This window comes from Dipodomys spectabilis, unplaced genomic scaffold, assembly GCF_019054845.1.
Source record: "Dipodomys spectabilis isolate Male_0828 unplaced genomic scaffold, ASM1905484v1 ptg000018l, whole genome shotgun sequence".
Classification (NCBI taxonomy): Eukaryota; Metazoa; Chordata; class Mammalia; order Rodentia; family Heteromyidae; genus Dipodomys; species Dipodomys spectabilis.
The window spans coordinates 5,735,789-5,861,280 of NW_024870695.1; the positions used below are offsets into that span (position 1 = coordinate 5,735,789).

Genomic DNA, 125,492 nt, shown 5'->3' on the forward strand with positions numbered 1-125,492 from the left:
TGGGCCTGATGTACATTCAACTCATCCAAGCGGGAGACAAAAAATGCATCTGCAAGCAGGCTCCTGGCCACACCCTGGGTCCTAAACCCTGGCAGGCCCATCGCTGCTGCTCCTTCAGGCAGGAAGTCCAGCAGAACAGTCACTACCTCCAACCAGCAGACTGGCTATCACACTGAGCAGAGAGGTGGTCATGGCTTGTCCCCAAACCCCATCACAGAGGGGATCCCAGGCTCCCTAGAGTCAGATGCATTCATTTGATGGAGTTCTGCTTTCCTCTCAGACATGCAACCTCCTCCCACTCCACCGCCCCCCGCCCCCCAGCCCCAGCCTTCTCCACCGTGAAAGTCCTTTCCAGTGGCAAGACCTTGTCTCAGCTTCCTCCACGTTCAAGTTGTCTTTTGGTAGCCATTGATTAGGAGGAAAGAGCACAGTGAAAAAAAGCAACTATAAATTAGTTACCCTTTAAAATTGATTACATTTTTAAAGCCAATCAAAGTGCTTCATGCTTGTAATCACAAAACTGGGAAAACTGAGGAAGGATTGTAAGTTTGGGAACAGCCTGAACTACATAAGGAGACCCTATGTATATTTTATTCAATAGCACAGTAGGTTTTTTATTTTATTTTTGTGCTACTACTAAGGCTTTAACTCAGGGCCTGGATGCTGTCCCTTAGCTTTTTCACTGAAGGCTGGCATTCTACTACTTGAGCCACCATTTTGCTTCTTGCTTCTTGGCAGTTAATTGAAGAGTCTCATGGACTTTCCTGCCCTGGCTGGCTTTGAACCACCATCCTTGTATCTCAGCCTTCTTCATATCTCAGAATTACAGGCACAAGCCACAAGCACCCAGCAACAGCACAGTACTTTTCAAATATCTGTAAACCACTATGCAAATATAAAAGCTGCAGCATTTACTTCATTATTCCACATACACTGCAGATTCTTGAATTCCTTGCAATCTGACACTCATGGGTATTGGGGAAAAGAACAAGATTTTGCAAGACAGGCCAGTTCCCAGCTAGCTTTTTCATATCCTCAGCCCTGGGTCTGCTCTTCTGTAAAATAACTAAACCAGTGATATGCACATTAGTGCAGCAGGCTTTTCATAAGTACTAAGTTGAAAATGAGAATAGACAAGCAGGTGACAGGTGCAGAAGGTGCTACTTGAGTTTCATCCATCCTTCTTGTTTTATCTCTACTGCTTTTTTCAGCCCCAGGACCTCAGGCCAGATTAGAACTAACTCAGCCTCGCTTTCCTTGTGTTGCCAGATAGGAAGCATAGCCCTTCTGTCAAGAGGGTGTATGGGGGCGGAGGGGAGGGGGTGAGCCAGAGCCCCTCTCACCTTTCTTTATGAACACAAATAACCACACCTTCTCGTAACAGCTTTCTCTGTTCCTTATTCTGTGCAGGAGCCTTTTTTTTTCAGTGAGGACAAAACTTTTCACCAGAAATACCATCATCACAATCAAAAGCCCCAACAGCCGATGACAGTTAAAGACCAGTTCACTGCTAATTAATTTAAGATCCTGTTTACATGCCTCACTCATGATCATGTGCTCCTGTGACCTCCAGTCCTGCGCCTTCATTAACACGATTAGTGTGCGCAGTGAGTGACAACCTGCATTTCTCAGGCCTCTGCCAGTTTCACACTTGCCTGCTCTCCCTGAGGACAGGTGGGGTCAGCCCATCCACACCTGGGACCCACAATGTGACCAGGCTCTCACCTCAGTGACTTGATTCTTCTTCATGGAATTAGAAATAGGATCTCACCAGGCAGGCACCAAACAAGACAAGATAAGCATTTGTCTAAAACAGAGACCACACCATTTGCTGGTTGATTGGTTTGTTTGCTTTTGTTTTACTTTTTGCACTGGCCTTTTATTTTTCATACCAGTCACTGGGCCATGTTGGCCTCCTGTTTCAGCCTCTTGGGCTCATCCTTCTTTCCATACCCAGAGGTCCAGGCCCCAGTCACTTTGCCTTAGTCTTTGCTCTGAGACAGAGTCAGGAGATTAATAACACTAATAGCTGGGCTGGCAGAGCACCCTGCATGACACTGAAAGGTCAGGTAGGGGTGTTATCCAGGAAGCTCAGCTCTGAAAAGATGACACACAAATGGCCGACAGACATGGGGACAGAATGCTAACACCACTAATCATCAGAGAAATGCAAATCACCTCACACCTGTCAGAGAGGCCATTATCAAAAGGAGGAAAGATTACAAGTGCTGGCAAGGATGTGGAGAGAAGGGAACCCTTGCACACTGTTGATGGGAGTGTAAATTACACATTCATCCTAGCAAGCAGTATGGAGACGCCTCAACAAATTAAAAATAGAATCACCATATGATCCAGCGATCCCACTAGTGGGTATTTATCAAAAGGAAATGAAATCAGTATGTCAAAAAGACATCTGCCTTCCCATGTTAATTACAGCACTGTTCATAAAAGCCAAGAAACAGGACTGACTCATGTCCATCATGAGGACTATATAAAAAAACAGGGTACACATGTATAACAGACTACTATTCCGTCTTGAATAGCAAAGAGATCTTGTCATTTCCTTCTCCTCCTCCTCTTCTCCTTCTTCTTGTCTTTCTCCTTCTTCTTCCTCCCCTCCTCCTCTTCTTCCTCCTTTCCTCCTCCTAACCTCTTCCTCCTCCTTCCTTCTCTATCTTCTTTCTTCTACTTCATCCCTCCTCCTCTTCTACTCTCTTTCTTCCTCCTCCCTCCTCCTTCCTCCTTCTCCCTCCTCTTCTTCCTCCTCTCCCTCCTTCTCCTCCTCTCCACCTCCCTATTCTTCTTTAGCTTCTTTAATTGAACTGGGATCTGAACTCAGGGTCTTGCATTTGCTAGGCAGGAATCAGAGTCACATCTCTATCTCTTTTTACATTGTCATTTTTTTTAACAGGATCTTGGTTCTTGCCCATACCAGCCCAAATCATGTTCCTCCTATTGGTGCTTGCAATCAGGCAGGGCTGCCATACACACACCACTGTGCCAGCCCAGTCTTTTGGGTTTTTTATGTCTCTGAATGGCAAATCCTCTCTATATCAGCCTCCTGGATAGTTTGGATTATAGGTGTGAGCCACTGTACACAGCTCAACATTTAAAGTTTCCTTTTAAAAAAAAAATTAAGTAGTTGTACAAAGAGGTTTTAATTCAGCATGTCAGTTTTATGAGTTCAATACATCTTGGTCAATGTTAACATTTTCATCTTAACATTATGTTAAGTGAAGTAAGCCAGGCACAGAGAGACAAGAATTTTACCACCTCACTCATATGTAGAATCTTTAAAAGTTTATTTCTTAGAAACAGAGAATGGGGTAGATTGGGGAGAGCGATGCGAGCCAAAACATACCAAATTTCAGCTAGGTAAGAAAAAAATTCAAGGAAACTATTGTATAATGTGGTGACTGTATTTAATAAAATATTGTGTTTTTCTCCTTTCTTTTTTGAGAAAATGTCTCATTATGTAGGCCAAGTTGGCCTCAAACCAACGACTCTCCCAAGTACTGGGATTGCAGGTGTGTACCATGACTCCTGGCTAAGTATTGTATTCTTGAAAATTGCTAGAAGAGCAGATTTTTTGCATATGCTAGCTATCTTGATTTAGCCATTTCACTGTATATATATATATATATATATATATATATATATATGTATTATATTTTGTAATATGTACACCAAATGCATGCAAATTTGTCAATTAAAAATATAAATTAGCTAGGTTCACACCTGTATTCCTAGTGATTCAGGAGGCTGAGATCTGAGGATCTCAGTTTGAAGCTAGCCTATGGAAGGAAAGTTGGTGAAGCTATTCTCCAATCAACCACAGAAAGCCAGAAGTAGAGCTGTGGCTCAAGTGATAAATAGTTAGCCTGAGAAAAATAAACTTGGGGACAACAACCAGGCCCTATGTTCAAGCCCTAGCCTCAGATCTCAGCCTCCTGCGTAGCTAGAATTACAGGCATGAGCCACTGGCACCCAGCTAAAAATATAATTTTAGTGTTATTATTAAGGTGCTATACAGAAGGGTTACCATTTCATAAGTCAGGTGATGAGTACATTTATTTTTTTGGACAATGTCACCGCTTCCTTCTCTTTCCCCCAGTTCCGTCCTCCCATCCCTGCCCACAAGTTACATAGTTCATTTTCCACACAGTGTATACTGAATAGCATGATTGCATTGGTTTACCTTTCCTCCCTCCCTTTCTGTGCCCCCTTTTACTCCCCCAAAAGAAAAAAACCCAAAGTAAAAATGAACATCATCACCACTACCACCAACAATAACAACAACAAAATCTCATATTTCCATTTTCTGAAGTTTGTTTTGATAAATAGTATTTGAAATGTTCAGAGAAGTTACACCTTTGGGTTCCTTCCCTAACGGAATCCTCCTTTAGTCTGTGTGTGAATGCCTAGAGTCCTGGATAGGTTATCCTGTCCAGTTATATGTTAGATCTAGCTTCTACATATGAGAAAAAATGTGCCATTTGTCTTTCTGAGCTTGGTTTGCCTCACTTAGCGTGGTTTGTTATTCTTTCTAATGGGTGAGTAAAATTCCAATGTGTATAGGTACCACATTTTATTGATCCACTCACCTGTTGTAGGGCATCTGGGCTGTTTCCATAACTTGGCTATTGTGAATAGTGCAGCAATGAACATGGATGTGCAAGTGTCTTTGCTGTATCCTGACTTGTGATGTTCTGGGTAGATGTTCAAGAGTGGTATGGCTGGGTCATAGGGAAGGTCTATGTTTAGTTTTTGGAGGAATCTCCACACCACCATCCACAGTGGTTGTACTAGTTTACATTCCCACCAACAGTGCAATAGGGTTCCCTTTCCCCCACATTGCTGCCAGCATTTGTTGTTGTTTGATTTCTTGGTATTGGCCCATTTAACTGGGATGAGATGGAATCTCCAAGTTTTTATTTGCATTCTGGAGAAATATTTTTAAATGTTAATTTTAAACATTTTAAATGCAGATGGTGGGACAGAGAGTCTGTCTTACACTGTTTTTTTCTGGATCACTTTTGTGTAGCCCATCTAGTAGGTTCCAAGACACTTAAAGGATAAACAGGGAAAATGAGTCCTACAGAGAAAAAGTGGGTCAACTAAGGTCACCCAGAGGCAGAAATGAGCTGGGCACCACCCACAGACAGATCTGTGCTGCATGAAGACTAAGCAACTTGGACACCACAAAAGTGTACAGGATTATTGTGGGGAGGGGCACAGGATTATGGGCTGGCCCAGGCATGAGGGAAGGAAACTGAAGGGCCACTCCCAACTCCCAAAACTCCCTGGAGTAGAGAAGAGAAAGGAATCCACATTTCTTTTTTTCTTTTTCTTTTTCTTTTTTTGGCAGCACTGAAAATTTCCATTTAGCTCTCCTGCTTGCAAGGCAGGCTCTGTACCACTTGAGCCATGCCCCCCAGACCTTTATTGCTTTAGTTATTATTCAGATAGTCTTAGTGTCTCTTGCCTGGGGCCAGCCTCGGGCTGTGATCCTCCTACCTCTGCATCTTGGGTAACTGAGATGACAGGTGCATGACCCAGCTTATTTGTTGACATGGAGGTCTTGCTAACTTTTGCCCAGGATGGCCTGGAGTCTCCATCCTCCTAATAATCTCTGTCTCCTAAATAGCTGAGGTTACTGGCATGTGCCACCATGCCTAACTGGGAGTCCACATTTCTTGAGCATCTTCTGCATGCCACACAGAGGATTGCATTGTGTGGTCCCCAGCCTTCATGAGTACTTATATGTAGGTGTTCCTCACACCCAGGGTTCAGACCAGGAAGCTGAGGCTGACAATGCCAAATGACCTTGAAGGCCCAAAGTCAGAGAAGTGTGGAACTCCTAGTCAGCCTGACTTCTTACAGCCCCATCGTTCCTCCATGGATCTCACGTTGTAAACTGAGACTTGCTGAAGGCAATAGTTATGGAAGGGTCCCTGTGGGCATTCCAGCAAGCTCTTGGTCTTTCAAGAAAGGCAACACAGTAACATAGTATGCAAACCCTTTTGCCTTTTGATTTCCCCTCTTTTATTTAGCCAGAAGGTCTTTACATGTCAGCACACAGATAGTAGCTCCATTGTTTTAACAGGTGCTTCTAGTTCATAATTCACGTAGTCCATTTCCCTCTTAGCCACTCATTCAAGCTGTTTTCCCAAAGTAGCTTCCAGGTACTGACCATGCTTGTGTGTATTTGTATTTGTATTGTATTTGTGCCTTTTTGTCTGTGGGAAAAACGAGGAGGAGAATTCTGGGCCCAAAGGTCATATGCTTTTTTAGTTCTGAGAGAACAAATTGGCTTCTTCAGAGACTGTACTAATTTACACTCTCACCAGCAATATATGAAATGTGTTGCTTTGCTGATTTGATGGGTGGGAAACAAAAGCCATCTCATTGTAAACTCATTTACATATCTTTTATGAGTGAAGTTGAGTATTTTTTTTCTGGGTTAAAAAAATACTACTGTTCTACCCTCTTTGTCAATGCTCATATGCTTTACTTGCTAGTTTTGCATCTAGGTTGATGGTCGTGTTTCTTATTGTTTGGGAGAGAATTTTATATATTAAGAAATAAAACCGCAGGGCTCCTGCAGGGCATACCTCCTGAGATTCCTCAGACCTACCTTAGCCACATCAGACTTCCGGAATGCCGAGTATATAATAAAAGCACTTTACCTGCTCTCACCAAAAAAAAAAAAAAGAAAAGAAATAAAGAAATAAAACCTAATGCCTGAGAGAGGGATTGGCAGTATGTGGTTTCCTTAGGGTATATATTTTCCCCATGCAGGAGAACTTAACTTTTATTTCAAGTTCATCAGCTATTCTTTAATGGCATCTAGATTTTGTATCGTACTTTCAAAGTGTTCTTCCTATTTCAAAATTAATTTTTAAAAAATCTTTAGTACTTGTGTGGTTTCATTTTTTTCTATTTAACAGAACAATGATACAGATTAAATTGCAGTATAAAGTGAAACATTTGGGCAAAAGTGTTATCTTCAAGCAATTTCTTTGTGCTCTCTCTCTCCCTCCTTCTCTCTCTCTCCCTCTCTCTCTCTGCCTCTCTGTCTCTCTGTCTCTGTCTCTGTCTCTGTCTCTATCTCTGTCTGTCTGTCTGTCTGTCTGTCTCTGTCTCTCTCTTTCTCTCTCTGCCTTTCTCTATTTGAAACAAAAAGGGCCCTGGCTGGCTTTGAACTCTCAATCTCCTTGCTTCAGCCTCCTGAGTGCTGGAATTACAGGCATGGACACTCCCACCCCCAGCTTCAAGTATTTTCTTTAAATTCAAGTTAATGATAACCTCCCTTTGGGATGTATGCCTGCAAGTGAAATTACACTGGCTCTGTTTTCTTGAGAAAAGAAGGATACCGGGCAACTCTGTTTTCTAGAAAGCAACTTAATTATTCCAGAATTTAATAAATGGGCTATCTTATGCCTAGTGATTTTTTTCTACATCCTAAATTGCTGTTGTTTTGTCTTTATCCTATACTTTTTCTCTTCTTTCATTGATCACTCTATCTATCCATGTGGTTTTCTTTGCTATAGCTTTAGACTATTTTTAATATTTGGTATGTGTAGGCCCCTCATTATGCCTTTTTAGCATGTTTCTGTCTATTCTTTTTTTTTTTTTTTTTTTTTTTTTAATTTAATTTAATTTTATTTGTGAACATACTGTACAGAGGAGTTACAGTTACATGGGCAGGATAATGTGTACATTTCTTACCAAGCATTGCAGCCTCCTCCTTTGTTTATCCTTCACATCCCTTCCCAGCCTCCCCCCTCCCCTGTTTCTGTCTATTCTTGAGTGGCTATTTTTATGCACGCACTTTATAAGAAGCCTGACTAATTCTAAAACAGAATAGCTCTTAAGAGCTGTGGTGAGCAGGAAAGGCTACCACCATCACAAGTCCTGAGGCATAGAGTCCAACAGAAAGGAAGAGACAGTACTACACAGCTCCAGGGCCTCACAGATACTCTTCTTTAATCAGGGAGGATTTTCTGGAGGAAGTGGAGGTGAAGAAGGCAGAGAAAGAAAAGGAGAGGCAGAAGAGAACTTTGGAGCAATGAAGAAAGAGGACTCCCTGCCGGGACAACTAAGGACCCTATCCTCAGACATTGAGATCAGACCCAAATCCAAGGCTGCAGGGAGCTTTCTCTGAGCAAAGTGGAAAGAGGTAGTTGGGTGGGGAAGTGGAGGCCAGCTGGGAAGGAGGTCTGAGCCTTGAGGCTGAGGGTGGCTTGGAATTGATGACTTGCAATCCCCTCAAGCCAGGCCAACAGGGCCGCAGAGAGCAAGCTGCAGTTGAGTGGAAGATAGACAAATTGATTCCAGCTGACCTCTCCAGGCTTGTCTTGTGCACCTGCTCCCTACCCCCGCCCCCATCCCCCCTCACCTGCCTCACACAGTCCCCTGTGCTGCTGCTGACAGAGTCCCTGTTTTCGGGGACTCTACCTCAAGGGGCTGAACCGACTGCTATGAGAGGCCTCAGAGCTGGGTTTTGAGAACGCGGGATGCAATTTGCGATCGGGGCTCCTGGCAACATATCCTGGGGGGGTGGGGGGAGCGTTCTGTGTGTTCCTGTTTATTAGAAGCTGCATTTCTCTAGCCCAAGGATGACAGAGAGCTGAGCTCTGGAAGGCCAGTGCAGAGTCAAGGATAGAATAGCACAGAGCAATGGCAGGCACTGGGTAAGGAAGGAGGACTGGCAGGATGGAGCTGGGCAGGGCTATGGTCCCAGCCTCAGGGCTGCAGGAAAGGGGGCCATGGAGAAAATGATTGTGCAGGCACAAACGAGCTCTGCTTTCCTCCGATCTGAGCTTGGGAAAGGGCCCCTTAGTGTGTGTCCTTGTGTGAGGACCCTCGGCCCAGCAAGTCACACACACTTCAACAGTGGGAGCCACTTTTGTCTTGCAACATAGATTGCCTGCCTGCCTGCCATAGTGGGACAACTTCTCTTTCTTCATCCGCAAGCCGCTTCTTCTTCTGGCCTGGGCTGACCCAGGGCCTAATTTGCCTGTCCTCATTTGCCTAAAGAACCTTTCTTCTTCTTTTTTATTTTTTATGCTTTTATTTTTTGTTGGTCATGGGGTCTGAACTCTGGGCCTGGGCGCTGTCCCTCAGCTCTTCAGCTCAAGGCTAGCGCTCTACCACTCGAGCTATAGCGCCACTTCTGGTTTTTCTGCTTATGTGGTGCTGAGGAATTGAACCCAGGGCCTTATGCATGCAACACAAGCACTCTGCCACTGAGCCACCTTCCCAACCCCAGAACCTTTCTTCTTTTTGCAGTTAAAATCAAAGAAAGTCACCAGGTCCAACCCAGTTTTCAACCCAAAATACGACTGGGGTTCAGAGTGGATTCTTGAGGAATTCATGGCCACACACTGAACCAAGTCATGATGAGACCAGTGTCAAGAGAACATTTCAATGAATAGAGTTTAAGCGATCTCATTGGCCTTAGTAAACAATTCATGAATTAGGCAGCATCCCATAAAGGAATAGAAGGGTGCCCCACCAGGCTGGCAAAAATGGTTTTGTGGGTTTTTGTTGTTGTTGTTGTTGTTATTTGTTTGTTTTGTTTTGTCAGTCGTGGAGCTTGAACTCTGGGCCTGGGCACTGTCCCTGAGCTCTTCAGCTCAAGGCAAGCACTCTACCACTTGAGCCACAGCGCCACTTCTGGTTTTCTGGTGGTTTATTAGAGATAAGAGTCTCATGGACTTTCCTGCCTGGGCTGGCTTTTTGAACTGTGATTCTCCGTTCTCAACCTCCTGAGTAGCTAGGATTACATGCGTAAGCCACCGGCACCCGGTGGTTTGTTATTTTTTACCAAGATAACTTGGGCAAGAACAGGGAAACTTGAGGTGGGGAAAGCAGATTTGTTAGCCAAGTATGGTGGTGCATTCCTGTAATCCTCGATACTTTGGAAGCTGCGGCAAGGGAATTGCAAGTTTAAGATCAGCCTGGGCAACATAGCAAGACTATCTCAACATTAAAAAAAAAAAAAAGACTGAGGACATAACTTAAGTAGTAGCTCTCTTGACTGCTGGCAGAGACCTGTGTTCAATTCCCAGAGAGAGAAAGAGAGATGGAGTGGGGGGGGGGGGGGGCAGGTGAGAAACAGTCCAGGTCAGGGTTGGCTATGCTCACATACGGGGAAGCAGTTTCCTCGTGAGTTGTGCTTCTGTTGACCACAGTCTAGGTTTCCATGGAGACGTATCCCCTTGCCGCAGAGCTGCTCTTAGTCCATTCAGACTGTTATAACAAAATAGCTTAGACTGGGATAGAAAGCTATTGCTCCCAGTTCTGGAGGCTGGGAAGCTCAAGATCAAGGTGCCAGCAGACCCAAGGCCTGGGATGGGTCCATGCTGTGCCCCAGATGGCACCTTCTAGCTTGTCTTTGCAGGGCTGCAGGGATGAGCCAGCTCCCATAGGCCTCTTTCATAAAAGCGAAGCTCTCTTGACCTAATCTTCCAAAGCCCTCCTCACTGAATACAAATGAGCCCTGATTTATGATGTGTAGAATTATTTTTCCTGTAGAATGCTGTGAAAGGGACTGGCATTCAGTGAAACTGTACTTCAAATTTCCATCTTTTCCCAAACTAGTAATCTGTCTGGTCACCAAAGGTAAATAACTGAGACTACACTGGGCAAATTGCCAGCAGTCTAGATAGAGGTGCATATTTGTATGCGTGCGTGTGTGTGTGTGTGTGTGTGTGTGTGTGTGTGTGTGTCCTGGGGCTTGAACTCAGGAACCTGGGCATTATCCCTGAGCTTTTTTTGCTCAAGGCTAGTACTCTACCACTTGAGCCACAGCTCCATTTCCAGCTTTTTGGTGGTTAATTGGAGATAAGAGTCTCATGAACTTTCCTGCCTGGGCTGGCTTCAAATTGTGATCCTCAGATCTCAGCCTCCTGAGTAACTAGGGTTACAGATGTGAGCCACTAGCACCCAGTTTCTTATTCTTACTCATTTGGAGCCCCCAGGGGTTGCTGTCCCCTACCTGTGCATTCAGTGCTCTGGGGAGTGGGTGTTGTATTGGCTCGGTATTTCCAGGTGTTGTGCAGTAGGAACACTTCTCAGGATGGCTGGTGAATGGTGAAATCTCACTGCTCTGAGGCCTTTGTAAGCCTTTTCTTACCTCCTTCCGTTTTTCCCACTCTGCTCTTGTCTTTCACTCTTTGGTCTCTATTTTCATACCACATTCCTCTTCTCCATCTGAGCTGTTTGTGTGCCTATTCTCAGGGGAGACATGCTGGCAGATTTTTCTTCAGTGCGTTGTGTTGGCCCTTCTCAGCTTCTATCTGGGGTCCTCTAGCTCTAGTCCTCAGTAATGTGGCTAGCCACTAACTACATCCAGATACCCAATTACCCTATTCTGTGCCCTGGGGTTTTGTTTTCTGAGCAGACTTGTCAGATTCCCTCTTTCATTCAGCCAGAGTTCTCAACCCATCACATTCAACATGTCAGAATGTGCTCAGCCAGGAGTGGGTTTAGGTCAGAGCTGTTTATAATCTCTTCGGAGCTTTCCTTCTTTGAAGCATTGTGAATATTATGCATTTTTAGAGAAAAAAATCTCCCAGGTTTAGTCCTCAGAGATCCAGATGTCAGTGCCAAGCTTCACTCTCAGCACTGCATGCCCTGTCTGAGCCCAGAGGCTCCATTTGGAGCTCAGAGGGGCCAGGGTTGTCAGCTTCTCATTCTCTAGATGCATTTAAGGAAGCAGACACTGGTGGCTCATGCCTGTAATCCTAGCTACTCAGTAGGCTGAGATTGGGGGGTCCAGGTTCCAAGCCAGTCCCAGCAGAAAAGTCTATGAGACTTACTTCCAATTAACCAGCAAAAAGCCAAAAGTAGAGCTGTGGCTATAGGTAACCTTGAGTGGAAAAGTCAAGAGACAGCATCCAAGCCCTGAATTCAAGTCTCAATCCTGGCATTACCACCCACCTATGCGTGCATGCATACATGTATGCATGTATGTACCTATATACAATCTAGATGGATTTAAGGAATGAGAGAGAATTCTGGGGTGAAACATCAGCAAAATGGCCCAAGAGGAAATGAGGGTTTTGTGCTAAGTGTTATTTTATTTATTACTGCAACCCTCTTTGCACCTAGCCTGGCCCCAAGATTCTCAATGAACCAGGCTTCTTTCTAGGTAGAGCTAACCGAGGCTACTCCCTAGAGAAAATTAATGGGCTGCCTCTCTGGCGGGACTCCGCATGGTAGCTGTAGGGAAAGCTCTAAGCCAAAGGGACAGGAAAAGGCAAAGGAAGGCCAGCAATGGGGGTCAGGGACCTTTTCCATGGTTGCAGGGGTTGCTTCCAGGTTCTCTGGTGCAATACCCCACTGCAGCCACAGAGTCTTCTAGAACACTTACAACCACCCTATGATGGCCACCCTATGATTACCTTATGGTAAACTGAGGCTGAATGAGGCCACAGGGGTCCTGAAGCTAGTGTGGGCACAGGTGGGTTTTTCTCCCCAGCTCTCAAAAAACTTGTCCTCTACCTGTGGTGGCCAACTGACTCCAAGAGATCCAAAGATGGGATGACCAGCTTACTACTCTAATAGTCCTTGTAAAAGCTGGCTTGCATGTGTCATGCTTTGAGAGGTAGCAGACAACAGGTGTGCAGCCTAAGGACTCTAGAATCTGATCAAGTTCAAATTCTAACTGTGCCATTGAATCAGGTGTGTAACTAGATGATTCTTTCCTGCAGCCACCATCCTCGCCTCACCTCCCCAGAAGTCAGAGAAGTCTTGGAACACACAAAATGGATCTTTCCATGTCTCTATTCTCAACTTTCCAGCAGCTTTTCAGCACTTCTAGAAAGAGGCCCAAGTGCCCATGAGTCTTCCAGGCTTCACCAAGACCCACATTTTCCTGTTCTTTCAGGCTCAGAGCTGTGCCATATTCTTCAGCATCCTGGCCCAGATGGGCTGGTAGTGGGGAGAGGTTGTATGCCTGCTTTTCACCAATGAGATGTGAGTGGACGTGACAGGTGCCACCCCAGGCTTGGGCAGTGAGGAAGGCACAGCTCCCCCCCCCCCCGCTACTCTTGCCAGCTGGAGGTGGGGGTGCAGAGAGAACTCTGAGGAGGTAATGGAGGCACATGGTGGGAGACACCTGGGTCCCTGCATGACCCAAGGTGAAGCAGACCTCCTGTACTGCCACTCTGCTGATAGGAATTGAACTATGAGATGAACTGTTACTATTAAGCCACTGGAACTTGGGGAGCTCTTTGTTACAGCAGCTGGCATAGCCTGGCTAATGCAAGGCCCTGACTCTTGTCCCTCTCATTCTCCACACCCTCACCTCACCATCCCTCTTCCCGTCACTCAAATACTCTGCTTATTCCCACTTCTGTGCGTGTGTGAGGAAGCTTTCTGTCATTCTAACAGAACACCCAAGGAAGTCACCTTATAAAAAGAAAAGGTTTATTCTGGCTCACCATTTTAGTCTACCATCGATCAACTGTGCCCTCCCCTCCCCCACTTGCTTTTGGGCCTGTGGCAAGGCAGTTATCATGGTGGGATGTATAGCAGAACAAAAAGAACAAAATAGCTCATCTCATGGCCGGAAGCAAAAGCAAAGAGGAAGGGGCCAGGGGTCCTCTTTAAGGACACATTCCCAATGACCTAAATACCTTCTACTAGACTCTAAGCCCCGGCCTTAGGCACCCCTCTTCCAGACTCCTTGGAAATGCATGGAGAAAGAAGCTCCTGGCAGGAGCCTCACAGGGCTTTGAGCACCTCTAGCTTACACTCTGCCTTTGCATCTGGGTGACAGTGACATGTCTTCATGTGTGCGCGTGCACACACACACACACACACACACAGAGCCGTAGCCACCACTGATAGGCATGTAAAAAGGAACAGTTAAGTCTCATTTGATTATAAGCAACACAAGCAAACTTCAGTCAGCCTGATCCTTTGGGAGGGTGGCCCAGGGAGACCTGGAGCTTCTAACTAACAATAAGAACCGCCTTCCAGGGATCACCATTAACGCTTCTCACCTGCAGATTCTTGCACAGGTTCAAGGAGGACTTTGCTGCCTGGCTAGCCACATGCACTTCTTGGCTCCACTTAGCCTTTTTTTTTTGGTGCTATAGGCTTGAACTCAGGCCTTCCTCTCTCATTTGGCCTTTTTGCTCAAGGCTGGCATTCTACCCCTTGAGCCACACCTCCATTTCTTCTACTTGGTTCATGTCTCTCTGATATGTAGCTAGCAGTGCACAGGGACACATGCCTGAGAATGGCCTGGAGAACATGAGTGGGTAGCATGGGCCACACTGAATGTGGACATCTCCCGTGGAATGTCAGCCCCCTGATATCCCTAATTGCCCAGGCTTTGACCTTCCTCCTCTCAAGTTCAGCACTGCACAGGCCATGTTTGTCTAAACTGCAAATATCTTCTGCCATTGACTCACACCTCCTCTCAGAAGAACCTGCTCTGTTTTTCCAGACAGCAGGGGTTTCTGTCACTTCATCCAACACTCCTACAGGCTCTAATTGATGCTTCACAGGTACCAGGTTCCCTGTAGGATTCTGAGATGGAGACAATCCTCACTCATCTTGTGAAGAGAAGTGAATCCAAGGGCAATAACACAAAGCCAAAGGGCCTGGACTTTAGAAGGTCCTGAATTAGGGTGGACTCCATTGTTGCCAGCTCAGTCCCCTTGCTCTTCACCTGGCCAGAGAATGGTAGGAAGGCCCTAACTGAGCTGACTGGCAGAGTCACATGTAGATAGAAAGTGATAGAAAGTGTTTTAACCTGCTCAAGTTCCTATGTGGACAGCTTCAAACTTGTCTGGAATTCTAAAGCTGAATGTCACGAGTTCACCATCTGTGAAATATTTGTCAGTGGAGTTGAGCCTAGACAAGGATGCCTGACCTGTGACCTTGCTATAGAACATTGCCCATGGCCACCCCTCAGCTCAGTCACTCACCTCTCTGGTCCCTTATGTCTACCCCTCAGCTCCCTAAGGACTCCCTCTGGTTATCTCTAGGCCAAACTATCTTGCCTGACCAGAGGCCCTGTTGTTATTTTCACTCTGTTCTCATGACAGTCCCTGTGGAAGGAAAGAAAAATGTCACCTAGATAAAGACACAAAGAAAAACAAAGAGACAAAAACAAAGGGAGTGACATTTGGAAAAGTTCAGACAAGAATGGCCTAAGTAGGGCTGCATTTGGAAAGAGGAGGTCAGAGCCTAGGATTAGGGGCATCATAGAGTTGATGTGGCTGCAGGAGAGGCCTGGTCTACGATCCTCTTTCATAGTGGCCAGAGGCTCAACCCTACCCCACCCTCACCCCCACCTGCTGGCACACTTGCTATCTGCTAAGCACATTCATTGGTCCATTTGATTCACACAGCGGCCAGAGATGGTGGTTATGGTTACCAAACTTAAATGGAAGGTAGGAAATTGGATTCCAGGATGGTTGGCAGGTACCATATTTGGCCGAGACAGGGTCCCATAAACATGCATACCTTAACTGCCCAGCCTGTCTGGTTGGCATCAACCTCAAAGACCCCTATAATTTGGAGGTCAAGTAACTGAGTGGTTCTGAGAGGGGGAAATCTTGGAGTAATCTTTAAGCAGATGAGGCATGATACAACAGAAATCCTTGTACTCTTGGAGAACAGGATGGCGTATGAGAAAGAATCTAGCTTGGAAGTGATTAAGTGATGAGGCCTTGCAAAAGCAATAGTAAAACAATAGTAAAAACTATTGTTCCTTGAGTATCTTAGTTGGTGAGGCTCTGTAAAGTGAGCCAGTGATACTTACTGAGACCATCTCTGAGAATGGAAAAAGGGTCTCTGGTTATGGCTTCCACAACATCTTCTCAAGAACACAGACTTTCAGACCTCAGGACCTTTCTGATGATTTATCTTTCTGTTAGGGTCCATGAGGTAAGGAAAAGCTTTCTGACTGGTAATCTACAAACAGTGCCTTGGTAAACCCAACTTTGCTTCAGCTTCTGGAAAGGAAATTGGGGGCATTTATTAGCTTTTAATATTCAAATCATTGGCTGGACACAAATTCAACCAGCATCAGAGTGAGTGTAACTAGGAGCTTAGGGCCTACAAGGCCTTCTTCCATCTATCTAATTTCTGGTTCTCTGGTCTTTGAGTGTCAACTCTTTCCTCAGCCAGTTTCTCCCATACTACCAGGCCAAGATTCAATACTCCCAGTTTTACAACTAAAGACTAAACTTTTCTTCCAATCCCAGGTACAAGGAAGAAATAAGCAAAGACTCCTGTTGGCTGGGCTTTGATCACTTACCACTTTCCTGACCAATCAACTGAAACCTAGAGGTAGAAAAGTATGATGCTTGGTTAGTTAGGCTTGGATCCTTGACCAGACCTAAGTCATTCATTGTTAGCAAGATGGCTGCCCTCATTCAGATCACCTAGCCAGTGATAATTCTATCACTGCAAGAATCTTCATGTTTTCCTTTCCCGTTCCAACCCTGTCTTAATTGGTGGCAATCATTTAATCTGTTTCTCATTTCTATAAATTTTCATTTCTAGATTGTTTTATCCATAGAATCATACAGTATGTAATTGGGGATGGGGAAATTGGCTTTTTCCATTCAGCATAATTCTCTGGAGATTTATGCCTTATTCTTCCTCATTTCTGAATAATACTTTATGGTAGGCTATGCTACAGTTTATTTAATCATCTCCTCACCAAAAGGCAACGGGGTATCTTCCAGATTGGAGCAATACCAGTAAAGGTCCTATTAACATTTGCCTACAGGTTTTTGTGTAAACACTGCCTTCGCTTCTCTGTGATAAATGCCCAGAAGTGCAATTGCTAGGCTTTACAGTAGTTGTATGTTTTGTTTTTAAAGCAAAACTGCCAGGCTGATTTTCCACAATGTAAAATGTACCATCTTCTATTCCTACTAGCAAGATATGTGTGACCCAGTTTCTCTGAACTCTTGCCAGCATTATCACCAGTTTTAGCTCTTCAGATATGTGTGTAGCAATGCCTCATTGTTATGGTAATTCTTATTCTCTTAATGGCTGATAATGAACATCTTTTGATGTGCTGGTTTGTCATTTGTCATCTTCAGTGAGCTGTCCATAGGTTTTGGTTGTTTTTGTTGTTTGCTTTTGTTTCTTGTTTTGGTCTATTTTCTAATTTGGTGGTTTGATTTTGAACTGCAGGCCTGCTGTTTTTAAGAAAGGATGACAGTGAGTGGATGCTGGGGGTAGGGGGAAGGGCTCTAGGGACACAGAACTAGCCATGAAAGTCCTGGGTAGTAAGCAGTCCAGAGTAGCAGGATCTGGAAGACTTGGACTATTTTTTTTTCAAGGCTTATTGGAAGTGAGAAAGGGCCACTGGTGACCCAGAAGAAGGCCCTGCAGCCCTAGTGCCTCCCTCTGCTCTCTCAAGACTTCCAGACATTTGCAGCTGAGCAAAATGCAGTCTCTGGGGACTGGGCCCAAGGGAGGCGGGGAGGAGGGGGGTGGGGGGTGGTAGCCTGGGAGCCAGAAGCCTGGCATAGAGCCTAGTTGTGTGACACCTGAATCCTGGGGAGGGTGTCTAGTGAGACAGGCAGCTGGGGCCTCTTGGGACAGGGAGGGATAGGGAGGAGTGGTTCAGATTTCATCACTGCCTAGTGTGGGACCTGGGCTCCCAAGGGGTAACAGAGTGATGTCAGGCCTGGTCTGCAGGGGATGATAGTTTTCCCCATTCCGGAGGGACCATTCTGGCCTGGACTTTAGGTCTTGAAGCCAGTTTCCAAATAGAAACCTGGAGAGTTGAGTGTGAGCCATATGATACATCCATGTTATGTGCATCTATGTTGTATTGTGCATCTGTATTATATGTCTGCATTCATATAATGTATGTGCACACACATGCACATGTACACACACACACACACACACACACACACACACACACACACACACACACACACATGCTCACACATGCATGCATGTGCAGGTGGAAAAGACTGACATAATAAGACCAGCCTCCCAGTATTTATTTTCAGTTTCTTGGCTAAGTGACCAAATCAAAGTGACAAGATCAAAAGTGCAGTTTGTGTGTATGTGTGTTTGTGTGTGTGTGCGCGCACGCATGCGCACGCATGTGCTGGTACTGGAGCTTGAACTCAGGGCTTTGCATTCATGCTTGGCTTTTTTGCTCAAGGATGTGGCTCAAGTGGAGCCACAGTTTCACTTTCAGCTTTTTGGTGGTTACTTGGGCATAGGAGTCTCATGAACTTTCCTGCCTGGGCAGGGTTACAAACCTTGACCCTCAGATCTCAGCCTCTTCAGAAGGCTAGCATTACAGGCATAAGTCACTAGGGCCAGCAATATATATCTATATCTATCTATCTATCTATCTATCTATCTATCTATCTATCTATCTATCTATCTATTATCTATCTATCTATCTGTTTCTTTTTTGGCCAGTCCTTGGGCTTGAACCCAGGGCCTGAACACTGTCCCTGAGCTTCTTTTGCTCAAGGCTGACACTCTACATCTTGAGCCACAGCCCCACTTCTTGCTTTTTCTGTTTATGTGATACTGAGGAATCGAACCCAGGGCTTCATGTGTGCTAGGTAAGCATTCTACCACTAAGCCACATTCCCAGCCCCACCAGCAATATTTTTTAATGGTGATTTTCATATGTAAAATAATGTAGCCATGGAAAATGTATAGATAGGGGTGGGTGTCCAAGTGTGTGTATGTTATTTCATGAAGTGTCGCAGTTACATGTCACACAACAAAGTGTTTTCTTTTGAAGTCAAAGTTGCAAATTTGAAATTTAATTGGGTCATTCCTTTTATCTGCCATGTAACTTTCTACCTGGCATCTCTTCCCTGTGTCATCTATTTAGCAGAATGCTAAAATTGTTCTGTAGCTAAATTGTGCCTTTTCTTACCCCAGGCCAGCCAGATGGGCTGGCTCTGGCTGCAAGTGCAGAGTCAGTAAGAAACCAGAGGTTGCGAGGGAGCTCAAGGGAGAGTCGTCACCTCTGGGTCCAGAGGGAGCAAATGCTGCTGCTCTGTCTGGTTCAGCCACAGCTTGCAGGAAGGAGAAAGAAGGAGAGGGAGAGGGAGAGACAGAGACGACTCTACACTTCTGTCTGGAGAGCATGTGGGAAGAAGGGAAGGGATGTCATCAGGGAAGGAAGTGAGTTCCCTGCCACACCCCAAATTAGCTCCATCCCACCCCTTCAAAATCATGATGGACTAACCTGCAGGTCTCAGCGCAACATAAAAATGCAGGACCCTTGTCCTCCAGATAGTAAGAGTGCCTTAGCTCCTTTGAGGCTGGTAGAAGGGACATCCCCTCGAGGCTGGCCTTTCCTGAAAGTGTCCCCCAAGGAGTCCTGTACAAAGTCGTGCAGAAAATAAAAGTGGCTGTCATTCTGGAAGCATTTGGGGTCTCTGGGTGTGGTCAGACTGAATCATGGATAGAAGCATCTGGGCTGGCAGCTGAGGACAGGAGAAAGGCCTCCAAAGGCCAGGGCACAGGATCTCCCTTGTCCCTGATGAGAAGAGTGTGCTTCTGCTTTCTCATGAGAGGAGGGGCCTGAATTCTAACCCTCTCTGGAATCTGATGTTAAATCATCTTCACTTATTTAGAGATTTGTTCTTGGGAGAATAGGGCAGGCAAGGGGAGTGAGCAAAGGGGGAGAAAGCTCTGTATCTACAGCCTGCAGTCCCAGTTCCAGCTCCAGCACTGCCCCAACTCTGGTATGCTAACCAGAGGCAGAGTCCAGTCCCCCTCCAAGTCTCACTACTCAAATCCCAGGTAAGATAAAGGATGACAGGTCCCTTCCAGCTTTGATTTTCTGTTTCCAAGGAATTCCATCACTCCCTTCCTTGGCTCATCCTAGCATGTATTTTCTCTGGGATGGAAAATCTTCCTCCTATCCTACTACTGCCTGGGTTTCTGCTTTAAAGTTCTCTTCTCCTTATTCTGCCCCTCCTGTGACCAAAATGGGTCAGTGATTTGTTCCATAGACAAACTGAGGCACATGTGCTCTCCGGCTGGAAGCCCAGTATTACCTTTAAGATTCATCCCTTTTGTTGGCCTTTCATTGCACTCTGCCTGCACCCCCCAGGAACCTGCATCTCCCCATTATATGGAGACTGCACAGGTGAATCCTGCACTACACTCATCCTTCACATGCACCTGTCTCTGTTCAGCACTCTCCATCCCATAGGGAAGATCTATTGTCTTGTTTGATAGCTGGAGACACTGCCTCTCTCCTAGAGACAGGATTGAGAGTGAAAGGAGCTCCCTGGAGGTGACTTCAGAGACCACCTACCCCCTTTATGCTGCAAGACAGAGACCTCCTCTCCTGGGGCCAGCCTTCTCTCCCCACAGCAGGTGATGTGGAAGTGTGTTTCCCTGCTAAGCCCATCCTGGGATGTGTCCATCTCTGGTTACCCCAGCTGTTGCCCCAACCTCCTTCACTGCCATTCAGGACTAAATCAATGCAAATAGGTTCAAGGGGCCTTTCAGGGGGACAGTCCTAGGCCTGGAACCCATCCTCCTTGCAGCAGGGCCTGGATCAGCACTAGGCCTCAAGGTATATGTGAAGGGATTGTTTAATACTCATCTCTCCCTCTTAAGTCTAACTCTCATGTGGGGATGGGGCATGGTGTGTGTTCACTGCTATTTATCCAGAACCTCACTCATTGCCTGGCATGTGGAGGTGCTCAGCGAGGGTTGGTTGTGGGTAAGTAAACAGACCCACTCTGTGTTATTTAAAGAAAACTGCTGGCAAACCTGGGCTGTTGGTTCTTATTAACAAATTCCTGGAGGCATGTACCTCACAGGACACTCTAAAGTACCGACTTAAAATAAGTGCTATTTTAGGTTATAATAAGATGAGGGTTCAGCCAGGACAGACTGAGCCAGCCCTGGGGACAGAGCTATGAACTAGCAAAGTGTCCCTGTTCTTCAAGGAGGCTGTGTCCTCCAGTTGGGAGCAAACACAGCTCATGACGCTGGCAGACCATGCTCTGTTGTTTGGGGAAAAGAGCAGAGTGACTGGGTTCAAGTGTAGATCCTTTTCTGCCACTGATTTTTGTGTAAGAGCATCCTACTGAGAGTGAATGGTGAGGGTGGCATGGGGCATTTATCCCAATGAGAAGTTGGATTCAGAAAGAATTCCTTGAAGTCCCCAGGCTCTGAGTGAGCCATCAAAATGGATGCAAAGCTCATCCAGCTCCAAGCCCATGCCAGAGACTTCTACAGCTGCTTTCTAAGAATAATGACAAATATGACAGCAGACAAATGTTACCTTTGCTGCCTTGGTCATCTTCTTGGTTTCTCATTTATTTATTCCACTATTACTGAACACCTGCTCATTGCCAGGCACTAGATGCCCGATACCCAGAGAAGGAGCTGCTGAGCTGTCCAGAAGTGACAGGGAGGGAAAAAAAATTCCGTGAGGTAGAGCCTTGGGTGTTTAAGTCTGCAGTCCCGAACTGTGTAAACTTGGCCATATGATTGTATCTCAAGGGGCCTCAGTTTACCCTCTGTACATGGAAGCTCAGCTTGGCAATGACTAGGTAGGTGATTCTCCTGCTGAGCTCCTAGGCAGAGGCTAAGCCTCAGATACAGAGTAGTCCCCTGTGGCTCCCGGCCATAAAGTCACGGAAGCAGCTGGGCTGCCTTGCCAGAAGGATCTGTAAGAGTGGGCTGGTGTCAATGCCTCTGGGTCTTGGAAATGGACCAGCATCAGGGTCACAGCAGTCTCCTGCTAGGACCCAGCCACATTTTACCACGCAGGCACGAAGGTACAGCCAGAGCCACCGAGGGGCCAGAGGACCTGAAAGAGTGCCGAGGGCACATGCATACTGTGCCCAGTGCAGTTGGTTGAATGAGAAGCCCCTGAGAGAGGTGGAAAAAGACAGAAGGAAGCTTGTCTCTTTACCTGCCCATTCCTATTTCCCCTTCTAACTCTGGAAGATATGATAAAGCTTATGGGGGAGGGGCTGCAACACCTCTGCTTACCTCTTCCCTCCTTTTCCAGCCCCTTACCACTCTCAGAGTACTTTGGATACTGGTCCTATCCTCTCTCCCTGCCCTCCCTCCCTCCTTTCCTTCCTTCCTTCCTTTCTTCCTTTTTCATTTCCTTCCTTCTTCTTTCCTTTTTCTCCTTCGTTAGTTTGTTTGTTCCTTTCTTCTTTCCTCTTCCTCCTCCTCCTTCCAGTGTGTGTGTGTGTGTGTGTGTGTGTGTGTGTGTGTGTGCGCGCGCACGCACGCGCGTGCACATGTGCTGGTACTAGGACTTAAACTCAGGGCCTGGGAGCTAAGCCTTAGTTTTTCTGCTCAAGGCTGGCACTGTACCACTTGAGCCACTGCTCTAATTCCAGCTTTTTGGTGGTTAATAAGCAATAAGAGTCTCAAGGACTTTCCTGTCCAGATTAGTTTCAACCATTGATCCTCAGATCTCAGCCTCCTGAGCAGCCAGGATAACTGGAGTCACTAGTGCCCAGCAGGTGTTATCCCCTTCTCCCTCAACCTCCCATACCAAGCCTTATCGATTTCCCCAAGCTATGGAGAAGCAGACGCTAAATAGTGTTAATTCATGCCATCTAAAAAGCACTTCAATGTACTTCTATGACCTAGATGCTCCTAGGAAATTTTGTTTCAATGTGCATGCTCAGTAGACCTGGGGCAGGCCCTGAAATTCCAGGTGATACTCAGGTTGCTGGGCCACAGTTTGTGCGGTAAGGTTTTATGTTATCCCTCCAGGGGGAGTAAAGTCTGAAAGAGAGCTCCATGTCATAGCAAGGATTTATCCAAAGGATTGATTTTTTTTTGGTCCAAGATCAGGGCTCAAAATCGTTATCTGATGTTTGCTTTTACTCATTGACTGATGCTCTACCACTTGAACCACACTGCCAACCCAGGAACGATTATCTAATGGAGCCTTGGGTAGGTATAAGTAGTGGGAGAAGTGGGTATTTGAGGACTCCAGGATGTTAGACTTGCCTTCTGAGTGGCTGATTTCTTTGCCTCTGTATGTGTAAGGCAGGCTTAGCTCTGGAGCCCCAGCTCCTCAGCTCCCCATGGCTCCTGCTCAGCCAGCTTGTGGGTGAAAACAGCTGGAAGGAACTCCCTGAAAATGGAGGGCATTTGCTGGCAAATGAGGCTCTGTCAGCCCAGCCGGGAACACCCACCCCACCATCTGCTAGAGTCATTGCACATCCATGCAGATGAGGAAACAGGCAGCTTCCAGCTCCTCCAAGGGGGCATCTATCCTATCCCCTGTCCTGCCCCTGGACTGCCCCCAGACGTAGGGGTGTGTGGGGGGAGGGGCTGGACACTCTGTTCCTGAGTACTCTTCCAGCATGCAAGTCCTCTCCTTCGCAGTGCCTGGGGATTAACCAAAGATGCCCTGAGGGTCTTTCCCTCAGTAAACCACCAGCCCAACATCTGCACAGCCTCTTTATCCCATACATGCTGTGCCGCATCTTAGAAATAAACACCCACCCCTGTGCATCTCTCTCTTTGCACTTGATCTCACCTGATCCACATGGGAACTTTTTCTCACCTTCACACAGATAGGGAGACATCTCAGAGGGGTCAGGTTACCAACAGGTTATCTGGCTGAACCAGGATTTGAACTTGAAGTGACTTGACACCACAACTCGGGGTAAAGCCCTTACTCCTGGCCACAATGGATCGCAGAACAGAATGGGGCCCTTGTTCAGTTGCAAATCTGCTTCTCCAACCTCAGAAACTCCTTGACCAGGTTTTGGATGAGGGAATCCAGCTAGTATTTGTCACATGCAGCTGCCTAAGACCCAGCAGCTCTTTCTAATGAGGGTGACGAATGACTTATCATCAAGGCCAGGAGTTACTCAGCACTAAGAACGGGTGTCCTGGTGTGACATCCTCATTACCATCCATTGCAAGGAACAGAATGTCTAATCCCAAACCGGAAGGCCCAAGTGCTGGTTCAAGGAACTCCGGGTGGGGAACAGGGGGAAGGGAGGCCAGAACTCTGAGAACAGCTTGCCTTGGCTCCCCACCCACCCCACCCCTTCCCAGGTAGGACAGTCAGAATTTGGAGCCTGCTGTCTACAGAGGCTAAGACCAAAGCATCTCTACCTCTCAACGCTTAGCCCCATTGGGATCTGGTGGTAGGGGTGGGGGGGCAAGGGTGGGGGAAAGATGCCATTTGATGCTGAAGCCTCCATTGCCTCTTCTTCTGGCTTCTTCTACCTAGTGTGGGCACCCTGACGCTGGGCTGAGCCAGCAGGCTAATTAAGAAAGACTTGATATGCAGAACTTGTGCCAACCCCAGTAAAACAGATCCTACAGGGCCTCCAAGGGCCGGCCTGGCTACCAGCCCTCCAGGGGCCCAGCAGAGACTGCAGATTCAATAGGCACCACCAGCAACCCCGCCTGCACCTGCACCTGCTCCTCGATCTCTTTGTTTGTAGTGCTCTCCTCTGTGAACCTGAGAGACAGGTGTGACCAGACAACCAACTCTCCTGCACCAAGATTGCTAAGAGATTAAACACCCCCTTGCCCTCCCCCCCACCCCCACCCCCTGCCAGGAAGGGCCTTTATATCTATATCTCAGTTTCACAGCTTGGGGAGATTAAAGATTGTTCCTGCTCCCAGGAGGCTATAAAGGCTCTTGCCTGCAAATGAGAGGATACATTTTAAGGGGCTGTGTCACCTCATCTCTGAGGGAGGAGAATGCAGGCATTGATTCACTCCTGAGGCTGAGGTGGGAGTCTAAGATGTCTCAGGCTATCTGAAGACAGGATTTACTCCAAGTCTCACTGGGGTCTCTAGGCCAGGGAGACAGCTCTGGGGGTCTTCAGAGGGAAGGAAAGACGGAATGATGTCAGAAGTTCAGACACATCGTGAGAGAAATAAGAAAGATTGTGAAGGGGGCTGCAGGCAGGAGAGAATAAGGACGGGGCTGAGGAAGCAGGCAGCTCTGGGAGAGGTGGGTGGGAACTAAGCCCAATAGCAGAAGAGCTACTCTCCGCTAGCCTCCATTGCTGCCCCCTGCTCTGGCCTCCTGGAATGGGTGGCCCTGGGTTAGACATAGTGCTGAGCCAGAAGGCTGGTTAGTAAGTGTTGATATGCACAATTCTGCCAATACTAGTGAAAGAGACCCCACAGACCTCCAAAGGCCAGCCTGTGCTATTCACCCTCCACCCTCCATGTGGCTGATCCACCTCTCCTACAAACTCCATCTCCACTCCTGTTCCCACTCTGAGGATATGCATTGGGGTAGGAGTGGAGTTGAGAGATTCTATATTATCTCCTGCTGTCTTCCTGTGTCTTGGAAGCCAGCCTGCTCCTTGACTTTGGCAATAGGCTTGGAGTTTTGAGCTCAGTTTGACACAGCCTCAAGGGCCAGCAAGAAGTATAATCCTCATATTCCTGCAAGGGATTTTATTCTCCATTTTAGAGATGAAACAGAAGTTCAAGCTCCTTAAACCCCCTGCCTGGACTCCCTAGCTAGAGAGTGGGAGCCTGGATTTGAATCCAGTGCTGTAAGGTGCAGTTGTCACCTGAGGGATGGTGGCTGGAGGCCAGTGGGCCAGGTGAGCAACACTAGCTCTGGACACAAAGTACCTATAATGCCAAATCAAGGCAGAATGTCCTCAGGGACACAAGACCCACAGGAATGAAGGGAAGTACCATAGAGCCCCTGGTATCTTGGTACCTTTGGACACAGCCCTTCCATAGGGGCAGGGTGATGCTGGGCCATGGTGACTGGGCAGAGGGAGATGAGTTCATAAATTCCCTGGACAGCAGGTGGTCTCACCTAAGAGTGAAGTGGCCTAAAGGAAAAGCTATTTATGCTATAAAAATCTAACCCAAGTCAGCCACTGCTAGCTTATACCTGTCACCCTAGCTTCTCAAGAAGCTGAGATCTCAGGACTCCAATTTGAAGCCAGCAGAAAAGAGTCCACAAGTCTCTTATCTTCAATTAGCCAGCAAGAGAAAGAAAGAAAGAAAGAAAGAGAAAGAAAGAAAGAAAGAAAGAAAGAAAGAAAGAAAGAAAGAAAGAAAGAAAGAAAGAAAGAAAGAAAGAAAGAAGTGGAGGTGTGGCAAAAGCTCCAGCTTTGAGTAAAAAAAGCCATGCAGTGCGTGAGGCTCTAAGTTCAAGCTCCAGTTCTGGCACCAAAAAGAAAAAAGAAAAAATGTGTAACAAAATTCAGCACATATGCATGATGAACCCAGCGTTCATCATATTCCAAACCAAACTATTTCACCAAGAACTGTAAGAAAGGGCTAGACAAGGAGCAGACTCGCCCCAGGTCAAAGACACTATTCCAGGTATGAATTTTATTGGTAACTAGGTGACACTTGATGCAGCTCAGAAATCCGGGCAAGAAAAGTTCTGGTTGTTATTACTGAGTACAGCCTGGGCAGAAGAAAGGCTTCTTTGTGAAGTAATGAAAGAGACTCGGATAGAAGCAGCCCTGCCCTCTGCAGAAGCGATCACAGGCCATCACGCTTTCTGAACTACCTGGCTCTGCCCAGCTCACTGTTCTGGCACATTCCTCTGGGGGCTAGGAAACCCTGTGGGCATCTCAATGCTAGCACAACCTGGGCTACCTCAACGCTCATCCTTTGTAGTCATCACAATTGAGGAATCTTTCTGAAAAATGCTTTCTTTCCTTGGACCATCCCCTCCCCATTTTTGTTGTGTCTTATCTTGCTTTTTGAATTTTGTCCTGGGAACAAAATGCAATTCTCAAACACAGGTGGCATTGTAAGTCCAAGACTACACTGAAATTATGGCCATGAGGGACTTGCAGAGATGGCATGTATTCCCAGGCGGCTATCAGCACCCCAGCTCCTCCAGTTAAGACCTATCAGGCTGCAGTCCCCAGACATTTTCCCCCCACCCTGCCCTCACCCAACTGGCCTTTCTCCTCACTGCCTGGGTCTGCCCTGGGCTAGTAGTGAGTGGCTAAAATCCCTTCCCACCCCCACAGGGCTGGAGACCAGGTGTCTCATGAAGGCATATTGCAGGAAGAGGGGGTATGCACAGGTAGGGTCTCTCCTGGCCCCATGCCATCCCCATGACCCACACTCAACTTCTCTGTGCCCCAGATTCCTCCTCCAAGACCCCAAGTCAATACCTTCCTAGAACCCCCATGTGGGAACAAATTCGCTGCCCAGGGAAGTAGGGGAACACTAGGAGAAGACAAAGGTTCTAGGCCACCCATGTCCAGGAAGTCAGGCCAGCGTGAGAAGTAGAGTGTGAGACTGTGAGGGTACGAGGCATACACAGCCTCTGTGGAAAGTCCCTCGCCTTACCTCTCCTCTCCTTGCTCCCAGACTTCAAGTGCAGCACTTGCGGCCTCCTGCTGAGTCCTCCCCAGAACACACCCCTCACCCTCAAATCCACCACCTCCTAACCCAGAGCCTCCTCCATCCCCAAGGCAATTCCCAGTCCTCCCCAATGTTTGCCGGGGCTGCAGAAATCCACGAATGACTCCGTGTGTGTGTGCAGCCAGGAACAGACCCTGCACTGCTGGAGTTTCGGTAACATCTGGCTAGTGTGGCTGAATGGGGAGGGGGATGAGGCGGGGGTTGAGGTGAAAGCTTTGTGGCTGAGTCATACGGCTGACCCTTCTGAGGTTTCAGTCACCTTAAGGGTAAGGAGCCATGCCTGGGGGGTGGAGGAGGACCCCAGGAAGCCACCAGTACTGTTTTTAGCCTCAGTTACCCCTATTTTGAGCAGCCATTAGGAACTCTTCACACCCCTCCTTGTTTTCCCATACTCCCTTCTGTGCCCTACTCCCCTAATACAGCTCCTCACCCCAACTTCAGTCTTGTGAAAAACTCTTCTGCATAACTTCCATCTCTCCACAGACTTCCAGTGCTTTCTGTTATCTGTGGGACCACATCTGAACTTTGGTCCCCCTGCCTGGCACAGTTCCCTCTCAGATCTCACCTCCTGCTCAGGCCTCTCTGCTCAGGGCTTGTGTCCTCTGCAGGAAGCAGTTGCTACACTAGCCACCAAGTACTTGGAACATGGCAAGTGCCACCTAGAAAACCACATTCTAAATTTAAATTACACTATCCCAAATTCAAAAAGGGATTCCTCCATTTGGGTGAGAAATGTGTTTGTTTGGAACAACTTGGATCCATGGACCTATTTAAAAAAACAACCAGAAAACATCCTGCAAACTTCACAAAATCTGGATGCAGAGCCAGTATAGCCCACGAACTCCTGGGATCTGAATTTAGTGTCCACATGGAGGTGTGGTGTAGGTGCAGAAAACAGCACTGAGTTTTAAAGATTTAGTACAAAAGAAAAAGAGAGTAAAGTACCCCATGAATAATTTTTATTAGGACCTGGAGGCGTAGCTGCTCAAGAAGTAGAGCACAAAGAGCTGATAGTATGAGGTCCTGAGTTAGGCCCTAGTACTAGCACCAAAATAATTACTTAGTTAAGAATAAATACGATTGATTCCATGGTGAAATGATCCTATTGGAGATCTAGTGAATGACTGCAAAGATAAATCTTTTTTCTTTTGCCAGTCCTGGGGATTGAACTCCAGGTCTGGACACTATCCCTGAGCTTCTTTTGCTCAAGGCTTGACCACTTGAGCCACAGTGTCACTTCTTGCTTTTTCTGTTTATGTGGTACTGAGGAATCGAACCCAGGACTTCATGCATGCTAGTCTAGCACTCTACCATTAAGCCACATTTCTAGCTCCTGAGATAAATCTTAAAATTAATCTCACCTGTTTTCTTTTTACTTTTTCACTGCAGCTACTGGAACACATAAAATTATAGGCGTGGCTGAATTTCTACCAGGATATGCTCATATGTACCTGTCATGTCCATCTTGTCATCATCCGGTGAGCCCATGGCAAGGCCCATAAGGAGGTGTGCACAGGTGGATGTCTGAATGGGAGCCCGGTACCCCCTGAGGATCTGAGGTGAGGACAGAGCCCTGGGCACAGAGCCAGAGGTTGGATGTCCCCTCCCCCTCCCCCTGCCCCACCCCCCAGGGAGGCTGGAACAGACAGTATATCTGAGGCAAGTTGATGAGCATGTCATGTAGGACAGAACCCACAGTCGCCCTGAAATCAAGATCGATGACAGCTCCTTCTCGCCCCTGGCTGATGAGGCCCGCCACTCTATCACTGAGAGGAAATTAAATTGGCCTGGCACCGTTTGCTGTTCCCAAAGCCAATTTGGTCGCTGTTGTGTGTGGTGTTATGTACTTCTGGGTGGTGCTTAATTGATCATTTGATTTATTCATAAATTTCTGAGGCATGGTGCATGAATCTCTAGACACCACAGGAAATGGGGGGGGGGAATCACATTTGCTTTTCTTCTAGAGGTACGAGGTAACCTGGGCTGGGGGCACAACCGTGGTAGAGCGTGTGCCTAGCATAGGCATGAGGCCCTGGGTTTACTCTCCAGCGTTATAAAAAATAGAAAGAAGAAAGCACTCTATCTACACATCTGTCCATCCAACCAGCCAGCCAGTCACAATTACACAGCGAGGATACCAGTGCACTGACTGTGCTCTGAGAAGCACCGAACAGGAAGAAACAAGGCACAGTGAATCTGAAAGACCAGATTCCAGCACCCGCTCTCTGACAGGTGTCTCAGTTCTCTGGGCTAAGTTGCTCCCTGCAGATGAAGATGAGGAAACTGCAACTAAAGTTTCAAAGCCCTTCTTGACCCCAGCTCTGGCATTTTGAGGCTCCAGCTTAATTTTCTGAGCAGAGATTTCTTGCTCTCAGGCTGTGGTTCTCTCCTGATCCCAAGAGCTGCTGGCCATGGGCTGTGAGAAAGGAAACAGTGGGACTTCTGGATCCAGAGCACCCTCAACCCCACAGGCTGAGGGCCTGGTCACTGACAGGATGGGCTGGTCCTGAATTATACAGGGTTCTGATCAAGTGGGCCTTTGGGCGTTTGGTTGAACCTCAGTGATCTGAACATGTGGCTGGCCAGCACAAACTGACATCAGAGACTGAGGTTTGTGGTTAGTCCCTCAGTCCCTGACACGCAGAGTTGCTCAAAGCCCTTGGTAGCTCCTCACCATCTCCACAGCCAGAGTCCTTGACTGGGCAATTGCAGGACCCCCTTCCTTTGTTCTAACAATTAGGATCTCACTTTTCTCAGCCCCACGGTCCTGCAACTCCAGGCGTCCCAGCCTCCTGGCCTCCCTGGCCTCATTTCTGAATCTGCTCAGAAGAAGCCCACCTGTGGGACTCTGGACACATCATCTAGCAGCTTGTCCTGGGCCCCAGACCAATTCTAGGCCTCTGTGTGGTAGACAGCAGAGTTGACAGAGCTGTGTCAATCTGAGTCTGGCATTTCGACATTCCCACCATGAAAGGCCCAGCACAAAGCTGTCTCTGATCTCTGTCAGTGGAACATCAGTCTTCATAATGAAGGACTGTGATTGTGGGCTGTCTGGAAGGCAGGTGGGTGGAGGCAAAGGAACAGGGCTGGGGAAGGGGTTGGGAGAGACACTTCCTTGGGGCTCTGTGACTTTGAGATCATATCCTGCCAGCACAGAGCAATTTCCTTGGGCTCTTCTCCAATGATCAATACCCCCTTCCCCGCCTTCAAAACTCACAAACACAAACCACCATGATGACAACATATTGGGACATCCCAGAATTCAAAGGAGAAGAAAGAAGGAAAAAAACAGAGGCTAGGAGCGTCTAAACACCTCCTAGAGATTCCATCTCCTCACCCTTTGACATGTAAGCCAGGAGAAGGCCTGTTTCCATTTGTATCCCGAGCCCAGCAGATAGTAGTTGTTCAGTAAATATTGTTGAATAAATGGATTTCTAGCTCTGGGATCATTCTGAGATTTCTTGGGAATGAGCCAATGCAGGAGGGGCTGAGGGTATAATTTATTCATTGAGCAGACATTCATTAAGCAGCTCTCAAGTTCCTGGCACGGTGCCAGGTGCTGAGGATAGAGATGACTAGAAAATTAAAATTCAACAATAAGCACGGAACACTCACGCATCTCAGGCACTACTCTGGGTTCAGGAGATAGAAAGGTGAATAGGACAGATTACTTGTCCTTTCCTGGAGCTCATGTTCCCTCCACAGGAGTCAGGAAGGGAGCAAGTAAACACATCAATAAGAGAGATGATTCTAGATTATGTAGCTGTTAGGAAGGGAATAAGTCAGGTTGGAGGAAGGAGGCCATTTGTGTGGTCTGCTTTGGACAGGAGCCGTCCAGGAAAGGCTCTTGAAGACCTGAAGACGGAGTAGAAAGAGCTAAGACCTGGGAGCTAGGAGACAGCACAGCCAGTGCAAAGATGTTGGGGCCAGAACCTAGTCATGGGGTTGAAGAATAGAAACAAGGCCAATGTAGCAGGGCGGAGGACTGAGGGGGTGATAGGACACAGTGAGGCTGGACATGCCAGTCCCTTTGGCAGAGAAGCAAATGATGACAGCAGAGAGGCAAGGGCTGGCGTGGAGGCAGGAACATACAGAGAGGCCCTGAGTTCAACCTGGAAGAAGCTACATTGGCATCAAGCTCTGAGACTGTATCCAGGGCCCTCCCTTCCTCAGCCTTCTATCCTACGCTATTGCTTCAGGCCCCTTTCTGCCCTGGCCAGGTGCAGCTGCACCTTGCACAGGCCCTGGGCTCACCCTTCCCCCACCAGGACTCCCCTGCCCTGAAGACTTTTCTCAGTCTCTACTGCTACTGCAGAACAAGGCTGGGTGGTGGTGCACTGGGGCAGGGGAGCAGCGTGGCAGATGTCCCTGAGGCCCTGTGGGTGAGGAAACATCTTTGTGGTCAGTCCCTGGCTTTCATCTTGCCGGTCTCCGTGGAGCTTTTATTGTCATCAAACCCAGCATCCAACAAATAGGCCCATCTCTGCCTTTCATCTGGCTGCCTTTCAACTTTCTCTCCAAGGAAAAGAATCCCGGAACAATTTACAATGGTGGTTCTCAGAGTGGGCTATGCCACACATGTAATACTAATAATACAATAATATAATGAAGGATGCAGTCGTGAGTAAAACCAGTCCCACACATATTAAGGTTCGAGCATGTGTACAGCTTTCTGTGCACACCAGTATCATTCTCACTACTAGTACTTGTTAAAGCAGGTGTTGGTAGGAGGCTCAGATAGCTAACCTAATTTGACAAGGCTGCACAGCAAAGTAAGTTCTGGAAGTGGTATTAGAGTCAGGGCTGTCTGTTCCATGGGACTCTTTCCACTCCATGAGGATGCTTCCGATTGCCAGGCTGATGTCTCGGAGAAACTTGTGAGAGAGTTGAGATTCTTGGTCCCTTGTCCTCAGAAATGCTGAACCTATAAGTATGCAGACAGGAGATGGCAGGGGCAGAGGTCCCCTGGGGGGGGGGGTATTCCTGCCTCTTTTCCCAGTCCAGATTAAGAGCTGGCACTCTCCTCCTGAGCCAGAGGGCAGCAAGGGAGACATGGCAGAGAACAGAATGAGTGAAGGGCTTTGAGGGAACACAGGAGTAGAATGGGAGTGAGGTGGGCTTGAAGTTGAAAGCCAGCCATATACAAAAGCAAGAGGGAAGATGGGTGAGCCATCTGGGGTTTGAGTGTTCCCAAACTAAGACACCTAAGAGCCACCGTGGCCATAAACAAGCATCACTTGTCCATCACTGCACAATGATTCCCCAGGCAGTAACACCTCCGCACTGCCCTGACGGCCTTGCATGGCAGACAGGAGCAAAGAGCATCACTTGGGCCCTGCCCACCACCTGGCCCTTGGGTGGCCACCTGCTAATCCTCCAACATAGCTTCATTCAGCCCAGGCAGGAAAGTCCCTGAGACTCTTATCTCCAATTAACTACCAAAAAGCCAGAAATGGCACTGTGGCTCAATGTGGTAGGGTATTAGTCTTGAGCACAAAAGCTCAGGGACAGTGCCTAGGCCCTGAGTTCAAGCCCCAGGACCTGCAGAAAGAAAAAGAAAAAAGAAAGAAGAATGCAAAACTCTTTCCTGGGAAGAAAGAACAGGAAAGGTGCCAAGAAGGGAAGCAAGCCTAAATAATTAGCAATCATACTACAAAAGTAAAGTTGCAAAGTGTTGGCCAAGCCCAGGGATTTTCATCCATCCAGAACAATGGATTTTAATCATTTGAGAGGATTGCCACAGAGGCTCATGGAGAAGCCAAAGTCAAGTTACTCTAAGATTTACAGTGGTTTTCCTGCACAGACAGAGGGTACCTGCATTAGTTAGCTTTGCGGATTTTTTTTTTTTTTAGTGCCAGTCCTGGGGCTCGAACTCAGGACCTTGGCACTGTCTCTGAGTTTCTTTTGCTCAAGGCAAGCACTTTACCACTTGAGCCACAGCACCCCTTCTGGCCTTTTCTGTGTATGTGGTACTGAGGAATCGAACCTAGGGCTTCATGCATGCTAGGCAAGCACTCTGCCGCTAAGCCACATTCCCAGCCCAAGCTTTGCGATATTACAATAAAATACCTTAGGTTAGGCAAGCTACTTAGGAAGAAAAAAATAAATAAAAGAGTTTTGTATGTCTTACCTACAGACCTGGAGGCTCAAGGGCACAGCACCTGCAGCCGTCCATTCTGCTGAGGGTCCTCTCAGCTGTATGGCATAAGCCAGTGATGATGCCACTAGACCAGAAGCCAGAGAAGGGCTCAGCTTTCATAACAACTTCAGCCTTCTTTCTGGAGGCCCCAATAGCCTCCCAGCAGGCCTGCTTCTTAAAGATGCCATCAACCCCAACCCCAACCTTCCCCCCCCCCCGCATCCTCCGCTGATGCCACATTGGGGACCAACACATGGGCCTTTGTGGGGAGGAGACATAAACCATAGCAGCACCCCACCCCATCTGTAGTCAGGGTGTAAGAGGTATTTGTGTCTCTTGCTGAATGAAATTTGATCTTAGTTTTTGTTGTCATTTGTTTGTGGTGCTGGCGTTGAACCCAGGGCCACACACATGCCAGGCAAGTGCTCTATTACGGAGCTAAATCCTCAGTGCTGCTCTTTAACTGGCAAGAAGAGAAGTTTAGAGAAGCACTTGTACAACTGTCTTTGTTATTATCAACATTTTGGTTTTGGGAGACAGCATCTCACTGTTTAACCCGGACTGGCCTTGAAATCAGTGGTCATCTGGCCTCAGCTTTCTGAGTGCCGGAATTACAGGCATGAACTACTATGCCTTACAATACCACTATTTTCACAAGTCTCTTACTTCATGAAGAACTGATCCATTGAAGACTAGAAATGCATTAGGTTGTCACCATTCAGTTGTCTGTGGCTGAAGAATGAACTTGTCCTCTGCTGAGAGCTGTGTTATAGCAGCTACTTGATTGGCAGATGAATGACCAGAATGAAACCAGCCAGGCTCATTCTACTCATTTCAGGAACAGAAGCAGGTAGGGAAATGGGTAGGAATGGACAGAAGCAAAGAAGAATTATACTCAAGCAGGCAAGTGAGAAAGGCAACTGTTAGGGAAAGGGCTTCACTGAAGAGAGAGAGGGTGGGCCCTGGCCATACCTCCCCTGTTTCTGGAGCCACAGCCCTCCTAGGGAGAATGCAGGACATCCACCAAGTGGCCATACACTTATTGTTCAGACATCAGGAGCCTCGGAGAAGGGATGTGGTCTCAAGTTGTGTAGCTGCCAGGCAATGGAGGAAAGGTCCCAGTATCCGGCAGCGGAATCAGTGGATGACCCCAAGCAGAGGTGGGAAGGACAGAAGCCATTGTCTGCTCCAGCGCAGGGTGGCAGTAGGGAGGGAAGACGACTGTTCAGATAGTGAAGTCTTGCTCATCCCCTCCCCCCCCCCCCATCCCTTCCACATAGTATGGAGGGAACTTACCCTGGAACCAAGCAGTTTTCTGATGACCTTCCTGTCTCCCAGGCAGCCCTTCTCATCTTTCTTAACAACAACAACAATAAAATCAGAATGAATTGTATTAAAAGAAAATCAATATCCACAACATAACCCACAGAAGATCAATAGGAGAAGCTCGAGTTCCCCAGTCCTGGCGCCTTGGCCAGTATGTCCCGATGTCCCTCTCATCCCTCCCCCTCCAGCCCGGAGCTCTGTCCTGGGATCTCCCAGGAGCCTTTGTTGGGAAGGCAGCCCTGGGCCTTCTTGCCACCTCTCTCAATGCTGTGTCGTTTATGCTCCAGCAGGGTAGCTGATCTGTCTACTCAGCTGGAGAACCCGGGGTGTACACCTCAAGTCCCCTGTCAGAAGCCCCCATCTGAGGGACAGGGCTGGAGCTGTAGTGGTGACTCCTGGGGTAGGTCCTTACCTGCTGGTTGACAGAAATTGGGCAGTCAAGTAAGAACAGGACTCAAATAGGTAGATCAGTAGCACCTCTCTTGGATCAGTGTGCCTGGGCTTCTGACTGACTTCTCTAATCCCCTCCTGGGACTTCCTGGAAACATTTCCCAAGTGAATAATGGCTTGAATCTTTCCTCCAGGGCAGGTTTCTGGAGAAACCCTAAGTGAAACTGTAAATGGAAATGATCTAAATTATGAACATGGGGTCACGAACCAGCATTCCAATTCCGGGAATGTTTCCTATATTCTTTTTTTTTTTTTTTTGGTCCCGTTATGGGACCTGAACTGAACTCTGGGCCTGGGCATTGTCCCTCAGCTCTTCAGCTCAAGGCTAGTGCTCTATCACTAGAGCCACAGCGCCACTTCCGGCTTTTTTCTTTTTGCTTATGTGGTGCTGAGGAATCGAACCCAGGGCCTCAGTCATGCAAGACAAGCGCTCTACTACTGAGTCACCTTCCCAACCCCTCCTATATTCTTTAATACATAGACTCATCTATTAATAAGGTTATTGTTATTATTATTATTATTACTATTACTATTATATCTTTTGTTCCAGTCCTGAGGCTTCAATTCAAGGTCTGGGCACTGTCCCCGAGTCTCTTTGTCCTCAAGGCTAGCACTCTGCCACTTAAGCCACAGCACCACGTCCAGCTTTTTCTGAGTAGTTTATTGGAGATAAGAGTCTCCTAAACTTTGCTGCCTGGGCTGGCTTTGAACTGTGATCATCAGATCTCAGCCTCTTGAGTGGCTAAGATTACAGGCATGAGACATGAGCATCCTGCTAAGGTTATTTATTATAACACCACTTATAAGAGACAAAGATTGGGGCTGGGAAGATGGCTCAGTGGTAGAGCGCTTGCCTTGAATGCCTGAGGCCCTGGGTTTGATTCCTCAGCACCACATAAGCAAAAAAGAAAAATAAGCCGGAAGTGGCACTGTGGCTCAAGTGGTAGAGTGCTAGCCTTGAGCTGAAGAGCTGAGGGACAGTGCTCAGGCCCAGAGTTCAGGCCTCATGACTGGACCCCCCCCCCCCCCAAAAAAAGAGACAAAGATTGGAAATACCTAAATGCTTATCACTGGGAATGAATGAAATAATAGATCATGGTTCATCTAATCATTGAACTGTTATGTAGCCATTTAAAAAGAATGAATGGGGGGCTGAGAAGATGGCTCAGGGGTAGAGTGCTTGCCTTCATGCATGAGGCCCTAGGTTCAGTTCCTCAGCACCACATATGCAGAAAAAAAGCCAGAAGCGGCAGGCACTGTGGCTCAAGTGGTAGAGCACTAGCCTGAGCTGAAGAGCTGAGGGACAGCGCCTAGGCCCAGAGTTCAGACCCCATGACTGACCAAAAAAAAAAAAAATGAATGGACATACTCCTTATGGACTGGTTGAAAATAATTTCCAACAATAAAGTAGGAAGAAAAAATAATCAAGGTACAGAGCACGTGCTTGTGTAGAAAGCATGTTTATATGAAAAAAAAGCTGGGCACTGATGGCTCATACCTGTAATTATAGCTACTCAGGAGGCTGAGATCTGAGGATTGCAGTATGAAGCCAGCCTTGGCAGCAAAGTCCATGAGACTCTTATTTCTGATTAATCACTAAAAAAAGCCAGAAGTGACGCTATGGCTCAAAGTGGTAGAGCTCAGGGACAGGACCCAGGCCCTGATTTCAAGCTCCATGGCCACCACCACCACCAACAAAATAATAATAATAATAGAAAAAATAAATAAAAAGAACACATTACCATAATTGCTAATGGTTATAAGTAGGCTATCTCTGGGTATATACCAAGAAACTCATCACCGTATGGCTTCTGAAAAGAGGAGGAATTAGGTGGCTAGAAATAGGGAAGACAGAAACGTTTTTCAGGATATCTCTTGTGCACCTTTTGACAAATATACACAGACATTAACAAAAAAGAATTATAAAGAGCAACCTGGGGGTCTGTCATAATAGTCCAATTTTAGTTTGTCTCAGGAAAGTTGAACCCGTGGCCTGAAGCTTGGGCCTTCTTCCTCCCATTTAGCACTTCCATATTCTGCATAATAACTCCAGGTTTCTAAATAAGGAAAGTAGGCCTCAGCCCAGCCTTCGCCCAAATCCCGGCATCCATGCCTCCGTCCTTCTGCCCCTTGCCAAACACTAGAGGCTTCCTAACCCTTCCTGAGCCTGACACAGAAGCTGTAGCTCTCCTAGAAGGAACTGAATGGAGCGCAGACCCCTGTTTGGAGAGGACAAGACAAGCAGAGGCTGAATGAAGACACCTCTTTCTATGAGCTCTTTGTGAATGGGGATCATGTCCTTCTTCTCTAGGAGCCTGCCACTGTACCTGGCTCATGCGTTGCATTGCCTGCCTGGCTTTCCCCAGGAATTCCAAGCATGGAGGAATAGAGAAGAAAGAGGATTCCTCCCACCCTCGCCCCTCCCTGCACCACTCCTTTCTAGCTCCCTAAGTCCTGGCCAATGAGGGTTTTGGTGAGCAGATCTCTGGATTAGATACATTTGGCTTAATTGACCAGGGCCTCAGCTTCCTCATCTGTGTAATGGGTTCAGAGGCACCACCCACAGAGGACTGAATAAAGTCTCATCTGTATGCCACACCCATCGGATCCAGAGGACACTGCTTTGCTATATGCACATCCCTTCCTCTCCTTTTGCAAGAAGAATGCCTCCCAGCAAGGCCAGGTACTGTTCACTTTGCCCCTGCCACCTTCAAGTCCCCAAGATCCTCCTTCTTTCTAACTGAGACCTCTCATTCCATAGTCTCTGATGCTATTGTCCCCATGCAGAAGTGCAAGCTGTCAGCCTGGGAGAATTTTCTAGATCTGAAGGTCCAAGAACAACCAAGGTCATCTTGTCAATAGTGGGCCTACCATCCTAGGTCCCTCTGCTGTATCCCCAGTCTGGCCATCACGTCTCACCCACCCCCCCAACACGCTCAAAGCTCATAGAAGTTGGGAGGACTGGGGAAGTTGTTTGGGGTCCCTGGATACAGCCCTGTCCCTGTTGCCCCTAAATTGGAATCCGGACATAGCTCAGAGTCCCAATGACAAGAAGACAGGCCTCAGGCACCGTGGTGGCTGACATGTTGCTTTTTACAATAAATCCCTGCAATTAGACCCTGTAAACAGCTCCCTGTTGCTTCCTGATCTACAGCAGAGAATTAGCCTCATGTTCCTGGCAACCAATACTTGAACTAAAAATAGTTGCCTAGTGAGTTCACCTTCCTCTCCTCATACTGGGTCTCTGCTGGCTCCAGCTGACTGACCCACAGCCCCAGTCCTGCCCTGTTCTGGGAGCAAGAGCAGCAAGGGTCAACTGGATGGAACCATCAGGGACCTGTCCCACTGGGCATGGATGAGAAATCCAGAGCAGATAGTTTTCCTCAAGTATGGGGGTGGGGGGGGGGGGTGATGGCCACTTCTCCCAGGATTCCCAGGTTCCCTTCCATTCACCCAGAAAAGGTACCTCACTGCCTTGAGAGTGACCCCGAAGGTCGAAGTCAAGAGCTTTCTGTCTGGTTTTTGGTTGTTTCAGAGTGATCTGTTCATGGCTTGGCTCCCTAACACTGGGGCTTTCACCATTGCAATAATTCTCTTCCAAATGCCACACAAACTTCAAAGCCTGAAATACCACATATACACGCAGACCCCCTCACCCACACATGGCTAGGCTGCACAGAGAGAGAGAGAGAGAGAGAGAGAGAGAGAGAGAGAGAGAGAGAGAGAGCAGCCAGCTTTCCTCAGACTCTGTGCTCTTTTTTCTCCTTAAAAAAATCACTTCATTGTTAAATTTAAACTCTTGTCTCCGCCCCCACTCTCCCTTTGTCTCAGAGCAGACCAATAGTCCAACAACAATCACCCCTGTAAAACAAGTCATTCACTGGCTGGGAAGGTGGCTCAGTGGTAGAGCGCTTGCCTCGCATGCCTGAGGCCCTGGATTTGATTCCTCAGTACCACATAAGCAAAAAGAAAAATGCTGGAAGTGGCGCTGTGGCTCAAGTAGTAGAGCGTTCGCCTTGAGCTGAAGAGCTGAGAGACGGCGCCCAAGCCGAGTTCAAGCCCCACAACAGACAACAAAAAAACAAAAACAAAAACAAGTCATTCACAGAGTCTTATCAGTCTGTCATACTTGAGTATAAGTGAATCTGAAAGTCCCTTTTCTAGGAGAGGGAGGAACACAGTCTATTGCATCATAAGGCTGTTGGATTTTTTTTTTTTTTTTTTTTGCCGGTCATGGGGCCTGAACTCTGGGCCTGGGCGCTGTCCCTCAGCTCTTCAGCTCAAAGCTAGTGCTCTACCACTGGAGCCACAGCGCCACTTCCGGCTTTTTCTGTTTATGTGGTGCTGAGGAATCGAACCCAGGGCCTCATGCTTGCAAGGCATGCACTCTACCGCTGAGCTACCTTCCCAGCCCCAAGGCTGTTGGATTTTGAGAACCTTTCCAGGCTCCCCATCTTCCCTGGGGAAAGCCCCAAACCACAAACCACCTTCTCAACCTGGGACTCTCCCAGGAGTCTTTGGTCCCTGGCTCATGATGCTTTCCCCGGCTCTGCCCAGAGACCAAGCACAGTCCCACCTCTGGGTTACACATCTGTGCTTACCATCACCCAGCCCCGGGATGCTGTTTCTCCTCTTCCCCCACTCTTGTTCCCCACAACAGTTCTCTGTGGCTGGCACCCCACTCACCCCACTGAGTCCAGATGCCACCATCCACGTGGTGATATCTTTCCAGCTCCATGTCTGATGAGTCCCTCAGCACATGGAACCACGTAATGTGAGCGCCACAAGCCCCTCAGGGACCATGTACACCAGCGGTTTTTCAAATATTTTGACTGTGATCCACAATAAGAAATTTATTTTGTGCTGCTACTTAGGAGGAGGCTCATGGTTCAAGGCCAGCCCCAGGTAAGAAGTTATCAACATACCCATCTCAATCAGGAAGTCTGGTGTGGTGAGAAATCTGCTTGGTACCAGGCTATTCAGAAGGAGCAAGGAGGAGGAGCAAGGCCCAAGGGCGGCCCCAGGCAAAAATTTGAGACCTTGAGAAAAATAAAGCAAAAAAGGGCTCAGGTGGCACAGCACCTGCCCAGCAAGCAAATGATGTTGAATTCAAACCCCAGTCCGACAGAAAGGGGAAAAGAAAAATCCACTGTGTGTTGTGAGCCAGCACACACACACACACACACACACACATACACACACACACACACACACACGTAAGCATGAAACATACATGCACACATTACACACTCAACCTTATACATACATGCCAACACACAAGGACACTGGCACGTGTGTACAGACACCCACAACTGGGAGGTATTCTTTTTTCCCTTGTGCCAGTATGGGGGCTTGAGCTCAGAGCCTTTTGCTCCTGCTTAATTTTTTTCACACAAGGCTGGTGCTCTAGCACTTAAGCCATACTTCCATTTCTGGCTTTTTGGTGGTTAAATTGGAGACAACTCTTGTGGACTTTCATGGACTTTTCAACCTGGGCTGGCTTTGAACCTTGGTCCTCAAATCTCAGTCACAAATCAGTAACTTTGATTACAGGCATGAACCACCAGCACCCAGCTTGAAAAAGTGTAATACTCTTGTGTGGTGGCTTCTGGATCTCTCCTCTCCTTTCCCCCTCCCCCCCCCACCTCTCTCTTCTCTTTCTAGTCTCCCTTGGTAGCCCTCCCCCACCCTCTTCCCCATAGATTCTGGATTTACAGTTGCTTCTGAAGGCTGTGGCTCCCTAGGAGAAATATGCCTTTCTCCCCTCCCCAATCCAAAAGCAGGGCCTGTAGTAAATGCCCCATAAATGCCAGGCTGCATGATAATGAGAATACTCTGGAAGTCAACGAGGGCGCTACAAAGCTCCACATTAATCAATTCAGCTGCTGAGGGCTGGAGACAGGTCAGCTTTAGCTCATTAATAGGGCCAGGCTTTCCTAGCTCAGGAATTTTGAGATTGTCTGTGGAGTTGGAATCCTGCAGTGGAAAGGGAGGGCTGCTGGAAGAGAGGTGCAGATACACCAGGAGGGGCCTTCGGAGGGTGATTGGTGACAGGGTAGTGTCAGGGCACCAAGGGAGGCCGCAGCTCATTGAAAATCTGAACAAGCAGGAAAAAGAGCAGAGCACAGCCTCCTTCCGCCTCCTGTCTTTCTCTGAGAAGTGCAAGGAGGTCAGGAGGCAAGGCGGTGATGTGCATAGCCAGAGCTGAGCTGGAGACACTGGAATGAGTAATTTCGACACAGCTCTGCCCAGTTAATATCAGAGGCAGCGCTGTCTGGCGATGACCACAGAGTCACTTGAGGCCTCTACACCACATTTCAGCTTCTCAGATGGGGACCAGTGGCTGGGCTACCTACTAGGGCTTTCTAAGGCCCTGGAAAATTACAGTGTCAAAGGAGAAAGGCACCCAACTAGCCTGGAGCTAGCTTGTGGGAGAGTAAGATTTAAGGCAAATTTCCAAAGATAGAGGGGAGGGGTGTGTGTACAGGTGGGGAGCTGGGGAAGCCCTCTTGGCTGTGATTTGGTGGGGGTCTCCTTGGCCCGTATCTCCTTAGCACCGTTGTTTCAGCTGCTTCCAATGGCAGTCTGACTCACAATAAACAAACCTTCCAGAGACTGAGTCACACATCAAAATGCCAATTTGTTTTTCTGAAATGGAAGTATATTTGGCAAACTAAGATTCATCCACAGCCTGTTATTGGGACAGAATCCCAGGGTGAGTTTCAATACCCTATTGTTCCAACAAGAAAACTTGGGACAAACCTTTAATCTTCTGTAAGTCCCAGTTTCCTTATCTGAATGTTGGATTAATAATATTGTTAAATTTAACTTCAGTATGCCTTCAAAAACTGTTTAAGTTTGGCTTTAAGGTTTTTCTGCACATTTTGAACTGTAACGTAACTTGATGTGTAAATAGACTGTGACCTACTCTAATAACAAGTACCAGCCAATCACAAGCATCCAAGCTATGTTCAGATAAGATAGATGTAAATTGTAACCGATCAGGCTTTATCTATTTGTCACTTCCCTTTCCTATAAGGCATTTCCTTTTGTCTGGCTATAAATATAACCTGCCCAAGTGGCTCAATGGGCCTTCCCAGCCTCTTTTAGCTTAGACTACTGCTTGGTTCTAGAAATGCAAATGAAGCCAGTTGAAATCTGCCAAATTGCCAGGCACCAGTGACTCACACCCGTAATCCTAGCTATGCAGGAAATCTGAGGATCTTGGTTCAAAGCCAGCCCAGGCAGGAATTAACCACCTGAAAACTGGAAGTGGTGCTGTGGCTTAAGTGATAGAGTGTTCACCTTGATCTGAAGAGCTCAGGGACAGTGCCCAGGCCCAGAGTTCAAGCCCTGTGACAAAAAAGAAAGAAAGAAGGAAAGAAAGAAAGGGAGGGAGGGAGGAAGGAAGGAAGGAAGGAAGGAAGGAAGAAAGAAAGAAAGAAAGAAAGAAAGAAAGAAAGAAAGAAAGAAAGAAAGAATCTGCCAAATTAGCTTTGGGGTGTGTGTGTGTGTGTGTGTGTGTGTGTGTGTGTGTGTGTGTGTGTGTGTGTGTGTGTGTGTGTGTACTTAAGAGTTGAAAAGCAGATTATGAAAGCTATTACTTGTAAGTGTTTCCTGGACTTGTAAGACCTATACCCATGAGTGTTTTTATAAAATTGGGTTGGTTGATCCAGGCATTGTCGGCTCACACCTGTAATCCTAACTACTCAGGAGGCTAAAGAACAGAGAATCCCAGTTAAAAGCCAGCTGGGCAGGAAAGTCTATATGATTCTTATCTCAAAAAAAAAAAAAGAAAGAAAAAGCTAAGGGACAGTGTCCAGGCCCTGAGTTCAAGCCCTAGAGCTGACATTTTTTTTTATTAAAAAAAATAGATTTGTTTTTTAAATAGATGATGGATGAATTCTGTACAAAATTCCAAACACTCCAAGGAAAGAAGCTAACTGGTGACTCTATACCTGTTTCCACCCTGCCCTCATCCTCAGATCCCTGTCTCCTCTCTGGAAGCAACTACACTCATCAGCCTCTTGTATATAACTTCCTTTTTCTCCCAGAAAGACTCATATTGAAAAATCAAAGTAACTCATGGTTTAAAAAATATATGGGGTGGGGCTTGGAAGGTGGCTCGGTGGTAGAGTGCTTGCCTTGTATGCCTGAGGCCCTGGGTTTGATTCCTCAGTACCACATAAGCAAAAAGAAAAAACCCAGAAGTGGCGCTGTGGCTCAAGTGGTAGAGCGCTAGCCTTGAGCTGAAGAGCTGAGGGACAGCGCCCAGGCCCAGAGTTCAGGCCCCACGACCGGACCCCCCCCCCAAAAAAAAAAAATATATATATATATATATGGGGAGAGCCGGGCACTGGTGGCTCATGTCTGTAATCCTAGCTACTCAGAAAGCTGAGATCTGAGGATAGCAGTTCAAAGCCAGCCTGGGAAGGAAAGTCCATGAGACTCTGATCTCCAATAAACCACCAGAAAACCAGAAGTGGCACTGTGCTCAAGTGGTAGAGCGCTAGCCTTGAGCTGAAGAGCTGAGGGACAGCACCCAAACCCAGAGTTCAAGCCCTATGACGGACAAAAACAAACAAAAATCAAAAAAATATGAAGGAAAAACAAAGGAGGGGGTAACAATGCTTAACAGGAAATGTACTCATTACCTTACTCATGTACCTGTAACCCCTCTGTACAGTATCTTTACAAGAAAAAATATTTTTAAAATATATGTGCAAAGCTGGGTACCAATGGTTCACCCCTGTAATCCTAGCTACTCATGAGGTATAGATATGAGGATTGAGGTTTGAAGCCAGCCCAAGCAGGAACTACCAAAAAGGCCAAAGTGGGCCTGTGACTCAGGTGGTAGAGCACTAACTAGCTTTGAGCACAAAAGCTCAGAGTCAGTACCCAGGCCCTTGAGATGTTGCGTGCATGCGCACACCTGCAAACCCCCCCCCCCTCCAAGAAAACAGAAGGGATTACAATAAACTTTTTCTCCCAAGTTTGTCTGCCCCCTTCCTTACCCATCCCCCACACATAGCCCATCTCATACCTTCAGAACAACTGTACTTCCAAGTTGGTCCTCATCCTTAGTGTAATTATCATGGTGGGTTCCAGCATAGCTCACGGGGAATTAGTCTGCACAGACAAACAAGTTGCAAATGAGAACATGCTGGACTAGCCAGGAAGTAGGCAGAGGCAATGGCAGGCTCCCAGGGGATATTTCTATCATCTCAGAGCCACAGAATCAACTGCCTTCATCATCTCAGAAAGATTTATCATCCATCCACCCACCTACCCAGCCACCCATCTAGTTGTCCATCCGGCCATCTATCTGATTCTCATTTTGGGCCTTGGGCTCGGGAATATAAAGACAGAAGAGGAAAGCATGCTCTCTTCTCTTGCATCTTTAGTTAGTGGAACAGAGGGCACTGATCTCTGGATTTCTCCAAGTCCCAAAGCAATAGAAGAGGCCTGCTAGCAATCTCGTCCAACCATTATCGTTTCACAGACAAGGGAACTGATCCAAAGAGAAGATTGAATCTCACCAAGGTCACACAGCCAGGATGTGACAGAACTAGGCTGGAAGGCAGGTTTGGAGTTACATCCTTTGTAGAAGGTAGTGCTGTGGTCATGAGGGATGGGGCAAGTCTAGTTGTCTAATGGAAGCATTTCCTTCAGGCAGAAGACAGAGCCGCAGGAAAAGTCATCCCAAGGTAGGCAGGAACTTGGTATCCATAATTCTGATCAGAGGACCCAAAACAAGATCAAGGCTGGGAAGGCTAGTTGGGCAGGAGATTCTGAGTTAGCCAATGGGGTTCATCCTTGGAAGCTCAGCAGCCAGAATCACACAACCCAATGCTGGAGTTGTGCAGAGCACAGCAGGAAGCATGGGCAGGGACTCACCTTTGCAGGACTCCTTCTGCCTCCTGCCCCATAAAAACATCCTCCAGTGGGGTTTGGGAACCATTTAGGGTCTCAAATCTCTCCTCCGACTGGATTTCCTCTCCCAGAGAGAGAATTTGTTTGGGGTTGGCTTAAGGCTGACCTTCACCCCTGCACTTATCTGTCCATCTAGGGCCTTTGGGAGGCCTCCCCAGGCCTCCAGTTTGTTGGATTACATGTGACAAAAGCTTCATTGAGTGTCCACATTCACAGACTTGGTTCCTGAGCATCCACCAAGGCCTTATTAACATGGAATGAGGGCCACTGTCCTCTTGTCTCCAGCCAATTCCCTGTACACAGAACAGGGAGACTTGAAGAGGCCACACAATGTTCTATGGCCAGCGAAGGCAAAGCTGTTAGCTAGCATCTTTACGCCCAAAAGCATGCAGAGCAAGACATCACCAGAACTTAGAAGGACAGTCGTGAAGGGCTGGGAAGGTGGCTCAGTGGTAGAGTGCTTGCCTAGCATGCATGAAGCCCTGGGTTTGATTCCTCAGTACCACATAAAGAAAAAAGCCTGAAATGGTGCTGTGGCTCAAGTGGTAGGGCACTAGTCTGGAGCCAAGGAAGCTCAGAAACAGTGCCCAGGCCCCAGATAGTTGTGGAGAGAAGTTGTCAGGAGAGCAGGGGGGAACCCTCCACCAAGGGACATGGTCAATCTGAGGTCAACTCACAGGGAGAATTGGTGGGATAAATACCCTACCTTTCTCTCTTCCTTCCCTCTGGTGAGGGCTTCATATTAGATGAACAGGGCCAGATGTAGAAGGGGAAAGATACCCATAGATACAAGTTGCCCTGATTAGTCCTGGGCATAATGCAGATAGAGGAGAAGGAGGTGAAGGTGGAGGGCAAATGGGAGGTTCCCTACACAGCCACCTGACCTGCTTTGTCAATGACGGTCACCCATTCTCCCGCTGTGTGTTCTCTGGAGTCCTGCCAGGCTGTTACCTGGAAGATCACATGACTCAAGACTTTCTCTGTTCCTCCTGCACCAGCCTGCAGGTGAGGGCCAAGCATTCCAGTCTTCATCACTGACTTGCACTGACTATCAGGATAGGTGTAAAGGACCTTCATGCAGAAGGAACTTAAAAGGGGGCCACTACAACAGGCGTCATCTGGAATGCCTGCATCCTGCTCAGACTCCCTGGGCCTCTGCTGGGCTCAGCTGCTGGGGCCTGGCCAGATGGCAGGCAGCAAAGCCATGGCTGACTATGAGACCCTGGCCTGACTCTAAAAATCAGTCAATGATGGTCCAGCCATGGTGGCACAGCCCAGGCCCAGTCCAGCCATGGCTCACTGGACTGAGACTGAAGGTCCTAAGACTTGCAGGGCTGTGGGCAGCATCTGTACCTGAGAACACAGTAGGGCCCCATGCAGAGTACAGGAGATTGAGAATAGGAATCTGGCTGGGCCTGCTTTGGCCCCACCCCCAACACACAGAACGCATGACCAGAATGAGATCTCTCATAGAACACCACTAGATAAAACTAGTTAAAAGGGAAGTGCAGCTGGACACAGTGGTGTATATCTGTATTCCCAGTAGTTTAGAAGGCTGAGACAGGATGGTCAAAATGTTGAAGTCAGACTACCTGGGGCATGCCTGTACTCCAAGCTACTTCAAGATAGAGCTCAGGAGGATCTAGTTACAAGGACAACCTTTGGGGGGAAAAATAATCAAAAGCCCAAACAAACAGCAACAAAAAGCTATGAAACTGTACCTAAAAAATAACTGAAGCAAGGGCTGGGAATGTGGCTTAGTGGTAGAGCGCTTGCCTAGCATGCATGAAGCCCTGGGTTTGATTCCTCAGTACCACATACACAGAAAAAGCCAGAAGTGGTGCTGTGGGTTAAATGGTAGAATGCTAGCCTTGAGCAAAAGAAGCTCAGAGACAGTGCCCAGGCCCAGAATTCAAGCCCCAGGACTGGCTAAAAAAAATAATAACTGAAACAAAAAGGACTGAGGGTTTGACTCAAATGGTAGAGCACCTGCCTAGCAAGTACATGCCCCAGTACAGTTTCAAGAACCTAAGAAAAGGATTGCATAATCTCACAACCCCTATTCTCTTCTCTACCCAGCACGGTGCTGGGTAGAGAATCTTTGGAACCTTGGAAACCACAAAAACAAAGTGGAGGGCCTTAAAAAGTCCGGTCTGAGCCAAGCACTGGTGGCTCACACTAGCTACTCAAAAGGCTGAGATCTGAGGATTGAGGTTTGAAGCCAGCCTAGACAAGAAAGTCTGTGACACCCTTATCTCCAATTAAACACCAGAAAACTGGAAACAAGGCTATAGCTCAAAGTTGTAGAACACTAGCCTTGGTTCAAGGACAGTGCCTAGACCCTGAGTTCAAGCCCCACAAATGACAAAACAGAAAACAACAAAAGAAAAAGAAAAAGAAAACCAGTCTAGTCCATACGCTGTCTGTTTCAAGGCGCCCTAAATTTTGTTGTTTTAGTTTGTTTTGGTATTGGGGATTGAATACATGCTAACCATGGTCTCTCCTCTGAACTACGTCCTCAGCCCCTAATGCTGATTTTTTTTAATGTGGATGGAAAGAGAACAAACGTTCTCATTTGTCCATCCGCCAGCTTCAACAATTAACAACTTAGGATGACACTGGTCTCAATATCCTTCCTGCATCATCCAGTGCAAATCCCAGATGTCGAGTGTCACCTTATCTGTAAATAGCTCAGTTTTGATCTCTAAAAGACAAGGACTCATTTAAAATACATCACCACTGCCACTGTCACACTCTAAAATCTTAACAACCATCTTGAAATCATCAAATACCTAATTAAAGTTCATGTTTCCGATTGTCTATTTATAGGTTTTGGATTTTTTTAATGTGTTACAATCAAGGTTCAAATGAGATCCACATAAAGTATTGTGGTTGGTAGCTGTGTCTCTTTGATCTGCCTCCTTCTGTGATTTGGAAGCAGCCAGTGAAGGATGGGAAAGTTGCTTGCAAGTTGCTTCTCTGGGGGCAGCAAAGACAATCTTGGCAGGCTGAGCAGGGATTCTGTTCTGCCCTGAGCCTTTATTTATTTTTATTTATTTATTTTTTTTGGTCAGCCGTGGGGCTTGAACTCTGGACCTGGGCGCTGTCCCTCAGCTCTTCAGCTCAAGGCGAGCGCTCTACCATTTGAGCTACAGCGCCACTTCCGGTTTTCTGGTGGTTTATTGGAAGTAGGAGTCTCATGGTCTCTCCTGCCCGGGCTGGCTTTGAACCGCGATCCTCATATCTCAGCCTCCTGAGTAGCTAGGATTACAGGCGTGAGCCACCAGCGCCCGGCTTTATTTATTTTGTTAGTCATAGGACTGGGGCCTGGGCACTGTCCCTGAACTTTTTTGTTCAAGGCTAGTGCTCTACTGCTTTGAGCCACAGCTCCCCTGCCAGTTTCCTGGTGGTTAATTGGAGAGAAGAGTGTCAGGGACTTTCCTGTCTGGGCTGGGTTTGAACTGCAATTCTCAGATCTCAGCCTCCTGAATAGCTAGGATTATAGGCATGAACCACCAGCACTCAGCTCTGCCCTGAGCCTTTGGAAAGGCCTGAGAGAAGAAATGAGAAGGAAAGAAAAGGTGGGTAGTGTGGCTTCCACCAGGAAGCTGTCATTGCCCACTTGGGGTGTGTATATGTGTGTGTATGTGTGTATGTGTGTTTGTATGCCTCACCCAGAGTTGGGGTGACAACAAACCCCAGCACAGATGCAGCTTCCAGTGATAAGAAAGCCCCGGAAGAGGATGAGTGTTTATCAAGGGCCATCCTGGAGCCAAGTGCCTGATCTAAAGCACTGGTGAGATGACCATTCACCACAGACCTGTGTGTGGCGTCTGCTCGGATGCCTTTGCCAAAGGTAAGGATTATAGATAGGAATGGAGGCAGCCTCTGCTCTCCAGAGTTCACAGCTCTTATAGACAGCAGGTGACAAACGAACACATTGTGCTCTTAACCTCAGGCGAGGACATATCAATCTGTGAAATGGGATACTTGCTGGTTGCTGTTCAAGCCCCCTCAGCTCTAGGATGAGATTTAATCAATAGGCAAAAGGTATAAACTATCAATAAAAGAGGCAAGGGGCCAGGCACCAGAGGCTCACACCTGTAATCCTAGCTACTTAGGAGGCTGAGACCTGAGGATTGAAGCCTGAAGCCAGCCAGGGCAGGAAAGCCTGTGAGACTCTTTATCTCCAATTAATCACAGAAAATGCTGGAAATAGAGCTGTGGCTCAAGTGATAGAGCAGTAGCTTGAGCAAATGGAGCCCAAGTTCAAGCCCTAGGACATGCAAAGAAGGAGAAGGAGAAGAAGGAGGAGGAGGAGGAGGGGGGGGGAGGGGAAGGAGGAGGGGGAGGAGAAAAAAAGGTAAAGGGCAGGGCTGGATACCAACTTGAAGAGGGGTAAGGAACATTTGCTGAAGGCCCCAGGGTCTCAAATCAAGGCTCCATCAGCTACCAGCTGCATGTAGTTGCCTTCTCTGGGGTCCTAATGGGCTAGAAAAAATGGGCCAAAGAAAGGCAGTGGGCACCTCAGCCATTTGTGATCATTCAGGCAGTGTAGGATGTATAGGTTTGAATCTTAACTGCATGGAGAACCAAGGTTCCAAATTTCTGCTGTCCATGGTACCAAACTACTGGCCAGGCCAGGTTTGCCACTTTGAGGCAGACCCTTCTTTGCCGTGGGGTTGTCTTTTGCTCTGTTAGGTGTGTGACAGCACCCCTGGCCATGCTAGATGCCAGTAGCACCCTTTCCCCACTGTGACAACCAAACAAGTCTTTTGCTACTACTGATGTCCTCTCTATGGAGGGAAAAGCATGTCTGGTTGATATCTCCTGGTGTAAGCCAGAGGTGCTGCTATTTCTTTGTAAGGACAAGTGTGTGTGTGTGTGTGTGTGTGTATGTGTGTGTGTGTGTGTGTGTTCATATGCCCTTCCTCTCAATGCTGTGCTTTTGGCTGGTACCTCTACTCTGTTTTCACTTCCAGAATGTCCCAAGGGCCCTTCCCATTCACCCAACCCTCCTTACTTTAATACACATTTACAAAGTTTTCTTAGGGGAAAATAAAGCAACCAATAACTTTCAAAGGCCCTCTTGGAAAAATACTGTCATTGTGTTCAGGATAAAGGCCTTTACCCTTGATGGCTGCAGGCTGGGAGGAGAGGAAGGGACAGGAGCTGGCAGGCTACCCATGGTGTCCTGTGTGGCCCAGCAGCCTCCCTCAACTGCTGTCCCATGGTTTGTCTCCACTCTTCCCTTGTCCCCATCTGCTAAGAAAAGGAAGAAAGAAAGGCTTCCCTGAGCCAGAGCCCTCTGTGGGTCCTCACGTAGCAACCTGGAGGCCTAGGCTTGTGACCTGTCTCAAGGGCATGCTGGAGGATCTAAGTGGGACTCGGGGACAAGAAGGTCTAGTCCAGTGTATGTCCATCCCAGCTGTGGGCCTTGAGGACACGATCAGCCTCTGAACTTGGCGTTCTCATCTGGAAAGAGAGTCTGTTAATACCTCTGCCATGGGGTTGTTACAAAGATTAAATGAGAAAATGTTTGTGAAGGAACTTGGTGAGTCAAGCTGTCGTATGCATCCTAGTTATCTGCACTCTCCATTGCTTGAAATGAGAGCAATGAATAATGTCGACCCTCTTTTCCAGGAGCTGGAAAAGTCACAGCCTGCCTCTCCTACAACTGTGCCGAGCCTCAGCCCATCAACCCAAATCCTCCCCTGCCCTATGCTTGCTCCTCAGGCAGTATCTTTCAGCATTTCCCCCCACCTTGAAACTCTCCCTCTCTCATATTTACCTGTCTATAGCTACTTTCTTTAGTATCCACTTTCCAATCCATCTCTTTCAGAAAAAAATCTTTCCTCTGAAGGCAGAGTCAAAGCCAGATGACCCCTTTAGACAAATAGAGCTGCTTACACCAATGTGAAGAGCAGGGCTGGGTAGATTTGGTGAATAACAATAATAATTGGTAATAGTTAATAAGGACATTGCAAACATATTTAGAGGGTTTTTTTTTTTAACTAGGTAGCAGGCACTGTCTTTGGAGCAACTTACACCTTTTCATTCATTTATCCAGAGCAGGCTGGCCTTCTGGGAGTGAACAGGTACCCAACTCCTTCCCTCCTGACTCCCACCAAGCTTTCCTCCTCCATAGAATCTTCCCCATTGGCCCAGGCAGAATTAACATTCTCCCCTCCATGTCCACAGTGCTTGATCTATTGTTGACCTAATTTCACAAGCTTTTAATTATTTATCAAAGTGGCTGTCTCCCATTCTAGGCTGTGAACATCTTGAGGGTTAGGACCCTGTTACATTAATGGTTATTAGCCTTGGCATCCAACAGTGACTGGCATATAGTTGCTACTCATTAAATGTTTGTTGAGTGAGTGGAGTCATTAACACCATCTCTGTTAATGGAATTTTAAAAGCTGCTCTCCACCCCTCCCCATGAAGTCACTGGGTTGCATTTTCCTAGTCTAGTACTACGATAAACCTTGTCTACAGACTGTCTGTTGCCAGTCTGTAACAAGAGAAGTCAGAACCTGAGAGTGAGCATGGAAACGTTTAAAGCAATCTCATAAAGTAATTTTGGGTCTATTGGATTTACTTGCTTTCAAAATTGGGCTTTTATTTTGTGTGCCTTTTAAGATTTTTCATTTCTTAATAATTCATTCCTAGTGTATTTCTTTTCTTTTTGTGCAAGTGTCAGCTGTGGCAGATGAGAATTTTAAAAGAAAGGAAAAGCTGGTTTCTCACCGCACATGGCCTGAAAGACCATCTCTATGTACTGCAGCAGGGAGGGCTAAGCCAAGGGGGCGGGGTGGTGGTGGGCAGGCCTCAGGCCCTCCTCCATGGACCTCACCTTTTATCACTTGTTTTCCTACAGACAGATTTGCATTGTCTTTTATTCCTGTCTGGATTCCTCATATCTCTCCTTCTTCCAAAAATGGCAGGTTAAACAAATGAAAGTAGATTCTGGACCTGAGAAGGAAACAAGGCCAAGAGAGAGCTGGGGAGGAAGAACTGTGGACGGGTCAGGTTGGAAAAGAATGTTCAATTGGAAATGAGCTGGAGTGTGGTAAGGGGCTGCCCATGCTGCCCATGCTGAGCCATCAAGCTGCTGGGGCTACACAGCAGAGAGAGCCTAGGGAGGAGGAGGGTAGGGAAAGGCAGGCTGGAGGACCAGGAGAAATGCTGCTGCTTTACCATGCAGAGCAAATAAGAGCCAGGTCCTTGAAGGTGAAAGGAAGCAGTTTAGGGACAAATGAAAGGGAATATGGAGTCTTTTACGGAGAGGTTAAACAAGACTCTCTCATCATCCCTCTGCAACTGGCAAGATCAAACATAAGTAGGTCCTGGAGTGAGGCCAGGCCCTGTTCCCCACCTGGGGTGTTGGGTAGAGGTCAGGTAGAGGAGTGGAGAAAAGCAGTCAGGATGAAATGTGCTGCTAGAGACACTTCAGGAGAGCAGAAAGGTTGACTCTGGGCCCAAAAAAGGCAGAAGAGCAAGACTTGATTACAGCAAATCGATGGCATTAGCATATTTAAAGATCAAGTCAAGGGGAGAGGTCCTATCCTGAAGTGTTCATTAAACAGAGGAACCAGAATTTCAGAGAAGTACAGAGATGGTACTGCCAGGTTCCTGAAGAGTATGATCCAGGTCAGGGCTGGAAAGCAGGCCTAGAGGATCAGCCAACCTCTACCCATCCTGTTCTGGGACCTTCTCAGCAAGATCCTGTTTCCCACAAAGAATTGTCTGAGAGAGGGACCCAGAAAGCAGAGGGACCCAGAGAGCAGTGGGGTTCATCTTGATGACACTGAGGGTGCCAGGCACCATGCTAAGCCCTTTACCAATACTCCCTCCTTCAAACCTGCATCCATTTTACAGATGAAAACATTGAGACCCTGTTATTTCATTGTCTAGGGCTTCAAGGCTTGTAAGTAGACTCAGAACCCAAGCTGCCGACTCCAGAAATGCCATGATACCAGACGACCAGTTGGAGTTGGCCCTCAGTTTGGTATATCCATTTCTTCTGAAACTAACTCCCGCTCTGGGGTATCCACCTAACTGGGTTGTGCAAGACTCTGGACTTTTTTTTTTTTTTTTTTGGTCGGTCGTGGGGCTTGAACTCTGGGCTTGGGCGCTGTCCCTGCCCTCTTCAGCTCAAGGCGAGGGGTCTACCGCTCTAGCCACAGCGCCACTTCCAGTTTTCTAGTGGTTTATTGGAGATAGAGTCTCACGGTCTTTCCTGCCAGGCTGGCTTTGAACCTCGATCCTCAGATCTCAGCCTCCTGAGTAGCTAGGATTACAGGCGTGATCCACCGGCACCGGCTTGGACTCTTCTTTACTTTGAAAGTGTCCTGCCTGGGGCTGGGAAGTTGGCACAGTGGTAGAGCGCTTGCCTTGCATGCATGAGGCCCTGGATTCCATTCCTCAGCACCACATAAGAAAAAAGCCGGAAGTGGCGCTGTGGCTCAAGTGGTAGATCACTAGCCTTGAGCTGAAGAGCTGAGGTTCAGTGCCCAGGCCCAGAGTTCAGGCCCATGACTGGACCCCCCCCCCCAAAAAAAAAAAAAGAAAAGAAAGTGTCCTGCCTGTGGCTAAGCCCGCGTGACTATTGGACTTTCTGATGAAAGCCCCTCCTACTTCTGTCCCCCCCCCAATCCAATTCCCCTATTAGGGGAATTGAGGTGAGGGAATGGGAGGCTTACCAACTTGACAACTTATAGGCTTTGGACATGTCAACATCTTTCTGTGTGCCTCAGTTTCCTCATTAGTAAACTACTGGCTCACATGACTTCCTGCAGTAACTCCAACTCCATATAAACTGTCAGCTGGACCCATAAATGGGCTGGCTCTTGCCCAGTGTGCTGAGAATGGAACGGGAGGGGGTGGGCACAGAATCCAGGGCAGCTAGACTCAGTTGGATCTTAGAACCAGCTGGTGGCCACTCTGGGACCGTGCTCCTCCCACGACATTTCTGTCTACCCTGGGCTGCCTCTGGCCTAGGCGCTGCCTCCCGGGGACTCCTCTTCTTCCTCCCCTCTCAGCTCTGGCTCAGGAAGGAAGAGGAAGGAGGAAATAAAAAGTACTGTCCACCTAAAAGGGCTGTAGGCGGCAGAGCCGCTTTCTAGAGCCGGGGTGAAGCTGGGAGCTTGCTGGAAAGGCAACTCAGGGCGGAGGCCTGGAGGTGGAGGTCGGACTGGACAGCGGCCTCTGCCCTGAGGGCTCTGCCGGGAGGGGGCGCTGCGGCCCCGCGGCCCCCCGGCCCCCGCGCGCTGCGTTCCCCGCGGCGCTCCTTCCCCGTGCCGCAGCGCAGCACGCACCCTGCTTTCTGCTGGGCAGCGTCCAGTCCCGCTGGGCTGCACCGTCTCCCCTTTAACTGGGGGTGGGGGTTTGGGGAGAAGGGAGATGTCCCTAAATCCAGCCCCTTGCTAGAACCAAAGTGGGCAGGTGTTCAGTTTGCAAAATGAATGAATGAATGAATTAAAAAACCAATGTCGTCGAGGCCAAATTCCCCGAGGGTCGGGGCCCAAAGCCCTCCCCGCCCCGCCCCACCCCAGCGGCTCAGGGGGTGGCGGGGCCCGAACGCCGTTCCGGGCCTCACCCGGTCTCCGCGGCCCGGGGGCGACCCAGCTTCCCCCACAGTCTTTGGCTCTCAAGCCCGCCTGCGCCTGCCAGTCCCCTGCGGCCCCTGGGACGCCCGGCCGCGACCCCCGAGTGGCGGGAGGCCGCTTCCTCCCCCGCCGCCTCCCCGCCCCTCCGGCTTGTCCCCGGGCGGCGGCCGCCGCTGCCTGCGCGCCCCGCGGACTGCCGCAAACCCGGGCGCGGGGCGAGGGCGCCGGGACCCGAGGGGGCGCGGCGCGGAGGAGGGGCCGAAGGCGCGGGGCGGGTGAAAGAGGAGGGGACGGCGAGGGGGCGGGGAGCCGAGGCGGGCGGGGGAGGAGGCGGCGGGGCGGCGCGGGGCGACGCGGGCTCCGGCGGCCGCGGGACTCGGCAGCCGGGCTTGCCCGGGAAAAGCGAGCGACCGGCGCGCCGGGGCCAAGAGTGCAAAGCCGGGCGCCTCGGCGCTCACCCCGCACCGCCGGACTCCGCCGCCGCCGCCGGCCCCTTTGGAATGTCCGAGGGACCCAGGCGTCCGGGACGGTGACGGAGCGAGCCCGAGGATGGGACGGCGTCAGCTTCCGCTGGTCGAGGTAAGAGCCCAGGGATCGGCCGCGGCCGGCGCGGGGCGCGCAGGGGATGCGGGGGGCGCGAGGTGAGGAGCGCCAGGCCCCGCCGGGCACCGGCCGGGAGGAGACCGGGGCTCGGGGGGCAGCCCGAGCCCCTGGTCTCGGACCTTGCGAGTCAGGATTGGGTGGGTCTAGGTAGAGCTGGGGTGCAAAAAGAAATGATCGCGGAGGGGCTGCCGGGACGGTGGCGGAGGAGGGGTCCCCCCACCCCCGAACCGGCTCTGAGCCGAGGGTCGCTACCGGCTTGGCGGCTGAGGCTCAATCCCACCTCCCGCTCTTCTCTGCGGACCCCCTGCCTGGAGACCGGAGGCCCCAGCCCCCTTTCGCTGCACGGTCCTGGGCGTCCTTTCCGTTCCCTTCCCCTCCGCCCCAAGTCCTGAAGCTGCGCAGCGCCCGCTGCCCCGGGCCCCGGACCCGCACCACAGTCTGGGGCAGCGGCCCGGGCCCGGGCTCCTCCGGAGGCTCAGCACTGCAGCTCGGAGCGCGGCGCTCGCTCCCCGGCCCGCCGCTGCGCGCTCTCTGGCCAGCGGGGCTGGCGACGCCGTTCCAACGCCCCGGAGTTTAGGAAAGTCGCCAGGCGGCGTTAACAGCGTGTGCGGGGTGGAGTTCGCGGGCGGCGCGGGCGGCCGGAGCCCGCGATGGGCAAGGGGCTCCGGCAGCCAGGCAGCCGGTAGTGACAGCCGTTCCCCCAGCGCGACCCGGGGCACCTGGGCTTGCGGGGTGCCCAGCCGCGGGCCCCGGAGGCGGGCGCCCCGTGTCCAGGCCGGGGACTACGCAGGGGGCCCAGTGGGTCGTGGGCTGCACACCCGGACACCCCACGCTTTGACCGAGTTGAGTGCATCCCAAAGCTACTGCATTTAATTGAATGGATTTGGGGGTACGGGTTGACTGAATTTGATTTTTCATCAGTTATTAAACCGACTTACTTTATTTATGTTTTTTTTTTAACCCGCTGGCAAAGTGATTTATTAAACTACCCGGATTTTAAAGCGCAACTGATCGTCAGATGAGATTCCCAGTCGCCAAGTCTTCCCCATCCTGGCTCTCGATTCTCTCCAAATAGCCATAGGTTGTCTTTGAAAATGAAGAAAGGTGTGTCTCAGTGAACCCACCTTTCTTCTCCCACCCAATAAGGACTGAACCCCGAGATTGTTTTCTAGGTGATCAGCGATACCTGCAAAAGCAAGTAGGAGAAAAACATCTAGAGGTTGCCTGAAAGGCAGACAGTGGGAATATTTTCCAAAAGCATCGTGTGTTTCCCAACCTTGATCTGAATTCACAAACCAGTTAGAATTCAGTAGATTCAAATGATTGAACTTTGGGCATTTTTTTTAAAAGTTTTTTCAAGTTTTCATGGAAATAAATGTTCTTTCTCGGGGCTTTCTTAGAATTGTGTGCAGTTCTCTGTTTAGAATAATCATGTTTTCCTAAAGGAACAAAATGTCTTTTTTTCCCCCTGTTGCTCTTATTTCTAATAGATTGTGGGAGTGGGAAGCTTTATACCACCTAATAAACCCAGTGGGTACCTAGTAAATGTGGAATGAGCCAGGCGCTGTGAGTGGATATATTTATATAGCATGTATGAATTTCTGGGCATTGATCTAATTGCTTTGTACGTTCAATCAGTAAGTCATTGTAATAGTCCTAGGAAATACAGATTAGTCCTGTAGTATAGAGAGGCTAAGGCTAAGTCACACAGTCAAAGCCATACAGCCCAGGGAGTGGTGGAGTCAGAATTCAAAACCCAGCTTTGTGGTCTAAGACTTTGGTTTTTACTTGTCAATATTCTGAGCCACTTAAATCTCACCTTGAACCTCTGCCAGATGAGTTTGATTAGTTTGAAAGTAAGAATCCAGAGAATGTAGGGTTCACTCAAAATCCAGTTCTGTCCCCAATCTGTCAGCCATTGTTCGGAAGAGGTCATTCTGGGGCCTGTGGTGTGGGCTTTGGGTTGTACTGATTCCCAGAGCATTGAGGAGTGTGAGAGACATAGTGTGTGAGAGTGTGTGATTGAAGGAGAGGGGATATGTTATATATTTGGGGGTGAAAGGAAACCCTTGGGGTTGGGCTGGGGAGAGAGTGCCTGCTACCATGACCCACTGCTAGCTGCCACTCTCCCGGGAGAGATCTGTGTTCTGGCGACAGGTAACCTTGAGGGGTAGAAAAGGCCTGGCCTGGCTGGGTTCTTAAAGGGCAGTAAGTGCTGAGTGGAGAGCTGGTTTTAATGCTGTCATTATTATGAAAGCAATTGAGCAGCATTAGGCAAATTTGGGCAACGGGGCAGGGAGTGGGAATTATTGTGACCTCACTCCTAATACAGCTGCTGTTACCATTTTAGAAATAATCCCTGCAGGTTGTGTTCCCAGTCAGTCAGCACAGGTCTGGGTGGCCCGGTATCCTTCAGGTAGGACTCTTCTGCTGCTGTCATACCCCCAGTCTGTTTCATGACATTCCCAAGCCTTCAGAGGGATACATCTTATCTCTGTCTATTGCCCAAAAGTGGATCTACTTTTTTTTTTTTTTTTTTGGAGGGGGAGGTACCTGTCGTGGGATTTGACCTCAGGGCCTAGGGCTGTCCCTGAACCTTTTGGCTTAAGGCTAGTGCTCTTCCAACTTGAGCCAAAACTCTACATTGACTTTTTGGTCATTAATCAGAGATAAGGGTCTCACAAACTTTCCTGTTGGAACTGGCTTTGAACTTCGATCCTCAGATCTCAGCCTCCTGAGCAGCTAGAATTATAGGCGTGAACCACCAGCACCTGGCTAGATACATTTTTTTTTTTTAGAAGGCAGGCTGTACTAGGCTTTGAACTCAGGGATTTGTGCTCACTAGGCAGGTTCTCTACTGCTGAGCTATATCTCTTGCCCTTGTTGCTTTAATAATTTTTTCAAGTAGTCTCAACCTTTTGCCTGGGGCTAACCTTAGTCCTACCTCAGCCTCCCAATAGCTGTGATTACAGACTGTGCCACCAAGCCCTGTCCTCCATAAATTGATGTAGTCTGCCACCTCTATGTGGATGTACATGTTGGTCATTTCCAAATTGTTTCTTTGCTGAAGAAATACGTAGCCAGAGCCAGGTATGGTGTGCACATCTATAATCCCTGAACTCTGCAGGCTGAGGCAGGAGAAGTCTGAATTCAAGGCCAAGCTGGGTTAGCAAGATGACACTGCCTCAAACAGGAAAGAAAGAAGGAAGGAAGGTGGGGAAAAAAGAGAAAAGAAATGCAGAGCTGGGTTTTGAGGGAGAGTGGGAGGAAAGGGAGGGCAAAAATGTGAGCCAGATGTGGCCATGTCTGCTATGGGGTACAAGGCAGGAGTACAGTAGAAAAGGGGTCAAGGCCAAGGCCAAGGCCAAGGCCCAGCTACTTGAACCCGATAGAGCAGCCCTGGGACCTCACCAGATCAGCCTGTTCTCAAGGAGCATGGAAAAGCAAGACTCACCAGGGTCCATGAGCATGAGCTCAAGTAGAAAATTCACTTTGCACCCCTTGCTAACAAGCAGCTCCTCAGAGACTGCCACCACCAGCTGAGTTCAGCCACATAGAAGGCGTTGAAAGGGTCAGAGACGCCCTCTGGCTTCACCCCAACAGCCAGGATTTGTGCCAAGCCCAGGGGCCCTGACCTCCGGGCCACGAGAAGGCAGAATGACAGGGTGGTGTCATTCTCCTTCATACAAGGAGCCTCAGGTGCAGTCATAAAGCCACTGAACAAATGGGGAAAACCATTAGCCAGGCAGTCAGCGAACCTCACTTTGGTTCCAGCTCTGCCTCTGGTTGGCTGTGTGGCTTCAGATAGGTTGCCTTCTCTGGGCCACCGTTTCTCTGTCTGTAAATGGGTACAGAACTAGACTCCATTTTACCCTTTGGGTCTCTGTAACGGGGCTGTGATTCCAAACATTTGTCAGGGTGTGGTCTGATTTAAGAAGTGCAGGAACAATCGAACAATAGGTGTCACTCCAGGTTTGTCCCCCACACAGTAGGTGTGTAAAAGATGCGTGTGGGCCTGCTGGAGGGTTTTATTGATGCTATTTACATCTAGGTGGGAGCTCTTGCCTAAACCACCATGGCAGAAAAACCATCTCGATGTGGAAAAGACTAGATAAATTCCGCCTTCTGCCCGCTGCGGTTATTAAGGAAGACAAAGAAAACAGCAAATGGCCAACCCATATACAGTGATTTGGAGACCGTGGGGGGTGGAGCCTCGGCCCCTTGCGGCCTCTGTCTGGGGAAGGGTAGGTTGGGAATAAATGGCCTCTTCAGAGAGGGCTGGGGCCTCCCAGCTCAGACTCCGCCCCCATCATTCAGTCTCAGCAGAAAGAAGGGCAAGCCCCTTGGGGGAGGAAAGCAGCTAGAGATTTTTAGCTACCGTTTTTCTAGTCAAAGAAAGAACTTACTAGTTATAAATGATTCCTGCCTTATTCTTGGAGGCCCCTGCCAGCAAATATATGCTGAAAGATATAGTGTCAAACTGGGCACAGTGGCTCAAGCCTGCAATCCTAGCTATTTGGGAGGCAGGGATCCCCTGTTGAGGCCAGCTCAGGTATTAAAAGTTTACAAGACCCTGTTTTAACCAATGGCTGAGTGTAGAGCTATATGCTTGACATCCCCAGTGACACAGAAAAGGACAAGGACAAAGAACAAAACCCAGGCATACATCAAGACCCTACCTTAAAAATAACCAAGGCAAAAAGGGACTGGAGGTGTAGCGTAGCTCATGTAACATCGCACCTCTTGCGAATGGAAGACCCTGAGTTCAAACCCCGCAGGGAGGGAAAAAAAAAAAACCCAAAAAACCTACATCATTGATTTTCTTTTTCTTTTGTCAGTTGTGAGGCTTGAACTCTGGGCCTGGGCACTGCTCCTCAGCTCTTCAGCTCAAGGCTAGGGCTCTACAAGCCACAGCGCCACTTCCGGTTTTCTGAGTGGTTTATTGGAGATAAGAGTCTCCCAGCCTTTTCCTGCCTGGGCTGGCTTTGAACCACGATCCTCAGATCTCAGCCTCCTGAGGAGCTAGGATTACAGGCGAGAGCCATCACCGGTGCCTGGCCATCATAGAATTCTTTTAAAATGTGCCTGGCTAGTCACCCTCACACACCCAGTGTGGCAGTCAGTACGGTCAGCATTTTGTTTTCATTTTGTTTTGTTCTAGAGGCAGGAGCTGGCTGTTTAGCCTGGGCTGGCTCTTAACTTACAATCCTCCCTACCCATCTTGCCAGCTTCTCATTGTCCTAGGTGGGGAAGAGCAGACGAAGCAGATGTGAACCCCGACTCTGCTGTGAAGTTCTGGCTATATCAGGTTGTCAGTTTGAACCTTAATTTCTTCATTGGTAAAAGAGGTACCTCCTTTATGGCCTAAGCATGAATTTGACTTGTTGAATGAATTGCTAAATGACCCCCAAGTCACAGTGTATGTCTGGCACATTGTTTAAGTGCCCTAGTAATCACTTCATAAACATCATTGGAGTTCTCAGTCTAAGAAAAAGCAGCAAAGGAGAGGTGAGGGGATGGGCGGGAGGAAGGATGCTTTTCAGTTTCTGGGGAAAGGGATGGGCCCCCTGCTGGCAGCTGAGCTGAGGTCCTAAGACAGGTGCCCACTTTGGGGTGGGAGGCTGCATAACTCTGAAACATTTGTCAGTAAAAGCAGAGGCCTGGAGGGAAGATGATACAAGGTGATTAACTCACTGAGGCAAACAGTTATTTTGAAAACAACTGCTGAGGTCTATTAGGCGAGGGAAGATTTGCCACTCGCCTCAGAGTAAGTGGCTGCTTCAGTAAAATCGAGGCTCTGAAGTCAGACTTTGGGCTTCCTTTTCTGGGACTTCTGAAATGGGAGACAGGCTCCCGCACACAGAACCATGCAGCCACATGGTTTTAGCCACATGTGTCCTTCAGCAGCTGTCTACTCAGCAGCTAGAAAACTATTTCTAATAAGACATTGGGTTCCATAAATATAGGCAGATTTACTATCCCTCTCCTGGCCCTGTGGGGCCCAGAAAACAGCCCCTGGAGGTGCTGAGATGTGAGCTGGTGTAGTGTACCCTGGCCCTTACCTGCCACCAGGCTCTAGCCTCTAGTCACACTGGTCAGGAGTCAGGGCTCCTAGGTCAGAGCCCAGAAGAGAAACTGGACAGACTGGTCCAGCAGCTTCAGTGGCTGTAGAAAGGGAGTGGGGGGGGGGGAGGGGGCTTCCTGGGCTGCCAGACTACAGTTTGGAGCCTGCCAGGGTCCAGAGGTACAGGGGTTGTCATGAGGCACTTGGCTGAACTTTCAAGCACTGCTAGGTGAATTGGGACAGCTTATTGGTCAGTGTCCCTGGCAGGTTCATAGAACAGAGAATGAAAGCCTGGCCAGAAGAAGGGCTACCAGGGGAGAGAGAGCTGTGACAGTGCCATCTTGGGGTGGGGGGCGGAGATGCTTGGGGGTGGACAGGTCTTTCTCTTTCCTTATTTTCCTAGTGTCTGTACAGGGCATATGAAGGTCTCCACTAGTTCATCAAAAGCCCAGAGGTGCCAGCCCCTTCCATGGCAGCTCTTCCCTCTGTAGGGACAGAGCTGGGTGGGTGGCCTCTGGACAGGAGAGGGATGGAACTGCCGATGTGGGGCTGGGCTTGCTTGGCTTTTTGGGGAAGGGTGAGGAGACAGGTCAAGGGCAAGCCTGCTGGGTACCCACAGCTTGTTCAGGGAGGACAGCTTTATTATAACATAGGCCTTCAGACAGACTGACAGTGAGAGAGTACGGATGAAGAGGAGCTGGAAACCCTTGGTTAAAGTTGGTATGAGAGAAAGTCTTAAGGAAGCAGAGGTGGGGGCAGAGAGAGGGAAGGGGAGAGACAAAAATGTGAATATGAATATCCAAACAAATATGGAATGATTGAGGGGTGAGAAGGCAGGCAGGCAGGCAGGCAGGAAGGAAGGAGGGAAGGAAGGAAGGAGGGAGGGAGGGAGGGAAAGAGGAAGGGAGGGAGGGAGGGAAAGCAGAAAGGCAGGAGGGAAGGCAGGAGGAAGGAAGGAGGGAAGGAAGGAAAGAGGGATGGAAGGAAGGAGGGAAGGAAGGGAGGGAGGGAGGGAAGGAAGGAGGGAAGGAAGGGAGGGAGGGAGGGAAGGAAAGAAGGGAAGGAGGGAGGGAGGGAGGGAAGGAAAGCAAGCAGAAAGGCAGGAGGGAAGGCAGGAGGAAGGAAGGAGGGAAGGAAGGAGGGAAGGAAGGAGGGAGGGAAGGAAGGGAGGGAGGAAGGAGTAATGGAAGGAAGGAAGGAAGGAAGGAAGGGAGGGAGGGAGGGAGGGAGGAAGGGAAGGAAGGAGAGAAGGAAAACAAGCAGAAAGGCAGGAGGGAAGGCAGGAGGAAGAAAGGAGGGAAGGAAGGAAGGAGGGAAGGGAGGGAGGAAGGAGTAATGGAAGGAAGGAAGGAAGGAAAGAAGGAAGGAAGGGAAGGGAGGGAGGGAGAGAAGGAGAGAGGAAGGAAGGGAAGAAAGGAAGAAAGAAGGAAGGCCTGCACATCAGTCTTAGTCTTCCTTTATTTTTCTTCAATCCGCCAGCACCCAAGAGATCTTGAGCCCCTGGTTCCGAGACCAGAAATGGGATTGTCTGGAAACCCTTTTCTTACAAGCACCCCCATTCTGGAATCCTGCCTGAGCTTTCCTCAGCTGACAGGAGAGTTCCAAGGAGCCCAGAGATGCTCTGGGGCCCAGGCCACTGATGGATGGTGGAGGAGGGAGGTTCTCCTGCCCCACCCTAGCCTACTGCCTCAGGGCAGACCTCCACTCCAGCTGCCCAAAGAGGGCCTTTGTGGTCCTGACTGCTCCCTACTGGGTGTCTTCTGTCTGTACCCCTCTTCTCTCAAGTGTGTGTGCACCTGGGGAGTCAGGTATCCCCTGCCTGCCACCCCACAGAGATGGCTGTGTTTAGCACCTCTCCTCTCCCAAGAGGCATGTGTAGGCACCTGACAGAGGGACAGTTAGACACACACCCAGCAGTCATGCGTCAAAAGCTGGAGTGAATGGCAGGTTGGATGGCCCCATGGCCTGCCCTGACTACTTTTTCCTGGCTGGAAGACTTAGAGGTGTTGACATTGCTTTATTTTCAAAGACAAGGCTGGACAAAGCCGGTCCTTGGAGAGAAGAGGAAGGCTGTGTTGGAGGGAGGCTAGTCTCTGTACACTGAGCTTGCTTTACCCCTTCTCTTCCTCCTCCTGCCCATTTCCTCCAAGCCACCCAGGTACACACCCAGATGCACACAATAAAGGGCATGGCAGACTCCCATGGAGTGAACCCAGGGACTCCAAGCCAAGGGCAACACCACTTCAAAAAGGTGATCAGAACCTACCTGGCTGGCAAGGTTGCATTTGCCAATTGCAAATGGCTTGCTATTGGTCTAGTGTGCTAAACACACACACACACACACACACACACACACACACACACACACACAGAGGTAAGCAAGCATTTGGAAACTCTGATGTGCATTCATCCTTGCTGTGACATCCAAGCAAGTTGTCAATAGACTCGTCTCCTAGAGCAGGGTCTAGACCAAGTCAGATGTCATCAGACTCTTGAGGTGAATCATGCAGCAAGCAGAACCACCTGCCAGTCTGCTACAGACTGGAAAATTCCCAAGTTCCTTCCTACATGTGAGCTGGAGGAGTACCTTGAATCTGGGAAGGCTTCCTGGAGGAGGAGGCTCAGTGTAGCAGTGGTATCCCTCTTTGAGCTGGGGGTGGAGGTGGGCAGGCCATTTCCTCCTTTATTCCCCATCATGGTTCAGTAGTGAGGACACCAAAACCCAGAGAGAGGGTTATTGTAACTCATAAGGCAGAGTGGCTCCAACCCAGGCCTTCTCCCTCAGAGTTAGCAAGAGACAATGCTCTTTCCTCAGACCTGCACATGACCCTGCCACTCCTGGCAGGTGTTTCTTACCTCAGGCCACAGGGCCCAGCCATTTTCAGAGAAAGGACCTCAAAGGTTGCCACATTGCCACCCCTAGGGAAGTGGAGGGCTGTGGTAGGCATCAAGGGACAGGACCCCATCCAGGGGACAAGTGTGGAGACTCTGGACTACTTCTACCCTGCCTGGCCACTGGCAGAGCATCGGCCAGGAGGAAGCCACAGGATGCTACAAAAGCCTCCCCAAAGTCTAAAGTCTTACCTGCTCTCCAATGACCCCAGCTTCTGACAAGTTTCCTGAGGCCTTGCCTCCTCAGCCCGGCTCCTAACCTTCCTGGAGATGGGTCCTCATCTCTCCCCAGAGTCCCTTACTGGAGCAGAGTGCTGTCCTTGCACACATGTGCACCTTTACCCAGAGCCATGGCACGGGGCAAGGCTGGAACCTGAGTGTGTCTAAACTGTGCTGTCAGCACTAGACTCCATAAGCCACTGGGTCCGAGACTCATGTGCCAGGGAGAGGGCCTTGGCCCGAGCTGGCCACTCAATGCCACCTGTCCCACAGAACCTTGTGCGTGCCACAGATGTTCAGCAGGGGTTGGCCTCCCTTACAGCTGTGTGCGCAGCTCCAGAGCAGGTGCTGAGCATGCAGTGTCTGTTGGGTTTTTTTTTGTTGTTTGTTTGTTTGTTTTTTTGGGTCTGGTCATGGGGCCTGAACTCTGGGCCTGGGCGCTGTCCCTCAGCTCTTCAGCTCAAGGCTAGCGCTCTACCACTTGAGCCACAGCGCCACTTCTGGCTTTTTTCTTTTTGCTTATGTAGTGCTGCAGAATCGAATCCAGGGCCTCATGCATGCAAGGCAAGCGCTCTACCACTGAGCCACCTCACAGCCCGTCTGTTGGTTTTTTAATTTTAATTTTTAATTTATTTATTTATCAGGAGGACATTAATTCTCTGAGGATGACTTTTCCTTTCCCTCCCTCCCTCCTTCCCTTCCTCCCTTTCTCCCTTCCTCCCTTCCTTTTTTTTTTTTTTTTTTTTTTTAATGCCAGATCTGGACTCCAACTCAGTACCTGACACTTTGCTCACTGGCTGGTGCCCTACCAACCGAGCCATGCCTCCAAACTGTGAGGCTGATTTTTCAAACCATTTTGGTTTTACATTTTTAAAGGAATCCTTCTGAATCAGGCAGAACTCAGGAGCCATGATGAGAACGAGGGCTCAGGTTCTATGCAGGTGACCAGAGCTCGTATAGAGTCTGGTTAGTGAGTGTTTTCAGCCCCTTGGGGAGGGGGAAACTGAGGAACTGGAAAGTCTCATATGGTTGAAGAGTCCTGGATCCCCCATGAACTCACAGTAGTGAGAGACAGAGAGAATGAGAAGAGATCAAAGGCACCACAAGGGAGAGATGGGCTGAGATGGGAAATCATGCTGGAGGAGGAAGCAGAGTGATTTTAGAAGACTCTCTAGCAGAGAGTAGGGGCGGGGCATAAACCCCAGCAGGAGTGACAGTATGGTTAAAGGCAGGAGACACAAGGAATATTCTGGATGAAGCTGATAGGGTAGAAAGGAGAACAGCATGAAGAGGTAGAAGGTAGAGGTGAGGGGCAAGAGATTGTTTTTGTTTTTCACTTCTAGAATGTGATGGAGGAACTCAATGGGTAGCATCTGACAGATGCTGACAGAGCAGGACCAGGATCAGTTCCCAGTGTCTTCTCCTACCCCAAGATGGGTGGGCAGGTGAGGCCTTCAGTGTGGAGATCATTCAGTTCAGGATTGCTGGATGTGCTAGCAGCATCCTGGCCACTGGGCTACCAAGAAGGGACCCCACCATCCATGCCCAGTGTTCCCTCAGGGTAATGGGGCAAAATGCCACTGGTACAGGACCACCTAGTCTAGTTATTTCATTTCTAGTGATGTTTCAGAATCACCTGGACAGCATTGCAAAATGGAAAGGCTTCACAACTGGGTGCCAGTGGCTTACACCTGTAATCCTAGTGGCTCAGGAGGTTGAGATCTGAGAATTGCACTTTGAAACCAGCCTGGGAAAGAAAGTCTGGGAAACTCTTATTTCCAGTAAACTGTCAAAAAAGCCAGAAGTAGAGCCATGGCTCAAATGGTAGAGGACCAGCCTTGAGAAAAGAGGCCAGGCTGGGCTGGGAAGGTGGCTCAGTGGTAGAGTGCTTGCCTTGCATGCCTGAGGCCCTGGATTGGATTCCTCAGCACCACATAACCAAAATGAAAAAAGCCGGAAGTGGCGCTGTGGCTCAAGTGGTAGAGCGCTAGCCTTGAACTAAAGAACTGAGGGACAGTGCCCAGGCCCAGAGTTCAGGCCCCACGACGGGACCCCCTCCCCCGCCCCAAAAAAAAGAGGCCAGGCATGAGTGCAAGTCCCTGAGTTCAAGCCCCAGTACTGGTATGGATGGATGGATAGATAGATAGACAGACAGACAGACAGATAGACTTTGACCTTCCTACAGAACTACAGACTCCTATCTGTGCCTGAGAAGTTAAATTCTATGTGCCAAGCAGGTCTGGAAACTTCTGGGTTTGTCTAACTCATATTTAGAGGCAGAGATACAGAGGACAGACAGTTGCCTGTATCATGCTTGTGCCTAACTTTGGCCTGAAATGTCTGTTTGGTGGGTTTTGACTCAGACCGCCCCCACTATGGTTTCGGAAGGCCACCATTCATCCAGGAAGTCTAGCTACAAACCCCTCAGCTGCTCCAGTCTACTGAGTCTGCTCCCATCTGCTCCCCGCTGCCAATCTCCCTCTTCCTTTCCTGGCTGTGAATCACTTTGGAAATTCGATGACTTCCTCTGCAATGCTGAGACCCACCCCACTACACACACACACACACACACACACACACACACACACACACACACACACACTTTACACCTGTCCAAGAGCCCAACTGCTGGTGACACCTCCCTGGCTGGTGTCTCCACAGCTGTCCCCACACCTCGGCTCTGTCTCCCACCCCATCGCCAGGGAGATTTCCCAGTGTCAACCACTCACAGAGCAAAGCAGCCCAGCTCCCAGGAGCAGAGCCTAGGCCAGAAGCCCCTCCTCAAATAAGAATCAAACTCAATCCTCCTCAAGTCTTCCCACTAACAGGGTCCTAGGATGTTGGCAAGCTTTCAGGGAGTGAGAGGAAACCCATGCCACATGACAGGCAGGCAGCAGGCTCGGGAAGAGGAAGAAGGGCAGGCCAGCAGGGCAGCAGGTGCTGAGGACCCGCTCCCACCTGTGTCCAGCCCAGGCTGAGTCCCCGTGGCCATATGTGCCACTTCATCATCTGTGCGGTGCAAGGTGGCAAAGGCTCCAACTTTTGGGGAATGAGAAGATTAAATGAGAAAATTCAGAGGAAGCCTTTGGTTACTGAGCAAGCTTTCAGTAAAAGCAGAAGGAAGGGAGGAAGGGAGGAGGAAGGGAGGAGAAAGGGAGGGAGGGAGGAAGGAAGGAAGGAAGAAAGGAAGGAAGGAAGGAAGGAAGGAAGGAAGGAAGGAAGACAGGCAGGCTAAAACAAGGGAAGGCTGAGAAGATAATGGAGGTTAAGCCCAGGAGAGGGGAGGCAGGTAGGGAGCACAGGGTACAGTGAAGATGCACACTAAAACACATCCATGAGCCAGTCTGAGTCACAGGGGGAGGTAAGCTGTGAGAGGCAAGAGGAGATGGGTAGGTAGGGATCCCTCCCAGGCCCAGCACCTTATGCATCCTCCAGAGTGATGCATATGGGGGACAGGCTGGTGAGGGAAGGTGATGTGCTCCTGATGGGAGGGGCCCGATCAGGGAGCACCTCAGTGGAAGGAAGCACCTTGCCCAGTGAAGAGACAGGGCTGCTATCTATCTGTGCCTTTTGTGCCCTCCATGCCTCCGGCCCCTTGCTCTACCATACATACCATATACTGATGAATCTCTCTGAGAGTTTTGGAGTGTCACTATTTCATCCCAAATAGCCCCATTTCCAGAGGTGGAAATTGAGGTTAGGTGAAGGTAAGGAGTTTGCCCAAGGTCTCACAGGTAGGCAGGGGCAGATAAGAGAGTCCACAGGGGCTCTTGGCCTGAGCTTCTGCTTTCCTGGGAGAGGATATGCCCCAGAGCCAGGGTCTGTTCAGATCTGGAAAGCCACCCCCGTGGGTACGCAGCCTTCCTCATTGCACACTGGAGGGGACAGGCAGTGACTCAGTTCCTATCCCAGAGCACATTTGTCACTCACAGCAGCCTCTCAGTCCTGCCTTCACTACCCAAAGCTGGAGTCCAAGGTGGTGGGGAGCATGCAGGAAGAAAAAGGAAGAGGGTGCTCTTGATGGATAGTAGTGGGATCATCCCAGAGCCCAAGGTCTGGAGGCAGAAGTGAAACCAGTCTGTTCATTCATTCACTGAGTCGGACATTCAGTTCTTCATACATCAGCATGTGTTAGGGCTTACACTCATAAAATAGCCAAACAGATCCAGCTCTACTTATAACCCACACAGGCATCCACCTGGGACCTCCAGGGCCACCTGGGACACCCAAAGTGATCTCTTTGTCACTGCCCTCCTGGATGAGTGGAGCAGGTGGCCCACAGGCCAGCCCTGCCGTAAGGTTAGGGGGACAGAAGAGGGTAAGACCACAGGGTGAGGGTGGGGTTAGGGCACCTCGGAACCCAGAGCCCCAGGGAGAAGGCCCAGAGGCAGAGACATATACTCTCTCCCTCGACGTAGGCAGATTTTCCCTTCTAGTTTTTACTTCTTTGTACAATAGCAATTTAAGTTAATTAAATGTAACAATAAATTATTTCTCCTCTGCCTGGAATCATCTCTCCCTGCTCACCCACTTGTAGAGGAAACACCAGCTCTTGGCCTTGGGTTGCCTTTGACAGCTTGTGGCTGTCACAGAAACAGGATGTAAGAAGGAGGTCCTGGACTGAGGCTGGCTAGGGAAAAGGAGCTGCTTTTAGGGGGGCACAAATCTCATTCAGAATGGCTAAGAAAGGACACATTGCTACCCTCTATGGAAAAAAAATAACTTTCTGAGGGTCTCAGCTTTACTGTACATGGCTTGCAATCTCCTTCCCCCACTGAGCCATTCCCTGGGCATGTATGTGTCTTGCAGAGTTTAGGGGGACATTGCCTGTGAGTCCTTCCCCCCACACACATTCAAGCAGCTCATGATGGATGCACACTGCCCACCCCCCCACCCCCACCCCCAGCAGCACAGGCAGGTTTTGAAGAGTTGAATGCACTATTTGATTTCTGCAAAGCACATCCTGGTTTAAAATGCAACTGGGAGCCAATTTTATCAAGGAATTGTGATTTATGAGCCCCCCCCCCTCTCTCTCTCTCTCTCTTTGTCTTTCTCTTTCTCTCTCTCTCTCTCTCACACACACACACACAACTAGATTGCTCCTCTTGTCTTTGCTCAAGACAGGCACTGTGCAAAGCAGCCACAGTGGTCCGAGGCGCCCAGGGCCTTCACCAGCAGATGGCAGTGTGGGCTGGGAGCCCAGCCTCTGAGGGTCATTGGTATGGGGTGTGTGTTGGGGGGGAAGCAAGATCCTGACCACACTGGGGAGTCTAGGGCCTCTCTGGACTCAGAATCAAGGTTCTTTGGCTCTCCCAGACCCAGCTCCATCCCTGACCTAACTAAACTGCCTTGGAGGAAGGGCTGTCTGGATTCCCAATTTCCTTCTGCAGGCCTCAGTTTTCACACATGTAAATGATGCTACAAGTTCTGGTCTGCTGCTTGGGAGACCAGCTTGGAACTCTCAGCCCAGTGTCTGAGGACCCCCCCCCCCCCTCCCCGCCAAACCCCATCCAAGGGTAGAAGGAGTCTCTGTCCTCATGGCCTTTTCTGCTCCAACCATTCTCAAGCTTATCTCCTCTAGGAAGCCCACTTCACAGTCACATTGTACACCCCAAGACCCATGTTCAAAACTCTGCAGTATCCTGTATGTAGCTATGGACTCTGTCCTGCCATCGCCCTCTTAGTGTGTGTGTTGTCCTCTCTGAATTCCTTCCTTTTTCCTATTCTCTCTGTCTCTCTGTCTCTGTCTGTCTGTCTGTCTGTCTCTGTGCCCACCTCCCCCCCCCCCCCCCCCCCCGTCCCATACTGGGTTTGAACTCAGGGTCTAGTGCTTGTTGAGCAGTGCCCCATCTCTGAGCCTTGCCTTCAGCCCCCAAATCAGGTTCTTAGTCCACCCTGAATATACAATCCCAATTCCAGCAAGGGGGCAGAGAGATTACTAAATCTGATCATTAAAACAAAACCTCCCTTTGAAGCTACAAAGCCCCTTCCCAGAGAGAGCCTAGTGGAGATGGAAGGATTATGGTTCAAAGCCAGCACAGGCAGAATAGTCTAAGAGATTCTGTCTCTAATTAACCAGTAAAAAAAAAAAAAAGCTGGACCAGCTGTGTGGCTCAAGCAGTAGATGCCAGCCATAAAGCAAACAAGCTGGGCAAAAGCATGAAGCCCAGGGGTCATGCCACTACCAGCACAAACAGCAGAACAACCAACCAACAAAAAGGCCTGAGGAGCCTGTGGTGGCAGAAGAGGAAGACCCGCCCCTCTCCTGGTTCCTTGGGAACTTTGGGGGGGGGGGGAGGGACACAGCTGCCTCCGGGCTGCCCTCCCTTTCCTCTTGTAGCCCTTTAGGTCCCACCCAGAAAGGTCAATCACCAAATCATTCCGTCAAAGGAAATTGCACTTTATGCCTTAAAGACCAAACTGAGCTTCAGCAAGTAGTTATTTATGGTCTCTAATAAGCATTTTCTGGGTGTGATTAACCTTTATGCCAAAGTCACACTGGGAATTGGGGTGGCAGCTTCAACTCTGCACCTAGCCAGGGCAGGATGGGGCAAGCAGAGGCCAGGGGACCAGGGCAATGGCTGAAGCAGGCAGCTTACCAGGCTGTCTCTACACACACACACACACACACACACACACACACACACACACACACACACACACACACACACACACACACACACACACACACACACACACACACACACACACACACACACACCAGCAGGCTCCTGTGCTGCTGTCTCCTCTGCTCATCCATCTCTCTTGCCTGGGCGACAGGTGCCACCAGCCCTCTTTGTTCATCTACCCAAAAGGCAGTCATCATCATGGAGCTGTGCGTGCCTGTGTGAGATGCAGCCTTGCAGAGATTAGTAAGGAAACAGAGGTTTGTTTGGGGCCTGGTGGCTATCAGGCTGGGCTGCAGAGTCAGCAATTAGCCAGTGAGTGAACCTAGTGCTTTGCCAACTTCACATTCTCAGCACTATTTAGGTTTCTCTACTAACTAGAAAATGGCAGATCTCATGAAGTTCTGAGAATTTGGCTTGTGAAAAATAATTCTGAGTAAAACTATTTAAAAAAAATTTTTTTTAAAGGTTCAAGCCAGGTGCTGGTGGCTCGTGCCTATAATCCTAGCTACTCAGGAGGTTGAGATCTGAGGATTGTGGTTCAGAGCCAGCCCAGGCAAGAAAGTCTGTGAGACTCTTATTTCCAATTAACCACCAGAAAACCAGAAGAGGCACCATGGCTCAGCTGTCGCTCAAGTGGTAGAGTGCTCGCCATGAGCTGAAGAGCTCAGGGACATACACAGGCCCAGGGACATACACAGGCCCAAAGTTTAGGCCCCACGACTGACAAAAATAAAAATAAAAAGTTTCTGAATCAGGTGCCAGTGCCTCATTCCTGTAATCCTAGCTATTTAGAAGGCTGATATCTGAGTATCACAGTTCAAAGTCAGCTCAAACAGACAAGTCTATGAGACTCTTATCTCTAATTAACTAGCTAGAAGCCAGAAGTGGAGATGTGGTTCAAGTGGTAGAGTGTCAGCCTTGAGCCATATTGTTAAGGAGAGGTTGAGGCCCTGAGTTCAAACTCCGGTTCTAGCACACACATAACAATGGTTCTGAAGGGCTGCAGGCATGACTTAGGAGAGCCTTTCCTATTATAGGCAAGGCCCTGGGCTCAATTCCCAGTACTGGGAGAAAAAGAAAAGTTTCTGAAAAGACAGCCAGGGCTGATGATGGAATGGGGAAGTCATTGGAGGCGTTGAAGGAAGCCTTAGGTCACATGCACTTCTATCTGATTTAAGAGCAAATGAGATGAATGCCAGTTGTTCACATCTGTACTCCTAGCTACTCAAAAGGCTGAGATCTGAGGATCTTAGTTTGAAGCTAGCCCTGGCAGGAAAGTCTGTGAGACTCATCTCCAATTAACTACTCAAAATCAAATTGGAGCTGTGACTCAGTGGTAAAACAGTAGCCTTGAGAAAAAAAAAACAAAAAACAAACTCAGAGACAACATCCAGGCCCTCAGTTCAAGCCCCATGACAAAACTAGAAGTGGAGGTGTGGCTCAAGTGGTAGCGTACCAGTCATGGTTTAAAAAATAGAGCAAGAGCTCAAGGCCCTGAATTCAAGCCTTAGTACTGGCACAAGTAAAGGAAGAAGGGGAAATAAAAGGAAGAGAGGGAAACAAAGATTGATTAGCTAAATAAAGGTGGTGGGCTGTTATTTCCCAATAAGGTATTTCCAGTTCCTTTAATTTGCCCGTGGCTGAGCTGAGGCTGATGCTTGTGTTCGTATATGTGTGTATGCGTATGTGCGAACCTGTAAAGTGAGGTGAGCAGGGGGTAGGATGAGAAGCTGGGGCTAAGACTTCTTAGTTTCCTTCTAGAAGTGTCTCTGGCTAGAGCAGCTGGATTCCTGTGCCTGTTGAGTGAGCAGTGGTAGCTTTGTCAAGTGTGGTTTGTCCTTTGTTTGCCTAACTGGTGGCTTCCTCCTCTCACCCCTTCTGCATTTGCATTTGGAAAGTGACAGTAAAGGTATTTCCCCACCTTTCTGGAGACCATGAAGCTTAATTACTAATTAATAAAGCGTTGGGAGTTGCTTGGGGCCAGAGAGACTAATGGGTTTGTTCTAATCACCATGGAGGCCCGGGATCTAATGAGTTGAACCTGGCACCTTCGGGTTTTCAGAATGCCCTGGTGCCTGTGCAGACCTGGTGCTGCTTTGGAGCCTGGAACTTGGCCTGGAGAGATCAGAGACCCCTCTCCCCAGGTAGAAAAGCCATGTGCCTGAAGGGAACGGGGTAAACAGGCCCCACTGCGGTCTCAGGCAGATGCTGAGGGGATGGTATGGGCCTGAGGGCCAGCAGGGTCGGGAAGCTTCCTGTACGAGTTGGGGAGCCCAGCTCTGACCAGCAGTAGGGCTTTTCCATGCCCCCTTGGAGGGTAGGGTGGAGAGAGGGCACAAGGCCTGCGTTTGTATGGGTACCAATGGAGTATGGGGGGTGGGGACATTCCTGATATGTAAGCATAGAAAACTGGCCTCTGGGGGGAAAGGGGAGAGAGAGAGAGAGAGAGAGAGAGAGAGAGAGAGAGAGAGAGAGAGAGAATATCAAACCACAGCCACAGGCAAATGAAAGAAACTGCACATTCACATTTACTTGTAAAGCTGGGTGAGCATGGCACCCAGAGCTCTAGGAGAAGGAGCAGGGAAGTAGTGAGGAGAGCACCCCTCACCCAAAAGCCTGCTGGCCACTGTGCCCAGGACCCCCAGCCCAGGAGGAGCTACTTATAGTGTGCCTCCCACCCCCATCCACTTCTGAGCTCCTTACAAATAAAATCCCCACAGATCCAAATGTCAGTGGCTCACACCTATAATCCTAGCTGCTCAGGAGTCTGAGGTCTGAGGGCTGAGGTTCAAGGCAACCTAGGCAGATATGTCTATCAGACTCTTATCTCTGATTAACCAAAAAAAAGCTGGAAGTGGAGTTGTAGCCCAAGTGGTTGAACACTAGTCTAAAGCAAAAAGCTCAAGGACAAGCCAGGCACTGGTGGCTCATGCCTGTAATCTGAGCTTCTCAGGAGCCTGGTTCTGAGGATCTTGGTTTGAAGCCAGCCAGGGCAGGGAAGCCCATGAAACTCTTTATCTCTGATTAACTACTCAAAAAAGCCAGATTGGAGCTGTGGCTCAAGTGGTTGAACACTAGCTTTGAGCAAAAAAGCTCAGGGACGGAGTCCAGGCCCTGAGTTCAAGCCCAAGGACCAGCACCAACCAACAAAAAAGAAATCCCAGTAGAAACAGCTGATTATCCTCTAAGCCATAGAGATAGCTATTGCTAAGTTCAAGTCAGACAATAAATGTGACCTTACTGAGTGCCTGTTGTAGACTAGAAACTGTCATTCCTCAGGTCTGTTCAGCAGATTCAAATGTAGCAAGCAGAATGCAGCCCCAACCCTCATGGCACAGGCCGCACTACATAGAATTCTATAAGCCTGGGAAGATGATGGCTATACTTGTTTTTACAGACAAGGACACTGAGGCACAGAGAGGTCAAATAACCTGCCTACAACAGCACAGCAAGAATAGGGCCAGAGGCCAGGCCCAGCTAAACTCTAGTAATAATCTGTCAAGATGGTGGCTCAAGAAGGGGCAACCCTTCAGTTATGGGATGAATGGCCCGGAGTCTTTGGGGGAGCTTAAAGGGCAAAGGTTCTGAAATAGCCATCTTTCTAGATACATTCATTGCTTCCCCTCTCTGTGCCTCAGTTTCCTCATCTGTGAGGAAGGCTCTGCCATTACAAATATTGCTATAAAGCAGAAGGGCTTGGTTTACGGCAGAGTGGAGTTTGTAGTGACCAGTAATTCGCCAGGAGGAGACCAGGGTCCAGGAGGCAACAGTTCATTAAACAAGAAGATGAGTATTCACAGCTTAGGAGAGGACAGGTCCACAATGAGTGCCTGTGAGCTCAGGAGGTCATGGGAGGGCCTTGTATACATGACTGTATGTGCATGCGTGCGTACGTGTGCGTGTGTGTGTGTGTGTGTGTGTGTGTGTGTGTGCGCGCGTGTGCGTGCATGAGCTCCTGCTGCTTCTGTTCCAAGCTCTCCCTGAGCTGGGCAGCACTAGACCTTTTAGGCTTAAGAGTATGTAGAGGGAGGGAGTACAGGAACCTGGGTAGAGGGGCTGGGAAGAGAAGGAGGGGAAAGGGAGCAGAAGCAGGAAGCAGCTGGCCAGACTGCTGAGGGTACCTGCCTAACTGTGCTTCTTGCCTCCTTGTGTCCACCCACAGGCCCTTCTCCTCCTGGGGCTGAACCCCGTCTCCACTTCTCTGCAGAACCAGCACTGTGAGAGCCTGTCCCTAGCCAGCAATGTCTCTGGTGAGTCAACCCCCACCCACATCCTTTCTCTGCAAGATGTCAGGTCACCACAGACAGTGTCCTGTGCCCCAAGACTCCCAAGACCTGCACATTGAACCACACTCTGGAACAGCAATAGCTGTCAGATTGCCTTTAAAAGCTCCAAGATGTGTATCTCCGTGGAGTGCCGTGTTGGAAAGGATCCTGAAGTTTGAAGGGAAGAAAAAAGACCTAAGGTTTACAGCAGCCTCTGCTGTGGGTACAGGAGTTGCTCATAGCCAGTACTCCTATAGTCAAGCCCCCACTTTAGGATGGGCAACAGGGCAGGGTGCCCCAGCTCTTGCAGCCAGGCTAAGACTCAGGGATATATGTAGGAGAAAAGCTGCTGTCTGCTCCTGCTAAAAGTGCGCTAAGTCTAATGCTGTGCAGCAAATGCATGCCAAGCGCTGGGCAAGAACTTTGAGATAGAGTAACACAATTTGCACAACAACCTTTAGCCACTCTCCTCATCGGACACAGAAGGAAACTGAGGCACAGAAAAGCATTAGTAAGCGGGCAGCCTGGCTTCCTCATGTGCTCTAAAACAAGATGCGCTCTCCCTTCCTGTAGAAGACACTGAGTGAATGCCAACACCAGCCATTGGCAAGATGCTTTGTAGAGTTATCGCATTCTTAGAAGAGCTGAGAACCCGACATTCATCCAGATGAGGAAACTGAGGCATGAAGCATTCCCTAACTCCCCCCAGAACTACTCAGCTAGTTTGTGGGAGTGGCTGGGCTTCCCGTGCCGTGGCTTTGTGAACTTTTGAGTGTGGATCTGGGAATGGCTGCTGTCAGGCGGAACGCTGGCCCTGCTGTGTCTGAGGAGCATTTGGGAAGCTCACTGTCCTGTGTTGGTTTATTTTCTCTTCAAGGCTCTTCTTGATTCATTCATTCATTGAGCACCTCCTACATAGCAGGGCCCATGTTAGTCATCAGGGGAACAAAATAGGCTGTAGCTCAGTGATGGGGGACATGTCTAATGAATACCAGACCCTGGGTTCGATCCCTGGTACTGTTAAAAAGAAAAAAAAAGTGTTTACAGGATAGCTGGAAAGAAGAGAAGGTATTTGCCCAAAATTGCTTACAACAATGCAGGTGGCAGAAGCTAGGACAGAAGTGGGGGTACATCTAAGAAGGCTTCCTGAAAGAAAAGGTTTTACGGTGGTTCTGAAGGGAGATTTGCTCATGTGCTGAGAGATGCTGCTCTGAGCCAAAGCAAGGGTTGATAATGAGCTGAGGATGTATTTGGCTGGCAGCAGGCCTGAGGGGGGATGAGGAGGGAGGAGCAATAAGCCTGGGGAGGCACTGGTAGCTCAGGGCACCGGGCTGCACAGCTGGCTAAGCTGGGATGGGGAAAGGAAAGAATATCAACTCTCTGCTAGTCTGCCGTTCCAGTGGAGAGAGAGGGAGGCCTGGGGGAGCCTTCTAGCCCTCCCCAACACCCCAGAGCCAGGTCAGGCTCCATTAACTTGCTTTTTATGTGCAGAAGGAGTGACATGCCTGAGCCCACATAGTGTCACCTGTCCTTGGAGGCAGCAGGCTCACTGTGATGAATGGCATTCATTCCCTGGTGGTTTGTACAGGATGCCCCACCCCCAACCCAGCCCGCCTGGCTTCGTGGCACAGCAATCTATCACCTCCCAATGGCCTCTGGTAACAGCCATTTGTCTTCCAGTGCTGAGCTCTATCCAGACTGACAGGCATTGGTAGAGGCAGATGGTGCGGGAGGGACAGAAGAGCTGGGACAGATGGATAGGCATCTGGCTGGAATGGCTGGCACTGAGCCGGGACCTCTGGGGGCTCTACGCATGCTTCATGCCAGGAGAGGTTGGGTCCCCAGGGCCAGGGTCACATCTTGGCATAGGTCACAGACTTGGAGACTCATCACCTCATGGCATGAGCAATGACAGTGCCAGGAAGTAATCGAATTATTGACAAATCACAGACAAATGGAAATGTTGACACACACCTGGGAACACTGGTTCCCATCTCTTGTTTTATGCCACTGAGAGGTAATAATTATTGATTAAGCATGTGGATTTGATACCATTCTAAGCTTAATCTTGTTTCAGTATCACATCAGATAATCAAGAAGTGTTTTTGTCCCCAATTTACAATGGAGGAATCTAAAACTCAAGAGAGGTTGAGTAAATTGCCTAAATACACACAATGATGAAGGGCTAGCCCCCAGTGCGCCTGAATTCAGACTTCCTGCTACATTACATGGCTACCCAGAGGTTTATGGTAAATCCAGGTTTACCGCACAACCATCTGTGGTGCACTGTTAGCCTTGCACTTTCTCATGCCCATTCTAGGTTTTACGTGGCCTCACATTTCCTCAGCACCAACTATGCACCTGGAACTACAGGATCATAGAGCTCCTAGCTATATGTCCTAATGTGTCACACTCTAGAGAGGCACCTCACCCTCCATTAGTCGTGGGACTTGAAGTCAGGGCCTGGGTACTGTCCTTGAGCTTTTTCACTCAAAACTTGTGCCCTACCACTTTGAGCCACAGCACCATTTTCATTTTTCTGGTGGTTATTTGGAGATCAGAGTCTCACAGACTTTCCAGCCTAGGATGGCTTCAAATCATAATCCTTGGATCTCAGACTCAGGGAGTTGCTAGGATTACAGCCATGAAGCATCAGTGCCCAGCTTAAATTTTTTGTTGTTGTTGTTGATGCTAGTTCTAGGGTTTGAACTCAGAGTTTTGCTCTTAGTTGACTTATACTCTACCACTGGAGCCATGCTTCCAGCCTTTAAAAAATATACATACGTACATACATATATATGTATACACACACACACATATATAAATAGTGAATTTTGTGTTCGTGTGATCATGCAGCTTGAACCTGGGGCACTGTCCCTGAGCTTCTTTTGCTCTACAACTTGAGCCACAGTGCCACTTCCAAGAGGCACCTTTCTTTGCTGCCAAGCCAAAGAGGAGGCAGCTCAACCCTGAGATGGCCAAGCCAAGACCAGCGCTCTCTGCCTGAGCTTAGTAGCACACTCCTCTATATAGGCAAGAACCATGTTTCAGAGGCTATCTCCAGCGCCAGTGGCTCCCCTCTGGGGTACCTGTGGCTTAAATCAGATGGGTTGATAAACTTTCCTGCCACCAGGTTGTTGCCATGTGTCCACTCCATTTGGTTTTCCAAGAAGACTCTTCTGGGAGACCCCACCTAACTGGCACAGGAGCCAGGTTCTGATTTCCCTCTGAAGTTATCTACTTATGGGAGGGTTGGTGGAGCACATTTGAGCCCTAAGTCTTGTCACAAGGGAACTGTGTAACAAACTGAGCAAAGAAACCAAGACTCAGCTAGCTGCACTTGAGTATTCACTTGACCCCCTTTAAAGGGTCCTTACCTGTTCTAATCCAACTAGGATGTGGACCTCTTAGACACCCCATGCACATACCTGCCTCAGGGCCTTTATACTTGCTTTCCCTTCCACCTAGAACCCTCTCCTTGGGTATGCACATGGCTCCCTTCCCATCCTTTAGGTCTCTAACCATTAGGATTTTAGAGAATTACCATATGAAAGTAGCTCAGACTTTGATCTCCTTACACTGTAGTTTTTTTTCAACAGTATTTCTCCCTAACAGCTGTTTGCTTGCTTTACAGTGTCTCCATGAAGGCAGGACATTTATTCATTTCTAGAGTGGATTTCTTAGGTGGTCAGTAAATACTTGCTGAATAAAGAGCAGCCTCCTCTTCCCCACCCATACCTTAACTAATTAGAAAGGACACTGAGGGATGGGAAGGGTTGTAGGAGGACGTGGCTCCTGCAGCTCACTTGTATGCTTTGGCTGGTGAATGGACTTGACTAGCTGTAAGGCTGGCTTTCACTGCTCCTCACTGCCATATTATAATATCCAGGCTGGAAGATACCTACTCTGCTCACCCCCCCAGGAATGCAGAAGAGGCTGAGTGTTGTGGCAATGGACCCTGGAGGGTCCTGAACTTGAGTAGCCTTACCTTGAAGTTATGGCCAATAGACTTGAGACACTGGAGACTTCCTACTTTCTTCCCATACACACCCACCCTGCCCTCTGAAATTACCTTCTCCTTTCCTTTTTTAGAATTTTATTTACTTACTTAATTTTTTGATACTAATCCTGGGGCCTTTTCTTGTTATTGTTATTTTTTGTTTATTTTTGCTTAAGGCTCGGTGCTCTACCACTTAAGTCACAGTTCCACTTCTGCCATTTTGACGATTACTTGGAGTCAATTAATTGTCTCATGGACTTGACTTCCCCAGGTCTTGGCTTCCTGAATAGCTAGGATTACAGGCATGATCAGTCGAGACCTGACTTCCTTTCCCTATTTATCCTTAGGGTCTTTTTGCCTCTATCTCCTTCCTGTCTCCTCTCGTTGATCACTTGCCTTCCCACCCCTTCCTTCTCCACTCAGAGAGTGGTTGGTTGCCTGGCTTGCGTGAGTGGCATGAATTTCTTAATGCATGGCTCCCTTGACGGTGTCTGGTGTACAGCAGTGTTCAAGAGATGTTGGTCCCCTTCCCAACTCCTACACACCTGTCCCCTTCGGAGCCCCTGCTCTGCTGGATCACCTAGGGACCTGAGATCTCCTTTCCCTACTTGAGAGGCTGCCTTGCACCCTGTTCTTGGTCTCTGAGGTCCAGCTCATCTCTTTGCACTCTCCTGACCTCTTAGTTGAAGTTCAAGCGGTGTTTCCAGGAGCTCATTCGTCACTCCTGATTGGCCCTTGTACATATAACCACGCCCCCATTAGCCCCGTCCACAGATCCAGTCCAAGAGGGGTGAGTTGGTCGATTCTGGAAGGGCACCTTTGTCCCCTGGTCCCTTTCGTTTAGTCTTTCCCGTTCTTGCAGTCTCTCCTTCCTGTCTCACAGTCTTTAATTTCCTCCAGGATTTTCTGGGTTCTTAATTTAAGGTCGCATCTTCCACTGGGTTCCCGGCTCCACCTCCACCTAGTGACAAGAGGGAGGGTCACAGGGCCATGTGCAGGATCTGGGGCCCAGATGGGTGCAGACCAATGTTGCTGAGAGGAGCAGCAGCTGGGATTGGGCCCCTGTGTGGCTGTGGGAAGAGCTCAGCGTCAAACCCACCCTGGCCTTTAGATAGCCCCATGTTTAGTTACTAAATACCTAGGGTCAAACAAGCTGGTAACCATGTGGGCCTCAGTTTACTTCTCTGTTAAATATGACTGACGCCCACGTGGACAGGTGGTGCAAGAGCCAAAATAGAGCCGGGTGCTGGTGGCTCACACCTGTAATCCTACCTACTCAGGAGGCTGAGATCTGATCTGAGAATCGTGGTTCAAAGCCAGCCTGGGCAGGAAAGTCTGTGAAACTCGTCTCCAATAAACCACTAGAAAACCAGTGGTTTTTGTGCTGTGGCTCAAGTGGTAGAGCGCTAGCCTTAAGCTAAAGAGCTGAGGGACAGCGTTCAGGCCTAGAGTTCAAGCCCCACGACCGACAAAAAAAAAAAAAAAGTCAAAATAGGTGCTAGTGCTGGGAGAGAGCAAGCTTAGGGGTGACATTGTCCAAAAAGAAATGTGACCCTCTGTATATATCATCTTTAAAATAACAGTAAAAAAAAAAAAAAAAAAAAAAGAATAAAGGTGCTAGGGAATTAGTTGTTAACCTGAGGACACAGAACACACCTACCCTTCATTAGAGAGTCCCCACATCCCAGGACTAGTTGTGAGTGTGGCCAGAGCTCTTGTTAGGTCCCTAGAAGATGGGGCATTAGGAAAGCTAGGTCCTCTGGCCCAGGAGACCCAGCTGTCTTGGCTGGCCCCTGCATTAGCTCTAGATTGGTGCTGACTGTGGTCAGTGTCCTTCTATCTGTGCACCTGCTCTCTGAAGATCAGGGAAGAAAGGTGGGTAGATGCTAATCTAACTGACTGTGTGTGTGTGTGTGTGTGTGTGTGTGTGTGTGTGTGTGTGTGTGTGTGTGGCACTTCTGGGCCCTCCTCATCACATCCCATGTAATTTTCCCTGTGCCTGGCACACAGTTCCCCCTTTTCAATAAATGTCCCCTCATCTGTCCCCACCTCTTATTGCCACACAATGTGGTATGATAGAATGAGCCCTCTATGTACAGTCAAAAACATCTGGCTAGCCAGGTGCCAGTGGTTCACATTTGTAATCCTAGCTAGTCAGGAGGCTGAGATCTGATGATCGTGATTTGAAGCCAGTCTGAGTAGGAATATCCATGAGACTTTTATCTCCAATTAACCACCAAAAAACTCAGAAGTGGAGCTGTGGCTCAAGTGGTAGAGAACTAGCCTTCAGCAAAAAGCCTCAAGGGACAGCACCCTGAGTTCAAGCCCCAGGACTGGGGGTATAGTTCAGTGATAGAGCATCCATCTGCCATGCCTGAGGCCCTAGGTTCCATCCCCAGTAACACACACACACACACACACACACACACACACACACACACACACTCATATCTAATTCAACCAAGTGGTTGAATTCATAAGAGGATAAGCATCTTGCCTATGGTTGCACAGAAAGTTAGTAGCAGAGCCTGTTCTGAAACCATAAGCCCGGAGTTGCTGTTCATTGCCAGCACAGACCAGGGTGCAAACAACACATTCAATAAGTGTGGACATCAGGCCAGCTGGAAGCTAGGTCAAGCCCATTTTGCTGGTTCTCTGTGGGGTCCGGCCAGATGTTGTTTGGTTTCAAAGGGTTCTGACTGTGGCAGGCTGTGCTTCTTCTTAGGTGTTCCTCTAAAGTTTTGCAACTCTAATCTGTCACCGAAAGAAGGAGAGGCAAAGAGAAGTATCATCAGGCTGCAGGCCAGGGGACGTGAGACATACAGCCAGATCTTTAACTTTCAGCCCTACCTCCAGACATCTCTGTGTTCCTCTGCTCTGGAACCCACACTGACTCCCTGGTGTCCTAGCACCAGTAGCAGATTCTTTCCCCTGGCATAGAATGAGCTCATGTCTGCACGTGGGCTATTGCTGTGGTCCCTAGCTGATGGGTGAGTGTGAGCTAGTGGGGGTATGAGCAGGATTCTGGAGGGACCTCTGGCTGCTTAGGGAGGGGTCTCATTGTGCCTCATCAGCCCTCTCTCTCTCTTGTCCTCAGGGCTACAGTGCAATGCCTCCGTGGACCTCATTGGCACCTGCTGGCCCCGGAGCCCTGCAGGGCAGTTGGTGGTTCGGCCCTGCCCCGCGTTTTTCTATGGTGTCCGCTACAACACCACAAGTAAGGAAGAAGCTAGAGGGTGGACCGTGCTCTGGGAGGTGGGAGAGGATGGGGGATTCTGGAAATGGGAGAGATAATAGCAATAACACTGAAGGCCAGCTCTGTGCTTGTTCCTCACAAGAAAACACTGTCACCTGGTATAGAATTAAAGCCTCAGAACAAGGTCCAGAGAGGTTAAGGTCAAGGTCACCAGCTGCTAAAGGTGGAGCTGGAATGACAGGTCTGTCTGGAACATTTCTCCTGTGGTTAACAAACTGAGTTAGTCCAGTGGCGTCAACTACCCACCTGAGGTAGGGCAGAAACTATCAGAATAGCCTGAGTTCAAAGATGTTCCAAGGCCTCCCTAGGCCACTAGCCAGGTGGCAGGGCTCCCAGAGTGTTGGGGGGATGGGGCTGAATTGCTTCCCAGGTCTGCAGATGGCTGAGGGTGGGGCAGAGCTGACCCAGGGCTGTTCCGATACTTGATCCCCAGGTAAACACCTCACTCCCAAGACCTGAACTTTGTGCCAGGCTTTGCAGCTTCTTGAGATAGCACCTGCCACCCTCAGAATTAATTTGCTTTCTCTTGTCAGTGACTCAGGTCCCTGCTTAGCAAGAGAAGAGCAGCTGCAGGCTAGGGGCCCAAGGGAGACTGGCAGCCCAGATCCCTGGGGCCCCCTGTGTGAACCCTTGAAGCTTGTGGGTCTGAACTCAGCACCCCAATGGGGTATTGAAGTTGAATGCAGATACCAGGTGATCCCATCAAAGACCCACTGTGTGCCCTCAACACATGTCCCCTTCTGACCCCTCATCTGAAAATTAGAAGTTAGGTGACCAATCTAAAGATTTCTTACAACTCATGATTCCCAAATTCTCCCCTCCTCCCTCCCCATGGATTAGGGCTACAGACTAGAAGGTTCAGGTCCTGAGAGAGTCCCCGAGAGGTGTTACAGCAGAACAGAAGGATGGAAGAGCCAGATCAAGTAGCTTTATGCATCTATAGCCATGCCCTGACCCTGAGAGGAGAAAAAATGCAGGAGGGGAGTAGAGGGGTAGGAAGAAGGGGGAGAACAGTCTAAAAGGCCAAGGAGAGCTTAGGATGTACTGTCAACCAGATTGCAATTTAGTAGCTAGTTGAAGCCCAGATTGGTTAATAACCATGCAAGGTCACGGAGCTTAGAGGCAGTCACAAGTCCTGGTGCCCCAGACCATTCACTGCTCCGTACCCCATGCCAAATCCTCTGCCTCGCCGCACAGAGGCCAACCTACCAGGGGCCCTGTTTCTCTCCCAGCACCATGGCCCAGTCTCAGGCAGCCTGATGTCTAGCCCCAGTCCCAGAGTTGAGCTGTCACACTTCACATGGGGCATCCTGTTGCTCCTGACTGACCCTGGCCACTCCCACAAGCACCCTCCACTCTCATTCTCAAGGGTTACTCTCATTCTGCACCCCTAGATACTTGGAAACCTTCATAGAACTTCATGATTAGATGTGTGTCAGCCCTGCCTTCAGCAGTCCCTCCCACTCCTGAGCCTCAGTTTTTCCACTTGCAGGATGGGTGGGGGGTGGGGTGAAGTACCCTTTGGGCTCCCTCACTTTTCCTTCTGGTCCCTCCCTAGGGGTGCTGGTCCATCCCTAACAGAGTGAGAATTCCAGGGCTGGAAGCACCCCTTCCCCAGCCCCGTCTTTGCAGGTGCCCTCAGAGCCAGATGACCGTGCCCACCGGTATCATCAGTGGGTGGGGAAGCAGAGCTGTACCTAATCATTAGGCACTCATTAATTCATTTATTGCCAGGACGTACTTCTAGGCTTCTCCTCCGTGCCATCCCTCCTGCTGCATTGGATGTTCAGGAGGATGGGAAACATTTCCAAAAATATCCACTTTCCCATGATCCTTCAGGAAGACTGCTCAGCTCAACAATTAGAGACAAGGAGGTTGAATCCTCTCTGTGGGGGCTCCTTGCCTTTGGGGGTCAGCTCATCCCAGGAGGCCAAAGCCTGCTGCTTGGGATAGGCTGACCTAGAGACCAACTCCAGGTATCCCATCCCAAACTGGTATAAGGAGACAGGACAGAGGGTACTCCTCCACAATCTCCATCTAGACCCCCCGCCCCCGCTTTGATAAGGACAAGAGACATGTTCCCAGTGTTATGTAAGGTTATATAAATACAGCTCAGAGACAATAATAATAAACAAAACAGCCTACACCATATGTCAGGTACACTTACAGGCACGGTGCACTTGTTAACTAAAAAATGCTCTGCCAGCGAGGTGGGAATTGCTATCAAGATCTTTCTGGAGCCCGGCTCTGGTGGCTCATGCTTGTAATCCTAGCTACTCAGGAGGCTTAGATCTGAGGATCTCAGTTCAAAGCCAACTTGGGCAGGAAAGTCTGTGAAACTCTTTATCTCCAGTTAACCACCAGAAAACCGGAAGTAGTGCTGTGGCTCAAGTGGTAGAGTACTATGAGCTGAAGAGTTGAGGGACAGTGCCCAGGCCCAGAGTTCAAGCCCCATGACTGACCGCCCCCCCCCAAAAAAAAATCTTTCTGGCTGACAGATAAGGAGTGAGCTACCCAAGGTCACATGACCTCATGCCCTTCCCTCCGACTACCCCTTTCTTTGCAGCTTCTGGTTGCAAAGCATTTCTCACCCATAGCAGACCCTGTACTCCCCTGGCTCCTAGCCTCCACATCCCATCCTGTCCACAGACCTTCCAGAACACCCCATTGCTGAGCCCTTAGCTCTGGATGTGTGCAGTGGGTTTTGTCTTCACAAGAGCTCATTAGAAGAGTATCTGTCGTCTTGTCACTAAACCCTGCCCAGAGCATAGCTCTTCCTGGAACTTGGGTTTCCTTACAGTGAAGCTGGACAGAGCTATTAAAAAAAAAATCCATCAGGGATGGGAAGGTGGCTCAGTGGCGGAGTGCTTGCCTCACATTCATGAGACCCTGGATTCGATTTCTCAGCACCACATTAGCAGAAAAAGCTGGGAAGTAGTGCTGTGGCTCTACTGGTAGAGCACTAGCCTTAAGCGCCCAGGCCCAGAGTTCAGGCACCACGACCGACAAAAAAAAAAAAAATCTATGGAGTCTGACTCCTGCATGCTCTCTACAACCTGAGCAGCTCCTCTGGTTAAAGAGGAAGCCACAGTTGTTAAGTCTCCAAAGCCAGGCCACAATCCCCTGTCCTGGCATGCATCAACTCACCCCCCAGTCCCCTTTCACATCTCTCTCTGGTCCTGATGCTGCCAACTGTCTGGTGATCCCTTGGCTCATGGTCATTAGGGAGCTGCTAAAGCAGGCCTGACACTATATATGAGAGCCCCTGCAGGGCTCCAGGCCCAAGGACTGGGATTCAGGCCACTTCCTCAGCTGTGGTCCAGCACCCTAGAGCAGCAGGAGCCGCAGAGAGGCCACAGTAATGGAGACTTCAGCAGAAACAGCTCAGGGCCCAATGTCTCTATTATAGCCAGTGCTGCTTAGAGTCCGAATTAATTCAAGGAAACAGAGCCACTGATGCCAGAGAAGGCCCTGGTAGGGTAAGTGGCTTTTACCAGCAGAGGACACGGAACAGAATTTAGAACCTTCTTGGTCCCTTCTCTACTGGATTTGAGGACCTTAGTGCTTGAGGGGGCTGGGCAGGAAGTTGAGATGGATTCTTTGGAGCTTCCCTGCCCCTCCAAAGCCCTAAAGCCAGGAATTGTAGTCAATCCTCCCCCCAGCAGCTCCTAAGGTGACAGGTTCTGGCTGCAGTCCAGGCTGACAGCTGCACAGATCGTGCTGTCTCTAAGCTGCCATTCTGCCTTCTTCCCGAATGCCAGGGGCCAGACGAGAAACAGCATAGCAAATCCCTCGTAAGCTGTCTGTCAAGTGAGAACCACCCTGAGTGACGTCACCAGCACACCCTCATCACCTGTAATTTTCTGCCCCATGACCTTTTAAATGTGCCATGAGGCCTTCCCCCAAGACCTGTCCTGTGAGGCTCCCACCGACCCTACATGAAACACTCCCACGTGAGGACTACCCACGGAAACCTCCAGCAAGGGCTGTTCTGCTGTTCAATTGGCCACATGGGCTGTTAGCACATATCCTTCCATGTGAGTCTTGATCTGGTTATTCTTGCTGGCAAACAGGGCCCCAAGATAGGAGCATCTCAGAAGAGCACCCACCATGAAATCTACTGCCACAAAAGGACTTGGGGGAAGCAGCCCAGAGCTGGCCAACTCTGTCCATGAACAATGCTGTGGCATGATCGGGCCAGCTTAAGTGGAAAGAGCCATGGCCCCATGAGCTGGTATTAGGGCACCACTGTAGCCCTGTGTGGGGCCAGTGGGCAAAAAGGAACAGAAGAATCTTTACACATTCCTTCCCAGCTTTGCTTCAGACCCCAGCCAGCAGATCCTGTGCTGCTCAGATGGACGGACAGATGGACAGCTGAATGGACAGGCAGATGCTACGCTGTTCTTCTGTCATGGTCTCTCTTCTTTTCCCAGACAACGGTTACCGGGAGTGCCTGGCCAACGGCAGCTGGGCTGCACGTGTGAATTACTCCGAGTGCCAGGAGATCCTCAATGAGGAGGTGAGCCAGGGCCCCCGCACTCAGGGCTCAGGGCTCAGGGCTGCCAGCCTGAGCTGGATGCCTGCCACATGGCTAGCTGGCGGTCAGGGAGCTAGAGGCTGATGTGGAAGCCCAGCCCCAGGGCAGCTGGCTGAGAGCTGCTAGAGAGCCAGGACCCTGTTCCTCCCTTCTAGCCACACTCATAAGCAGCTGCCTGTGCTGGGTGCCTTGAGGCAGGGCTGGGGTACAGATGATCAGGAGATTCCCATCTGTTTCCATTCCCCCAAATCTAGGAGAAACATCAAGGCACAGCTCCCAGGGGCTATATCACAACCAGGGATAGAAAAGATCCTTGGAAATTTTTTTAATGTTTTTGAATAGCCATTGTTACCACATAATACAAAATCCAAACACCATAAATGGAAATTCAATGAATTCTCCCTTCCACCGCTATTGCTATCCACTGGATTCTAGACCCAAAGGGAGCTGTTTTCCTTTTTTCCTTCCTTCTTCCCTTTTTCCCTCTCCCCCTCCCTCCTCCCTCCCTCCCTTCCTTCTTCTCTCCCTTTCACCTTTCCTTCTTTCCTTCCTTTCTTCCTTCCTTCCTTTGTACTGAGATTTGACCTCAGGGCTTTACGTTCAAATCTTTGCGAGATGGGTGCTCTACAACTTGAATCACACCTCCAGCTGGTTTTATGCTTTACTTATTTTTTGGATAAGGTCTCAAACGTTTGACCAAGATTAGTCATGGGCAAATCCTAGCTAAGGGAAGGTTTAGGTAGAAGGACTGCATTCAAAGCCAACCCCAGTCAAGAATTCAATCTTATCTGGAAAATAACTAAAAATAACTAAAAAGCATAGCTTGGCTTAAGTGGAAGAACATTTGCCTAGCAAGCACAAGCTCCTGAGTTCAAATCCCAGTACCACCAAAAATGCCCAGCAGGCTCACTGACTTCAGCATCCCTTTCTTCCAGCTCTGCCTGGGATGGAGTCTCTTCCTCTCTCCTCCAGCAAGGTTATGTGAGGAAGGATTGGGGGATTTGCCTCTCATGAGTTCCCTACACACATGTTGGCAGAATAGTGGGAACATCATGGACTTGGTGGGCAGCCTGTTTGGGGTTTGGAGGTTGCTGTGTGGCCCAAAGCAGATGGGGCTGAGAATAGCTCATCCTGGTAGTAGGAAGAAGTGATACCCCACACCCTGAAGGACAGTATGTAAGGGACAGCCCCAGCAAGTCAGCAACCAGAGGAAAGGGGCGTCATGTCCACCAATGTATTCACCAATGGTCCCCAGCCAGCAGAGGCTGGGGACCCTGAGAAAGGTGGCTGTGGGGAGCTATGCCCTTGATGACCAGACTCTAGCAAGCAGTGGCTTCCTGGCTGGGACCCCAAGCTTGGCTTTGCTCACAGGTGCTTTGGACATCAGCTACTTCTCCAGTTCTTGGTGGCTCTCTGTGGCAGTCACTGACCCTAGGTGTCACTGGGCATCTCCTAGAGGACCTTTTGCTGTCCCTTGGTATGTTGTTGGCATTTCCTCCCAAGTGTCATTGACTTCCCTTTAGAATGTGGTTGGATTTTTCTTGGGGTATTGCTAGCCACCTTTCAGTGTTGTGGGGCAGGAGTGTCTCTCAAGGTGTTACTGTCTGTAAAGAGTGGTGGCCAGATGTCTGGTTGGTACTGGAGGTTTTTCAGTCTCACTGGCTGTTCTGTCTGGGTGTCATGGCATGCATTCATCTCAGCATGTCTGAGTTGGTCTGTTTTGTGCTGCAGTAACAGAACACCTGAGATTGGGTGATTTATAATGAACAGACATTGATTCATTCATGGTTCTGAAGGCTGGGATAGCCAAGGTCAAGGGCTGATGTCTTATAAAGGCCTTCTTGAAGCAAAAGCCTCCTTGCTTTGTCATCCCATGGTGGAAGAGCAGAGAGGGGCAGAGAAAACAAATGGACCAAACCCACCTTTTGAAAGGAAGCCATTCCCTCAGAATCTCTCCAGAGATGACAGCACTAACTGCCTTGTCACGTGATATCCCCCATCACCCAAACACCTCTGCACTGGGGATCGAAATTTGGGGGAGCACATTCATATCACAGCAGCAGCCGTCTCCCGGGGTGTCCGCTGTCATTTCTACAGCTGTCTTCTCAGCTCCGGGATAGTATCAGCTTGTGCAACAGCAGATGAGAGACAGAGCTTGCACCCCGTGGGCCCAGCACCTCAGGGAGTCAAATAAGCCTTCATCCTGGATTGTTCCATCCTTTCCCTCCTTTGACCCTTGTGAAGAAAAGCCCTTGTGAGCTCCCAATAATCCTGGGCCATGCCTGCAGGACAGCTCTCTAGAGAGAGCCTCTGTTTCTAGTCCTGGCTTGTACGCCCTAAGAAATGCATCATAGGTTCAGGGAGAAGAGGGACCTTTTTTTTTTTTGAGTGGGGGGGGAGTAGTTATAGGTTTTGACCTCAGGTTCTAGGCATCGTCCCTGAGCTTTTTTGCTCAAGGCTACTGCTCTATCACTTTGATCCACAGTTCTACTTCCAGTTTTCTGGTAGTTAACTGGAGATAAGGGTCTCCTGGACTTTCCTGCCAGGGCTGGCTTTGAGTCACCATCCTCAGGTCTCAGCCTGCTGAGTAGCTAGGATTACAGGCATGAGCCACCAGTGCCCAGCTGAGAAGAGAGACTTTCAAGCCAGGCTGGCCCAAGTGCTGATTGCTAGCTACTGGGCTTGGGCGAATGATGCATCTTCTTTCATGGAAAAACAGAGATGCAAGGACTCAGTTGTAAAAAAGAAAATCAATGACGTTGGTAAGAGTCTGGTAGAGTGCTCAATACAGTAGATGCTTAATAAATGACTCCTCCAAACCCAGTGACCTAGGCATATCCCAACTGGGGCCCAAGGCAGAGGCCCTGACAGAGGGGCTTCCTGACACCCACACAGTGGGCTGCCCTGGGCCTGTGAATGAAGCAGAGGTGTCGCATGTGTTGCCTTCACAGATGTTATGACCCAGGGGCTTCTCAGCCCAGATTTGTGGAAATTTTAATAAAGTCAAGTACCAGCTTCCAGACAGACTGTGGCATGTGCAGATGTTCAGGAACCTCTGGTTAGGATCCTAGCAGCTGTTAGAGGCCTTTGAGGTTCTCTGTAAACACACTTCATGGCAGGACAGCCCCTCTCCCCTCCTCTTGCTGTCCTGCTTCCGCTCACACCTCCGCTCACACTTCCTGGATGAGGCCTGAGTTGCTAATATGATTTCCTGCCATGTTCCTGCATACCCCTGCCCCCAGATGGTTTCTATGCCAGCCTCTTGGGCCTCCTAGAGCAAGGGGTGCAGCAAGCAAGGAGAGCGAGAGAGGGCCCTGGTGGATGCCTGCTATGTGTCTGCCCCCTGAGGCATTCCTTTGTTCTTGGATGAGCATGGTCTTCAGTTTTCTCGTCTAAATGATGGGTAGGGCTGATGAGGACCAGCTCTGACTGCTGTGGATTCTGCAGTTCAGATGGGAAGGTCCAGAAAAGGCTGGAGGTCCTCAAGGGCTTGGAAAAGTTGAACTGGCCTCTGTGAGCTTGGCTTCCCAGCACCTGTGTGTTGCTAATATCTGTGAGCACTAAGGACCTCCTAGTCCCCCACTTTGGGGCAGAACCTTGCCTTATGTTCTTAGCCTCTTGCCAATCTGTATGTGCAGGTATGAGGCAGTTTTACAGTTCAAGTTGGGCAACCTTGAGCGAGTGAACCTATCTCTGAATCTTTTTCTGCACAATAAGATGGAGATACCCTTCCACCTCTGCCTCTGGGTTCTCCTTGAGGGTTTGAAGATATGACAGACAAGAAAACCATCTGTATCTAGGCACCAGTGGCCCATGCCACTCAGGAAGCTGAGATCAGAGGATCACAGTTTGAAACCAGCCTATGAAGACAAGTCCATGAGACTTTTATCCCCAAGGATAAAATTCCAGAAGTAGAGCTGATGCTCAAGTGGTTGAGTGCCAACCTTGAGTAAAACAAAGCTATGGGACAGCGCCCAGGCCCTGAGTTCAAGCCCCAGTACCAGCATACACATTCACTTGGAGCAGCCTAGCCCCTTGGAGCAGCCAGGGGAGGGGAGAACTGGAGTCCTCAGGATCCTGTGTGCAGTCTAGTTCCATCCCCAGGGCTGCCCCTCCCTCTCCTGCGGAATAGGAGCATCGGGCGGCTGCAGAAAGATGGGGACTCAATCCAAGGTGGGGGAGGAAGAAAGAGGTCCCAGAAGCTGGGGTCTCTGCACCCACTGGAGCCCTGGCATTAGAACAGAATAGGAACATGGGCAGCTGTGAGCAGAACAGCACACAGGGGGTGAGCACCAGGAACTCTGTGTCACAGGGATTTGGTTCAGCCTACATCTGTCCAATAACACAGCATTTGGGGACAGAGCTGTCCTCAGGTAGGTGGGACATGCTGACCCACAGAGGGGCTCAGCAGGGGACAAGCCCTGTCATCACCCCCCGCTCTGTCCATACAGTGACATGAGGTGCAGCTATGTGGGAGCCTCACCTCTGCCTCTTCCTACCTCACCTCTGCCTCTCTTCCGCCGCACCTCTGCCTCTTCCTACCTCACCTCTGCCTCTCTTCCGCCGCACCTCTGCCTCTTCCTACCTCACCTCTGCCTCTCTTCCGCCGCACCTCTGCCTCTTCCTACCTCACCTCTGCCTCTCTTCCGCCGCACCTCCGCCGCTCCCCACCTGACCTCTGCCTTTCTCCTGCCACAGAAGAAAAGCAAGGTGCATTACCACATCGCTGTCATCATCAACTACCTGGGCCACTGCATCTCCCTGGTGGCCCTCCTCGTGGCCTTTATCCTCTTTCTGCGGCTCAGGTAAGAAGGCTTGGGGACTGCCTCCTGCTGTCCTTGTGCCCTGAAGAAGGTGGACAGAAGATGCTCCTGCATCCCCAGGAAGCCTTGGAGTGGGAGGGACTAAAAAGGGGGCACCCTAACCTTCCCTGTCCATGGACTGGACCAGAATCTATGGGAGTCTCTGGTCTCCTGGGTCTATTTCTGCCTGCTTCCAAGAAGCCACAGGGGTGAGGAGGTACAGCATGGGGGAGGGACAAAACTCACACCTGCCTTTGTTACTCACACCTAGGCTGGTCTCTGCCCTTCTGGGGTGACCAGTCAGGTGGAGCCATAGAGATGGGGGCTCCATGGAGTGACATGCTATTTTGGGTTCAGATTTGCCAGGACCCAAGTGGGGGCAGGAGTGGAGCATGGGGCTGAGAGCTGGAGGGAGGGCTTCCTGTTGAAGACCTCTTATGCCTGACAACCCTCTGACTTGCAGTCCTAGAGCCCCAGGGAGTAGGAGGGGACCCCCAGTAAGGAGCAGGCCTGGCTTTAGGCTCTGTCCCAGAGTTTATGTCTGGGTAGCCAACAGCTGGGAAAGCATGAAGCATCAGGGCTGCCTTGCTGCCTCCTCTCTGGGTTGACCTGGCCCTGTCAGCCCCGCTCGCTCTGAGCCTCAGTTCTGTCATTTATGTATCAGGACAGGCATGATGCTAGCACCTGTCCCTCATCCCCTCTCTTCTCCTGTTGCCCCCTGCTGTCCAGGAGCATCCGGTGCCTGAGAAACATCATCCACTGGAACCTTATCTCGGCCTTCATCCTGCGCAATGCCACATGGTTCGTGGTCCAGCTCACCATGAGCCCTGAGGTCCACCAGAGCAATGTGGTACGTCTTAAGAAAGGAAGCAGGATGAGGCCAAATCCAAGGCCTGAGGAGGCCCTGAGGAGGCACTGCCCTGCAGAGGGGGCCAGGCAGGGGCCCTTGGTGCCCATAGAACAGAAGAGAAGCCCCTAAGGAGGACCATACCCAGGGTGGGGAGCTGCCACTGTCCCCTTCCCCTAGGCTCACCATCACCTCTGGGGGGGACAGGGCTGGTGCAGGTTGGTGACAGCCGCCTATAACTACTTCCACGTGACCAACTTCTTCTGGATGTTTGGCGAAGGCTGCTACCTGCACACGGCCATTGTGCTCACTTACTCCACCGACAGGCTACGCAAGTGGATGTTCATTGGCATCGGCTGGGGTGAGCTGGGCCTCCCTTGCCCCAGCCTCCCCTCCCCTCCTCTCTCCCATCAAGCCAGCCAGCTGTGGCCTAGGAGATGGAGGACACCCTGGCATGGTGGTGTGGTACACACCCTTCTCAGGGGTAGAGGTTGGGGGCCTGGGGGAGCATCATGAGCATGCTGAGTTCAGATTCAGCCCCCAGAAACCCTGACCCTTAGGCCCTGTGCAACCTCCCTGGGGTGCTCCAAGCCTGGCATCCCCTGGTGTCCACTGAAGGGCTCTGGGAATGCCCCTCTCTCCCCCAGGTGTGCCTTTCCCCATCATCGTGGCCTGGGCCATTGGGAAGCTATACTACGACAATGAAAAGTAAGTCACCTCCTTCTTCCTGAGCCAAGTTCAGGAAGAGTCTGGCACTGCCGGGCACTCCCCAAGGGCCTTGGAGCATTCTGCTTTTATGTCAGGACCCAGACTTCTTTGCTTGTTTGTTGGGGGGGGGGGGGGGGTGAAGGTATGAGAAGGGTAAAGGAGAGAGAAGGAGAGGAGAGAGAGGAGAAGGGAAGGCGGGGAAGAGAGAGATGAGGATGGGTCTGAGCAGCCCTGAAGCTCCATCTAGTGGTAAGAAGTAAGCACTGCATAGAAGAACAACAGCAGGGGCTGGCTTACAGATGAGTTTGGCCTGTGTGGTGTTTTCTAAAATTTTGATTTAGAAGCCAGCTTTTAACAACAACAACAAAAAATCAAGAGGTTTCACATACATACTTCAATTTCTGGTGTGTGAAATCATTGAGATCTTAGCCACTGTACATCTGTGTCCCAAAAGGACATAGAATTTCCATCCATTTCACCCTCTGGTCACCCACTCCCTAGAGCTCACTAGACAGAAACTCGAGATAACGTGGGACAAATCTACCACTTGCTCCATGCATACCTGTAAAGTTTCTCCCTTTAAGGTTATTCAGGTTCCAACTGGCCAGACTCAAAGACTGCTAAGTGTTGGGATCCCACAACGCCAGCACCCATTGGGCGCCCCAACCCAGGAGTTAGGGGGTGGGTACCAAGGAAACTGTGATGCGGTGGGCCCCACCTGTTCCTGGGTGGCCTTTTCCACAGTCCCTCAGTGCTCGCTCCCTACTTCACACCCCATAGCCGAAGATGCTGCCCCCACATTGCCGGTTGGATAACTGAAGCACTGCAATGGGACCAATTGCCAGGCTCAGAACTGTGGATGCCCTCATTCTCACCGCAGGGCCTGGCTCTGTGTTAACAGGCGCTGACATTCCCCATGTCACTAAAGCCAATCCAGATGACCCCCACCCCTTCCTTCCCTCTGACCTTCCAGGTGCTGGTTTGGCAAACGGCCTGGAATATACACTGACTACATTTACCAGGGCCCCATGATCCTGGTCCTGCTGGTAAGAACCTGGATGGAGGACAGGCGGTCCATAGATAGATAGATAGATAGATAGATAGATAGATAGATAGATAGATAGAAAGAAACTTACTCTGGATCCCTCTGCTTAAAAATAGGTACTGCCCAATGAGTGAGAGGGGCCCTGTCTGGGAATGTGCAGGTGTTCATCAAGTATGGAGAGGGAAGAGGGGTTCTGAGGCTAGTATTGAGGAATAGCCACCTTGACAACATGTCCATGTCTCACCACCCTTCCTCCACACTGTAGATCAACTTTATCTTCCTTTTCAACATCGTCCGCATTCTCATGACCAAACTCCGGGCATCTACCACATCTGAGACCATTCAGTACAGGTACCTGCCTCCCGCCTGCTTCAGCCCTCCAAGGGGCTTCCAGTCTCTTGGCCTCTGAGTCAGGGTCTTTTTTTAGTTCACTTGCACTGCAGCTCCCCCTGCCTCAGTCACTCCTAGGAGCTGCCCCTCCCTCCCCAGACCCACCTCCTTTACCAAGCTAGAGCCCCACCCCTGCTGGGTGACCTGGGACTTCGTCCCCACCCCCTCTACTCCCCAGGAAGGCTGTGAAGGCCACACTGGTGCTGCTGCCCCTCCTGGGCATCACCTACATGCTGTTCTTTGTCAACCCTGGGGAGGATGAGGTCTCCCGAGTCGTCTTCATCTACTTCAACTCTTTCCTGGAATCCTTCCAGGTACAGCCGCCCATGACTCACTCTACCCAGCCCCCAGCTCTGGAAGGGCCAGGTCTGCACCTGCTCCGGAGGGCAAGGGGGGTGGGGGGATGGGAGGAGTCTCCATGCAGAGGCTGGGAGGGGGGAAGGGCTGGAGCAGCCCAGTCAGGTGAGGCTCCACCTGCACCGGACACTGACCCCCTTCTTGTCCTCCCTCCAGGGCTTCTTCGTGTCTGTGTTTTACTGTTTCCTCAACAGCGAGGTGAGGGTCTGGGACTAGGGCCTGAGGCCACATAACTAGAGACTGTCCCCCCCCCACCTCTTGCCCCGGGCTGGCTATTACCCCCTCTCCCCCACCAGGTCCCTGAGTGTTGCTGCTGGGTGCTCTGGGAGGGTTCCTGCCCTTGGCCATCCAAGCCTTCCATGGCAGGCCTCCCCTTTGTCCTCAGGTAGTTGGCTTGGGGGCTTCAGTCTCTCCTGGAGGGGTCTGAAAACCCTGAGGCAGGACAGACAGCATGGGGCTGAGGGTAGGGGCTCAGATGGCACCGTCACGTAGACAACAGGTGCCCCATCCTCACTCGGGAGCATTGCCTCAACAAATGCAAACCACTAGTGTTCCTAAGATGAATGCGTCACCACCTCCAGCGAACTCTGTGCACGGCACATCTGGACAGAGGTTGGAGGTGGCCCGAGGAAGGGAATCCCCCAGAGATGTCATGCTCTACCCTGTACCCACAGGTCCGCTCTGCCATTCGCAAGAGGTGGCATCGATGGCAGGACAAGCACTCCATCCGCGCCCGTGTAGCCCGCGCCATGTCCATCCCCACGTCCCCTACCCGGGTCAGCTTCCACAGCATCAAGCAGTCCACAGCTGTCTGAGCTGCAGACCACAAAGCAGCCTTTACACCTGCAGCCAGGGAGAGGATGGATGAGCTCTCTGACTGTCATCTATGGAAGCAAACAGCCTTCCTATTCCCTCTCCCACACTGAGCCTGGGAAGCCCCCAACCCAGCCCAGCCCAGCAGCAATTCTGGACTGAGGAGTAGAAAACCCCTCAGAACACTGGGCTGGGCCCAAGGCCTCTGGCTCCCCACTGTTCCTATCTTCCCTGGAGAATGGGAATAGGCTGAAGATGGGGAGCTAGAAACCCCCACAGCAGTTCAGGGGGTTCTTCAAGCACTATCTTCAAGAGCACAAAGTGACCAACCCCACTGGAGACCTGGAGTCCTCAGTAACTAAGGGGAGGCCACTCCTTGGTCCAGTGCATCATGGGAAACTCACGACAGCATCCCTGTACCTCCTGGCCTTCATGATGCCTTGGACACCACTGAGAGCAAAGGCTATATAACTGGTCAGGAACCTTAGATCAGGTGACATGAGACATCTGGCCACATCACTAGAAATCACCCCCAAGCCACCAGAGCACCATCAGCGCTGTGGCACTGCCACCAGAAATGCCCTGCCTTGCTGCCTTGCACCCTTGGATATTTGCTACCCTGCAGGCCACTCTGGCTTCTCTTACCTCACCCTGACTCCTGACTCCTCTTGTCTTGGGGTATCCCCCCCCATTTGAGAGAAGATGGGGAAGTGAGGATATAGCTCAGTGGTCACTTGGTCTAGCATGCACAAGCCTATGGGTTTGATCCTTAGCACCACAAGGAAACAAAAAGCCGAAACTTCTGATGAGAAGACTGAGGAACCTGTGAGGGAGAATCAGGGTGTCCCCCAGCCTCTCTTTGAAGAGGGAGAAACCTCTAGGAGGGTCCTCAGGCCTCAGGGACTGGTTTCTAGGGAAGCTTACTAGCTGAGCAAAGGGAAAAGGACCTTCCTTCCCTACCCAGGTGCCCTGGGCCAGGACAGGATGTTCCACTCCCAGACATGGGCTGGCCCCATCCATGTTCAGGGGGTTGTCTGTAAAGGGCGGCTGTAGGAGACCAGGGTGTCAGCTGTGAGCCAGTGGCTGATGTAAATAATAATATTTATCTTTTCAACCACATTTGTGAAGACCTGCCATCTGCCTGGGCTGGCGGGGGGGGGGGGGGGGGGGGGAGGGGGAGAGGGAGGGCTGCCTCTGAGAACAGAGGTCCCTGCCTTGAGCCGCTGCGATGTTCCTGGGAGACCTGCCACTCACACCTGATCCAAGTGGAGCCCCACCTCCTACCCTGGCAGAGCTGGTGGAGGGGTGGGGCAGGGGACTTAAGGGGAGCCTGAAGGAGGAGGGCGGGACCAGGTCTACAGGGTCATAGGAACTGGGGGAGCTGGGGAGTCACTGAAGACGCTGAGAGGTTGGTCCTCATCTCCTACAGATTGAGGGCTGTTCCTGGGTACCATTAGCTCTCCTGCACCCTCCCCATCCATGCTGGCTCTGGGGAGAACTCTCAGGCCCAGCACTTGCAGGCCCTGGGAAGCCAGCCATGGGCTGCACTGTGCAGGCAATGGGATATGGATAAGACACCAGACCCTACAAGGGGCACAGAGTTGCCTAGGCCTTGCCACTGCCTCTCTGTCCGGGGAGAAAGGCTGTGCCTATGCTTGCCTGTGCGCATGCGCATAGAGATGGGTATGAGGACATCTGTGCTCCAGGGACAAATCATTGACAACTGTGGTGTGGGAGCTGTGCAGCTCCTGCTCAGGAAGGGGCATTCAGCAGGCGAGCATCTGGGCCTGTGGAGAAGCTGGGTTGTCCTTGAAGGCCATATGACCCGCCCTGCCCTGCCAGCTCCCCAAGCTCTGCTGTGCCCTTAAATAGAAAGGGGATTGGAGAGCCATATGGGGGACAAGGACAGGGGTAGGGGTGGGAGGGGGAGGAGGGGCTGCACTGAGGGGAACAAAAGGTCATTCTGATTGGTGAGTGTCAAGTCACTACAACTGAGACGAGGTTCTCCACTCTGCCTCTCACCCAGGGCAGGAATAAGAGCACGATGCAGCCGTGGGCGTGGCGGAGAGGGCAAGGGGCTGAGCTGGGGTACCTGCCCCCATTGTGTCTCCTGGCTACTCCAGCTGTTACTCCAAAGGCCTCCCGTGCACCCAGGCGTATGCTGAGTCCATGCCAGAGAATTAAGTAGCTGCCCCGGGAGGCGTGTCAAGGACCCACTGCCCTTAACTGTGGAGCCCTAGGGGCTTGTAGTTGTCAGAGAAGCTGAGCATAAGGAAGGGGTATCCTTGAACTTGAGCCTCGGCCCCTTCAAATCCAGAGACTGGATTTGTTTGGGAGTCCCAAACAGCCCTGTGCTAGGATCTGAGGTTCAGTGCTGTAGTCCTTCCATGGTAAGTGTATGCTGTGGGCTTCATGCAGCAGCCAGGCTGGACCCAGGCCAAGCATCAGAGGCTGTTCTGCTCTAAGGCTGTGTGTGTAGGATAAGGAGGGAGTGAGGAATAGACATCACTGCTCCAAGGAAGGGTCTGGCAGCCTCAGAGACTCTAGAACAGTCCCTGCCCCTGGTGCTCCAAAGAACCTTCCTTCATGCCACATGCAGAGGCCAGAGTCTCCTAGAAGTCTCCCATACCTGAGCCTATTTTGCCCTGAGACCTTCTTGGTGGAAGGAAGCTATTCAGTTTCCCAGTCCTGCTGCCCCTCCCCGAGGGCAGAGACTCCGCTGCCAGTCTCTGCCCTGGCCCTCAGGCCATGCACCCTGGGCCATGCACCCGAGTCAGGACTAGAGCAGCTAGATGTGGGGAAAACATATATTAAGGGAGGGAAGGAGGTTTGGGGATCTTGGATACTAAGGCCTTGTTTGTGACCAACTATAGATTGCTTTGCAAGCCACAAGTAACAGGTATTAGCTAACCCTCAACTCGCTCAGGGAGATTGGGAAGTTTTGCAGCAGAGAAAAGCAAGGACCAATGACTGATGTAGGATGGAGGGCTTGGCTCACTATCCCGGGTAGCATCTTCAGGCCTTCGATTGGGAGGCTGAGACCCCGAAAGCAGCCAGAACAGCAAGGAGGCCTCAGCTTCAGACTGATCCTCGAGGCGCCTGGGTGAAGATGAGACAGGCTGGGCCCAGCTGCAGAGGCCAGCTGTGCTGGAGCGATGAGGACTCCGTGCACCCAGCCTCTGTGCCCCACCTTCTCCACCCCCTCTACTCCTTAAAATGATGCCTAGCCTCTGACTCTGCAGCCTAGGCCACCAGAAGCCACAGAGGGCCTCTCCCCACCCACCCCAGGCTCTGCCCAGCCCCTGTGGGGGTGTGATTAGCCTCCGGTTTGGGGCAGGGGTATCTCATGATAAAAGTGAACTAAAACAGAGAGGTAGGGGATGCTCGACAGCCTACAAACAGCAATCCTGGGCATTACTGTGTGGGTTCCCAAATACCAGGACACACAAGTAAATTTTACCTGCTCTTTCTCTTCTGCCCTGTGAATGGGTCTCTCATTTAACAGATGGGGAAAGTAGAGCTCAGAGAGGACACAGACCTCCCTACGGACACTCAGCTGTAGTATGGTTAGATGAGAATCCACTGTGGTCTCCACAAGTGTTTGTTGGCAATGACAGAGCTTTGCAAGTAACCTTCCCTACCCCACTCCCAGCCTCAGTACCTGCCCCAGGGACATTCCTCTACCTCCCAGTCTAGAGCGCATTCAGAAATGAGTAGGGGCTTTGGGAGTTGGATCCTCAGACTGGGTCACAGGCTGTCTACTTTCCAGTGTCCAGGCCCCTCCCAGCTCCATCTTGAAGCACAGCCTCCCACCCTGCCTGCTAGCCACCACCCTGCAGGTCCTGAGTTACAGCCTGTAGCTCAAGCTCCAAAGAGGCGTGACAGTGTGAGGTTGTTTAAAGAGAACTCCTGTCCTTCACAAGGTCCTGCACAGACCCTGCCTTACTGCCTATTGGACCTAGGCAAAGGGTCCGGATGGAGTTGCAGGGCGGGGGGAAGTCTTAGAGACCTGGGGGGCACTACCAGCTGGGGTGGGCAACATGGCAGGAGGTGCCTCTGCCTGTCTCACCTCCATTCCCAGGGTAGTATGGCAGGGTCCTACAGCCATCCAGTCCCTCCCCAGCTCTGCACCACCTCCAATCACAGAGCAGAAGAGGAAACCTGCAAACCAAGGGTAGAAGAAGGGGCCAGAGAACTGGATGCCTACCTACTTTTCTGAACTGTCCTCCCTGGCTGTAAACCCGCTCCCCATACAAGCTGCCCTCACTGCCCTGATTGGATGAAAGTGAATGTCACTTGGGTCCAAAGGGAAGGCAGAGACCTGGGCCCCCACAGCTCGTCTTAGCTGAGGGAGGCAGCAGGGAACAGGAAGATTCTGCGAAGCTGTCATAAGAGACTGGGGGTCTGCAGAGTCCAGAGGAAGAATCGCAGACTGGGAAATGGGCCAATGGCTACAATGTAAATGTGCCAACCAGGACAGCAAGTAGTTACGAAGGAGGGCAACCCCCAGGGCTGATGACCCTAGATGGGACATGGGGCAGGAGAGCAGATGCATTCTAGGGAAGCAAGGATTGAGCAGGTGGCAGAAAGCCTTCACCTGGCTTGGCTCCAGGAGAAGCCATGGAGTGGGTGGAGCCTTCAGAGAATTTGAGCGCAGAGCACCAGGAGCCCAAGGGCAGATCAGTGAGGAAGGTGGAAGGTGGAAGTGGGCTCCCACAGACAGCCACATTTACTGGACCCCAGTGTGGGGCATATGGCCACTGACAGGTCCTGAAGAACAGAGGCACTGCAGACAAATGGAATTAACTCTTGTTTTGTTTATGATGATAGAATGCATATAACATAAAACATAACCATTTCAGCCATGTTATACACTATAAATATGTGTCATTATATATCAATAAAATATATTATTCATAAGGTTGTATAACTGTCCCCACTCTCTACTTCTAGAATATTTTCATTCCTTCCCTCCTACATGGAATCTCTCCCCCCCCCCCCCCCATGGAAATCCTATAACCCAACCAGCTGTCACATCCCACAGCCCTGGTACCACCATAAATTTGCTTCTTTTCTAGTATTTGTTATTTCATGTGGCTTTTTTCTTACTTTGAAAAACATATTTTCAGCCAGGCCCTGGTGGCTCACGCCTATAATCCTAGCTACTCAGGAGGCTGAGATCTGAGGATCGAGGTTCAAAGCCAGCCCGGGCAGGAGAGACCGTGAGACTCTTATCTCCAATAAACCACCAGAAAACCGGAAGTGGCACTGTAGCTCAAGTGGTAGAGCGCTCGCCTTGAACTGAAGAGCTGAGGGACAGCGCCCAGGCCCAGAGTTCAAGCCCCACGGCCAACCAAAAAAAAAAAAAAAAAGAAAGGAAAACATATTTTCAAGGTTCATCCACAATGCAGTGTGTAGTAAAAAAAAAAAAAGTTGCTTTTATGGCTGAACAATGCTTCTTTCTATGCAGAGACCACGCCCTGTCCATTTGTCAGTTGAGGGAATCAGATTCTTTCAGCGTGTCCCAAGTTTTCATCCGCAGTGCTGTGATGGGCACATACAAGTGTCCGTTTGAACAAAATTCAATTCTTGTAGATACATGCCCAGAATTAGATGTGCTGGATCATTCTCGTTAAATCAATAAACTACCTCTCTTTTCCACAGTGGCTGCACCATTTTTGCACTTTCACCAGCTGTAGTTTTTGTTGTTGTTTTTGTTTAATAATAACCCAGAGGACATGTAGGTCTTGGTTGCTAAAAAAAAACCCCACAATCTCTTGCTTGATAGCAAGATCCCAGTGAGAATCTGGGTTGTCTTAGCTGGGGGAGGGGGAACAGCTTTTATGAGGAGCGGCGGACCCAGCTGTCATCTCCCTAGAGTTAAAGTACTTGTGAGGCAGGCAGACCATACAGGGTCTGTGGTTATCAGGGCCACTTGCAAGCCTAGCCCATAGATCTACCCATCCATCCACCCTAAGACACTTCCAAAAGACTATTGCAATCTCCAGATGGTTCTGATAATATCCCTGCTGCCAGCCTTCCAGGCACCATGATCTTGATAATCAGGATGGATTTTTTTTCTTTAAGTATTACAAAATCACCAGTCTATTACCCTAAGTTGAACCTAAGTATTTAAGAACAAAAATAAACAACAGATGTGAGATTCAAAATTGCAAAAAAAGAAAGATACAATAATAATAGGAAGATGAGTGGAAGCACAATTAAATAGTAAAATACAGAAATGAGGATAAATATATATTGTACATATAGACCTCTATTTCCTTAACATCCCAGAAATGAACATCAAAATAAGCATTTGCCACAGAGGAAAAATGGAAAAGATAGGGACAATTTTTTAAAGTATCTTTAGTTGTACAAAGGTGTTTCCATTTAACAAAGCATTTTATGAATATAATACATCTTAATCAATTTTCACCCCCCTTTTGGACATTCTCACCCATCTCCCTTACCCACCTCTTACTTCACTTTTTTGTTGCTGCTGTTTTTGTTTTTTGGTTGTTTTTTTTTTCCGGTTGTGGGGCTTGAACTCTGGGCCTGGGTACTGTCCCTCAGCTCTTCAGCTCAAGGCGAGCACTCTATCACTTGAGCCACAGCTCCACTTTTGGTTTTCTGATGGTTTACTGGAGATAAGAGTCTCACAAACTTTCTTGCCAGGGCTGGCTTTGAACTGTGATCCTCAACTCTCAGCTTCCTGAGTAGCAAGGATTACAGGCATGAGCTACCAGCACCTGACACTTACTGTTTTTTAATGCTAGTACTGGGCCTTGAACTCTGGGCCTAGGCACTGTCCTTGAGCTTTTTTGCTCAAGGCTAGCACTCTATCACTTCAACTCACAACTCCACTTTCCTCTCACTCTTGTTAATGTTGTAGGATATGCATTGGCCTCTTGAACGAATTCTCCTCCTCTTCTCCTCTTCATTAACCAGGATGTTTATCCAGACAAGCAGAGCCCTCTGCTGGGGCACATGTGAAGGGGATGAGGATGAAGCCCTGGCAAAGGCCTTTCAGCCACACTAAGCCCAGGATCCCAATTCAAGATGCCTTCGCATCCATGTGACCTTAAGCCCCACCCGTCAATCAACCTGTCCATCAGAGTTCATTCCAAACCAAAGATCACCACCCTACCCATCCCCAGGCCCACCTAACCACCCCTAAATTCCCTCTGGGGGAATTTTACCATCAGAGCTGTAGTGCTCTTGCTCAACCTGTTCCTGTACTTTCTCTTGAAGCTTACTCTTACTTTAATAAACCCATTTCCCCAATGCTTGTCTGTGCTCTGCTCAGTTCTGTTTTGGGTTGCAAAGGACCTGGAACCAATACCCAGACAGAAGACTGGCATCCCTGAGACCCTTACCTGGTAAAGGCTTGGACTCAGGGAGGGGAGGGTGCCTAGTGGGGACACTGCCATGTGCTAAGAGCTGCCCAGGCTTAGTCTTCTCCCCTTCTTCAGTGACAGCCCACCCAAGGAGCAGCTGGCAGACTCCTCTCCTTGGCCCTGCCCACTTCTCTCCTCCCACCAGCTGGTAGCAAATCACCAGTCAGTCGTATTTGGTTCATGTTCAGGTCCTGGCACTGTCCTGAGCTCTTATGCTCAAGGTTATCGCTCTACGACTTTGAGCCATAGCTCCACTTCCAGTTTCCTGGAGGTTAATTGGAGATGAGTGTCATAGACTTTCCTGTCTGCACTGGCTTTGAACCATGTTCCTCAGATCTCAGCTTCTTGAGTAGCTAGGATTACAGGTGTGAGCCATCAGCACCTGGCCCTCACATGTTTCTGACAATTCACTTATTGTAATTACTGTTGGTCATCTCATTCAATGTTACATTAATAGATAATTCAGAAGCATACAAACAAGAAGAAATATTTCTTATGAAAATTCAATTGAATACTTTAATAGACACTATAAGTAAGTTATGAAAAATAGATGTCAAAATATTAAGAAAAATAGATGTCAAATTAAATGTTGGCACAATCAAAAAAAAAAAAAAAAAAGAACCTCGGGGAAGGGAGGGAGGGAGGGGATGGTAGGGGGAAAACAATGGAGGGGGTAACAATGTTCAAGAGGAAGTGTACTCATTACCTCACTCATGTAACTGTAACCCTCTGTATAGTATCTTTACACAAAAAAAAAAGGACAAAAAAAAATTAAATGTTGGTAAGACAGACAAATAATTAAACAAAGGGGGGCTTTTGAAATCCACATGGGATCTACTTGCTAGCTGCTTTGGAAAGTCCTTTAAACTCACACTCCACTTCAGAGTCCAGGACTGGGCCTTAACTAATTTTTTTTTCCAGAAGTAGGGATGGAGTTAAAGCCTGAACACCATGAACAAGAAGCAAGTGGGAGGCTGGGAAGGTGGCTCAGTGGTAGAGTGCTTGCCTTGCATGCATGAGGCCCTGGGTTTGATTGATCAGCACCACATAAGCAGTAAAAGCTGGAAGTGGGGCTGTGGCTCAAGTGGTAGAGCACTAGCCTTAAGCTGAAGAGCTGAGGGACAGTGCCCAGGCCCAGAATTCAGGTCCCATGATAAAAAAAAAAAAGCAAGTGGTATGCATGGGCCATGCCCTAAGGGAAGATCTTGAGGCAGAGAGTGGATCAGCCAGGCTAGAGGCCTTAAGCTGAAAGGAGACTGAGCTTGGGAGTGGAGGTGGAGGTCCAGAGTGGAGCAGAAAAACCCACTCTGAGATTCTCTACAGAGCCTATGCTGCTATGAGCCTTGGCAATCTGGCTAAGGCCTCATCTCCACCCCTCCACCCCTCCCTCCCCCCCCCCCCCCAGGGAGTGGGCCCTGTCCTGCAAGTCCTTAGCACATGAGAACTGAGCACGGCATGCTGGTGTCTGGGGCAGAGCAACCTAGAGCATGAGCTCCAGACCCCACATCCCTCTCTTCTGGCTCCAGCACACCAATAGATTTCCTGCACACACCACTTTTCAACCCCACCCCATGGCAGGTGGAGAAGGCTGGGACAGGACATGCTGGGTGACCTGCGAGAGCACATGGGTACCAGAGCTGGGGTGGAAACAGGCCAAGCCAGGGCCTGAGGATCCTGACCTCAGACCCAGAGTTTATGGTTATCCGACTTCTCTCTCTCCACCTGGAAGTCCGGCCCACCCCTCGCAGAGAAGAGGCAGAGAAAGAGGCACAGAAGGCAGCTCAAAATGTAAGACATGGAGGCCCAGTGACTTGAGCCTGAGAGCCCCTAGTCTTAGCTGAATCCACTTGAGTTGCTCTGAACATCCATTTTATTCATTTGTGAAATTGAGTGTGTTGGGGTAAGGTTCAGCTGCTATAACAAAGAGGCCCACAAGATGTTTATAGAAGACTATGTACCTCTCTTTGCCACAGATCATGAGCACCCCAAGCAAGTACTCCGTGCAGGAATCCAGGGACTTGCTCCTTTCACTTTTTTCCCCCATTTTGTAGGCGATTGTCCATCTCTTCATGGGCTGTCTCTCGGGTGTGAGAAAGAAGAGAGGGTGGCTAGAGATCTCCGCAGTCTTTTCTTGATTCCTCCTGGCAGGAACTTTGTGGTGTAACAGTTCCTAACTGCACAGGATGAATCTTTATCATGTCATGAGAATTTCTGTCATGTTCCTGAAGGACAGCTTGCAGCCACGGACTGGGTGGATGTTAGGAATAAAATACCTGACACCTCGAAGATGCTCAGCAAAAAGTATTCGACATTGAACAAAAGATGTAGGAGCTCACAAGCCCACAGGTCCAATGCCCCCCCCCTTTTTTTTAGGCAACTAAAGTAGAAGGCCTAGAGAAGAAAGATAACTTGCCTATTCACCCAGAGACAACACTGGTCCTGAATCCTGTCTGGAATCCTCAACCCTAGCTTTGCAGCAATCATGGCAAGTTACCTGTTCTAGCTCTAGCAGGGCCTGGGCACAATGGGGCCAGGGGTCAGGGTTGGGGAACCACAATGGTGAGGAAGACCACAGACTCTACAACAGTGTTGTGGGCTGGAGGTAACACAGCTTTATGACTAGATAGGTGTGGCCCTGGTTTCCAGGGACAGATGGCCAAGCTGGTCTGTGACAAAAGGCCACACCCACCCACCTCCCATCCCCTGGCAGGAGAACTGGGCTGGGGTCAGCTAAACACCTGGGGACGGCACAGAAGGTCGCTGAGGAGGATGGCGCACCAGGGTGTCCTCCTCCCCGTGGACTTGCTCCTCCACCTCCTCCTCCTCAGCATGATGGTCCGGGGGGAGTACGGGGTGGTCCACGTGGTCTCCGGGAACTGGACCAAGGACTACTGCATCCTCTTCAGCCCCGACTATGTCACTCTCCCCCGGGACCTACACCATGCCCCACTCTTGCCCCTGCACGATGGCACTAAGGTATCCTGGTGCCCAGGTGAGAGCTCCTTCCATCAGGCCCAGTCCAGCTCCCCAAGACAGCGGCCTCTCTACCAGACCACCGCCATGGTAATGAGGGGCAACTGCAGCTTCTATGCCAAGGGCTGGCTGGCGCAGGACCGGGGTGCCCACGGACTGCTCATCGTGAGCCGCGTTAGCACCCAGCAATGCTCAGATGCCGTGCGGGTGAGCCGGGACTCCCGTAAGCTCCTGCCGGACCTCACCATCCCCGTGGCTGTGCTCCACTACACCGACATGCTCGACATCCTCAGCCACACCCGCGGCCACACCAACGTCCGCGTGGCCATCTATGCTCCCCCAGAGCCCATCATCGATTACAACATGGTGCTCATTTTTGTCCTGGCTGTGGGCACCGTGGCCTTGGGCGGCTATTGGGCTGGCTTGATGGAGGCTGACCGGTTACAGCGACGCCGTGCCCGAGGAGGAGGGGGGCCTGGAGGTCACCATCAGCTGCCGGTATCAGCAGCCGAGAGGGGCCAGGAGGATGAAGATGATGACGATGGGCCTGTGGATTTCACACCAGCCATGACAGGTGCTGTGGTTGCCATGTCCTGCTCAATCATGATATTGCTCTATTTCTTCTATGACTGCTTCATCTATATCATGATCGGGATCTTTGGCTTGGGGGCCAGCACCGGCCTCTACAGCTGCCTGGCACCCCTTGCGCGCCACCTGCCCCTACAGCAGTATCAGTGGCTTCTGCCTGGCCGTCGAACTTACCTGAAACTTCCAATGCTGTTACTGGCGGTCCTGTGCACCCTGGTGACCCTCTTCTGGGTGGTCTACCGAAACGAGGACCGCTGGGCCTGGCTCCTGCAGGATACACTGGGCGTGGCCTACTGCCTTTTTGTCCTACGTCGTGTGCGGCTGCCCACACTCAAAAACTGTGCCTCCTTCTTACTGGCCCTGCTGGCCTTCGATGTCTTCTTTGTCTTTGTCACCCCTCTGTTCACCAAGACCGGAGAGAGCATCATGGTGGAGGTAGCAGCAGGCCCGTTAGACTCTTCCAGCCACGAGAGACTGCCCATGGTCCTCAAAGTGCCGCGAATGTGCTTCTCAGCCTTGACCCTGTGCGACCAGCCCTTCTCCATCCTGGGCTTTGGTGACATTGTGGTCCCAGGCTTTCTAGTTGCTTACTGTCACCGCTTTGATGTTCAAGTCCGCTCCCACCAGGTGTACTTCATGGCCTGTACTGTGGCCTACGCTGTGGGTCTGCTGGTCACCTTTGTTGCCATGATTCTCATGGAGATGGGCCAGCCTGCCTTACTCTACTTAGTGTCCAGCACCCTGCTCACCAGCCTGACGGTGGCTGCCTGGCGCCAAGAGCTCACTCTCTTCTGGACTGGCAAAGGCAGAGTCAGGACAACTGCCCGACCCGTGGCAGGGTTCTATGGTGTTCTTGCAACCAACTCCATACAAAAGCAGGAAGGCCCAGAAGCAGACGCTAGCCCCTGCAAGTGTGAGATGGTCATGGAGCAAGAGGAAGAGGACTCAGAAAGCAACGTTGAGGAAGACACAACTGATATGGTCACCATATCAGATGACGAAGCCACCAACCCAGAGGGCCACAGTGAGAGCTCTGAGGGCTGGAGCGATGCCAACCTGGACCCGGAGGAGCTGCCCCCTCCCTCCTCAGAGACCTCAGAGGAGTTGATGCCACTGATGCCAATGGCCATGTTGATCCCGCTGATCCCGCTCATGCCCCCGCCCTCAGAGCTGGGCCCTATCCACGCCCAGGCCCAGGCCCACGATGCCAGCCAGTCCTGGGCAGGTCTTCACAAGAGGAAGGGTGTGAAGGTAAAGAAGAGTATGTCTACACAGGCTCCTCTGTGAACTGGAGCCTCTGGGGTCCTATGCCTCTCACCAGTTGGCAGAACACTGCAGAGCCAAGCCACCCATGGCAAGAACAGATCGGGGCATTAGAGAAATTCCATGTCTACCCGAGGAGCTTCTTTGCTTGTTAGGGCTGTAAGAGGGCAGTGACCTGTGCAAGGCTAGAGGGTCCTTGGGAGTTGGGACAATTCTTATGTGGTTTGGAGAGGAAACTGAGGCTAGAAAGGGCACATGGCTTGCACAAGTTCACTCAGGAAGGACTCACCGGGCAGCTACTTTTCCTTTCCTTAACTGCCTGAGCCCCAGTTCCTTAGCTTGGTAGCTCAGCTGTCATCTTATCCCTCCTAGCCCCAGCCTCACTGCCCAAGCTCTGCCAGCTCTCGGACCAACAGGATCATTGTTATTCTTGGATTCCCCTTACATCCTCACCCTTTGTCTTAGCACACACTATTTCCTCTGGCTGAGATTCCCTTCCTACCCCCAGACAGAAATCCGCCAACTCAGATTTCCTGCCTCACTAGAAAATTCCTAGCATCCTTCAAGTCTCTGCTGGGCACATCCACCCCAAGCCCAGACAGCAGTTCTAAACCCAGTACATTCCGACACTCAGCTACCCATTCCATCCACAGCTAGTAAATAAGGCCCTGCTGTGTGCCTGTCCTTGTGGTGGGCACAGAGCAGGGGAGCGGGGAGAGGGTGCTGCTGATCGAGAGGAAAAGTGGAGGCAGCGCAGACAAGAATCAACCTGAGAATGGTCTTAAAGTGTGGGCAAGAGGGGTAGAGAGGCTACTGAGAACACACAGACCAGGACTCGAGTTCCCGCCAGGTCTCACTAACTCTGGGTAATAGATGGGTATCTTTGGGCTTAGATGTTGCTTGATGAGAGCAAAGGGATGAGCGTCTTCCCAAAGGAGAGGTTCTGTGAGAGGAGCAGAGCCATAACCCCAAGAGGTAGCATTGCACTATGGGTAGGATCCTAGAGCTGAGGGGCCCACGTGAAATTCTGCCTCAATCACTGACTTGGAGTTTATCTTTGAGTGAGTGACTTCATATCTCAGTGCTTAGTCTGCTGATCTGTAAAGTGGGGGTAACCATAGGGCCAACCTACCATGGGGTTGCTGGTCAATCTGAGTGAGGTGGCCGTCAGGAGCTTGGCACAAAGGCCTGCAGGGACAAATTGCTTCATGAGGCTAACTGAGGTAGTTGTCCTTCCCAAAATGCAAGCCTCACTTGCAGAATCAAATCCAACTCCTGCAAGGGCTGGAGAGGAAGGGTCGGTTCCTCCTGAAGCTTCCCCTCCCTTCCCATGCCACCTCCTAGCAACAGACCCACCATGCCCCTGACTCCTCATCCTCTTGTGCTTCTCCTCCACCTGGAATGTTTTTCTACTTCCTGACCCTGCCATTCACCCCCAGAAGTTGACCTCGCTAGCTCCTCCCCTTTCTGGTCCCTGCTCAGATATTTCCTTCTCAGGGAGTCTTTCCTTGTCATCCTTTCTGAAGATGCTGGCCTTAGTCATACCACTGCTCCTTGGTTTTCTTGTTCTCCCCAGTAGAGTTCAGCTTCATGAAAAGCAGAGGTCTCATGCATCCTGCTCACTTGCGTGGTTTCAGGACCAAGGATAGAGTCTGACACATAATAGGTACTTGACTTGTTGGAAGAGTAAGCAAATGAATGTATGAATGAAGGAACAAACAGATGAGTGAATGAAGAAATGAATGAATGATGAATGAATCAATGAATGAGCAAATGAAATGCTGATCCCATTTGAATGGTAGAGGAAAGTGGACACTATTCAGGCTACCTCACCAGGGTCCTAGAGGGCCCTGGTTAGTGGAAAGGTTAGATTTAGGGAGCCTATGATGGAGGAGAGTATAAGCCCTAAGATGGAGATGAGGGGCAGGTAAGGCAAGGGTACAGGGGATAAGCACTTTAAAGCCCCACTTGTAGGGGAGACGCACAGCCCTTCAACAACCACAGAGCCAGGCGGGATAAGGACAGAGGGATGCGCTCAGGCCAGGACACTGACTGGAGGTGTTGGCAGCCCCTCCCACTGCGGCCAGAGGCCATCTGGCCTGGACAGAGGGGCCGCCACAGGCCCTGGCCCAGCCCCAGCCCAGGCAGCCTCCTGCTGCTGCCCTGCGTCACTGGGCCTGCAGGATAGGCTACACCCCTGCTAGGCCCAAGGGGAAGGGCTGGACAGACCCCAGGCTTTTTGCCCTTTGGGCCCCAGAGTGAGGGTTGGGACAGGCCAGGAGTGCTGGCTTCCAGGCAGGGTGGCTGTGAGGACACCCACCAGAGGTGTATCCAGACAGGGCTGGGAAGGGAGTCACCTCCTCCTCATCCCCTGGGGGCTTGATGGCAGGTAAGGCTGAGGGGGCTAGAGATGCAGCTGCCCCCTCCCCCACAGCTTGGTAATTGGTTAGATCAGAGTGCCCATGGGGATCCTGGAATCGATGACTGAGATGGTTCATGGGCATTGGAGGGAACCCATGACCCCTCACCCCAGCACAGCCCAAGCTCTGCTCCTCACCAAGAAATCATCACCTGAGGTTCAATCTGCTCTGGTCCCTGGCCTCTAACAGGCCAATTTGAGAAGCATCTAGGAAGACAGCCCCAGCTTCCAGAGGCTCACTGGAGGGTTTAGCTAATTCAAATGGGAGGGGGCATTGTATCCTCCCTCACATAGGTCCCCCCTCCAAGCCTGCGCTCCTGTGTCTCCTTTTAGTGTGTGTGCAGGTGCTGGGGCTTGAATTCAGAGCCTGGGCGCTATCCCTGAGCCTTTGTGCTCAAGGCTAGCTACCTACCATTTGAGCCATAGCACCACTTCCAGCGTTTTCTGAGTAGTTTATTGGAGATAAGAGTCTCATAGACTTTTCTGCTTGGGCTGGTTTTGAACTGAAATCCTTAGATCTCAGCCTCCTGAGTAGCTAGGATTACAGGCGTGAGCCATTGGTGGCTGGCACGAACCTCCTTTTTTATTTTTTATTTTTTTTTTGTCCTGGGCTTTCTCTCAGGACCCAGGCACTGTCCTTGAGCCTCTCTGTGTTCAAGGCTACTGCTCTACCACTTGAGCCACTGTGCCACTTCTGTTTTTCTGTTTATGTGGTACTGAGGAATCAAACCCAGGGCTTCATGCATGCTATGTAAGCACTCTACCACTAAGCCACATTCCCAGCCCACACCTCCTTATAACTCTCCTGAGCCCACTTACAAGGCACAGGGACAACAGCCCTTTGAATGTGAACTCAAAAAGCTAGATACCCACAACCTGTACCCTACCATGTCCTCTGCCTATCCAGAAAGGGGAGAAGGTCAGGCTTTTCTCTATTGCCAGGCAGCTGGCAGCAATGCTGCTTGTCACACACATGAGGCTGGGCAAGCACTCTGAGAATGGACGGCGGGATGTGTAGACACAAGTACATGCAGGTTCATAGGCACCTACTAAAAATGCAGATCCTTGGGCTCCGGGTTCTGATTGGTTGGGCTTAGGAAGGACTAGACAGCTGTGCATTTGAGGAGCTCCCACCCCCACCCCAGGCTGAGCACCACCAGAAGACAGCCATCACCCCTCTTCTGGACCAGAGGACAAGGAAGAGAGAGACCAGGACTCAATGAGCAAAGCCCAGAGCAGACCCCACCTCCCACCCTGTCACCCACATCCTGCTTGGATCCAAGGTTTCCTTCCCCCACCCCTAGGCTTACACAACTAAAGATATGTCCTCCATCATACTCCTTTGGCCAAAATCTGGGGCAGGAGGAAATGAGCCAACTTCACTAGCCCTCCAACCAGCTCCACCCTCCCCCTTTGCCCTAGAATGTTCTGACCTGGAGGCAGAGGTTATTTCCTTCGTCATGCACTGGGCCTATTGCAGATGCTAAATAAAACATCTGTCAGATAAATCTGCAGGCAAAATGAAAAGTCCCTCTTACTAGTTATGTGCCCTTGGTACACAAATATCCTTGCTCATGCAAAGGGCATCATGGGAGCACTGACTATCCCAGGGTTGTGTTCAATATTAAACTATCCAAGGAAAGAATTGAGCCCCATGGCTGGTGCAGACAGATGTATGTGTAGCTGTACACCTGTACACAGACACGCAGCATACCACACACATAGACGCACATGTCCCAAATACAAACCCACATGAGCACGTGCCACATCTGCACCCATACCTAACATTGGCACATGTCCATGTGTACACTTCTCAGGCACACATGTACGCACACAGGGACTCTGACCTGTTTCCCTTTAGATCTAGTCCTTCCCCACAGGCCTTTCCTGGGCTCTCAGAAATGAGGGAGGTGGAGGGGGAATACCAGTCCCTGAGGGCTGGTGGTCTGTCTCTACCTCTAGGCCTGCTCCTTTCCTAGTCAGGCAGACAGAAGTATTTCGATCCTCTTTCAAGAGAGATTTCTGGCCAGGCATTGGTGGCTCAGGCCTATAATCCTACCTATTCAGAAAGCTGAAGCCTGAGGATCTCAGTTCAAAGCCAGGCCCTGTAGGAAAATTCTTGAGATTTTTGTCACCAATTAACCACCAAAAAAAAAAAAAAAAAAGCCAGAAGTGGAGCTGTGGCTCAACTGGTAGAATGGCAGTCTTGAGAGGAAAAAAAAAAAGTTCAGGGACAGTGCCCAGGCCCTGAGTTCAAGCCCCAGGACCAGCATGCACGCACATAAAATTCTATCAGTTCTGTGAGCTACTCAAGGCCAGACCTAGGGCTCCAGGTAGCTCATCCACCACTAGGACTGCATTCTTCTGTTTTTATTTTTCAGGGGCCTCATTTAAACCCAGCAAGACCTCCATAGGTGTCAGTCTTGTTTCTTTCTTTCTTTTTTTAATGCAAGTGTTTGATGTCAGAGCTTCTGGATTGAATTATTGAAAAGCAGCCATCACCTATGGGATGCTCTAAGCCAAAGGTGAAGAAAGAAAGAAGGGGAAGGTCCACCCAGAGCCATACAGTGGCCAGACCACAGAAACAGAATGCAGCTCTGGTCTCCTGATTCCCCGTGTAGCAGCTGGGACCAGCTTCATCATCTATACACTACCCTCAGGAAAATACTGGCCCGACCACTCCCTTAGCCATTAATCTTTAGTAATAAGTTTAGACCCTCTTTTTCTCTCATTGAGAAGTCTCTGTGGGGCTTTCTGAAGATATATGGTAAGGTGACAAGCACCTCTCAGCTACAGTGGGAGGAAGCGAGGTCTCTTCTGACGCCTAGGCTCAAAGGCAAGCATCAGTTTGACTTGCCAATGGGATCATAGACATTTGGTGACTTCCCCCTGCCCCATCCCCCGCCCCCCCACCCTGCCTTTTGTGTGTTGCTATGCTGCCACCTACTGGTCAATACAATAACAGCAAGCAGATGCACACCACCTGGGAACTTTGCCATCCTAATCAGGGTAATATTATATACGTATACCCATGTAAACTAAACTGCCTGTTAGCAGAGTTCCAATGCCCCCGCACAAGCCCAGGGATGGACTTTGGGAGTGAGGAATTTGGGGCTGTCTAGGGTAGCGTATCTTGATTCTTAATATAATGAAGTAGTACAGTGCAACTTTATGAATGAATGATGCAAATACCTAGAGCCAATCCTGCACACCTGTCACTGCTCCCAGCAACGCTCACAGAACCAGGCCTCCTGGAGCTAGTGTTCTGAGATGCCAGTACCCACACCATGCTCATTCCTCCCATCCCAACATCAGAGCCGCCACCTGCCCACGTGATTTGTACCTTAGGCTCACCTCTGCTCTCAGGGCAGGTTCTGCTATGGTTGGTAACTTGGAGGGCAATTCCTGCCCTCCATGCTTGCTTTCCAAATGCTTAATCTTCGAGGTAGCTCCTCCCAGGGACTCACCTCTCAGCTTCTAGGATTTCATCTGGAGTTCACAGGTGTGATGGTCTGGTGACCAGAAAGGGGACTGGAGAGGGAGGGAGGTGGCTTGCACTAAGGCCATGTTCTAAGAAATGCCTCCAAATAGCATCCTCTGCTTCCTATGGCAGAAAAGATTGGGATGGGAAGGAGGCAGGCAGGGAAAGTGTCCTGATTCACAGTGTTGACAGAGACCTTCCAGAACTCTCCAGTACTGAGGGTAGAGAGGGAAAGCAGCCTGTCCCAGGGTCACACAGCCAGACAGTTGCTAGGACAGTGACCAGGAACCTGGAAATTGACCCAAGAACCTTTTACACCAAAGATACTATCTAGCACGCAGGAGCATGTCATTCACAGCTGCCTGGATTCAGAGAGAAAAGAACTTAGGTGGGGGAATCTCAGCTCTAATCTACAATGGTCACAGAAGTGAACTTGGCAGGAGAGGCTCCTAAAAGGCCTCCCCATCCAGCCCAGGAGCTCTTCCCCTCCATCCCCAGGGGCAGCCAATCCTTAAAGCCTATTATGATAATGCTCCCCAGAAGACATCCAGGAACCTGGGAATGGACATGGGTGCACAAACACTATCTAAGAGCCTGTTTTCAATTCTTTTACAGAAGTGAAATTGCTGATGTGTGTATATATATATATATATATTATATGTGTGTGAATGTTACTTTACATGGATATTGGTGTACAAAGTCCATATATTGGTATACAGTGTCTTTATATATGAATGGTACCTTATATGGAATAGGTATAAAAGCCCTAAGATCCTGCCGAAGTGAAATTTCTGATAGGTGTGTGTGTGTGTGTGTGTGTGTGTGTGTGTGTGTGTGTGTGTGTGTGTGTGTTTAAAGGTTTCTTGGAGCCGGGCACTGGTGGCTCATGCCTGTAATCCTAGCTACTCAGGAGGGGAGATCTGAGGATCCCAGTTCAAAGCCAGCCGGAGCAGGAAAGTCCGTGCGACTCTTATCTCCAATAAACCACTAGAAAACCAGAAGTGGCGCTGTGTGCCTTGAGCTGAAGAGCTGAGGGATAGTGCCCAAGCCCAGAGTTCAAGCCCCACGACCCGACCCACCAAAAAAAAAATTGTTTCTTGGGTCAGTTTCCAGTTACTGGTCACTGTATCCTTGTAGTCAGGTGGCTCTGTGACCCTGAACAGGCTGAATTCCCTCTCTACCCTCAGTTCTGGAAAGTTCTGGAAGGTCTGCCAACAGCATAAATCAGGACACTCTCCCTAGCCTCCTCACCTCCAGTCCTATCTGTCATTCATGTCTCCAGGAGCCAGAGCAAGCTACTTCGAGGCATTTCTCAGAACGTGGATTAGTGGGAGCCACCTACTCATTGCCCTAGTTCCCTCCCTGCTCACCTAGAAATATCCCTACCAATTTCCACCACTATATAGCACATATATAATATAATATAATATATATTAAAGCTCATATATAGTCCCTTCCAGTGGCAGATAGAAAGATAGATAGATAGATAGATAGATAGATAGATAGATAGATAGATAGATAGATAGATAGATAGATAGATAGATAGATAGTGCCAGTCTTGGGGCTTGCACTTAGGACCTGGGCCCTGTCCTTGAGCCTTTTTGCTCAAGGCTAACACTCTACCACTTAAACCACACCTTCATTTCTAGCGTTTTGGTGGCTAATTGGAGATAAGCAACTCGCAGACTTTCCTGCTCAGGCTGGCTTCTAACTGGCAGCCTCAGATCTCAGCCTTTTTAGTCATAGGGTTACCGGTGTGAGCCACCAGCATCCACAAGGGTCCTGTAATTCTGTTTAGTTTTTAGAATGACTACATACTATTTTCCAGAGACCTCATCATGTTACATTCCAGCCACATCCTTGCCAACCCTTGTTATTTCCTGGTTTTCCATAGTCATCCTCCCGGGCAGGGGTGAGAGCGGCTGCTGGCTAGCTGGCACCTCGCTAAGGAGCAGCAATGCTAGTATCTTCCCCTGTATTTGGTAGTCACTGGCATATCTCCTTTGGAGAAATGTTTACTCAAATCCTTCACCGATTTTGGAATCTCATTACTATTTTCTACTCTGCATGTTTCAAATGGTTTTGGTAAGGTAGACCCAATCATGTGATCTCTGGGAAACTAGAGACATGAACATCTTTAAAGCTCATAATGCCCTTTGCTATATTTCTTTCCACTTTTTGTGTATCTTCTCACCCTTGGTGCATGGTAAGATGTGAAAGTAGCAGAGCTAGGAATGTGGCTTAGTGGTAGAGTCCTTATCTAGCATGCATGAATCCCTACGTTCAATTCCTCAGTGCCACATAAACAAAAAAGGCCAGAAGTGGTGCTGTGGCTCAAGTGGTAGAGTGCTAGCCTTGAGCAAAAGAAGCTCAGGGACAGTGCCCAGGCCCTGAGTTCTGGCAGCAGGACTCACAAAAAGAGAAAGAAAGTAGCAACTTCCCCCATGCCTTCACGGCAGTCTTGATAACTCTCCACCATGAGAAACAGCATGGACTCCACCTGTACGACTGACAGATCATGAGCCTGGGCTCCATACTCTCCATCCCGGTGCTTAACTACGCATCCTGCCACATACTACTTCCTGTTGACCCAAACATAGAAAAATCCATTGTTAAAGCCTTACCTGTGCTGGGCGCCCATGGCTCACGCCTGTAATCCTAGCTACTCAGGAGACTGAGATCTGAGGATCATGGTTCAAAGCCAGCCTAGGCAGGAAAGTCCATGAAACTCTTATCTCCAATAAACCACTAGAAAACTGGAAGTGGCACTGTGGCTCAAGCTGTAGAGCACTCGCCTTGAGCTGAAGAGCTGAGGGCAGCACCCAGGCCCAGAGTTCAAGCCCCAGGACAGATCATAAAAAAAAAAAAAGCCTTACCTGTGTCTGGGGAAGGTAGTGGGGAGGGAAGAGTAGACAACTGATACAACGTTATGGACAGTGGGAATACTCTTTCTTGTTCATATAGATGGGGAGGGGCCATAGTTTGAGGCCAGCAGAAGCAGAAAGGTTATCAAGACTGTGTGTCTGTGTGTCTGTATGCAAATGTGTGCATGCATGCTGGTACTGGGGCTTAGACTCAGGGCCTGAGTGCTATTCCCTTAGCTTTTTTCACTAAAGGCTGGTGCTTGAGCCACAGTTCCACTTCTGGCTCTTTGGTGCTTAATTAGAGATAAGTATCTGATGGAATTTCCTGCCTGGGTTGACTTTGAACAATGATCCTCAGAGCTCAGCTCCCTGAATAGCTAGGATGACAGGTGTGAGCCACCAGTACCTAGTTTGAGACCATATTTTTTTTTAAATGCAAAAAGCAGGCCTGAAGGCATGACTTAAGTGGTAGAATGCCACCTGAGCAAGTATAAGATTCGGAGTTCCAACTTCAGTACTACAAAAATAAAAGTACAAAAATCTCTTATATATATATTTTTTTAAAGTAGAAGACTTTGGAATAGTCTTACTACAACAAAAAGATCATATATGAGGTGATAAATATGTTAATCACTCAAATTTGATCACTGCCTACTGTGTGCACACATCCAAACCACACTATAACCTATGAGTATATTCAACTATCATGTGTTACCTTTGAAAAAAATCAGAGCTGGGAATGTGGCTTAGTGGCAGAATGCTTGCCTAGCATGCATGAAGCCCTGATTCGATTCCTTGGCATCACATAAATAAATGAATAAAAATCCCCTGTACATCACCTTTATACCAATAAAGTAAATAAAAAAAAGAAAATGTAACATTAAATTTTTTAATTAAAATTGAAAATTAACCAAAAGCCTATTTCAACATGTTATCCACCTGGCCATTCGAGTCCTTATTAAAGAAAAACACATAGCTCATCTCTTCCATGTACTTCTGGCTACAGGACCCCCCATTGCTCTTACCTGCCAAACCCGCCCCAGGTCCTCATTTACTGTCAAGGTGAGTTCCTCTTGGCCAATCTTGTATCCTACAAGCCCACACACACTGTGCATGGGGCTCTTCGCACATATTCCTCATGCTCCTGTTGAACCATTCCCCTGTTGAAACTTTCCCCCAATTCCTATATACCAGAATTCACTGAAGTTCATTTCACAGGCTCAGCACACTGTCCAAGGTCCTGGAGATGAAGATCAGCCACACACAGCCCTAACTGCTAGGATCTCACCATAGAAGAAGAGCATGGGGGGGGGGGGGGGGGGGGGGGGCGGGAAGCACAACAATTTTTTTTAATGGGATCTTGCTGCATTACCCAGACTGGCCTTGAATTTCTGGGTATCAGAGCTCCTCCTGACCTCAGCCTTCTGAGTAGCTGGGACCACACTGTGCACCACCATGCCTGGCTAGATAGGCACATTCTGATTAGGATCCTTTGGGCTTTAAAGGGCAAGAATCCACTCCAAGGAGCTCCCAGCAAACACAGCCCATGAGAAAGGATTTCTCAGAACCTAAGGCAGACAGCCCTGTGGGGCTCATGAGGATTTTCAATGAGAGAGATCTCTGCACTCCACTCCGCACAGGCCTGTGTCCCCACTTCTTCCTGCCCCTTCTTGAGCTGGCTGCCTCTCTCATTTTGCTCTTGGCTCATGGTGGCATTAGCCCAAATCTACCTTCCTGCCTCTATTGCTCAGGGAATCTTGGAGAGAGAGACTCTACTGTGTACATTTAAAGGTGAGGTGTTGGGGGTGGGTGAATGCTAGTGGCTCACACCTGTAATTCTAGCTACTCAGGAGGCTGAGATATGAGGCTCATGATTTAAAGACAGCTCAAGCAGGAATATCGGTGAGACTCATCTCTAACCACCAAAAAGCCAGAAGTGGAGCTGTGTCTCAGTGGTAGAGTGCCAGCATTGAGCAAAAGGCTCAGGCATAAAGGCCAGTCCCTGAGTCCAAGCCCCATTACTAACACACACACACACACACACACACACACACACACACACACACACACACACACACACACACACACACACACCAGCAATGTTTGTTATCCCACAGTGTCTATGGGCCAGCATTTGAGGATAGCTTAGGTCACTGGTTCTGATGTAGGGTCTAGTCTTGGAGGAATGATCATCCAGAGACTAGAAGATCAGCAGTCACCACACTTGTGTGCTAGGATAGGGCTGAACATCCCTAAGCCAGACTGCAGTTTCTCTGGACATTCATTTTTCCATCATGTCTTGACTGATCTCTTTCTGGATTTGTGATTCTTGCTTGACTTGGTGTAATGACCTCTCCTCTACACCATAGGTCCTTTTTCTTGAATGCTCATCTCCCTGGCTGTCAGCACCTCCTCTGTGGCTGCCTGGCCCTGTGGTGGCTTAGATGTACGGCAGAGGGTTGGAAGTTGCACCATCATTTGGTATTGGTTGGAGAAGCCAAGTTTCCATGCTTTGGTTGTATGCTTGGCCAGAAGCCTACTCTGCTGGCCTAAGCTCTGGCTAAAATGACTTAGCCAAAGGTCAGCACTGAGAGGGGGAAGAGGGTTGGCAGCAAAGGCCAATCAGGCTCATCCTGCCCCATACAAGCAAGCAGTTGCCCACGTGGGACCTTGAAAGGGCCTTCTCTTAGCCTATGTGAGCTACCATAACAAAATACCATTGACTGGATGACTTATAGACCATAGCTATTTATTTCTCCCAGTTCTTGGGGCTAGGAAGTCAAGGACCAAGGCAAAGTCAATGTCTAGTGAAAGTTCACTTCCTGTTTTGTGATTATCTTTTGGAGATTACAGGTGTGTACTGCCATATCCAACTCCCTCTACCTAGTTCTTATGAGTATACATGTCACTGGATTTAGAGTCCACCTGGATAATCCAGGATGACCTTATCTTGAGGTTTATAACTACATGTGCAAGAGACCCTTTTTCATGGGTTCTGGGAGGACATCTATTAAGTGGGAGACAGGGGAATAGGGACCATTCAACTCACTACAACCTTTCTCACCAATTGTACAGGACTACACCAGGGACCAATAGTGTACCACTCCATCTCCATCCTTACCAAAACTATAAATGATAAGACATCTGGTCAACCCCATGTTAGAAAAAATAACAAACCAACAACAACGGAGAATCTCAAAGAAACCAGGCAGGGTCATCTTCCTCCAGGAACTGAGGATTGAGTGTGACCAGAGCAGCTAGGAAGGCCATTCACAATAGTGCCCACATTTCCCCTCCCCTCCGCCCTCCCCCGCCTCGCTTCCCCATCCCTTCTGAGACCAGAGGATGAGGTGATGCCTCCAGGGAGACAGTTGAGGATTTTGCATTGCATCCTGGGAATTACACAGCCGATGCTCTGAGAGCACAGCCCTTCTGCATCTTCCGTTCTGCCTGCCCAGGAAGTTTTAGGATTGCCAAGACAGCAATTAAGGAGGAGATGATCAGCCAAATGGTACATTTTTGGGCCATGGTAGCTAGCGTTCTGTGCAGCCTGTCTCGGAGCCAAAAGGGATGAGACTTTCCAGAAAACTAGCTGTGTCCAGACAAGATTCAGCCCTTCCACTTCCAGTGTCACTAGCTCAGAAATGATGAGTGACAGGAGCCCTTGCCCCTGGTGCTTGAGGAATTCTGGGGAGAATGTGGTCTGACAGCTGGGGATACCATGCACAGGCCAAGGGAGAAAGGAAGCAAGTAAATGGTCAAGGAGTATCGTAAACTGGGCGTTGGTGGCTAAAATGGATAATTAGGTTAGATTTGCGTTCTCTTCTCGGCCTGGGCACTATTTATCTACATGAGATTAGAAGAACTTCTTAAGAATCCTTACAAATCATTAAGAAAAAAATGCAGGGGGCTGGGAAGGTGGCTCAGTGGTAGAGCACTTGCCTTGCATGCCTGAGGCCCTAGGTTCGATTCCTCAGCACCACATAAGCAAAAAGAAAAAAAGCCGGAAGTGGCGCTGTGGCTCAAGTGATAGAGTGCTAGCCTTGAACTGAAGAGCTGAGGGACAGCGCCTAGGCCCAAGTTCAGGCTCCAGGACCGGACCCCCCCCAAAAAAAAGAAAGAAAGGAAGAAAAAAAAAGAAAAAAAATGCAGGACAGAAAAAGATGGGAAAGGAATTTGAACAGGCATTTTGCAAAAGAAATACAGATGGCCAAAACCATAGAGAAAAGATGTTCAATCTCTCTAGTAATTAGGAAAACAGAATTTAAGACAGAACATAAGTGGAAAACTTAGTGACATCTGAAGAAATGCTGTTGTTAATAACATTGTTAATGTTAATTTCTTAATTTTGGTCATTCTGTTAGGCTTAAGAATAACATGCTACCTGGAAGTCAGATGATCGTGACTCATGTCTGTGATCCTAGCTCCTGAAGAGGTTGAGACCTGAGGAGGCTGAGATCTGAGGATCTTGGTTCAAAGCCAGCTTGGACATTCAAGTCCATGAGATGCTTATCTATAATTAACAACCAAAAAAAAAGCTTGAAGTGGAATTGTGGCTCAAGTGGTAGAGTATAAGCCTTGAGGCATAAACGTTAGGGACAGTACCCAAGCTCTGAGCACAAGCCCCAGAAAAACAAAACAAACAAACAAACAAACAAACAAAAAAACACCATTACCTGGGCATGCTTAGATCCTCTGAGCAAATATTCCAGGACATTAGGAAAATGAAGACTAAAAAATTTCATACACACACACACACACAGAGATACCAACTTTGGCTTTCAGTCATTGGTCTTTCCATCTGGTTTATCTACTTTTCATTTTCTTCCTTATATACACCCTTATATGTATAATTATCTAGTTAAAATTTTTTTGGGGTTGAAATCACGAGGCTTGAACCCAGGGCCTGGGTACGGTCCCTGAACATTTTTGTCCAAGACTAGTACTCTACCACTGTAAGCCACAGCTCACTTCTGGAGCTTGAACTCAGGGCCTGGGCACCGTCTCTGAGCTTCTTTTGCTCAAGACCAGCACTCTACCACTTGAGCCACAGCACCATTTCTAGCTTTTTTCTGTTTATGTGGTACTGAGGAACTAGACCCAAGGCTTCATGCATGCTAGGCACACACTCTTCCACTAAGCCACATTCCCAGCCCACTTCTGGTTTTTTGATAGCTAATTGGAAATAAGAGTCTCATGGGCCTTCCTGCCCCAGCTGGCTTTAGACTAAGATCCTTAGATCTCAGCCTCCTGAATAGCTAGGATTATAGGCATGACCCACCAGGCATCTGGCTCAAGTACAATGTTTTCTTCTTTCATCTGTTCATAGTTTGGATTATATGCCAACCCTAGAGTCACTAGCCCTAACTAGCAAGAGAAAGAAGTTATTGTGGATGAACAGACAAAGCCTGTGGGTCCTGGGGTGCTATTGTTGGGTACAAAAGCCCTTGTGTGACTTGTAAGAGCCAGTCCCCCATAGCCCAGGTCCCCCATGAGGACAGGGAGAAGAGCACTCCCTGTACTCATGCTCTGCTTGACCTCCTGAATTTGTAAACAAGTGAAGCATAACATAAACAAGTGTTATCTGTATATGTATATGTGTTTAGCTTGTTGGTATTTTTAACTCAATAAAATTTGTTAATTAACTCTATGAGCTATAGTTTAACCCTCCATCGTCTCTGCATTTGAATGGACTCCACTGGTTGTTGTGTTGATAAGTAGGGGGTTGATTTCTTCATAACCATCAGAGCAGGCTAAGCAACCAAGCAATACCAAACAACACTCAAATCCCAATGGCTTGCCCAAAGCGGGGCCTCCTTTTATACTCCATGCCCTGTGAGGATCGGCAGGGCATCTGCAGCTTCTTCCAGCCCCTCAGCTGGTGGGGCGAGCCCCGGACTGCCTCCAACAGCCACCAAAGGCTACAGCGGGTAGTGACCTGGGGTCATTTCCCTTCACAAGTCATTAGCCTGAATGAGTCACGTGACTCCAAAGCAGAACATTAAGGACCCCATCCCCCTGTGTGCACCAAGAGAAAAAAAGCAGTCTATTTACCAGCGCAGGTCCTGATGTAAGCAGTGTTGCCTTTGCTCTGGGGCCCTATTGATAGCTTCATGCCATGCAACCAGTCAGCTAGACACAGAGTTAAGGACCAGGAATGGGCAAGACTGGAAAATAAAGAACTGGTATTTAGTCATACAACCAACATCATGGAAGTGCTGCTGGCATTTCTAGCAGGCTGAGACCAGGGACACTGTTTGCCATGTAAGCTTTGATACACAAGACAGTCCCTAGGACGAAGACTAGACCAAAATTGTGCCCCGATGAGAAACCCTGAATTAGAATAATGAAAAAGAAGCCAGGTGCTGATGGCTCAAGCCTGTAATCCCAGCTACTCAGGAAGCGATTCTAGCTACTCAGGAAGGTGATTTGAAGTCACCCCAGACAGGAAAGTCCATAAAACTCTCATCTCCAATTAACCACCAGAAAACCAGAAGTGGTGCTGTGGCTCAAAGTAGTAGAGTGCTAGCTAGCCTTGAACAAAAGAAAGGGACAGCACCCAGACCCTGAGTTCAAGTCCCATGACTGACAAAAAATAAGAAGAAGAAACATGAAAAGGCACTACTTAGAAAACAAAGCAAAATAAACACGGGTTCCCAAACAAGCAAAACATCTGCCTTGAGTGCTGTCTTAGTAAAGTCACCTCATGGCGTGTCCATAAGATAGCTCCCTTCAGGGCCCTGGCAAGGGTGACTAAGCTCTGATAGTGAAGAACATAGCTCTGAGCACCAGTTACCACTGGCTTTTACTCTCCAAATGCCAAAGGCACCCTCTTCTCAGTACTGACCATCAAAAGTATCCCCAGATGTTGCCAGATGGCTCAAGATCAGCATCCCCAGCTGCACACTGCTCTGTTAGGACTTTGGCTTGGGATAGCTTGGCATGCTGTCTCTAAGGCTTGAGTTTCAATCTGCCGCTGCCACCAGCCATTCTGAGCTGCCTCTTTGGGCCTCAGTTTTTCTATCTATAAACTGAGAAGATTGCACAGGACAATTCTCAAAATCATTTAAGAGCTTCTCAAACTGTTCACTTCAACTCTGCTCCAGTCCCAGTCTCTACTCTACACACACACACACACACACACACACACACACACACACACACACACACACACACACACATTCTGAAGGAGAAGTCAGTTCAGCCCTATAGAGTGACAGCCCATAGTGGCAAACCATCACACAGTGGGAGCTAGTGAGGGGCTCGAGAAAGGAGAAAATAGGAAAGGCACCAATATTCATTTCTTGGCTGACTCTGAGACTCCACAGGATCCAAGAAAAGGGTGAGAAAAGGCGACTCAGGATGGCAAAAAGTTTGGGGGCAGGGGAGAGGCTAAGAGGATAAACAGGAAGCAATGCACAAAGAAAAGATCAAGGAATGGGCCCAATAATGGGCAGGAACTGTGTGTGTGTGTGTGTGTGTGTGTGTGTGTGTGTGTATGTGTGCGTGCGCACGCGTGCGTGCAGTTGTGTAATTCTTTATCTTTGCTATAGGCAAAAGGAATAGAATAACTTCAGTTCAGCTCGAATCTTCCCGTGAGTTTGAAAAGCTGCCATTATCCTGGCATTATTATTAGGTTTGCTGGTCTGTCTCTGGCCTCTTGACTCTGTTCAGCTATAATCAAGGCAGGGTTGAGAGGAGTGGAGGAAGGGACAGTCCTGCCCCTTGCCACCCACATTTCCTCCCAGTCCATCTCAGAATCTAATAAAGGTTGACAGTGACATTGAAAGGGAGTGAGTGGTATTTAATAAAAGGCTGTTCTGTCTAAACAATGATTCAGGACTTTCTGAAGAGAAGCTGATCAGCCCCTTCCACGAGTGCACACTGAACATGGCTTCCACGCAGCTGTCTTCTGTATCTTCCATTTTCACATCATGTATTTCCATTTCACGTTCTTTCCAGCTATGTGAATTCTTTTTCCAATTCCTAATAAACAGAATTCCCAATCTGTACTCCTAATTTCTCAGAAATATCTGTGACCCCCCTCTCCAGTTGTTCTCTGTCACTGCAGTCAGCCAACCACCCTCCCCCACCAGCCTTTTCTGGGCTGAGGACACGGGTGAATAAGGAGACTGGGAGTGTGGTGGCATGCTTACCCAGCAGGCACAGAGATTCTATCCCCAGCCACTGGGGAGAAACAAAGTAAACCTGAATGGAGCCCCAGCCCAGGGTATCACACTGGGTGCAGGCAT

At 49.5% G+C, this 125,492-nt stretch overlaps 2 protein-coding genes across 3 annotated transcripts; both read left to right on the forward strand.

The window, feature by feature from the left end:
* Positions 1–55,354: 55,354 nt before the first annotated feature.
* Positions 55,355–96,257, forward strand: Crhr1 (corticotropin releasing hormone receptor 1). Of its 2 annotated transcripts, XM_042673849.1 has the most exons (13): positions 55,355–55,407; positions 75,398–75,485; positions 82,598–82,717; positions 87,190–87,275; positions 91,992–92,098; positions 92,825–92,945; positions 93,150–93,303; positions 93,590–93,650; positions 94,624–94,696; positions 94,961–95,046; positions 95,264–95,399; positions 95,599–95,640; positions 96,117–96,257. In XM_042673849.1, the coding sequence occupies exons 1-13, from the start codon at positions 55,378–55,380 to the stop codon at positions 96,255–96,257; spliced, it is 1,245 nt and encodes a 414-aa protein (XP_042529783.1). In that variant the 5' UTR covers positions 55,355–55,377. The 2 variants fall into 2 exon arrangements, with proteins under 2 accessions (XP_042529783.1, XP_042529784.1); XM_042673850.1 differs by lacking the exons at positions 55,355–55,407; positions 75,398–75,485; positions 87,190–87,275 and having other exon boundaries at positions 82,694–82,717.
* A 10,164-nt stretch (positions 96,258–106,421) lies between these two features.
* On the forward strand, positions 106,422–108,500 carry Sppl2c (signal peptide peptidase like 2C). Its single transcript, XM_042674173.1, has one exon. The coding sequence runs from the start codon at positions 106,422–106,424 to the stop codon at positions 108,498–108,500; it is 2,079 nt and encodes a 692-aa protein (XP_042530107.1).
* Positions 108,501–125,492: the final 16,992 nt, after the last annotated feature.

Excerpts from the sequence above, each read along its gene's own strand:
- Crhr1 (XM_042673849.1), top strand. The coding sequence starts at position 55,378 with ATGGGACGGCGTCAGCTTCCGCTGGTCGAG. Across the intron at positions 82,718-87,189 it reads TGTCCGCTACAACACCACAA|ACAACGGTTACCGGGAGTGC; the intron begins GTAAGGAAGAAG and ends TTCTTTTCCCAG. Across the intron at positions 93,304-93,589 it reads GTTCATTGGCATCGGCTGGG|GTGTGCCTTTCCCCATCATC; the intron begins GTGAGCTGGGCC and ends TCTCTCCCCCAG.
- Sppl2c (XM_042674173.1), top strand. The coding sequence starts at position 106,422 with ATGGCGCACCAGGGTGTCCTCCTCCCCGTGGACTTGCTCCTCCACCTC.